Source organism: Zootoca vivipara, chromosome 4, assembly GCF_965207765.1.
Source record: "Zootoca vivipara chromosome 4, rZooViv2.hap1.1, whole genome shotgun sequence".
Classification (NCBI taxonomy): Eukaryota; Metazoa; Chordata; class Lepidosauria; order Squamata; family Lacertidae; genus Zootoca; species Zootoca vivipara.
The window spans coordinates 98550961-98656865 of NC_142587.1; the positions used below are offsets into that span (position 1 = coordinate 98550961).

The 105905-nt window shown below is 46.4% G+C and overlaps 2 protein-coding genes and 1 long non-coding RNA gene across 4 annotated transcripts; 2 read left to right on the forward strand and 1 right to left on the reverse strand.

Moving 5' to 3' along the window:
* Window positions 1–7945: 7945 nt before the first annotated feature.
* On the reverse strand, window positions 7946–27464 carry RNF169 (ring finger protein 169). Of its 2 annotated transcripts, none has more exons than XM_088668463.1 (6): window positions 27287–27464; window positions 17605–17681; window positions 13385–13531; window positions 11473–11585; window positions 10601–10697; window positions 7946–9253 (listed from the first exon to the last, which is right to left on the reverse strand). In XM_088668463.1, the coding sequence occupies exons 1-6, from the start codon at window positions 27447–27449 to the stop codon at window positions 8048–8050; spliced, it is 1803 nt and encodes a 600-aa protein (XP_088524589.1). In that variant the 5' UTR covers window positions 27450–27464; the 3' UTR covers window positions 7946–8047. The 2 variants fall into 2 exon arrangements, with proteins under 2 accessions (XP_088524589.1, XP_060130013.2); XM_060274030.2 differs by lacking the exon at window positions 27287–27464 and adding an exon at window positions 26916–27249.
* A 5-nt stretch (window positions 27465–27469) lies between these two features.
* LOC148686066 (uncharacterized) lies at window positions 27470–29668 on the forward strand. Its single transcript, XR_015949742.1, has 2 exons — window positions 27470–27588; window positions 29182–29668. It is a non-coding gene; the product is annotated as an uncharacterized LOC148686066 (long non-coding RNA).
* Window positions 29669–44020: 14352 nt separating this feature from the next.
* On the forward strand, window positions 44021–77439 carry CHRDL2 (chordin like 2). The gene is made up of 11 exons (XM_060274045.2): window positions 44021–44438; window positions 50031–50143; window positions 51879–51972; window positions 53510–53655; window positions 55048–55141; window positions 57271–57320; window positions 59314–59482; window positions 60881–61075; window positions 63565–63738; window positions 72907–72999; window positions 76227–77439. The coding sequence occupies exons 1-11, from the start codon at window positions 44363–44365 to the stop codon at window positions 76304–76306; spliced, it is 1284 nt and encodes a 427-aa protein (XP_060130028.2). The 5' UTR covers window positions 44021–44362; the 3' UTR covers window positions 76307–77439.
* The last annotated feature ends 28466 nt before the right edge of the window (window positions 77440–105905 follow it).

The following is a 105905-nucleotide window of genomic DNA, read 5'->3' on the forward strand; positions in this document are numbered from 1 at the left end:
GAAGTTTCACTTCCAAATCCCTTTGATTTTTTATCCTCAAATATTGCCATTAATTGGTAATATTCTAACCAATTCATCCCTGTTTTAAGTCTTCATTTTTTTTTCATTTTTGGGCAATTACTCGTCTCTTCCACAAGCTCCCTGTATGTTAAGAAATTTTCTTTCATATTATTCCTATGAATTGCCGATGACTCTATGGGTGACACTTCAGAGCTTTCCTCACTATATGATTAGTAAATCCTCTATGGGCTTTTAGATACCCATGCCACCCGAAGACTTTGTCCCAGCCCTCCAAATCCAGCACCTCCGTATCTTTGAGAAGCATCCAATCTTTCAGCCAAACCATACATGCAGAATTGAAATATACTCTAAAATCCGGGACCCCAAACCCTCCCTTCTCCCTGGGTCTCCATTAACAATTTAAATCTGACTCTTGGCTTTTTACCTTGCCATATGAAAGTAGATAGATCTCTTTCCCAACCCTTAAAGCATTTTGTGCCTGTAATTATTGGAACCCCCTGGAAAAGAAAGAGCATTTTTGGGAGGATTTACATTTTTATCATAGATATTCTAGCCCATAGAGACAAATTTAACTTACCCCATTTATCTAAATCTCTTTTTATCTCCTTCCATTTTTTTAGTATAGTTATCTTTAAACTGATTGGTATTTTTATTAGTAATCCAAATTCCTAAATTACTTTATTCGTAATTTTAATCCTGTTGCCCATTCTAGCTCTTCCTGTTCCTTTTTCTCCATATTTTTTGTTATTAGTTTGGATTTCTCTTTGTGTAGCTTAAATCCCGAGACTTCTCCATACTCCAGCATTTTATTTAAAGCTTCCTGTATTCCTTCTTCTGGTTTTTCTGTAGTTATGATCACAACGTCTGCAAAAGCTTTAACTTTGTATCTTGTATTACCTATGCTAACACCTCTTATCTTTGGATCCTTTCTAATTGCTACTAAAAGTGTTTCCAGCGTTGCTATAAACAAAAGTGGAGACAAGGGGCACCCTTGCCTGGTGCCTCTTTCAATTTTAATATCTTCCATTATTTCATTGTTTACTATTAATTTGGCCTTTTGGTTTTCATAAATTGTTTCTATCCCATTTATAAAGGTTTTTTCCCCTAATTTCAAGCTTTCCAAAGTGTGGACCAGAAAATTCCAGGCCACACTGTCGAATGCCTTCTCCGCGTCTACCAGAAGTAATGCTATTTTTTTTACTTGCTTTCATTTCAATATATTCCAAAATATCAATCACTATCCTCTTTTTGTTTTTTTATGTCTCCCTGGTAAGAAGCCATTTTGATCCTTACCTATTATTCTATTCAAAAAAATGTCAACCTATTTACCAGTACTCCTGTAAAAAATTTATAGTCCATATTCAGCAATGAAATTGGTGTATAATTCTTAATTATTTTCTTAATTATAATTCTTAATTATAATTCTTAATTATTTTCTGGTCCATCCCTTGCTTAGGTAATAGAGTTATCAACACTTCAATGCCATGAGTCAGGTGTTTTCCCTTTTTCCATTATCTCATTCATGATCCTTTTCAATTTTGGTGCAATTATTTCTTCTATTTTTTTGTAATAAATTAGATATCCCATCAGCAGAATTCCCTCTTAAGACTACCCAAGGTTAAAAGGGCAACCACTTAAATTAGTACAGTACTGCAGGGAAGGAGAGGCAAGAGGAATGGCCACCCCACCCCCCAGCTGTACACACAGGACCCCCACAGTCCCATTCTTCCTCATAGTCCAGACTTCTGAGTCTCATGCCTTTCCCTAATGATGAGCTCAGGCAGAATGGCTTGGCTTCCTCTCACCGAGTCAGCATAATGTTTTCTCCAAATTCAAGCACTTCACTCTTACCCATGCATCGGAATCTATTTTTTGTTGCACAAAACTCATTGAAACCCAAGCCAGTCTGGGGCTGTATTCTACCTTGTTGGTACAGTGGGACTACTAGGCAGACGTAGGGAATGAACTTTTGCATACGTAGGCTACTGAATGTGCATCTGAGCAGCCCTTGGAAAATTCTAAGAAACTTGTAAGTAGATGGAAGAAATAAAAACATCTCTAAAGAAGAGTTAAAATCATCACTGCTGGATCAGTCTGAAAGATTGGCTACACCCCCCTTCCAATTTATCTGATCACTACAGTTAAGTATTGCTACAGTTAAGTGGTAACGTAGGTAAAGCTACACTAAAAGGGGTTGTGGTTGAATAACTACAAAAATGATCCACGCTCCACAGTTATTTCCTGGTCAACTCAACTATCTTATTTTAGTTGGAGGGGCTTGTCGAAGGAGATTTAGGAAAGCTTGCAATTTCATTGTGTTAGAATCAGTAGCTGGGTTGGGTTAAAGGATGTCCACTTTTTTTTTAACTGTTGCAAATCCTCTTCCCCCACCCCCAAAAAATCCATTTCCAAGAACTTAGGCGAGGGAGACTTGTGTGCCTTTACCCATAAAGACACACACACATTAGTTTCTCAGTAAACAGATTTGTTTTATCAAAAAATCTGATGAAGCCACAGTGATTCAGTTGCGATCTCAAAAATGATGCTTTGTTTTGTACTGCACTGGTTTTCAAGTACCAAGCGGAGGATACACACCAAAGCACAAAATGATTTAAAGCATACCGGGGGCGGCGGGGTGTGTGTGTTGGGAGAAGGGATGTAAAGAAATGCAGCAACATCAATTTTACTGGGAACAGTCTGACAGTAGACACCAGTAGAACCTAGCTTACACAAAATCCCACCAATGGTAACAAAAAAAAAGGTGTTTTCTTTGTTTGCATAGTGGACAGCTAATTCTATACCTGCTTGCAGTGTTTTAAATGGTTGGAAAAGGAACAATGTTTTCCATCAGATTCCTGTAACACAACATTTAGGAAGATGGCGGCACCAGCTGTAGAGTTCAGCAGTGCAGTTTTGACCTTACTGTGGAGACTCAGCAGAGTCTCTCACAGACCAGCGTCGAAATTGATCGACTTTCACATCCAGTCAGTTCTTGGGCAAGGAATGTTACTTTAAGCGACTGCATCTGGTCCTCTCCAAGAGCTGAAACTGGTTTTGGGCGGCACCTTCCTGAAGGCAAGGCCTCCTTAATCCACCGGAAAAGATGAAAATCAAGATGCCAGCGTGATTCTTTTTAAAAGCCCAACAAGAAGCGTTGCAGGTACTCGTTGAAGCAATGTCCAGGTTTGGGTTTTGTCCTTTTTTTGGGGGGGGGGGAATCAATGCATTATAGAAAGTCTTTAAGGCTTGTACTTTCCTCTTCCTTTGCCTTCATTGAGAGAACTTCAACAAAGTGCTTGGATTTGACCTGTACTCCATGACATGCCCCACAATACATTTGAAGAGAAAGAATACTGACAGTTATATAATAAAATGCAATACAATCATCGTACAAAATCCAATCTTTTGGCACTTTTCCCATCTTCGCTATTTCCACCATAATCAACTGAAGAACTTGCATCGCTCCCTTCTCCAAACAGGGATACCCAGGAGCGCCAGAGTGGATTTTCAGGGTCAGATTGTGTCTTTGGCAGCTGCATTCATTCACTCACTGTGTCAAGATCTCCCACCCACCCACCCCCTGGGGGCCACGAGGAAGTGCCATAAAGCAGTGCAGCCCACTTGACCAGCCAACTGAGCTATAAACAGAACCCCATTTTTAAACCTCACCAGGAACCAGAAGTCTGACAAAGGCAAGAGCCGGTAAGCAGCACGTTCACACCCACTGACATTTATGGCAAGACTCTCTTTGACCTCCGTGGGTACGTAACAGGCCCAACGGTAGTGCTCTCCTTGATAAGTAGGCAAGCCTGGGTCGGTTTCTGACCAAATGAGGGCAGATCTCTCAAAGGCAAGGAACACACAAAAACATCGGGCACGCTTTTAGGCTATGAGGTGGGCAACCAACCTTGCAAGATTAAGGCCCCCCACATCTATCTAGACTAAAGGGCCCCGTTAATACATTCAGTGGCCTATAGGCTCATATGTCCAAAGAGATTCATGTTTGGCATCAGGTCAGCCAGAACCTTGGGCAAAAGCACTCTAGTAGTAGTTTGCAACTGCTCTACCCAAGGGCCAGTATAAAGGATGTGAGGGCCACACAGCTACCTCTTGTCAGATTACATTCCTGCAGTGTGCATCACATCCCCCACTAGCTAATGATGCATGGTGGGGAGGGTCACAGCCATGACTTCATCTAATGCTCTCTTCACACACACACACACACACACACACACACACACACACACACACCAAGAGCCTTATTTGACCTCCTACTCCTGAACCTTGTTCACGTCCCACATCCCGAAACAATCGTGTTTGCGTTCCATACACACCCCTCTTCTGGAATGCCTGCATTTGAAACACCAAGCTGAGGGAGCTCGCTCATTGAATAGATCCGCTTTCCGAATGTGCTTCGGTTTGGAGCTTTACGCAGCAAAATTGCAGGGGATAATATTGCTCCTTGTGCCGTGCCTACTTCCAGACATTGCCCTGGATTACAAGAGCATATAGCAGATCTCTGTTGCTAGAGCTCTTTTGCAACTGGTGTGTTTTCTTCAAAAAGGAGGAAAGTCCCAGAAAGCTACTGGGCGCCCCTTAGGCCATAGGGCTACTTAAATAGTCCACTGCAAGGAAGTTAAGAGCCAAACTGAGACATCGCTTTGGCTATGTGCAGGCGTGCCATGCAGGTAAATTACACCCCTCAGGGTGCTCAGATTGGCTTCTCTTTCCTTCCAAGTGCATACTCAGTCAAAAATCTGGGTTTGCTCCTATATAATTTGTGGAGTTCTCCTTGGTGCCTCTTATCATGAAATCTTGATGTCCCCACAAAGAAAAGTGCAGCCATAGGCAGTCACTTGTCTGAGACCACATGGACGGCACTAGACCTTTTCACAGCATATCCTGGAAAGAGACGGTTGGTGTGAAGATACCACATGGGTAAAGCTTTGCTTCCCTGCCTCGGTGGACCTTTCCACAGACTGTCAAGACCTAGACCATATCACACATCTTACTTTGCCATTGCTTCTGCCATCCCTGTTTGCCAACAGGTATACCTGTAGGATGCCCCATGTTTCTGGCACTCACTTAAATCACTTGTACACCCCGAGGGTGTACTGATTAAAAGTCTAGCATCCATGGGGGAAAAGGCCTTCACTCTCACCCAATCATTTTACCAGTAATGAGACATGGCAGAGTGATCTTCTCTGTTGCTCCATGCCAGCCTTAAGCCTGTGGGGTGGAGGGAACGTCACTGGGCCCTTGCAACATGCACCAGGGCAACACGGAACAGACAGCCTGACTACCTGCGTGTGGTAGTGCACAAAAGAACTGGAAATCCACATAATTCTTCCAGTGATGATCCTAAATTCCCATTAAGAAACGTGATCATCAGCTCACCCAAATTACGTTACTTGACGTGCAATCACTTGGAAAAAGTGCTCTGCATTCACCAAAGATTATGCTGAAATAAGCATCTTAAGTGAACTCATACTTTCCAAGTTTTTAAGGCCCAATTCTCCTCCTCTGAAGTGCCTTTTCAATCCCCTTTTCTTACCAAGGGGCCACATCTTTCCAAAGAGCCTGAAAAGGTCTGGTCTCCATAATGGTTTTCTTACTGTAATGGCAGCCTTTGGCGTGCTGAGAATTACTACTGATTGCTCCCAGGTTTTCAGCAAGGAAACACTGCATTTGACAGAAGTATTTTATGTCTCTTTAAGAGATCAGCAAAATTTAAGGTTGCAATTCTACTCAAGCTTACCAAAAAGCGAGGCCCACTGAAATCAGTGAGGCTTCCTTCTAACCGAGTATGATAGAATGGTAAGGACCTAAGGCAGAGGTCCCCAGACTAAGGCGTGCGGGCCGGATATGGCCCGAAGGCCTCTTTTATCCGGACCGTGATTACTCCCGCCGCCCGCTCTTAGCGGTGCAGCGCGGCTGCCCACTTCCGGGTCGGATGTGCGCCGGAAATGGCGTGCGCGCATACACTAGCATCATTTCCGGTGTACATCCGGGTCGGAGGAGGCCTGCGCACAAGCTATTCTCGGCGCTCCTCCCACCCAGAAGTGCACCGGAAATAGCGTGTGTGCACACGTATGGGCGCGCACTCTCCGGCCCGAAGCCGGGTAAGTTTGCGGACCCCTGACCTAAGGAAATGAGGCAAAAGTGAAACCAAAACATATTCTAGTTCTGTTCGCCAGGAAAACAAACCAATCTGGAATTAGTTCAAAGTCCACCTGAACAAAAAGTGAGCAACACTTTCCTCTACATAGTTTTTAGAGAATTCTCTAAGTGCCGGATTTGCTTGGTCCAAGCAAGCGTCAAGGCTGATGCAAGAGCTCTGCCTCTCAAGCAAACAGCTGTAGAGAGGAAGTTGCAGGAGAACCAAGGAAACTCCACAAGGCAGAGTTGGAATGAACAAGTCAGGCTGGAAGACAGGTGGGGGTAGCTCTCTTGCCAGTGATCAAGGAAACCTTGGGAAAAGAATGCCAAGTTTTAGTTTCCCACCTCCAAAGGGATACAGCGGCACAACACAGAAACTTGGGTCTACAAGTGACTGCTGAAGTGCTGAGTGCATTTTTAAACCGCAGCCTGTTTTTAGAGATTACAAGTTTCCACCCATTGAGAGCTTCTTTGGCTCTAACCATACCAGGATAGCATACTTGTAGAATATTTACTCTGTATTTCACCTTTTGTGGATTTCAACTTTTCTTGAGCAGCAAACCCAGAGGCCTCAATATCAATCTATCATGCTACGTAGTTCAAAGGGGCTTCAAAACACCTACTCCTAGTGTGGGACAAACCCGGCTGATTGCAGTGGCCACTTCTGAAGTCATCATGAGTCAACTTATCCTCTTCAAATTCTTACGACAAAGCAGGCTTGTGAAAAGCCTTTCTGATACAGCCAAAACAAAACCCTCTGCAGCACACTAGAAAACAAGCACTGCTGAAGAGATTGTAAATATGACACACTTCCACATGTGGAAACTTTAACTTATTGACCAAGTGAGCACTGGTTAGGGTGGGTGTCCAGAAAATTCTACCAATACCACCTATCTCCAATTCAAAACCCACGTTAAATGGGACAGTTTAGTAATCTGCATTGGGCCTTTCAACTCAGCAATCTCAAAAACCAGACACTGGAAGAGTTCCAACGGAATCCACTCTCCACGGCCATCTCATTCACACAATACGTCCGCACACATTTCCAGTCACAGAAGTCATTCCACTGCTGTCACAGTTTATATCCCCAAAGCTGTGCATGAGGAGCAGGAGAAAGGCTTGGGAAAGCAAATCACCAAGGTGGTGAGAGAGAGACTAGGTGCAAATTCTCTGCCTTCGGTTCTGTCTCGCTGGAGTGGGCAGCCTTGTATTTGTACACTGCAAATCTGACTCCTATTAACATGGCCTTGGGATCAAAAAATAATCTATGGCAATGCAAACAGATTGTGCCGGGTGTTAAGAGATGGACAGCACAAACAGCAGCCACAGATCTGGCAAAAGGTTATTAGTTTGGGTTCTGTATAAACAGCCCTCCATATATGTGAATGCTCAATACACTGTATATTTAAATACATTTCTGTGTATCCCACAGTTCAAGTGGCTGGCCTCTCTCCCTCTCAAGGCTGCTCCTGAGGTTACAAGATCACTTACAGCAACTGGCTTCGGTGACAAAAAATGTCAATCCAATAGTGTCATCTACTTGCAACCTAGAAGCAGTTTACATACCAGTGGGACTCAGCTGTAGACACGGGTCTATGCCCTTCTGATCACAGTGAAATTTATATGCATTCCTGTGAGTGGGTTTTGAGAGCCTCAGAAGCAACTTCAGTAAAAAGAATAAAGTGTAGCCAACATCTGTGCAAAGACCTTGACTGTAGCGTGAACTGGATTTAACTCACCTTACCATAAAAAAAGGAAACGCAAATGGGGGAGGGGGAGGTAGGATAACAAAACAGGTCTTCCTCCTTCCCAGATCATTTTGACCAACCTCACATTAACTAGAAAAGGCAACATTGTTCAATAAGTGCTACTTTGCACCCGTGGTGCTCTTTGACCGCAAGAAATACTGATCCGCTCTCCCTTTCCGCCTTGCCACTGTCCTGTTCTCGCTGTCAAACTTCCGCTGCAGCTGCAAGGCCAGCCGGCGGTCTTCCTCCTCCTGCTTCAGCCTCTGCTCCATCTCACTCCTCCTCCTCTTCCTCGGAGGTTCGGGAGCAGCCATCACCCCGTGGTGACAGGTCACCTGTCTCAGTCTCTTGACCGAGCCGCCCTGTTCCAAGTGCTTCATTTTGCACTGTCTCTTTCGGCCCCTCCTCAAAGGCGAGGCCTCGTCGCCGAGGGCCTTCTCGATACAGACGCCGTTTGGGAAGTTGCTCAGCTCACTTTCGTTCAGGTACTTAAGCTGCTTCCTGCCAGCTGCCTTGACTGATGGGACGAGGGCCCCGTTCTCTGGAAACTCCGAGCTGACTCTAATCACTTTCCGGGTCACCATTTTGGCATCAACGTTTAGACACGTTTCCGTCTGCCGCAAGGCTGATTTTGTGCTGGGGACCTCAGAAATCCTGGTATTTAGGGTGCTTTCGTTGGGTCTCGCTACAGGTGCTTTGGGGTAATCTTCCACCACCTCCAAGTCTCTCCTGATATTGCCAGAGCTTTCAAACTTTGCAGCACAGACGGAAGGAGAACAGTCTGTCTCTGCCTGCACGTGCGTAATGGTTTCAGGTGGCAGCACGTCGTTTGATATCTGCAGGGGCTCTTTGACGAGCGAGTTCATGCTAGGAACCAGAAAATCTTCCCCCACCTCTGGGGCCAGGGATGTTAGGGTGGCTTTAGAAAGAGTCTTTTTCACCTGCCGTTCCTGGAATATCTGCTCCCATTTCTTCAAGATCCTGGGACTGGCTTCGTAAGTGGTTGGCTTCTGTAAACTCCTCGTTAGGTTCCTCGGAGTAGACTTGATAATTAGAGGACTGAGAACTCCACCGTCAGGAAGCTGCTTTGGAGGTGTGCAGGGTGAACAGACAATTGGCTTGAAGTGATTGAGTTCTTCTGAAATGCTGTCATTGCTCTCGGGGCTGATAGAGCGCTCTGGCTTCTGGAGGACGGAGAATGAAGCAGCTGCATGGAAGACAAGGCGCTTATCAGCTGTTAGGTCTGGGGCGGAGAGGCAGCGATTGTTCTGGGTGGACGATAGAACTCCAACGAGGGGAGCAGGCGCACCAGATAACTGGTTTATCTGCAAGGAGCAAGCAGGTATCATTATTAACTAATTTATACACAGCTTAATGCCAAAAGGGGTTTACAAAGTACAGTGGTACCTTGGTTTACAACCACAATCTGTTCCGGACGTCCGTTTGTAAACCAAAACAGGTTGTAACCCAAGGCGCGCTTTGGCCAATGGGGCCTCCCAAAAAAATTTGTTCGTAATAAAAAAAAAAGGGTTGTAATCCAAAAAAGGTTGCAAACTGGAACACACACTTCCGGGTTGGACGTGTTTGTAATCCAAAACGTATGCAAACCAAGACGCATGCAAACCAAGGTACCACTGGATAAAAACGATTTTTACAGATTATGTTGAGAACTGCTGCTGCTGCTGCATATTAACGTGGAAGGCAGATTCAGGGTAATAATGAAAACAGCTGTAAGACAGCCCTCCAAGCACATTACCAAAAAAAAAGGCAAATTCCATGTTATAGATCATTAGAAACAGGGACTGGAAAGAAAACTGTCAATATCATGACGAAGTTATACAAAACTATGGTACAACCACACTAGAAGTACTGTGCAGTTCAGTCAACGCACCTCAAAATGACATTGGAGAGCTGGAAGGTTAAAAAAAAACCACACAACTGAAGTGATCATGGGGCTGTAGCAATTCACCAACGAGGAAACATTTGGAGATTAATTCAGTGAAAAGGTGGATAAAGAGGGAGGCATGAGAGTGGTGTAAAATGATTATGGATGGTGAAGGCAAAGGGGACAGAGACATAATAGTGCAGTATAATAGTAAGACCCCAAGGTTATTTGATGAAGCTAGATGATGGAAGATTCAGAATAGAAAGAAGAAAGTTCTTATTCACACACTGCATAGTTAAAACTATGCCATTCACTCCCAAATGATGTAGCGATGTCCCAAACTACAGGTGACCTTAGGGGACAAATTCATAGAGGAAGAGGCTCCCACTGGTTGCTAGCCATGAAGGCTGCGTCCAACCTCCACTACAGGAGGCAGTAAAAGCCTCTGAAATGTCTCTGAAAGCCAGTTGCTGGGATTTGCAAGTAGGGAGAGCGCTATTGCACTCAGGTCCCGCCTGGGGGTGTCTTATGGGCACCTCTGTGAAAAGAGGGTGCTAAGCTAGGTGGGTCTTTGGCTTGAGTCAACAACAAACTGCCACATGGAAACACCCACAGGACCCTTTGCAGTAGTAAAGGAATCTGTCAAGACACACACATTCAGTATTACAGAAAGCCAGCAGATGTAGCAGTCCGCTGGCCAAATCAAAGACTCTTTGCAATATAACTCAGGGCATTTTGAGGCAGTGGAACCCAACATGATAGCCACCATTTTCAAAATCACCATCACCTTTGTTCTGACTGGAGCTGATCTTTGCCTGCTTTTGGATCTTTCTCGAAGGGTATCGTTGCAACTCTGGCTCCTTTCTACCTTGGAGCTCAAGTTTCTAAAAAAATGTAAAGAAAACAAAAGTTTAGTGGGAAAAGCACAATAAATTAACACAATGCTTACATAATGCTATCATTAAACACCAGTTTGATCTTTGTGCAATATCTTCCTCTTTGTCTCACCTGGGGGGAGGTACAGGCACAGACCCACAGTATATATGCAGGTAGACTTACATGTATTGGAACAAGGTACTGTTTTGGTTCAGCCACATGCCCTCTATCTAGAAATCATATTTTACTAGTTTCAGTTTTATTGCTTCTAATGGTCTGAGCTTTGTTTTAAATGTTGTGAACCCATTAGTATTAAGGATACTTCAGATATGGTGTAAAAACCATTTATTTGTACTAATGGCCTATGACCTACAAAGAGCCCCCGCACCCAGAACATGAAGGGGCTGTGAAATCTTTATAGAGAGGAGCTCCAACTGTTCAGCATTTCTGGTCCACATGGTTGCCAAAAAGATTTCCAGGCAGGCAAACAAAATCCAGCTAAATTGCCCCTTCACGCAACACTGCCCTCCCCCTTACAGCTCCACAAAAACCAGGAGTCACAACTTACTTGTAACCCAGTCCCTGTAACACATCTGCATAAATGTGCACACAATTTAGAAGTGGTTTCTAATTTGTAGTTTATTTGAGGAACAAATTCTGGGCCACTATTTCAGAGTCCAGAGTCATCTGCTCACTCTCCTAATATTCCCTGCCCCACCTACCTCCATTGTCTTAGCCGGAACTTTCCCCTAAAGACAACCCAGAGAGTCACCAAGGACTTACCCTGCCACCAATGCTATTGAGTAGGTGCTTCCCTTGGAGACAAAAGCTGACCGATGTGCAGATTTGCCCTGGAATGGTTCCTCATTCTCGGAATCAGAGAGGCGTTCAGGAAACTGAAGTAATCAAGGAAATATTAGTTGACACTTTCCTTATTTATAACAATATTTGAAACTGCCAACTCACAAAAAGTACCAACGTGGCATACAGTAGACCACAAACAGCCTCACTCTGGCAATTCACTGCTTCTTCCAACAGTGTTTTGAGCCTCCAATCCACAGAGCAGTTACATTTGAAGTACACACTGAGCAGAGGGAGATTTGTTGGCTGTAACCAAATTGGAGACAACAGTAGAAGAAGAAAAGAAGAAGAGCCTTTCTGCTGGATCAGATCAAAGACCCATCTTGCCAAGCATCCTGTTTCCCTTGGTGGCCAACTAGATGTCCCTGGGAAGCCCGAAAGCATGACAAGGCTCTTTCTCCCACTATTCTTCCCCAGAGGCTGGAATGCAAAGGGATACCGCCTCCGAGTCTGAAGGTGATTTACATCATTGGCGAATAGATTTCTTACATCCTCATCACTTCAAAGTCTCGTGAGTTTTTTTAAACCCTGACCAGTATATAGCCATATGGTTTCAGAGTTAAGGGATTAAAATAATATGGCAGCTATAGCCATCCACGACTAATAGTCATGATGGCTAGATTCATATCCAACATCACAGGCTGTATAAATAATAATAATAATAATAATAATAATAATAATAATAATAATAATAATAATATATTATTATTATTATTTATACCCCACCTATCTGGCTGGGTTTCCCCAGCCACTCTGGGCAGCTTCCAACAGAAGAATAAAATAATCGATTAAAGATTAAAAGTCTCCCCTAAACAGGGCTGCCTTCAGATGTCCTCTGAAAGTCTGGTAGTTATTTTTCTTTTTGACATCTGGTGGGAGGGCGTTCCAAAGGGAGGGTGCCACTACCGAGAAGGCCCTCTGCCTGGTTCCCTGTAACCTCACTTCTCGCAACGAGGGAACCGCCAGAAGGCCCTCGGCACTGGACCTCAGTGTCTGGGCAGAACGATGGGGATGGAGACGCTCCTTCAGGTATACTGGACCGAGACCAGTCACGGGGGAATAAATAACAGAGGGAAAGGGATATTAGCCAATCCAGTTTCTATGCCTGGGTCCTGAGATCCTTAGCTCATCAGTATCCCATGGGAGATTACTCTGTACCTCTTGAATACGCATGTCTGAAAGCGAGTCCTACTGAAATCAACTGGGCTTTTTTTGAGCAAAGCTTTAAGGTCAGGGTTGTCATCTAGTAAGATGCCCCCTTCTCCCATCCCACTCAGCATTCTGTCTGCACATTTATGTAGTTATAGCTAGGGAGGAGGAGCCCACTCAGCGCTTTCAATCCCTGCAGTCCATATTCGTGGGGATCTTTGTCCTGTGTTGGTTCGCACAGCTGAACAACAAAATCTGTGGCTTCCTGTGGCAAGACTGCCCAGAGGAAACAATGTCTCAAAAGTTCCCCCTTCAATTCTGCACTGAATTTGGTGTGGCCATGAACCTGACAATAAAGTCCCCGGAGAAGACAGTGTGCCATCGTCACGTGACATAGTCCCTAGCGTCTGCAATCTATTTCTAGGAGGAACACCCAAATTATTGGCTTCTTCATTAAAAGCAGCAGTATTTTTTTTTATCCTACACCCACCATATGGACTTTAACTAAATCGTAGTATTTTGGAGGGGGGGCACCGCACATGTTTTGCCCACAAAAGGTTCAATCTCTGATGCCTCCTGGCTATCCTGGCTATGGCAGGTAGGTATACAGCTTTTTTTTTGTGTGTGGTGGTGGTGGTTTGGGGGGGGGGGAGAAAGCAGCATAGCGCAACCCCCAGTTACTTACACGTTCTTGGGTCATTTTGACCATTAAGGACTCCTCTTTCTTCTGATCTTCTGTTTTTCTTTTCCCTGCATCAGTAGTGTCCTCAACAATCAGCTTGTGAATAAAATCATCAGAGGTTCTCTCTTCTTGCAGTTTTTCATCCCTCAACTAGAAGCAAATGAGAATTAATGTCCTGATTTAATCTCGCTTTGGCTGCTGCTCTTTTTTAAAAAAAATGCAGCTGTTTTATTACTGCGGCTACATTTGGGTGCTACGGTTAAAGAGAGACATTGACCAACTGCAGTGGGTCCCAAGGAGGGTGACCAGGATAGTGAGGAGACTGGAAATCAAACTGGATGACAAATGATGGAAAGACCTGGATCTCTTTAGCCTGGAGAAGTGACTTTTACACTGCTTTTTAGGCAAAACCTTCCAAAGCAGTTAAAGTAACTTAAAAACAAAGCAATCTATAGAAATATAGTAAAAGAGCTGAACAACGGTAGCGTTAAAGCCAGATAAAACCCATCATTAAAACCTGAAAACACTAAAAGGTGGAAACAAATAAAGATGTCTCCACCAAGCACTGAAAAGGTCTCAGACTCTGCATCATGTGGGCCTCCCTGAGAAGAACATTTCAGAATCAGGGTCCCACAATCAAAAGGCCCCTATTGTGGTCACCACTCACCTTGCCTGGAAGAGGCAGGGGGACCCATAAGAGGACCTAGGTTGGCTCATGGTAGCCATTTTAGAAATATAATTACTTGTTTTTGGTGTTGCAAGGTTTTGCTTTTAAAAATAATAATAATAAGGCAGTTATTATGGGAAGGACTGGAGCTGCAGCTGTTCCTCATACAGAAAGTCTCAGGACCAATCCCTGACATCTCCAGGTAGAGCTGGAAAGGTCTTGTCTGAAATCCTGGAGAGAGGCTGCCAGTCAGTGTTGACAATATTGAGCTTGATGGAGCAAAGGCCTGACTCCTATTTTCCTATCTATTATGCAAAAATTATAGTGAGAAGATCAGGTGTAGCATAGGACTAAATTCCAAGACTTGGCAGTAACTCCTGAATATAGGCACTGGACAATCTATATGTCCCACCTGAGCATAGGTTTAGGAATCTGCTCCCTTTGGGCACAGTTTAAAGTTCAGAAGAGGTGTGTGAACATTGAGAGGAAGCACATCCAAGTTCTGCCAATGTGTCTTGAAGAGAAAAAGCAGGGTCAGCAAGCCAAACAGGAAGTGGACAAAAAGCTGTCTCCCAGCTGCACACGAGTCCCAGAAACACTTGAAAACATTTTTTCCTCAATTGCTGTAAAGGAAATCATCAGAACTACAAAAATGCTTCTACTGTACAGCATCAAGAAAATCTTAGTGCAGTTCCAACAAGGAAGACTTTCCTAAAGTCATCAGGCTTCTGCTGCTGCCAGGCTTTAAAACTACAAGATCTGTATAAGGAATTCAGTATCTCACCTCTATAATACCGGTACTGCATGAATAACATTTCTATTTCCCCCCCCCAGGGTGGATTTGATTTAAATCAAACTGATTTAAATCACGATTTAAATCACGATTTAAATCACTAGTCAGTAAGGCTTGATTTAAATCATAGTTGATTTAAATCATAAAGACTAATTCTTGCTGGTATAACTTTATTATGCAAGTAGATGAAGATTTTTAGAATAACAACTTTTCATATTAGTTTTTTTATCCCCAGTTTAATAGGTTAATCATTCATATTTGGACAACTTTACTGTTGTACTTAGGAAGGAGAAAAATAATCATTACCTTAATAATAACAATTTAAATAGATTTATTCAACTGAAACAATAACATTTCAGCAAATGTTATTTGCTTAAACAAACATCCATGTTTGTTAACTAATTTGGCTAAACAAAAACAATATATATATATTTTAAGAAACTTAGACTGTCAGCCCAGCCTACACATGAAAAACTTAAATACTGTCCAAACAATCAGAAAAATATTGTTTCTATTCTATTCACTGAACTTCTTGAAACTTAGCACTGAAGGGGTTGCTTCTGTATTCATAGGTTTGTAGAACAATAGGATTAAGGTCTTTTTCTCAACTCTGTTCATGTTATAACATTTTTGCTGTGAAGAAGAGGCATGTGATCTCTGTTGAGTCAAATTCAGTTTTGAGAACTGCAAAAGTAAACCAAGCACCTGTGATAATATCTTGTAGGCAGAGAAACTGCCCAATAATCTTACAAAAACCTCTGGAAGAGGTGAATGGATTAATGGAATTTATTTACCCCATAAATTAAACATATACAACCTTATACTACATAATTAAAAAAACTAATCTTTATTTCATGATGGAATAACCTTTGGATGGTAATATTCTTTCCTCAAAAAGCATTTTATTTAAATCCAATTTAAAGCAAAAAAATCGATTTAAATCAAAAAAATCCGATTTTTTTGATTTTTTTTAAAAAAATCATTGATTTTTATCCACCCTGTCCCCCCCTCTGGTGGCCAGTAGGCAACGGTGCTATCTTACAGTCCTACAGTTTTGAATGCATCACCCAGAAGGCTCTTCACTCTGTGTCCCTTCCTCTGAGCAGTTTTCTTGGAGTATTAGAAACTGATAACTATTTCTACCGGGCAACTGGGTGCTTTACCAAGCGAAGTGCATGGGCGCCTAGAGTCCCTCTGGAGATAATTAAAATGGTGGGTAGCTAAGGCACTGCTTTGCAGTGTGTCCAACCACCCAGTGAAAATACAGTGGATGCACGGGTTGCGAATGTGATCCATGCAGGAGGCAAGTTCGCAACCCGCAGCATTTGCAAAGCGTGATTTAGCACTTCTGTGCATGCGTGCGCGCCGAAACCCGGAAGTAACCTGTTCCGGTACTTCTGGGTTCGGCGCGGAGCGCAACCCAAAAAGACACAACCTGAAGCGGCTGTAGCCCAAGGTATGACTGTAGTTTTAAGGAGGAGATGGAAGGGGCAAAAATAGCTATGGAAAAGAATGATGGAAGAGGTGAGGGTAATGAGCAGAGCGAGAAAGAGGAATGAGTAAGGGTGTGGGGATCAAGCCTGGTTTGCACAATGTCTTCCGCCCTACAAAAGACAAAGCACTTGCGCAACACAGGCACACACAGCATCCTGCAGGCATGTGTCCTCTTTGTTTTTCCATGGGCCTGGCAAAAGTAGAATCCCATGGAAATTAAACAAAGCAACTTGAATTTATATTATAATACTACTACTACTACTACTAATAATAATAATAATAATTCCCCAGTCACTCTGGGCTGCTCCCAAATGAATATTAAAAACATGATACCATTTGTGTGATTTTTACAAGGGATCCCACCAAACGCGTCCATGGATACATACTGTCGTTTTGTTGGCACCACATGAAAAAAATCACGGAAGACCCACAAAGATCCATGACTTGGATCAACATCTGTGTGGCATGACAGCACTGGGAGTGGCAAGGGAAGAAGAGAAACTGAGGTGTACAGCTCTGGCACACTCTCAACATTCCACAGGTCTACCAAGGTTGGGAGCTCTTGCAATAATAATTTGCAGAAAGCATGGGAAACATTGCGAAGTTATCTCCTTTGCTCCACCTAATCTCTTTCTCTCATCCTCTACCACGGCTGAGAAAGATTACAAGAAAATGAAACAGAAGCTCTCAACTGTGCCCAAGCAAACCTTCTTAGTCAAGGAAGAGAACAATTATTAACATACTTTAAGTCGCCCTCAGTAGCAAAAGACTGCCCAAATTCACATTTACAGAGATGTGTATAAATTTGATGTAAATAAATGGATAGACAATTTAGATAGATAATTTATCTGACATTCAGAAAGAGAAGACAACAGAAATCTGGGTCAAGAGTCTACAGCATGCCTTAACAGCCCTGAATGCAAAATGCTTATAAAAAATAGGGTATGGATCCTATCAGACCCCAGGAATATCTGTCAGTACTACAAAAGGATGAGCACAAAATAAACACTGGCTCTGTGCTGGAGACAGATACACACTAAACACATGTAGCAGTGACTGCTTTGAACTTTAACAGCCATAGACCTAGAACAGGGGCAGGGCAATTCTGGCCCTCCAGATGTTGTTGGACTCCCAACTCCCACTAAGCCCCACCAGAAGGTCCAAAGTGTCAGGGAAGATGGGTGGTGGACTCCAGAAACTTCTGGAGGCCCACAAATTGCCCATCCTGGTCTTGATGCAATAATTTTTCACAGAATGCATCCGTCTTACCTTTCGTAGCTGGCTTTTGTATTCCTCATGCAGTTCTCCAGGCTTGCTTAATGTGATGGGTGCTCTGAATATAAAATCTGCAGGCAGAAAGAGGGGTGAAGGAGTTGTTTAGTGTTTTGAGCATTCACAGAAATGCTACAGAAATGCAGTTAAGCATGGTTCTTCTTACTGCTGTATCAGAAATGTGTTTTTTTCTCATACTGGGGTTCACCACAAGGAGATGAATCTACTTGGCAACTGCATGCTAAAATAACGATCCAAAAAGCAGCCCTTAGCCTCTCAAAACTTTTTTTAAAAAAATCAAATGCAACAATGGTAGCCTACCTATGCAACTTGAGTGAAACTAAGCAGGGTTCGCGCACATAGATGTCCTGCTGGAGAGCAAAATGTCGCACCACCTCCTGTATCATCTCTAGTAAAACGCTCAGCAGCAACTTTAAAAACCACACCCACTTTGGCAAAACACATGCCCAGGCAAGTCACTCTCTGGAACCAGAGATTTTCTACGAAGGAATTCAAGACCAAGTCATCCATAAAGCCATCCAATTTTATCTCATCATGTTTGCAAAGAAGAGACTATCGCAAAACAAATATAACTCACTGATAAGAAGCTGAAAAGGGACAGGTTAGCCAATTCACAATTTGTGTCCACACAGTACCACCAACTAGCTTTAAGAAAACTTTCCACATTTAAATTACAAAACACAGGACCCATTTCAGTATGGCGTGGGCATGTTTATTTTCAAACGTAAGTGTGTGGAAATGAGTTGCAAGAAGCAAAATTCAAAAATGTACTGTGTGCCTCTCTCACTGCCCCATCTTCTGGGCATCAGCTTCGACTACCAACACTCATTTGCAATATACTGCCAGGTCAAAAATTATGAAGCTAATATCACGATATGGACTTCAAACTGGTTTTGGACAATATATCGACAGATTTCCCAGCCCTAGATGACATGGGGGTGACATGTGTACAGCACCCCCAAAAGGTGCCTGCATCCAGCACTGAATGTACATTGTCACACACTGTGTACAGTCATACCTCATGTTGCGTCTGCTGCGGGGTGTGTTTTTCCAGGTTATGAACGTGGCGAACCCAGAAGTGCTTACTTCCGGGTTTCGCCACGCGCGCATGTGCAGAAGCATTCTCAGTGCTTCGCGCATGCGCAGAAGCGCTCTATCATGCTTTCGCGCATGCGCAAAAGCGCTGCTCAGCTTGCGGACCTTTCAGGGTGCGAACAGCACCCAGGAACGGATCGGGTCCGCAACCCAAGGTACCACTGTATTTGCGTTATGGGACTTATGTCGATTCTTTCCCTAACAAACATTTGAAAAGTCAGGGTTTTCCAGAAAGTCAAAGAGCCTCTTAATGTGCTCTCCTTTATACAAAGGAAGCCAGCCCCGAATTTCCCGATCACTTGAAAGGGAGCATGATTGTATGACAGAGTGGAAATGCTTAAAGGGAACCACGTCCTCTTCTCAATAGTCCTTTCTAGTGACAAAATGTATCTTTTACTTTCCAGACAGGTTAGTTTGCCTTTCTTGGCACAAGGTTACGATAAATCTACAGGGAGAGGAGCATGCATGTGCACACACAAAAGATTCCCACACCAGCAGCACCCATGACACAGGGATGCACACAGCTACACAGCCAGTCAGTGCAGTGAGTAAAATTTATCTGCCGGGACCCAGGGAAGCCTCACAACACGTAGATTTTTTATATATTAAAAAATCATTTAATGGTTTAGCATTAGAGACAGATCTAGCAACTTTGTGTACTTGGTGCTAGGTTCCCCTAAGACAAAACAGCATGTCCCCATGGCAGACGTTGCTCTGGAAAGTGACCCAACACTGGGTTGCATGAAATCTGACAGAACTCTTGCTAAAGAAAAGACTGAATTTCCTAGATTAACAAAACAAAATCCAGTTTCCTATCTGAGAAAGTTTAATGTCAGGTGCAGGGCAGGGCCTAAAAGCAGTAGACCCTCTCTGAAGTTTAGCAGGTCAGAGTTTGGTCAGTGCCTAGATCAGGGGTCAGCAAACTTTTTCAGCAGGGGGCCGGTCCACTGTCCCTCAGACCTTGTGGGGGGGGCGGACTATATTGAACGAATTCCTATGCCCCACAAATAACCCAGAGATGCAATTTAAATAAAATGGCATATTCTACTCATGTAAAAACACGCTGATTCCTGGACCATCCGCGGTCCAGATTTAGAAGGTGATTGGGCTGTTTGTGGGGGACAGGAAGCGGGCAGGTGAGGAGGACTCCCTGGTCCTAAACGGGGTAACTGTGCCCCTGAAAGACCAGGTACGCAGCCTGGGAGTCATTTTGGACTCACAGCTGTCCATGGAGGCGCAGGTCAATTCTGTGTCCAGGGCAGCTGTCTATCAGCTCCATCTGGTACGCAGGCAGAGACCCTACCTGCCTGCAGACTATCTAGCCAGAGTGGTGCATGCTCTGGTTATCTCCCGCTTGGATTACTGCAATGCGCTCTATGTGGGGCTACCTTTGAAGGTGACCTTGAAACTACTACTAATCCAGAATGCGGCAGCTAGACTGGTGACTGGAAGCGGCCGCCGAGACCACATAACACCAGTCCTGAGAGATCTACACTGACTCCCAGTACGTTTCCGAGCACAATTCAAAGTGTTGGTGCTGACCTTTAAAGCCCTAAACGGCCTCGGTCCAGTATACCTGAAGGAGCGTCTCCACCCCCATCGTTCTGCCCGGACACTGAGGTCCAGCGCCAAGGGCCTTCTGGCAGTTCCCTCACTGTGAGAAGCAAAGCTACAGGGAATCAGGCAGAGGGCCTTCTCAGTAGTGGCACCCGCCCTGTGGAACACCCTCCCATCAGAGGTCAGAGAGATAAACAACTACCTGACATTTAGAAAATACCTAAAGGCAGCCTTGTTTAGGGAAGTTTTTAATCTGTGATATTTGATGTATTTTAATGTTTGTTGGAAGCCGCCCAGAGTGGCAGGGGAAGCCCAGCCAGATGGGCAGGGTATAAATAAGAAATTAGCAACCACCACTACCGGCCCCCGGGGAATCCGGCCCCCGGGGCCTTAGTTTGCCTACCCATGGCCTAGGTGCTTAAAGCTAGGGAAGAAAAACTGACTTTGAATGCAATAAGTAAACTATTTCTTAACATGTTTATGACAGTTTACTGCATTTAGTTAACTTGAAACCCTGCCATACAAAATCTTGACATAGAACACTTTTGTCCATTTTGCAAACAAATGTAACCTGGTACATATGATAACAGGGGGGAAAATTATTTGAAGTTTCATTTGCAATATCCAAAAATCAAAATCAAACCGACAGCGGAATGTTGCTGTGCACTCCCCCCCCCCTGCAATTAGAACCCCTATTTTGTGTGCTCAAGAATCAGCCAGTGACTTCTGTTCAAAGAAAGCCAACTGCTGAGATCTGAAGATCCACAAGACTCCCCCTTAACTCTTTGTGTCCCCCCTCAGGTGACATCAAGGAGTGGCTGAAGTGCAACTTGTTGGTCACAGCTCAACACTGAGGAATTCTCCTGAACTGAATAGTCAATTTCAAAAAGCAGTTTTCAGAAAACCTGTCAAACTACACCTAACCCAGACTTTCCATCCAACACAAAGCTATTCATTCTTTTCTGTAGTTGAACAGCAGACCAGAACAACCAGAAACTGTCAATTTATGGGGGGAGCCGATAAAATTAGTGGCACTGAAGTGCTTTTAGAGATGAAAAGGTTTTCAGGGTAGATAACACAAAGGTTTTATGGCACACTGGAATCTAGGGACCTGTTGCACAAGGAACGCTCTCTCAATAACAAGAAAGAAAAAAGAAGGGCTAAGCCCGGCCTAGACACAGGTCAGACAAAATGAAGGTAATCTGGTTAGTGGAGATCCAGCCCAGACAAGTAAAGGAAAATGGCACAAAACTGAATTTACTCATAACATCTGATTCAGCACCCAAGGTAGTGGTGGTTGCTAAAACCCATCAAGTCCCTTGCTTTAGGACAGATTAACAACCTTGCCGAAGGCGGTAGGAATTGCAGAATAACAGTAAGTCCAGGTCACCCTTGCACCTTTGACCAGAGAAGGACAGGGCCATTCCCTGTATACACACCTTAGGAAAATCTTTCCCCCTACTATCACCATCTCACTTCACCAATCATCTTCTTTGTAGCAGCATTATATGTCCAGCATACATTATGTAGCTCAGTAGGTAGAGCACGAGACTCTTAATCCCAGGGTTGTGGGTTCGAGGCCCATGTTCGGCAAAAGATTCCAACATTGCAGAGGGCTGAAATAGATGACCCTTGTGGTCCCTTCCAACTCTACAATTCTATGATTTAATTCTATGTCCAGAACATTCAATAAATCTACCCACAAAGTCAAAAAATATATGACCACCACAAGAAGCAGAACTAAACTCACACTTGCTCAAATATCTCCAGAGCATGTTTAAAAGGTGCAAATTCACACTCCATGATAAAACTCTCAAACACACATACACAAAGCTTTGCTTTACACCACGTGAAATATAAAAAAGGTAAAGGACCTCTGACAGTTTAGTTCAGTTGCGAACGACTCTGGGGTTGCGGCGCTCATCTCGCTTTACTGGCCAAGGGAAGCGACGTTTGTCCGCAGACCGTTTTCCTGGGTCATGTGACTGCCAGCATGACTAAGCTGCTTCTGGTGAAACCAGACCAGCGCACGGAAACGCTGTTTACCTTCCTGCCAGAGCGGTACCTATGGTATTTAGGTTACAGGTAGGTAGCCGTGTTGGTCTGGATCGAAGTAAAATAAAAAAAATTCCTTCAGTAGCACCTTAAAGACCAACTAAGTTTTTATTTTGGTATGAGCTTTCGTGTGCATGCACACTTCTTCAGATACAGTGAAATGGAAGTTTCCAGGCACTTATGTAGAGAAGGGGTGGGGAGGGGTGGGGATGGGGAGGGGGGATCACTCAGAAGGGTGGTGGAAATGGGTGATTGACTGACTGATAGCTGTTGATGACCGCAAACGACTGCAAATGGTTTTGCATGAAAAAGCAAGGGTTGAGATGGCTGAAGATCGCTTATCATGTATAATGAGATAAGAACCCGATATCTCTGTTCAAACCAGGTCCCTCCATGGTTTTGAGCTTGGTGATAAGTTGCAATTCAGCAACTTCTCTTTCCAGTCTATTTCTGAAATTCTTTTGTAGTAAGACAGCTACTTTGAGATCTTGTATAGAATGTCCTGGGAGATTGAAGTGTTCTCCTACTGGTTTTTCTGTCTTCTGGTTCCTGATGTCAGATTTATGTCCATTTATCCTTTGGCGTAGGGTTTGGCCTGTTTGTCCAATATAGAGAGCTGAAGGGCACTGTTGGCATTTGATGGCATACACAATGTTAGAGGATGAGCAATTAAATAGTCCTGAGATGGTATGTTGGATGTTGTTGGGGCCAGTAATGGTGATGTCTGGGTGTATGTGGCAGCAAAGTTGGCATCTGGGTTTATTGCAGGCTCTGGTACCAGTGTCCATGTTAAGTCTGGTGGTTGTATTATTGTGGGTGAGGAGTTGTTTAAGATTGGGTGGCTGTCTGTAGGCAATGAAAGGTCTTCCTCCCAGAGCTTGAGAAAGGGAGCGGTCATTGTCCAGGAGAGGCTGTAGATCTACAATAATACAACCACCAGACTTAACATGGACACTGGTACCAGAGCCTGCAATAAACCCAGATGCCAACTTTTCTGCCACATACACCCAGACAACACCATTACTGGCCCCAACAACGTCAAACATACCATCTCAGGACTATTTAATTGCTCATCTTCTAACATTGTGTATGCCATCAAATGCCAACAGTGCCCTTCAGCTCTCTATATTGGACAAACAGGCCAAACCCTACGCCAAAGGATAAATGGACATAAATCTGACATCAGGAACCAGAAGACAGAAAAACCAGTAGGAGAACACTTCAATCTCCCAGGACATTCTATACAAGATCTCAAAGTAGCTGTCTTACTACAAAAGAATTTCAGAAATAGACTGGAAAGAGAAGTTGCTGAATTGCAACTTATCACCAAGCTCAAAACCATGGAGGGACCTGGTTTGAACAGAGATATCGGGTTCTTATCTCATTATACATGATAAGCGATCTTCAGCCATCTCAACCCTTGCTTTTTCATGCAAAACCATTTGCAGTCGTTTGCGGTCATCAACAGCTATCAGTCAGTCAATCACCCATTTCCACCACCCTTCTGAGTGATCCCCCCTCCCCATCCCCACCCCTCCCCACCCCTTCTCTACATAAGTGCCTGGAAACTTCCATTTCACTGTATCTGAAGAAGTGTGCATGCACACGAAAGCTCATACCAAAATAAAAACTTAGTTGGTCTTTAAGGTGCTACTGAAGGAATTTTTTTTATTTTACTATGGTATTTATCTACTTGCACTTTTTGGCGTGCTTTTGAACTGCTAGGTAGGAAGGAGCTGGGACAGAGCAACAGGAGCTCACCCCATCGTGGGGATTTGAACCACCAACCTTCTGATCGGCAAGCCCAAGAGGCTCAGTGGTTTAGACCACAGTGCCACCCGTGACCTTATGTGAAATATATTTTGGACTAATTCAGCACCATGAGTATTAGTTGTTTTCAAATACTAAAAGGGACTAAAAAAATCACCATCTTATGTTTGTGTACAATTGCAATCCATGGAAGTGATTCTTATATTTTAAGAAACTTAGACTGTCAGCCCAGCCTACACATGAAAAACCTAAATACTGTCCACTCCAATCAGAAAAATATTATTTCTATTCTATTCACTGAACTTCTTGAAAGTTAGCACTGAAGGGGTTGTTTCTGTATTCATAGGTTTGTAGAGCAATAGAATTAAGGTCTTTTTCTCAACTCCGTTCATGTTATAACATTTTTGCTGTGAAGAAGAGGCATGTGATCTCTGTTGAGTCAAATTCAGTTTTGAGAACTGCAAAAGTAAACCAAGCATCTGTGATAATATCTTGTAGGCAGAGAAACTGCCCAATAATATTACAAAAACCTCTGGAAGAGCATGACATTGTGAATGGATTAATGGAATTTATTTACCCCAAAAATTAAACATATACAACCTTATTCTACATAATTAAAAAACTAATCTTTATTTCATGATGGAATAACCTTTGGGTGGTAAAATATTTTCCTCAAAAAGCATTTTATTTAAAAAATTCCGATTTAAATCAAAAAAATCGATTTAAATCAAAAAAATCCGATTTTTTTGATTTTTTTTTAAAAATCATTGATTTTTATCCACCCTGATTCCTATGCCCCACAAATAACCCAGAGGTGCATTTTAAATAAAAGCACACATACTACTCATGTAAAAACACCAGGCAGGCCCCACAAATAATCGAGAGATGCACTTTAAATAAAAGGACACATTCTACTCATGTAAACACACGCTGATTCCCGGACCATCTGTGGGCCAGATTGAGAAGGTGATTGGGCCGCATCCGGCCCACGGGCCTTAGGTTGCCTACCCCTGCTTTACACTGATGAAGTGGTCTGTGGCTTTCAATGCTCCATTCTCCTCTGTCCACCCCTCCTCTCTCAATACCTGACTTAAAGCAAGCCTCGCACATTCACAAGCAAGGTGTCGCTCACAGGTAATCAGGCACTAAATTTATCACAACACTCGAGACCCACAAAGGCCGTACCGTTTGGTACCTCTGGATAACACGCACTTGAAAAGCTCACAACAACATGCCCTGTGCAAATAAAAATAAATAAAAAATAAATAATTGTCCAGTAGCACCTTATAGACCAGGCATCCCTAAACTGCGGCCATTTGGAAGGCCCATGATCCCTAGCTAACAGGACCAGTGGTCAGGGAAGATGGGATTTGTAGTCCAAAACATCTGGAGGGCCGAAGTTTGGGGCCGCCTGTTATAGACCAACTAAATTTGTTCTGATATAAGCTTTTGTGTGCATGCACACTTCTTCAGATACCCTGTGCACTGGATGTCGATGCACACACACAGCCCATGCCCCTCAGCCAACGGATGATCAACCCGTGTGGTGTAGTGGTTAAGAGACTAGGAGCTGGGAGGCCAGGGCTCAAATCCCAGCTCAGCCATGAAACTCCTAGGGTGACCTTGGGCTAGTTCTCAGCCTAACCTACCTCACAGGGTTGTTGTGGGGATAAAATGGGGAGGAAGAATACAACACCTTCAGCAACTTGGAGAGAAAGTGGGATATAAAGGCAATAAAGAAAATTGAAGGGGGCATGTCTAGAGACTGCTCCCCTGAATGATCTGCCCCTGCAAGGAATACACACACAGGACTCCTTCACTTCACAAGATACTGTACACTTCAGACTGATGCCAACTGTGCCAAGGGGTGTGGACAATGCACAAGATAAGAATGCAAACACCAAGGAGCCCCAGCCAATTGCATCTGACTGCACAATACATGTGATTGTTACACTCCTCCTTGAGTGCACCCAAGATGTATAAAACATGGACCTCCAGCACACGGCTGATGTTATAAAACAAACAAACAAACAAACAAACAAACAAACAAACACAAACACACACACACACACACACACACACACACACCAATGTTGTGGTTAGCACATTCCTTAAAACCATTCTATTTTGGGAGCCAACTAGCATTTTGTAATTCTGGGTATTAAGGTTTAAGAAAGTGATCAATTATTTCTGGGTATTTAACCAATTATTCCTGGAAATAAAGCTTGAAGGAATCAATTTCAGCAAGACCCGCAGAGAGTGGTTAAAAGCAGGTGCAAAACAAGGGGTCACCTGAAAGGTGGGTCAACCCGCCTCTGGCTCTCATTTGCTCGGAAGGCATTGCAAAACAACCACCGCAGCCACCACACGCATCTCAAGCCTGTCTCCATTTAGCTAGAAATAAATGCAACTGCGTTCGCGGGTGAAGCCCCACGCAGAGCTGCTCTTCCCGCGTGACACAGCCACACAGGCTCACGGACGGAATTTCGTGTTTGCATCTTGTACTTTTATGTCTGCCCCGAGATTTAATTAATAAGCAACAACAGCCACCTGCCCGCAGATTCACGCGCCTACGCCCGCCCCCGTGCATTTATCCATTCACACACACACGCGCATCCCGACGTGCTTCGCTGGCAACTGGGGCGCCTGTCCAAAAAACACACACCCTGAGGCTCCGCTGCCCACGTAGGCAGAAACACGAGCAGCCAACGTCAACGAGTCGCGTGCATTTCCTTCTCTCTCTCTCTCTCTCTCTCACACACACGTAACCCATTCACACGATACGTGTCGCGCACGGGCGGTCGCCGCACCTCGCTCTGCCTGGGCGGGCGGTGGCGGAGGAGGAGGCGGCGGCGTCTCCCCTTCCGAGGGGGTCCGAACCGGCTGCGAGGAGAAGCTGCCGAGGCGGCTGCGGCAAAACGGGCGGCCGGGGCCCTGAGGCGGGCAGCGCCGCGGCCCGCAGGCGCACCGGGGCCCTCCGCCCTCCGCCGCCTCTTTCTCCTCAGGCCCGCCCTGGCGCCGCCTCCTCCGGCCCCGTCGCAGGAGCGGAGGCGGCGGCGGCGGAGACCCCGCGGCCCGGACGCCGAGCGCCGCCGCCGATGCTGTTGCTGCTGCCGCCGCCGCCGCCATTTTCTCACGGGGTGAGGGGAGGAAAACGAGCCCCCGCGTCGGCCACGCCCACCTCCTTCATATTCATGAGTCCATCCACCGCCAGCCTCCTCCTCCTCCTCCGCTGCTGCTGCTTGTTGTGACGGTCCGTTAATGCGCGCGCCGCGGACGACGGTTAGGAAAAGGCCCGCGCCTGCCTCGGCCGCCGCGGGAGCCCCGCCCACTTCCCCCCACATCCAATAGCTAAGCGAGGGTGGGTCGGCCGCACCCAGTCAGAGGAGCGGGCCGTGAAGGAGGTTCCTCCTCCTGCTGCTGCTGCTGTATATAAATGACGCCGCGGCCGCTGCCCCTCCTCCACCGCCCCAGCCTTCACAGGTGACGTTCGCTTTTTGCCTCGGGTTTCCCCGTTTCCCTCACGGAATGCACGTTGTCAATAAACGCAAATAAAGTAACTGGAAACTCGCGTGTCTCTGTGTCTAGAGCACGAGCGCGCACGCACATATATATATGCATATTTACACGAAAAGGATGTGTATAACGCGTGTTTCGCATATCATTGAGGGAGAGAATACAGAGACGGATCTGTGTGTGTGTGTTGCGTAACGGGATATACAGATAAAACTCGAGATATTTACAAAAACAACGTGTTTCTATAGCACACATTGTGTGTGTGTAGTTGGGTGTGCTGTAAAGTCTCAAACTCAGACCCATCTCAGACCCTCCCAACAGTGGCTTGAACCATTTTTCCCCCAGTACTCAGCCATTTCGCAGATTGCCGCTTTGGAGCCAAACTTGCCGAAGCTATGAAAGGGACAATGAGAGATACTCTTGGGGAGTCCGCTGCAGACTTCCCGGTGCAAATATGTGCTAATAAACCACGTTTCTTAAATGCACTACCCTCTGCTGTGCCTCGATTTCCCCAATGGAAACACATTGGTATCTCACACCGCTTGTGTGGAACACTATTCTCCATCCTCTTAAGACCCGAAGCTCTGGCAAACCCAACATGGCCACATTGCCTGTGCCCCTGGGGCTGTTCCCAATACTTGCAGAAGTGGGGCGCATGTAATAATATGCTTCAACTCTTCCTGTTTACCAGGGACAGTCTCTATTTTCTGGAAATACCTGTTCCTGGTAACTCACCGTCCCTATTTTCCCCTTCATTAAGAAGTTGTGAGTTCCTTGAACTCTCATCATTCTTAAGGGTTCAACCTCCCTCCCCAGGGTGTCAAGTAGATGAATCTCATGTAGTTAAAGAGTGATCTCTTTATGGGCTATTGCCCATATAAGCAAAGGTTGCATCTTTGGAGCACTTTAGAAGGAAGACAAACAAGGGAGACATCTAGGGTTGCCCTATTTCAAAAAGGTAAAACCAGGAAAAGCCCAAAAGTTTTTTTTAGGAAGCCCCCCAAATTGGGGCAATGCGCCACATTTTGGAAATTTTCCCCAGACGACAATCCTGCCTTTGAAATCCTGGTAATGTCAGAGGAAATCTGCACATATAGCAGTCCTAAGATGTAGCCAAGATGTACAAATTATGTACGGTGGTTAAAATGGTGGACAGAGAGATGTTCTTCTCCCCTTGTCATAATATCAGAACTTGAAGTAATCCCATTGAGGTTGAACAGTGGGAGATTCATGGCAGATGAAAGGAAATATATATTTTTAATAGCAATTTATTAATTTTCCAAAGATAACAAAAATAAAAACAATAACAATACAAATACAAAACAAAACAAATTCACTTCCCTCTAGTCCCTTCCTTGGTTCCATTATTTATCAATGTACTGCATGTCCATTGCTCAGTTTAAGATCTTATTTAAATTATTATCCAAGCATAACAAAATTACAAGTAATTCTAAAACTCTGCTAATATATTAACCTGTGTACAATGCTCCTGTATATATGCAATAAGCACCTTCCATTCTTCCTTGAATTTGTTGCCGTGTCTTCCTCTTAATTTCATAGAGTCCTATGGATTGCAAGAAGATCAAACCTATCCATTTTGAAGGAAATCAGCCCTGAGTGCTCACTGGAAGGACAGATCCTGAAGCTGAGGCTGCAATACTTTGGCCACCTCATGAGAAGAGAAGACTCCCTGGAAAAGACCCTGATGCTGGGATAGATTGAGGGCACAAGGAGAAGGGGACGACAGAGGACGAAATGGTTGGACAGTGTTCTCGAAGCTACGAACATGAGTTTGACCAAACTGCAGGAGGCAGTGGAAGACAGGAGTGCTTGGCGTGCTCTGGTCCATGGGGTCACAAAGAGTCGGACACAACTAAATGACTAAACAACAACAACAACAAAATTTTGTGCAAGCAAAAATTGATGGACTAGCAGTACAGACTTCCTACATCCCTTTGTCACCTGCTCCACCATCAAATGCTTTCCTCCAAAAACATGTTGGAATAAGCAACAGCCTTTAATAAACTCCCACCGTACTGAGGGAAAATCAGTCACTGAATGGTTTGTGCATCCAAAAACAAAGCTCAATGGTCTACACTTTTCTCATTTGCTTCTGTTGTATCTAGAAATTAGATCTTAAGTAAAAGGTCCAGTTTAAAGTTTACAGCTGTGTCTGTTTTCCACATGGTGAGACAAAGTCAGTAGAGTTAAATTTATCTTGTGGAAATAATTTCCCTTTTCATCTTTTTTAATAATAATAATAATAATAAAACAACTGGTGGCACCAGTTACTGGTTCCTGCTTGCTAGTTTTCTACAGGGTAGCTAGATAGGCCATTGGCCTGATCCAGCAGGCCACTCTTGATATTTTAATTTATAGAAATGTACCAAAGGTGTGAATGAAAATCCATGTGCAAACAGCATGCATTCCACCACAGTTCCCAGCAGATGTCTCTGTTGCCCAGAAATACAATTGTTCCAACTGGAGTGTTAATTGACATGGAATCACATACACATGCAGATCAATGGAGATCAGGATAATAATAATAATAATAATAATAATAATAATAATAATAATAATTTATTTATACCCCGCCCATCTGACAAGTATTAGTTCCCCTTCCATATTTACATTGTTAGCAACTCTGAATGCTTATAATCATAGGGTGGCTGGGTGTCCTTCTTAAGAAAGGACAGTCCTCTGTTTGAAAGCATCTAATTGTAGGGTAGTCCAGTCTGAGGCTTCATTCTATTAAAATCTTTCACGTAGTTCCAGCTGCCTTCATAGGGTCAATGACTAATAATAATAATAATATATTAAATTTGTATACCGCCCTTCATCTGAACATCACAAGGCAGTTCACAACATGAAACTACAAAATGGGGAAAAATAATAGAACAAAAACAAAGCAATACCCCCCCCCCCCAAAAAAAATTTTTTACTGGTAAAAGGTGATATAATGTTAATCAGCCAAAGGCCTGGTTATACAGAAATATTCCCCCCCCCCTCAGTCCCTAAAGTTATGTAATGAAGATGTCTTCCTTCCTTCCTTCCTTCCTTCCTTCCTTCCTTCCTTCCTATTACTATTTATTAAATTTATATCCCACCCTTCACCCAAAGATCACAGGAGAGTTTACAACATAGAAACCACAAAATGCATGACACAATAATAATAAAACAATGATCCCCGCCACACAATCACAGTTGTTGTTATTTATTAAATTTATTATTTATTAAATTTATATACCACCATTAAAACCGCCCAATGTTGAACCTTTAAAATATTTTGTGTGTGAGAGACTGTTCATAACTCATACTGTTAGGAGCTTGGGTGGGGCAGTCTGGATGTTGCCCTGAGGAGGTTGCAGAACCGGACGGGCAAGTAAGACAATGGCCTTAGCTGGCCATTTAAGTGTCCTCCTCCTCATCCCTAAAGAATGAGCTCCTTTGCAGAAAAGGGTCCTATTTATGTATGCGACGACAGCAGCAAGAATGTAGTATGCCCAGGGATAGAAGGAAGAAAGAACCTCGTCGAAAGAAGAATGGATATTGAAACTGATGGACTATGCCGAAATGACAAAAATGACTGTGAAAATTAGACACCAAGAGGACAATAAATTTTAATAATAATAATAATAATAATAATAATAATAATAATTTTTATTTATACCCCGCCCTTCCCAGTCAAGACCGGGCTCAGGGCGGCTAACAACAAATAATATCAACACAAGTATAAAAGAAACAATTCCGTTAAAACGCAGATTAATACAATGTTAAAATTCAATTTTAAAATTAAAAATCTACGAATGAGATAAAACCATTATGAAATAAAACCTTAGGGGAGGGTAACCGTGGGGTCAGACTGCGTCAGTCCGAAGCCCAAACGGAACAGCTCTGTCTTGCAGGCCCCATGAAAAGATGACAAATCCCGCAGGGCCCTAGTCTCCTGGGACAGAGCGTTCCACCGGGTCGGGGCCAGTACTGAGAAGGCCCTGGTCCTGGTCGAGGCCAGCCTAACCACCTTGTGACTCGGGATCTCCGATATGTTATTATTTGTGGACCTTAATGTCCTCTGTGGGTCATACCGGGAGAGGCGGTCCCGTAGGTACGAGGGTCCTAAGCCGCATAAGGCTTTAAAGGTCAAAAAGAATGGACTAACTACAGAATATATGGAGGAGCACTGCAAATATCTAAAAACATTTGCAGGATTGGACTAGCACTTGTAATATAATTTGACAAAGGATATTAAAAAGGAAATCGAACAGTTTGGATTAAGGTATTTCGGCGCAGAAAATAGAAGAGATAATTATTGGAAACCAGGGAGGGGGGTGGGGGTGGGAAGTCTGGGGGTTGGAGGAACCCCCCTAAAGATACTGAGATTGTTCGTGGACTAATGCAAATAATAATATATGTAAAACCTTTTAAAATAAAATTGATATAAAAGAGAGAATGAGCTCCTTTGCAAGAGTTACAACTAAGTGACGGGGCCCTCTTAGCTAATGGGTGGGCCTTTCCTCCACCCCCTCACCTTGCTGCTAGGTAGAAGAAGGAGAGACATAGAGTTGTGCGTGAGCTGAGCTGGAAACTGGATACACAGAGACCCGCTTGCTCTATGCTGGAGCCAAAGCTGTGAGTAATGGAGAAGCAAGGTCTGTTGGGGTATCAATGCCGGGAGACCATCAGGTTGTATATGTGAGTAAATTGTTGGGAAACGCTTTGGGGTGGCCCCTTCTGCAGCCCCCGAACTCCGAGTGTCCTCTGGGATGCGCAGCTCTGGAAAAAGTGTTTCCCTTCTTCTCCAGTGTGTTTCAGCAACATATATCAAAGGGAAAGGTAAAGGGACCCCTGACCATTAGGTCCAGTCACGGACGACTCTGGGGTTGCAGCGCTCATCTAGCTTTATGGGCCGAGGGAGCCGGAGTACAGCTTCCGGGTCATGTAGCCAGCATGACTAAGCCGCTTCTGGCAAACCAGAGCCGCGCACGGAAACGCCGTTTACCCACCTGCCGGAGCAGTACCTATTTATCTACTTGCACTTCGTGCTTTCGAACTGCTAGGTTGGCAGGAGCTGGGACCAAACAATGGGAGCTCACCCTGTTGCGGGGATTCAAACTGCCGACCTTCTGATCTTCTAGCATAACACAGCAATGCGACAGCTAGAATGGTGACTGGGAGCGGCCGCCGAGACCACATAACACCGGTCCTGAAAGACCTACATTGGCTCCCAGTACGTTTCTGAGCACAATTCAAAGTGTTGGTGTTGACCTTTAAAGCCCTAAACGGCCTCGGTCCAGTATACCTGAAGGAGCGTCTCCACCCCCATCGTTCTGCCCGGACACTGAGATCCAGCGCCGAGGGTCTTCTGGCGGTTCCCTCGCTACGAGAAGCCAAGTTACAGGGAACCAGGCAGAGGGCCTTCTCGGTAGTGGCGCCCACCCTGTGGAATGCCCTCCCACCAGAGGTCAAAGAGAACAACAACTACCAGACCTTTAGAAGGCATCTTCCTGTTTAGGGAAGCTTTTAATGTTTGATTTCTGTATTTTAATGTTTTGTTGGAAGCCGCCCAGAGTGGCTGGGGAAACCCGGCCAGATGGGCGGGGTATAAATAATAAATTATTATTATTATTATTATTATTATTATTATTATTATTATTGAGCGTGAGACATCGTAGAGCTAATCTATGTATTTATTTACACGCTTTGTACAGACAAAGGAATCATGGCGTTCTCTCTCTCTCTCTCCAGCTCCGAGAGAAGAACAGCAACAAGTAAAACCAAAAGTACAGTACAATAGCTAATACAGCGGAAGAGATAAGACTGTCTTCCGTTCCCACACTCTTCCCAGACAGGCATGTGATTTACACCAATCTCATCTGCAGCATCGGAGGCGTGAAATACTAACATGCTCAAGCTGTATATATGTGTAAATAACACCAGATATCATAAAGACGCCATAGTCTCTCTGCTGACCTTCGTTCCAAGGAAACTGAACTTGGGCAAACGCTGGAACCCCTGTGATCTCTCAACGCTCAGAGATGGACAATACTTTCATTCAGAAAGCAACAGAAGAAAGGGGAAGCGGGACAAGATTGAAGAGGTGTCTGTAAAACTTGGTTGAACCTTAGCATTATGGAGTTTGGTCAATGGTTCATCCTGAAGGCTATCGAGAGTCCAACCCCCTGCTGGGTGCAGATAGCTGCAAAGAATGCCAGCAAGACAGCGCCTTTGGGTTATTGATGCCATGGTCCAAATGCTCTTACCACCCGTGTCTCCTTCTTTGGAGGTCTTTAAGCAGAGGCTTGACAGGCATATGTCAAGAATGCTTTGATGGTGTTTCCTGCTTGGCAGGGGGCTGGACTGGATGGCCCTTGTGGTCTCTTCCAACTCTATGATTCTATGATTCTATGTGTGTTCCTCCTAATGCTCAATCCATGAAAGCAGGGATGTCCAACAGGTCAACCGCAATCAACAGGTCGACCCCCGGTTGTTAGAAGTCAATCGTGGTAGATTGCTGACTCTTTTTCATCTGCCGGGGGGGGGACAGCATTCGCCCCCCCTCTTGTTGATCGATTTATGTCGCAGCCCCCCCCCCCACGGCAAAAGTATCAGCTCTCCCTCCCTAAAAAAAGGTCAACAACTTTGACCTGCAATGCCCCCCCCAAAAAAATGAGTAGATCAGTGCCAGTTTTTTATTCTGTGAGTAGATTGCATTCTCTTGGAAGTTGGACATCCCTGCAAACAGGGGTCACTGCAAACCAACCTCAGTTTGCCTTCTGCTAACAGCATGAAGCAGAGTCCACTACCTTTCAAAACAGTCCATTCATCTGTCGAACAGGATGGTGTTGAGGTGGTATATAGCACCCGTCAGACTGGCTATGGTGTCTCATGGGCTGTATGTCCATGGAGGCGCAGGTCAATTCTGTGTCCAGGGCAGCTGTCTACCAGCTCCATCTGGTACAAAGGCTGAGACCCTACCTGCCCGCGGACTGTCTCTCCAGAGTGGTGCATGCTTTGGTTATCTCCCACTTGGACTACTGCAATGCGCTCTACGTGGGGCTACCTTTAAAGGTGACCTAGAAACGACAACTAATCCAGAATGCGGCAGATAGACTGGTGACTGGGAGCAGCTGCCAAAACCAAATAACACCGGTCCTGAAGGACCTCCATTGGCTCCCAGTACGTTTCCGAGCACATTTCAAAGTGTTGGTGCGGATCTTGAAAACCCTCAATGGCCTCGGTCTAGTAGACCTGAAGGAGCGTCTCCATCCTTTGTTCAATCCAGCTAAGATAAAATAAGATAAGATAAGATATCTTTATTGTCATTGTCCCCTTGCGGGAACAACGAAATTACTCGGTTGCTACATCCACTCAGATAAAGCATTCCGCATAATCCAAAATTACAAAAAGCTAATTAAAAACAGTAAATATACTACAAAATAACAAGTAAAATAAGATGACTTCAAAGTCCGGGCTTTCCATTTAAGGCCAAAATTGCTCTAGAGAAGAAACTGTTCCTGAGACGGCTCGTTCTTGCCTGCATTGTTCTATATCTCCGTCCCGATGGCAGGAGCTGAAAGAAATGGTGGCCAGGGTGCGTTGGATCTCTTGATATATCTAGTGCTTTTCTATGGCACCTGGTGGTGTAAATTTGTTCTAAGGTGGTGAGTGAGCAGCCAATAATGCTCTCTGCTCCAAGGGCATACTGGCGGTTCCTTCATTGCGAGAAGTGAGGTTACAGGGAACCAGGCAGAGGGCCTTCCCGGTGGTGGCACCCGCCCTGTGGAACACCCTCCCTTCAGTTGTCAAGGAAATAAACAACTATCTGACTTTTAGAAGACGTCTGAAGGCAGCCCTCTTTAGGGAAGTTTTTAATGTTTGATGTTTTGTTGTGTTTTTAATATCCTGTTGGAAGCCACCCAGAGTGGCTAGGGAGGCCCTAGTAAGTTGTTGTTGTTGTTGTTGTTGTTGTTGTTGTTGTTGTTGTTGTTGTTGTTGTTGTTATATTGAAATGGGATGGGTTCTGCAGATGGGACTTCCCCGTGGGTTTGTGTTCTGTCAGGCTCACCCCCACTCTTCTTTGCAAGTGAAGCTATAAGATGTGCACATCAATATTAAATAACAAAAGGCTTGATTTGCTTTATTAGATTCTAACATGCACTTTTCTCTACCTGGGACCTAAATATCTTAGACATACTTAGCAAAGATGATCCATTGTTTAAAGGGAGCTTCACCCCACAAGGAAGGGTGGCGTCACTTCCCCAAGAAAGGAATTCTTCCTGTGATGAGGAACGAGTCACTTCTGATTCATGGTCGTTTTTTAAAAGTAACCAGCGCACAAAACTCACCTAACTTGCTTGATAATATCGTGTTAGGCAGGGAGGCAGAATCGCTCTTCCTATATGAGCTTAAGAAGACTTAACATCTGTACATGTATTTTTTTTAATTTGTTTAATGAAATTTATAAACCACTTGATTGTAAAAAAAAACCCAAAAAATCCTCAAAGTGGTTTACACATAGAATAAAACAATAAAATCACCAGCATTTGTCTTGGAAGGCAACACTGTGTTTGGTAATTTCTTTAAAAATTAATAAATTTTGTAAAAAAAAAAAAACCCCAAACAAAAAACAAATAACCTAATAATGGCCCATCTAGTCCAGCATCCTGTTCTCACAGTGGCCGACCAGATGCCCATTATGGGAAATCCACAATCAGGATTCGAACACAAGAGCACTCTCCTCTCCCATGGTTTTTAGCAGCTGTTATTATATAATAATAATAATAATTTATTATTTATACCCCGCCCATCTGGCCGGGTTCCCCCAGCCACTCTGGGCGGCTTCCAAAAAAACAGAAATTCTAAAATACAGAAATCCATCAAACATTAAAAGCTTCCCTAAACAGGGCTGCCTTGAGATGCCTTCTAAAGGTCTGGTAATTGTTCTCTTTGACCTCTAGTGGGAGGGCATTCCACAGGGTGGGTGCCACTACCGAGAAGGCCCTCTGCCTGGTTCCCTGTAACTTGGCTTCTCGTAATGAGGGAACCGCCAGAAGGCCCTCGGAGCTGGACCTCAGTGTTATTCAGATACATGGGGTCACGAAGAGTCGGATACGACTAAACGACTAAACAACAACAATTCAGATACATTTCTTCCTCCAACCGTGAAAGCAGAGCATAGCCATCGTGGCCAGTAACCATCAATAGCCCTTTTATCCTCCATAAATTTGTCGAATCCTCTCTTTTTAAAGCCATCCAGGTTGGTGGCCATCATTGCCTCCTGTGGCAGGGAGTTCCACAGTTTAACTACTTGCTGTGTGAAGAAGTCCTTTCTTTTCTCTTCCCCGAATCTCCCAACCTTCATCTTCATCGGATGTCCATGAGTTCCAGTGTTATGAGAGAGGGATAATTTTTTTCTTTATTCCCTTTCTCCATGTCAGGCATAATTTTTACAAATTTCTGTCATGACGCCTCTTACTCACTTTTATCTCACCCAGTTAGCTCTTCTCCCTAGTGCCCTCTGGTGGATCCTAAAACTTAAAGAGCCTCAATAGTAATCTGGGCGGCTTCCAGCATATACAAAAACATAATAAAACACTAAACGTTAAAAACTTGAATGTCTCGTAGCTCCCTCCCATTCCAATCGTCATTCCACTTACCTGGGAGGAAGCCCCACTGAATTCAAAGAGACTTGCTTCTGTAGGCATGGTTTGGACCATTATTCTGGATCCAACCTACTCTCCAGGGCCCCTCCAGACTGGTATTTTATTTTATTGGGGGTGCAACGTGTTCTTGATGCAATAGTAACAGTACACCCCTGGTGGGTTTATTCTGCTAGAGTTCGTTCTGCGTTGCTTGCCCTATGCGAGCACAATTCCGCTCTTTGGAGGGCTCTAGCGCAACAAAAGTGGGACAAAAATAAACCGGAACATTTGTGGCATTAAAATTTGTGGGATTTCAGCCAGAGGTTACAGGATAAGCACTGATCGCAAACGAAGGAGTGTGAAAATAAGATTGTGTGTGATCACTCCAATAGCACAAAGAGCACAAATCATCTTCATCATCATCATTGTCAGGGGTGTAGTGACTACTCTTGAGTAATGACCTTCCACATGCTTGTCTTTCAGACGTTTTTATTGGTGCACATTATTTACAGTGTAACGAACTACTGATTCCATGTCTACCCGCTCGAGTCAGATTCCTGCACTGCCTCCCTCCGTGTTCTGGACCAACATAAAAGCCTCGGAACTGAGAAGCGCCTCCCTTTCCTCCTCCTCCTCAATTCCGGCGTCGGGGGGACGGGTCTTCTGTCTGACCGATTCCTGTCCTCTCTGTCCGCCTCCCTTTCTTCCTGCCTATGGAGCAGGGGCTCTTGGATGCTGCCAGAGCCCTGGCCCTCCCTCTCCGTTCCCTGACTCCCTCCATCAGACCCTTCACTCTCATGACTGCTGGGAGACGGGCTGCTTCGGATGAGGGGGGGTTCTCTATAAGCCCTCCCCCTTACATCCATCATAAATTTCTATTTATACCCCGCTCTCCCCAGTCAAAACCGGGCTCAGGGCGGCTAACACCAATAAAATTACAATAAAACATAAAAAGCAATTAATTAAAATACAGATTAATATACAATATTAAAATTTAAAATGCAGCCTCATTTTAAGTAGTCCATAAATCCAAGCCATGAGGGAGGAAAACACAGGGGTCAGACTAAGTCCAACCCAAAGGCCAGACAGAACAGCTCTGTCTTGCAGGCCCTGCAGAAAGATGAGAAATCCCGCAGGGCCCTGGTCTGCTGTGAAAGAGCGTTCCACCAAGTTGGGGCCAATACTGACAAGGCCCTGGCCACAATGGGGGGAATAAATTCTGGAGAGGCCCTAAATTATAAAAGTAGAAAACCACAATCTGCCAGATCATATGAGGCCATCTGTACAAAACTATTTTGACCATTCTAAATTATTGTTCTAACTGAAGTTGAGATTTGTCACCCAAGAATGTCACCCTAGCTCCACTTACCTGGGAGTAAGCCCTGTAGCATTTAATAGGACTTGCCTTCTGAATAGACATCAACAGGATTATGGTGCTAATTGCTACACAAAATATATACATTAAATCAAAATAAATAAATGTTTCAGACATTGGGTGGCATCATGTTTAGCTTGGAGCATTTAAGCCACTGAATTCTGGTTTCTTACTCTTCCTTTTGCTTTCTCTGCAGGTTCATCCCATGAAAGGAACAGCCTGGTGGACAGTTGTGAAGAAACACTGTCTGTTGTCTGTCTGTCTGTCTGTTTCCAAACACATTCTGCATATTGAGGATTTAAGCATCAGGGGAAAACAAAGCTGTAAATCTGGCCGGATCCCCTGTCTTTGTCCTCGACAATTGCCTTTACCTGTCTTGAACAAGAGAAGCCACTTTCTGTACTATTGAAGGAAGTGCCATAACTTGCAATTTGGTTGTCAGGAGTATGGGCAGGAGTCAGGCTCTGGGGCCTGTAGTGCTTTGCAGGACTGGGGCCTGCCTCAGCTTGTGCTGGAGAGGCAAGGAGTGGTCACTCAGGTGAGGCCACTTGATACCTCACTGCACCTGGTGGCAGGAGCTGGGAGGGATAAAAGCTTAGCATTTCCCTTCAGCTCTTTGCCACAGCAACGCTACCTCTGCCTGGTTGCCTCTGGCCTCTCGCTCCTTGGACCCTTGCCTTGCCGACGCCTTGATCCTCGACCCTTGGACCCTTGCCGACACCTTGATCCTCGATCCTTGGACCCTTGCCTTGCCGACGCCTTGATCCTCGACCCTTGGACCCTTGCCTTGCCGACGCCTTGATCCTCGATCCTTGGACCCTTGCCGACACCTTGATCCTTGGACCCTTGCCTTGCCGACGCCTTGATCCTTGGACCCTTGCCTTGCCGACGCCTTGATCCTCGACCCTTGGACCCTTGCCGACACCTTGATCCTCGATCCTTGGACCCTTGCCGACGCCTTGATCCTCGACCCTTGGACCCTTGCCTTGCCGACGCCTTGATCCTCGATCCTTGGACCCTTGCCTTGCCGACGCCTTGATCCTTGATCCTTGGACCCTTGCCTTGCCGATGCCTTGATCCTCGACCCTTGGACCCTTGCCTTGCCGATGCCTTGATCCTCGACCCTTGGACCCTTGCCTTGCCAACGCCTTGATCCTTGACCCTTGGACCTTTGCCTTGCCGACGCCTTGCTCCTTGACTCCCAGACCTTCGCCTCTGCCTTGCTCCTTGACCCTGCGACTTCCTGCTGCTGGACCCTCAGCACTGCACCTGTTCCTGCTTCTACATCACCATCTTGCCTCTGGTCCTGACGTCCTCAGTCAGGGCTTCAATCGCCCGCTGACCGGACCGTGACATTGGTAAGTCGAAAAGGCTACCGCACATTCTTGGCAGGTGAAAAGACCTCTGCAATATCTTATCGCCACCCCTATTCCTCATTGCAGTTACACATCAAAACAAAACGAAAAAAAGACGAAAGCTCAGCTGGAATCGGCCCTTCCTGATTAAAACTGCTCTTCGTGGATTAAAATTAGCCCTAACTAATTAAAACAGGTCTCCGCTAGTTAACTAAAGCTTTGGCTGATTAATTTGATAATCAAACTTGCAACACTGTTCCTAATGGCATGGTGCAGAATTGGTGCCTGATCCTGTTCCCTTCAAATTCCCTTTTCCTTTGGGGGTCTGTCTAGTGTTCAACATCACCATACACAAGGCTTAGTGGCAAAGCACTTACTTTGCAAATACCCTCACCTGAAACCTCGGAAAGTCACTGCCAATCATTGTAGACAATAGCTACTAGTCATGATAGCTCTGCTCTCCCTCCACAGTCAGAGGCAGAAATGCTCCTGAATACCAGTTGCTGGAAGCTACAGGAGAACCTGTGTTCAAATCCTGCTTGCAACTTTCCCCAGGGGCATCCGGGTGGCCCCTGCGAGAACAGGGTGCTGGAGCAGAGGGGCCATTGGCCTGATCCAGCAGGCTCTTCTGATGCTCTTAAAGCTCTGAGCTAGACCTAGAGCTATTGGTCTGGCTCAGTATAAGCCACCATTATCCTGAGTTTATTGATTTATTAAATTTCAAGGCTGCCCATCAGCCAGAGTCTCTCTCGAGGGCTTTTACAAAAAACCACAACAAAATGCATAAACGCAACTCAGTTAAAAAAAACAAAAACCACACCTCCTTTCAAAATGCATGAAAAGTCATAAGACAGCATAAATGTAAAACCACACAGCATGAAAGTGGATAAACATAAAGAAAACATTATAAAAACCAATGGGGAAAAACATTGGAGGAGAAACACATTATTTGATCTACAGTATTTATATCCTGACTACTAAACAAAGTTCTTTAGGTGGTTTACAATGTAATTAGAATTTAAAACAAGGCAAACCTACATAATTCACATTTTCTGGAACAATAGGTGAACCAAAACACTCTGACCCTCCAAAAAAATTGCACTCCTCTGAATTTTGCAATGCAGTTTGCCAGTCATGCAGTGTGTACAGAAATGCACACAGTGGGGTAAAGGGTATGTAAAAATGCATGTACAAGGGGAAATGCCATGCAGAAATGCAAAATGTTCAGGGAAATTGGTTGGCAAAATTTTTGCAAAATTGCATGCGAACATGCAAAGTTGGAATAAATCTTCACTAAAATGCTGGTGGGTTTTCACAAGGGCTCTTCTCTTCCCCTCCAAAACACAGAATAGAGAGGACTGAATTTAAGACTGAAAGAGCGAGAAACTGGGAGATTCTGAAATCTACAGATTTGCCCTAGGACCAAGTGGCTGTCTCAGGTCAGGGCGTTTGACAATGCGAGCATCGCCAGCAAATCTAACCTCTTTTTGCTGGCCTCTTGCCTAGCCTCGTCTAGGTGGGGCAGGGTGGGGGCTGGAATCTGGGAAAGGGAGTGTGCCAGTCACACGCTGCGGATCCTGTACCCGTAATCATTACAGCAAAGAGTACTGCCTGAGGAACAAGGAATCCAGAGCGGCTGCCAAAACCATCCCGGGTTCAAGGGTGATGCAGATCTTTTCAAAGTGACAGGTTCACCATCAAAGGAGCCGAGTTGTTGCACAACTCCGATCCGCTGTGGGGTGGTCCACAGGGCCTGTCTGAATTGGCCCCACGTGCTACCCTTGTGCTTGTTCCAATTAAGAAACTGCAAAGATGTGAGAGATAAGGGAGGCAGTCACTCCTTCATATAAAATAAAAGAATTCCTTCCAGTACCACCTTAGAGTTTGTCATTGGTATGAGCTTTCGTGTGCATGCACACTTCTTCAGATACACTGAAACAGAAGTCACCAGACCCTTATATATAGTGAGAGGGTGGGGAGGGGTATTACTCAGAAGGGTGGTGGGAATGGGTGATTGTCTGAAAGGTGTGGTAAACCATAGCTGCCAAGTTATCCCTTTTTTTAAGGGATTTTCCCTTATGCTGAATAGGCTTCCTCACGAGAAAAGGGAAAACTTGGCAGCTATGGTGGTAAACCTGTGGACGACCGTTAACGACTGCAATTGGTCTTACAGGAAAAAGCAAGGGGTGAGTTGGCTAAAAATAGCTTTATCATGTACAATGAGATAAGAATCCAATGTCTCTATTCAGACCAGGTCTCTCCATGGTTTTAAGTTTGGCCAACCTAGCAGTTCGAAAGCACGTCAAAATGCAAGTAGATAAATAGGAACCGCTACAGCGGGAAGGTAAACGGCGTTTCCATGCGCTGCTGTGGTTCGCCAGAAGTGGCTTTGTCATGCTGGCCACATAACCTGGAAGCTATACGCCAGCTCCCTCGACCAATAATGCGAGATGAGCGCACAACCCCAGAGTCGGTCACGACTGGACCTAATGGTCAGGGGTCCCTTTACCTTTACCTTTAATAACTTGCAATTCAGCAACTTCTCTTTCCAGTCTATTTCTGAAATTCTTTTGTAATAAGACAGCTACTTTGAGATCTTGTATAGAATGTCCTGGGAGACTGAAGTGTTCTCCTACTGGTTTCTCCGCCTTGTGATTCCTGATGTCAGATTTATGTCCATTTATCCTTTGGTGTAGGGTTTGTCCTGTTTGTCCAATATAGAGAGCTGAAGGGCACTGTTGGCATTTGATGGCATACACAATGTTAGAAGATGAGCAATTAAATAGTCCTGAGATGGTATGTTTGACGTTGTTGGGGCCAGTAATGGTGTTGTCTGGGTGTATGTGGCAGAAAAGTTGGCATCTGGGTTTATTGCAGGCTCTGGTACCAGTGTCCATGTTAAGTCTGGTGGTTGTATTATTGTGGGTGAGGAGTTGCTTAAGATTGGATGGCTGTCTGTAGGCAATGAAAGGTCTTCCTCCCTTCATATAATCATAGACCTGGAAGAGCATCTAGCTCAGTGGCACTGAGTGGGTGGTACTACTCCCTAGGGGACGGGGGAATTTTAGTGGGTGCTAAGCACTCCTGTCTTCCACTGCCTCCCGCAGTTTGGTCAGACTCATGTTGGTAGCTTCGAGAACACTGTCCAACCATCTCGTCCTCTGCCGTCTCCTTCTCCTAGTGCCCTACATCTTTCCCAACATCAGGGTCTTTTCCAGGGAGTCTTCTCTTCTCATGAGGTGGCCAAAGTCTTGGAGCCTCAGCTTCAGGATCTGTCCTTCCAGTGAGCACTCAGGGCTGATTTCCTTAAGAATGGATAGGTTTGATCTTCTTGCAGTCCATGGGACTCTCAAGAGTCTCCTCCAGCACCATAATTCAAAAGCATCAATTCTTTAGCAATCAGCCTTCTTGATCATCATCCGAGCCCGTTCCGGCAACGTGACTGAGATGCTTCCCCAAAGGGTGCAGAAAGATGTTGTCATTTAACAAGCGAAGAATCCGAGAAAGAAAGAAAGGAAAGAAAGAAAGGAAAGAAAGAAAGGAAAGAAAGAAAGGAAAGAAAGAAAGAAAGAGAGAAAGAAAGGAGAGAAAGAAAGGAGAGAAAGAAAGGAGAGAAAGAAAGGAGAGAAAGAAAGGAGAGAAAGAAAGGAGAGAAAGAGAGAGAGAAAGAGAGAGAGAAAGAGAGAGAGAAAGAGAGAGAGAAAGAGAGAGAGAAAGAGAGAGAGAAAGAGAGAGAGAAAGAGAGAGAGAAAGAGAGAGAGAAAGAGAGAGAGAAAGAGAGAGAGAAAGAGAGAGAGAAAGAGAGAGAGAAAGAGAGAGAGAAAGAGAGAGAGAAAGAGAGAGAGAAAGAGAGAGAGAAAGAGAGAGAGAAAGAGAGAGAGAAAGAGAGAGAGAAAGAGAGAGAGAAAGAGAGAAAGAAAGAGAAGTATCAGAAATGAAGAGGTTAAAGTTTTCTGGATTTCAGCCCCTCCTGCTGCTTTGCTTAAGAAAACTTAGGAAGGGGGGGGGGAGAGAAGAGAGAGGTTTTTAAAGGCTGATTTTTAGAAATTGTGCTCCAGTGATTCCTTGCTTTCCCTGAAGGAGGCATTATTGCTGAGCCCAGAGCACCTGGTTCTTGGTTCTGCAGGCAGGACGGCTGCCTGTTCTCCCAGGTGGATGGCCAAGAAGAACTCTGCAGGCTGAGGATCTCTGCTCCCTCCAATCTCGGTGCCCAGAAACTCTCCAAAGAGAGGCAGATAGATAGATAGATAGATAGATAGATAGATAGATAGATAGATAGATAGATAGATAGATAGATAGATATTGGAATACACCTACATTTTCCTCTTCTTTCCCTCCCTCTCTCCTGTTGTCGCATCTTGAGCGGAAGAATGGTTTCAGAGGTCCAAGAGTTTATTTTTGTCCTGGGATGCTTGCTCCTTTATTTAACTTTGGGAACCGATGCCGGTAAGTAAACTGCGACGGAAAGGCTTAAAATAAAAAATAAAAATCACAGAAAGGTCCAGGGGAACAGATGGGAAGGCGGAGGATCTGTTGGCTGGGGGAGGGTGTGTGGTGCAGTGGTTAGAGTGCCAGGTAAGGACCTGGCAGAGACCAGGGTTTGAATCCCCACCTGGGCTATGAAACTCACTGGGTGAACTGGGGGGGGGCGGGTCCAGTCACAGACCCTCTCAGCCTAACCTACCTCGCAGGGTTGCTGTGAGGATTAAATAGAGAGAGGGAACCATGTCAGCTACCTTTCAGCTCCTTGAGGGGTGGGGAAAAGGCGAAGAATGAATGCAATAAACAAACAAACAAATAAAAAATAAACCTGGGGATGCAGTATGCCAATTTTGACCGCGCAAATATTGTTACGATTTCTAGATTTGCATCTGTTATAAGATTTGCATCTAGCCAGTGCAAAGGGAGATACAATCAGCAAGAGGTGGCTTGAGTTTTTTTCTATAATACTCCTCCTGCAGCACGATGATCCACTGGGATGCCTCTGACGCGAGACCCGTTTGGATGCTCTTCCTTGGGTCTCTTTCCTTTTAGCTGGGGCTTGTGCTAGGGAGATTCTCTGGGTGGGTTGTGCCCTATCTGAGCCACATGCCTGGCACTTTTTGCTCACCTTTGCAACAGCGCTGCCATGAGCACACCAACCACCCTGAGTCAGTGCTCCACTGGGTTGCCTGTTTCTTGCAACCGGATTCGATCAAATGGCTCTTTCCATCTCAATCACGGCTCCTAATTTAGAATCATAGAATCATAGAGTTGGAAGAGACCACAATTTGTAGCAGAGGTGATGCTGTTGCAGCGATGAATGGGGGGATGTCTCTAGAGCATGTGTAGGCAAACTAAGGCCCCGGGGGCCGGATGCGGCCAAATCGCCTTCTAAATCTGGCCCGCGGACGGTCTGGGAATCAGCGTGTTTTTACATGAGTAGAATGTGTGCTTTTTATTTAAAATGCATCTCTGGGTTATTTGTGGGGCATAGGAATGTGTTGATATTTTACCCCCCAAATATAGTCCAGCCCCCCACAAGGTCTGAGGGACAGTGGACTGGCCCCCTGCTGAAAAAGTTTGCTGAGTGACCGCTGCTCTAGAGAAATTTGTGGAGGAGGAGAGGGCTATCGATGGCTGCTAGCCATTCCTTTCTCACCAAGGCAGAATAGTCCCCCTCTCTTCTGCCTTGGTCAGACCCCACCTGGAATACTGTGTTTAGTTCCGGGCACCACAATTTAAGAAGGATGTTGACAAGCTGGAAGGTGTGCAGAGGAGGGCAAAGCAAAGGTCTGGAAACTAAGCCTAAGTTGAAGGCGCTGCGTATATTTAGAGGAGACTGAGAGGAGATTTGAGGAAATGTATTCAGGGCTGTCCCATAGGAGAGAGAGCAAGCTTGTTTTCTCCTGATCTGGTAGGTAGGACTCGAACCCATGGCTTCGAGTTACAAGAAAGGAGATTCTGACTAATTTGGGGGAAAAAACCCTTCTGACAGAAAGAGCTGTTTGGCAGTGAACAGACTCCCACAAGAGGTGGTGGGCTCTCCTTCCTTGGAGGTTTTTAAGCAGAGGTTGGGTGGCCACCTGCCATGGATGCTTTACCTGAGATTCCTGCATCGCAGGGGGTTGGACTAGATGACCCTTGGGGGTCCCTTCCACCTCTAAGATTCTATTATTCTTTCAACCATAATTCTATGATTCTGTGATTAAATTCAGACTTAAAGGAAGGATGTGTTCCTTTGCTATGTATGTTCCAATATAAATGGACTCGGAAAGATTCAATGGGCAGGATCTGAAAGGGGCTTGCACTTAGGACTTTCTGACATGACTGCAGGTTGTCACTTTTTGCAGCGCTCTGGGATTCCCTTCTCTCTCCCCCACACCCCCCCACCCTGGCAGTATGTGAACTGGCTCACTTACAGGAGGAATCTGTTCTGCACCACCACCTCAATAGGGTGCAGCTTTTTGTTGTTCAGTTGAGTCAACTTGTTTGTTGTGGTGTGGGGGCAGCTGGCAAAGAAAATGGAAATTAAGCTGACAGAAGAGAGATGAGGTTCTCCTCCTGGTCAGATTGGATTGTGTGACCGTGGCTTTCTTGGGTTATTCTCCCTTCATTTGTGGCACAGGGCTATGCGGCTTGGCTCACTTGCATGAGTCACCAGGAGTATTGTAGCTCCGGGAAATCATAGAACAGGAAAAAGCTTCTTCTCGCTTTCATGCTGAGTCCCACAGTGATCTGGACTGAGTGTGAGAATATCTGTATTCTTGGTTGTCATTGTGGTGGTGTGGCTTCCAGGTTATCACTTGTGTTGGTTGATGCATACATCAAGGTTTTTTAAGCAGAGGTTGGATGGCCACCTGTCAGGGATTCTTCAGTTGTGATGCCTGCATTGCAGGGGGTGGACTAGATGACCCTTGGAGGTCCCTTCCAACTACAGCTCTATGATTCTTGCTCCCTTTAAGTCCTGTAGATACCATTTTACATACTGTAGACCACCCTTCTTCAACCTGTAGCCCCCAGATGTTCAACACGGAGCAATGGATTCAAACTACAAGAAAGAAGATTCCACCTAAACATTAGGAAGAACTTCCTGACAGTAAGAGCTGTTTGGCAGTGGAATTTGCTACCAAGGAGTGTGGTGGAGTCTCCTTTGGAGATCTTTAAGCAGAGGCTTGACAGGCATATGTCAAAAATGCTTTGATGGTGTTTCCTGCTTGGCAGGGGGTTGGACTGGGTGGCCCTTGTGGTCTCTTCCAACTCTATGATTCTATGATTCTAACTACAAATCCCATCATCCAAGTCGGTTGTGGGTTATGGGAGTTGTAGTCCGACCATGTCTGGGGACCCAAGTTTGAAGAACTCTGCTAGTAACCACAACAGCCTACAAGTGCTTAAGCTCTCTTGCTCTCTGTCAAACCAGGAAACAGTAGGCATTGGGTCCAACGCATTGCTGCACCTATAGAAATGGACGCATTTTCTTACTTAGGCGCACCTAAGAAAAGAACCTGGAATGAATATGGGTGCTCATGAGGAAATAGGCTGCACATTCTGGCTTGCTCCCTTCAACAGTGTGATAAAGATTTCCTGATTATTTAGTAATTACGGTAGAAGACCCATTAAATTCACTTGAGCAGGTTATACAGAAGATACAAGAGTTTGGACAAGTTGCAGGTTTCAAACTTAACAAAAATAAGACGAAATTATTAGTTAAAAATATACCAGAACATGATAAAGGAAAAATTCAACAAGAAATAGGGATAAATATTCCTAATAAAGTGAAATATTTAGGGATTTGGTTAACATCAAGGAACATCAAGCAAGAAACAGTAAAAAAACTTCCCTATACACTGATACCTTGGTTTTCAAACTTAGTCCATTCCAGAAATCCGTTTTAAAACCGAAGTGTTCCAAAACCAAGGCACACTTTCCCATAGAAAGTAATGCAAAATGGATTAATCCGTTCCGGAATTTTAAAAACAGCTCCTAAAACAGCAATTGAACATGGATTTTACTATCTAACGAGACCATTGATCCATAAAATGAAAGCAATAAACAATGTACTGCAGTCACGCAATCAATCAATCAATCAGTAGCTGAACTGGGTTGCACACAGTCACAAAAACAAAAACAAAAAAGCCAAAAAATAAAAATGCAAAATAAATAGCAAAAACAGACAGAACTCAGCGTAACACTCAAAAGGGAAGTGCGGCACTCAAATCGGAAGTGCAACAGTCAAAACGGAGCATGTCCAGCTTCCGGAAAAAGTTCGCAAACCAGAACATTCACCAGTCTTCTCTTCTCATGAGGTGGCCAAAGTATTGTAGCCTCAGCTTCAGGATCTGTCCTTCCAGTGAGCACTCAGGGCTCAATTGTTTGAGTACCAAGGTGTTTGAGAACACCGTCAGAAGTCTTCTAAAAGTTGCACGGTTACTTATCTCCTTGGCTCGGGGTGGGTCGCATAACTCCATAGCCTCCAACATTTCTCCGATGAAAATAGGGACGGCCCTAAGGAAAAGTGGCACCTTTCAGGATCAAATCAGAAACTGGGGTGGCTGCTGTAAATCAGGGTCTGTCTCTGGAAAATAGGGGCACTTGGAGGGTCTGTATTCGTGGGAGAGCACTTCTGATTCTCAGTGTTTGCAGAGCTCACAGAATGCAAATCAAGCGCACGCTTGACAAGCGTTGGAGGGCAGGGCACACCCTGGGAGGAAACACTTGTTTTCTGGGTGAGAAACACAGCCACAATTTGTCTGTGCAACCGCAGATGGGTATCTAATACCAGCGGCCTTATGCTGAATTGAACAATTGGCCCATGTTGTCTGCATGGAGCGTCAGAGCAGTTCTCCGTGACAGCTGATAGAAACATGATAGGAGTTTGTAAAATTATGCAAGTGACTCAAGAGACATGTCCCCCTCCCCAATAACTCGTGGAAATCCACTAAATGAATGTTGGTTGTGCTCGGATCCTGCTTGCGGGTTTCCCCCAGGTGTCTGGTCGGCCACTGTGAGAACAGAATGCTGGACTTGATGGGGTTTGGCCGTCTTTACCTGGGGGTGCAAGGGGTGCAGGGCACCTGGGCACCGAAATCTGGGTGCCAGGCGCCCGCCACTGAAGCTGCCTAAGCTCTTAACTATCTACCTGCTATGAAACAATAAAGAATTTTGATCAAGCTAGAAAAACAAAATACAGTGGTGCCTCGCTTAACGAATGCCCTGCTTAACGAAATTTCCGCTTAACGAAATGATTTTTCGAGCGGAGGTTGCCTCGCTAGACGAATGCGTTTTACGAAAAATTCGTCTAGCGAATCGCGGTTTCCCATAGGAATGCATTGAAATTCAATTAATGCGTTCCTATGGGCAAAAAAAAAGTGAAAAAAAATCAGTGCGTTCCTATGGGATTCGCTAGACGATTTTTTTGCTATAAGAAAAGACCCGTGGAACGAATTAATTTCGTCTAGCGAGGCACCACTGTACCTAGGTTTTGCCGAAATGCATACCTACTGTTTCAATAAAGGACTTTCGACTTTGTGCGGTCATTTACCAAAGACACACCGCGCCAGCTTGTCATTCACAACGGCGCCATGCACGTGAAATTAACTAAATTTGTGGGCGCTGGGCAGATCTGGCGCATATGGTAAAGACGGCCCTGGTTCATATATCTAACAATTGCCACAGGCACCCAACCACCAGCAAGAGCTAAGAGGCTTACTGGAAATTGGCCAGTAGGCTACTGGTTTATCCGCAAGCTCCTCCCCCCCCAGCTCTCTCCATGTAATATGTTCAGGAGAAGGAGATGGATAAAAGTATCTCAATACTTTTGCTCGATCCACAAAGCAGGACTACCCATGGGGAACCAAGCTCTGAATTTATGAGAATCTCAGTTTTTATCTTTAAAGCAAGTTTCTAGACCTCATGGGTCATAAAGACTCTCACGGAAGTACGAGTTGCTTGCTCCCCAATACTCGGTGAGGGACATGTCGTTTTAGGTCATTCTACCTCCTGGTTGCTTTTCCTCTCCCCACTTTGAACACGACACCCTCATGCTTTGATTTCCAGATCCAGATGTCTCCTGCGTATTTAACAGCAAGAAGTACAAGGCAGGGGAGAGCTGGCACCCTTACCTGGAGCCGCAAGGAGTGATGTATTGCATCAGGTGCACCTGCTCTGAGGTACCTTGCGAAATCCTTAAATGGCTTGGCGGCAGGATCTCCTGATGAGATATTTTGAGCGATGATGACCCAAGCAGCCATCATCATCAATAATACGCCTATGCTGCTTAATGTGCAAAATCCCTAAGCTGTTTGCATAAAGCACAGTAAAATGATATTTTTAAATTAAAATGTATAGGCGATACAACATTTTAAACCAAAAGAAAAAAGAAAAAAAAGAAATGTATCTGTGGTTTTAAGCACCAGCAGAAGTTTGAATAAAGCGGGGAGGGAGGGATGCAGTGGGGAGGGGGCAAAGGCTTGAGGGTATTTCGTGTTTGATGTGAGATCAGGGCCGGATTTGGGTTTGATGAGGCCCTAAACTATTGAAGGGAATGGGGCCCTTTATATGTCCAGCTGTCCTTTGTCAACAACAAATGGTCGCTGTTTTTTTTTTGTGCTGAATATATGCTATGTGGTAATTTATGGACCTCATAGGTATCTCAAGCCATTTGCACATAACAAATGTGTATTTTATCAAAGTAATTGTTGAACTGAAATACATGCACCCAGTCCATGCAGAATGTAGGCACCCTATATATAGAAAGGAGCAAACCAATGATATTTTAGGGAGCAGGCTAGCAGGCAGGGCCCATGACTTATATCACAGGAGCCTACACAACACTGTTGCTGCATGTAGGTTTTATTTTACAGTGGAACCTTGGTTTATGAACACCTCGGTTTATGAATTTTCGGTTTACGAACACCGCAGACCCATGTGGAACAGATTAATCCACTTTCCATTACTTTCAATGGGAAAGTTCGCTTCAGTTTATGAACAGACTTTCAGAACCAATTGTTTTCATAAACCGAGGTACCACTGTATTTGTTTTTTATCTTATACAGGTATTATGGAATTGTACATCCAATTTTTTTCCTTTAAAGTTTTTTGGGGGCCCCAAGAGAGTGGGGCCCTAAGCTATAGCTTGTTTAGCTTATATGTAAATCCAGCACTGTGTGAGAGGATGGGGTGAGGGTTGGCAGACGTCCGCTCTGTGTGATCTGCCTTGTGGCTGCAGTCAGTGATTTCAGCTCAGCTGAGGCAACCGTTGCCCAGCCGTGATTTCAGCTTGTGGAAGCTATCCAGGGCTGCATACCTAGCCTAGCATCCCATCCTCATCACCGGTGAAGTATAGGTGGGTTCCCACGAGGCAAGCACAGCGATAACAGCAAGAACCTTCATTGAACTGCATAACTAGGAAACAGGGGCAAAGCAACGGCTTATATACATTCCTGAAAGCCTGGGCCACTCCCACTCCCAATGTGATTGGCTGTCTAAACTTCCAAGCTGCGAATCACGACTCAAGAGTTCAGGGGCCAATGGCAGAGGCCCAAATCCTGAAATGTTCTGTGATTGGACATCGTGTATCGAATCAGAACACAGGAGCTCATCGGAATCCTTAGTCCAGACTCAAGCTCAGGCAAACTCAGACCACTGAATACATAACAGAGTTGGCCGTCTATCGATTGATTGATTGATTGATTGATTGATTGATTGATCTATCTGGATAAACACTGACCAGTCAAACAAAGGAAATGAAAAGGCATGGAGCTGTTTAAAGACTTTTGTTGCTCTAAGAATTGTCTTCTTGAAAAAGGCTGAGGCTTCCAAGTCAAAGAGCAGAACTGGATTTGTTCTGATGATAGATATTGAGCCAGTGATTCAACCTCACTGATTATTCCCTTTTCCATGCAGGATACCAATGTCAGCTGCTCCCAAATCCAGTGCCCGCCTCTTCAGTGTCCGAATCCCATCAGCGACCCACACCAGTGCTGTTCCAAGTGCCCAGGTAAGTGGATTTGAATGCCCCTCCCTGACAGCACACAAACAGTATATATATATATATCTACATCCTGCTGAAGACAGGAGTGCCTGGCGTGCTCTGGTCCAGGGGGTCACAAAGAGTCAGACACGACTAAACGACTAAACAACAACAACATATCCTGCTATTTCTAGCAGTGCCCCCTTCCCCAGAAATGTATGTGCAAATGCATTGGTGAGAAATATCCTCATATTGGGGGGGGAGAGAAAATTGCATTCAAAATTGCAAAAGGTGGATGCACAGAAACACTCTATTGCGCTGTGTGGACACGCAGAAGAAGCGCCTCTGGCTATGGATTTTTTGGGGTGTCCACAGACCCCTGAAACGAATTAAATTTGTAATCAGAGGGTCCACTGTACCACTCTATAACCATTCTAGCTCTCCTTGTTCTGGTAAAGGTAAAGGTAAAGGGACCCCTGACCATTAGGTCCAGTCGTGACCGACTCTGGGGTTGCGCGCTCATCTCGCATTATTGGCTGAGGGAGCCGGCGTATAGTTTCCAGGTCATGTGGCCAGCATGACAAAGCCGCTTCTGGCAAACCAGAGCAGCACATGGAAACGCCGTTTACCTTCCCGCTGTAGCGGTCCCTATTTATCTACTTGCATTTTGAGGTGCTTTCGAACTGCTAGGTTGGCAGGAGCTGGGACCAAGCAACAGGAGCTCACCCCGTCACAGGGATTTGAACCGCCGACCTTCTGATCAGCAAGCCCTAGGCTCAGTGGTTTAACCACAGCGCCACCTGGGTCCCTGCCTTGTTCTGGTATCCCATCTATATATCGTTAACAGCCATCTACAGGTTTACCACTCCCATCAGCCCATCACCCATTCCCACCCCCCCCACCACCACCCTCTGTATATACATAAGGGTCTGACTCTTCTGTTTCAAGTGTATCTGAAGAAGTGTGCATGCACACGAAAGCTCATACCAAAATAAAAACTTAGTTGGTCTTTAAGGTGCTACTGAAGGAATTTTTTATTTTGCTTCGACTCAGACCAACACGGCTACCTACCTGTATTTGGAGTGGACAGTCGTCTATTGTGGTGGCTCCCAAACTTTCCCAGGCTACTTCCCCCTTGGGGAGATAACAACACATTAAAATCCAAAGCAGCGGCAATTGATTGCACTCTTCCTCAAAATCCATTTAGTTTAATTAACTCAATGAGATGGATGAACTTGATTCAGCAATACCAGCTTTTCAAACTCCGATAGCCATTCATTGACACCTCCAGCGCTCCCTTGTAGCCCCCTTGAGTCTTAGCACCCACCTTGGTTTTGGAACGCTTTGGTTTGGAACGGACTTCCGGAATGGATTAAGTTTGAGAACCAAGGTACTACTGTATACATATAAATTGCCGGAGGGTCATTACTTCTTTTTAGGTCTTGCTTGGCTCGCAGAGATCATTACATGTGGTTTGTCACAGCTGGACACTCCTGGAAAAATAGTCGCACGGGGATGTAGGGAGAGAAAATGTTCCCGATCGTCTCTTCTTCTTCCTCTGCAGAGCTGCTCACTCCTTCTGGGGTCCAGACGCCAGCCAATTCCTCCTGCCGCTACAACGGCACGGCCTACCGGCATGGAGACATCTTCACCCACAACGAGCTCTTCCCTTCCAGGCAGTCAAATCAATGCACCCAGTGCAGTTGCTCGGTAAGTGGCTTCGGAGGGCCGTTCCGGTCGCCTCGCCTCAAAACGGACATTGAGGAGTTGGGGAAGGTTCAGAAGAGGGCAACCCAAATGATCAAATCTCGCTGAATAGAACAAAGCGAGGGGCAACCTCTGCATGACCCGAGCATGTATCGAAATGGAGGAGCTGCAGTATATGACAACAGGCCTGGGGGAAACGAAAGAAAGTATTTGCTTAGCACACACTAACATCAGGGTAGGGGCCTGGTGGGGAGGCCACCATACCTATATAATAAATACTATATAATAAATTATTATAATATCATTATTATTAATATAATAAGTCAGGTTGAATCCTGACAAGACAGAAGTACTGTTTTGGGGGGACAGGAGGCGGTCAGGTGTGGAGGACTCCCTGGTCCTGAATGGAGTAACTGTGCCCCTGAAGGACCAGGTGTGCAGCCTGGGAGTCATTTTGGACCCCGAGCTGTCCATGGAGGCGCAGGTTCATTCTATGTCCAGGGCGGCTGTCTACCAACTCCATCTGGTACGCAGGCTGAGACCCTACCTGCCCACAGACTGTCTCGCCAGAGTGGTGCATGCTCTGGTTATCTCCCGCTTGGACTACTGCAATGCGCTCTACGTGGGGCTACCTTTGAAGGTGACCCGGAAACTGCAATTAATCCAGAATGCGGCAGCTAGACTAGTGACTGGGAGCGGCCACCGAGACCACATAACACCGGTCCTGAGAGATCTACACTGGCTCCCAGTACGTTTCCAAGCACAATTCAAAGTGTTGGTACTGACCTTTAAAGCCCTAAACGGCCTCGGTCCTGTATACCTGAAGGAGCATCTCCACCCCCATCGTTCTGCCCGGACACTGAGGTCCAGCTCCGAGGGCCTTCTGGCGGTTCCCTCATTGCGAGAAGTGAGGTTACAGGGAACCAGACAGAGGGCCTTCTCGGTAGTGGCACCCGCCCTGTGGAACGCCCTCCCAGCAGATGTCAAGGCAATAAGCAGCTATTTTACTTTTAGAAGACAACTGAAGGCTGTCTTCCTGTTTAGGGAAGTTTTTAATGTTTGATGCTGTACTGTTTATAACATTCGGTTGGAAGCTGCCCAGAGTGGCTGGGGAAACCCAGCCAGATGGGCGGGGTATAAATAATATATTATTATTATTATTATTATTATTATTATTATTATTATTATTATTATGGCAGGAGTGTACAGGCAGGAGCCTTTTCAATCAGAAGCTAGACACCCAAGCTCTAGGGAAACGGATGGTTAGACTACTGCAATGTGATGTAGCTGGGCCTGCCCTTGAAGACAGTTTGGAAATGCTAGCTAGCTCAAAACACATCTGGTGGGGAGAGACTGCTACTGACAAAGTGTCTGGATTTCTTGTATTTTTCTCAGGAAGGCCACATTTACTGCGGCCTGGTGACCTGCCCAGAGGTGCTGTGTGCCTCTCCCGAAACCATGCCAGGCTCCTGTTGCCAAGTCTGCAGAGGTAATAGAAGAACCATGATCCTCGCTGCATCCTTTGCTCCCACACCATGGACCTGTGGCAGGATGGGAAACGCAGCCAGAGATCTTGTCTGCCGCCAAACACTGCCCTTTGTTAACATTTCCTGGGCTGCCCTGTGCAGGAATTGGTTGTTTTTCTAGCGCCATCTCAAGCTCCCTTGCCCTCCTCCTGGAGGAAGATTATTTTTCCTCTACTCAGGAGAAACTGGAGCTTTTTTGCTGCCTGAAACAGAACTTTAGGGCAGCAGGCTAATTTGGGGGCTGCAGGGCAGACCATGTGGCAGCCATTCCTAGCTCCATTCCAACACCACCCGAATTTACCGCCTGAGGCAGCTGCCTCGCTCTGCCTCATGGAAGGACCGGCCCTGCCTCTCCCCATCCCATCTGAACTCCTTGCATTTGGTTATACAGTGGTACCTCTACTTACAAATGACTCTAATTACGAATGTTTCTACTTACGAACGGAGCTTCGTCCGCCATCTTGGATGCGATTTAGGCAGGATTTTTTCTACTTACGAATTTTCAGATAGGGTTGCTTCTACTTACGAATTTTCTCTCCCAATGCATTCCTATGGGATTTGACTTACAATTTTTTTCGACTTACGAATGTGCGTTCGGAACGCATTAAATTCCTAAGTAGAGGTACCACTGTATAGGGTGGTGGAGGTAGAGATTCTATGGCAGGGGTCAGCAAACTTTTTCAGCAGGGGGCCGGTCTGCTGTCCCTCAGACCTTGTGGGGTGCCGGACTATATTTTGAAGAACAAATGAACAAATTCCTATCCACCACAAATAACCCAGAGATGCGTTTTAAATAAAAGGGCACTTATGTAAAAACGGGCTGATTCCCGGACTGTCCGCGGGCCGGATTTAGAAGGCGATTGGGCTGCATCTGGCCCCCGGGCTTTAGTTTGCCTACCCATGTTCTATGGTTTCTTCAAGTTCTCTCTTAATATATTCCTTTCTCCCTCTGTTTGATATAGTGAATAGTTACTTCCTCTGGAGTGAAGGGCAATAGGGTGTGATGAGGGAGACAGCCCCAGAGTCGGGGTGTGTGTGGTGGACTTTGTTTCACCTCGGGGTGCTCCTGTTAAGCCCAGAGATCCCAGAAATTTGCTGCCCTGACAAATGATTTGAAAGTTAACTTTCAACCGGGTTAACTCTATGCACGCGTAACATTAAAATTTGAAACACAGCCATCGCTTCTTAAAGAACTACATGTAAAACGTTTCAAACGAAAACATTCATTTGCTGTCTGTCAGAGGGTCGTCGTGGCTACTTTAGAGTAACTCCGCTTGAGTCCAGTTTGTCTTTAAAGACTTGTATTGTGCAAAGTATTTACAGTGCAGAGACAGCTTAAAACATGACCTCTCATTCCGAATCAGAATCCGGCAATGGCGTACGTCTGTTCCCACACCAGCAAAGTAGTCGGGGCACCCCAAAACGCCTCCCCCTTGACCTGCATCGCGGTGCTCTCCTTAACTCTTGCGCCGAAAGGAGCGATGCCCTCTCAGCCTCCTCCCTTTCAGGGCAGTGGAAGGGCTCTCCAGCATCCTTGAGCCCTTGCCGGCACCTCTCCTCCCCTGGGCTTTCCCATCATTCCGCAAGCTGGCTTCTCTCTCCCTCCGAGTCTCTCTCCTCCCCCATGGCTGCTTCAGACCCACTGCTGCTCCCTGTGCTTGGCGAGGTGGACGTTAAGATGATGGGGGCTGGCTCCCTGTAGGGAGTCACCCTTACACTATCTTTCAAACAAAGACAAGAAAGAAAACTCGAGCAATTTAAAAAGGACCACAAAAGTGCTTTCAGGCCAATAAGTGAAAAATGGGCACATGATGGCACAGGCACCAGCCAGTCCATGCTGTGCTCAGCGGCCATCTCCTTAAAGCTGCAGATCCCGTTTTTCACTTTACTTGATCCTGGAGAGAAAATGGTTCAGCTGGACAAAATATAGTGAGTGTGTTACAAAGGGGCACCGCCACTCAAATAATGTTTCAGTCAGGTTAGGAATCTGAATGAATAAACAGGACAGGGTAAATTTCCTCGATGGACCAAGGTATATGCTTTCAATGTGAAGCTCCCACCTAGAACTATGCTCTTTCTTTTCTCTCTGCAGATAATTCCTTTGAGAGGTTGATAGAAGAGCCCCAATTAAACAGAGGCGTCGTAAGTAAAGCTTTCAGTTTTTGTTTCTTTAAAATACACAATTAATTTAGAGGTATGTACTTTGGCGTTCAACATCGCTCACTAGCAGGTCGTCTCACGTGCAATAAACGTTACAGGTTCTCAGAATTTGTCGCAGTAAAAGGTGACATAGAGAAAGTGGATAGAGAAGGTTTTTTTTAAAAAAACCAGATTTATAGTTTTTATCTATATATCTATATAACCGACCATGTTTGCGTGTCTCCACTTTTCACTGAAACCGCTTGACCGATTGCGTTGAAATTTTGACACAACATCACATGTGAATACGCGAAGGATCTTATACAGTTTGCTTAGACAGATGTCACACCTGAGGCAGATAAAAGCCAATTTTAAGGAACTCAACACAGCGCCATCTACTGGGCAATGACCATAATACATGACTCAGACAGTTCCATTTCCAAGGGTGGGGGCCAAGGTATGGAGATACAGGGGGAGGGGCCAACACTCCCCGGGGACAACCCTAACCCTACCATCCTCCACTGGGGTACAGGGGCCCTGACTGGGCCACAGCAACGCGTGGCCGGGTCCCACTAGTAGATTCATAGAATTATAGAGCTGGAAAGGGACCCATCTAGTCCCTACAATGCATTACATTGGAATTAAAGTTGCATGTTGGGAGATTCAGGGCAGATAAAAGACTTCTTCACACAGCACACAGTTAAACTGTGGAACTCCCTGCTACATGAGGCAGCGATGGCCACCAACCTGGATGGCTTTAAAAGAGGCTTAGACTAATTCACAGAGGAGGAGAGGGCTGTCGAGGGCTACAAGCTATGCTGGCTCTGCTCTGTCTCCACAGTTGGAGCCAGCAGTGTTTCTGAACCCCAGTTACTGGAAACCACAGGAGGGGAGAGTTGCTCTTGTGTTCGAATCCCGCTTGCGGGTTTCCTGCAGGCACATGGCTGGCCACTGTGAGAACAGGATACTGGACTAGATGGGCCATTGGTCTGATCCAGGAAGTTCTGCTTAGGATCTTATTCAACTGAATAAGTGCCGTTCCATTTATTTATTTATTTTTAATTGCAAACGTAAGAGAAAGAAAGAAAGAACTTTGGCTCACTTCCACAACGATCCATTAATCCCAATCTAAATATGTATATCGGTACTGTATAGGCAGCCCATATATCACAATAGCTATCCAAATGAGATTGATGATTGGAAGGTATACAGCGGTACCTTCGTTCTCAAACTTAATCCGTTCCGGAAGCCTGTTCCAAAACCAAAAGCGTTCCAAAACCAAGGCGTGCTTTCCCATAGAAAGGAATGCAAAATGGATTGATCCATTCCAGACGTTTAAAAACAACCCCTAAAACAGCAATTTAACATGAATTTTACTATCTAACGAGACCATCGATCCATAAAATGAAAGCAATAAACAACGTACTGCAGTCACACAATCTATCAATCAATCAATCAGTAGCTGAACAGGGTTCCACACAGTCACAAAAAAAGAAAGAAAAAGAGCCATAAAAATGCAAAATAAATAGCAAAAACAGACAGAGCTCAGCGTAACACTCAAAACGGAAGTGTGTCACTCAAAACGGAGCACGTTTGGCTTCCGAAAGAAGTTCACGACCAGAACACTTACTTTCGGGTTTGCAGTGTTTAGCTTCCAAGATGTTTGAGTACCAAGGCATTTGAGAACCAAGGTACCACTGTACTTTCACATGTAGAAAGGTCAGTGAGATCTTCAGACCACTGAGTGACGGGTGGTGGGTCTTTATCCTCCCAACCTTGAAATCTCTTTGCCTCTGTAAGGGCTCTCAGAATCCGCTTTCATTGCCCACCTGTTAGTCCCCACATCTCGGGAACTGTAAATTTAAGGGGCCTTTAACTGAATGAGACTAGAATCAGAGTTGGCAGGGATCCCCAGAGGGTCATCCAGTCTGACCCCCTGCAATGAGATTGCCTGCTGAATTGACTGGGGATCTCGCCATGTTGTCTGGCTCTGCAGAGGCACCCCCGTTACCACTGTGCGGTGGGCCCCGGGAGCAGAGGATCTGCCGGAGCAGCGGATCCTCCCACGGGCGCCTCGCTGGAGCTCATCCCCAAGACCATCAAGAAGAAAGTGGGAAGCGGAGGCACGACGGTCAGAATCATTCTGAAGGAGCAGAACAAAAAAGGTAACGTCAATTCAGGTGAACACTGCAATGCGCTCTAGGAGGGGCTTCTTCCCTTGCGCCTGAAGCTGCCATTCTGCTCTCCTGTTGCCGCTTTGTTGTCTTAATGTAATTTTGCTCTCCGCTGGCTCTCAGCCAGCAGTACGCGAGTTCAGTCTCCCTATGAGAATGAACTCACAGTTTCTTTACGTAGACACTAAGTAAAAAGCCTGCCTTTCAGGGATCAAATCGTGAACTGAAATGTGAGTAAACATTTTGTTACTTTACTCAGAAAGACTCTCTTGTCTTTATTCTTTTAGGAGGGATCAAAGGGGACACCAGGAAATAATCTTAACTAAGAGATTCAAATGAATCTGCAAACTAGCTTCCAGCTATATTGAGGGGAATCTGCTCTGTTATATCACTCACTAGCGTGAGAGAAGGAATACATCATTTCCTACTATCCTTAAGGACGCGGGTGGCGCTGTGGTCTAAACCCCTGAGCCTCTTGGGCTTGCCGATCGGAAGGTTGGCGATTCGAATCCCCACAACGGAGTGAGCTCCCGTTGCTCTGTCCCAGCTCCTGCCAACCTAGCAGTTCGAAAGCATGTCAAAGTGCAAGTAGATAAATAGGTACCGCTCCGGAGGGAAAGTAAACACTGTTTCTATGCGCTCTAGTTTCTGTCGCGGTATCCCATTGCACCAGAAGTGGTTTAGTCCTGCTGGCCACATCACTGGCGTAGGAAGCCGCTCAGGCACCCGGAGCGGCAAACATGACGCGCACCCGGGGGTGAGGCATTGCTACGTACGACGTATGCGTTGTTACGTACTTGCATGCGTCGCTACGTAGCGATGCTGCACATGCGCGCTATGTAGCAGGGTGCCGGCGCTGCCCCCTCCGCTCCCCCTTTGCTACACCCCTGGGCCACATGACCCAGAAAGCTATCTGTAGACAAATGCCGACTCCCTTGGGCTGAAAGCAAGATGAGCGCCGCAACCCCATAGTTGCCTTTGACTGGACTTAACCGTCCAGGGGTCCTTTACCTTTACCTTTTGTTGTTTAGTCGTTTAGTCGTGTCCAACTCTTTGTGACCCCATGGACCAGAGCACGCCAGGCACTCCTGTCTTCCACTGCCTCCCGCAGTTTGCTCAGACTCATGTTCGTAGCTTCGAGAACACTTCTCCTTGTGCCCTCAATCTTTCCCAACATCAGGGTCTTTTCCAGGGAGTTTGATCTTTCCAGTCGGTTTGATCTTCTTGCAGTCCATGGGACTCTCAAGAGTCTCCTCCATCACCTTTACCTTTTACCTTCCTGCTATCCTTAACTTTCCCACCCATCTCAAATGGCTTGAACATGAACTGCACTCTTTATTTTTTTGTATTTTCACCCGTGGTCTTCTCTCTCTCTCTCTCTCTCTCCAGCTTGTGTGTACAACGGGAAGACCTACTCGCACGGAGAAGTGTGGCACCCAACGATCCGCCACTTTGTGCTCCTGCCCTGCATCCTGTGCACCTGCAAAGACGGGAGCCAGGATTGCCGGAAGATCACATGCCCCAAGGAGTACCCCTGCGAGGAACCTGAAAACGTGGAAGGGAAATGCTGTAAAGTCTGCCCAGGTAATAAACAAACACACTGACTGCATTTCGTGCTTGTGTGTATTACCCCTTTGCTGTATAGGACTGGGGGGGCAGATGCATTGCAGGGGGTTGGACTAGATGACCCTCAGGGGTCCCTTCCAACTCTAAAATTCTAGGCTAGATAGATAAAACTTTATTCACATTAACGAATGGCCATAGCAACAATAAAGCATCCTTACACGACCCTATGAGCGAGAGAAAGGACAAGCTGAAATTTTGGAAAGACTGGAAACACTAAGAAACAAATTTCACAGGCTTCCCTGGCGGATGAACTTTGGGACATGTTGCTGGTATGCGGAGCATGACTCGCTGTCAGCGCTGCCCCCTCTGAATTAAACGCCACTTATTTATAGCTCTGCCCCAGCAAGAAAAGCTCAAGGAAGAGGCCATGGGCGGCTGGGGCGCCCAAGAACCTCGACTAGACACAATAAACCCAAACTTAATTTATTAATTACTCCAGAAGCAAAAACAGAACGTTACCAGTGGCAGGTGAAGGAAACACCCCGAGGGCCAGACTACGTCTCTCCGTGAGCCCTTTGGCAGGCCAAAGATAAACATGGCAGGCGGCTGGAAAACAGGAACGATGCAGGGGAGAGCGGGAAGAGTGTAAATGAGACCTCGGCGTAGGTGCGCAAGGGAGCCAGCAGGGTGTCACTCATTTGGGTCCTGGAACTGGGGCTATGCCATGACTCAAGGCTTTGGGCTGCATCAATCTAGTGTGCTCATTCCATCGGGCAGATGGTGGAACAAGCTGAAGCAGGCATCCCCAAACTTCAGCCCTCCAGATGTTTTGGACTACAATTCCCATCTTCCCTGACCACTGGTCCTGCTAGCTAGGGATCATGGGAGTTGTAGGCCAAAACATCTGGAGGGCCGCAGTTTGGGGATGCCTGAGCTGGAGCATCAACAAGACAGAAGTTTAGCATTTATTATTATTATTATTATTAATTATTTATACCCCGTCCATCTGGCTGGGTTTCCCCCGCCACTCTGGGCGGCTTCCAACATATACAAAAATACATTAAAATATCACAGATTAAAAACTTCCTTTAGGTGTTTTCTGAATGTCAGGTAGTTGTTTATCTCCTTGACCTCCGATAGAAGGGCGTTCCACAGGGCGGGCGCCACTACCAAGAAGGCCCTCTGCCTGGTTCCCTGTAGCTTTGCTTCTCGCAGTGAGGGAACCGCCAGAAGGCCCTTGGCGCTGGATCTCAATGTCCGGGCTGAATGATGGGGGTGGAGACGCTCCTTCAGGTATACAGGACCAAGGCTGTTTAGGGCTTTAAAGGTCAGTACCAACACTTTGAACTGTGCTCGGAAACGTACTGGGAGCCAATGTAGACCTCTCAGGTTATGTGGTCGCGGCGGCCACTCCCAGTCACTAGTCTAGCTGCCGCATTCTGGATTAATTGCAGTTTCCGGGTCACCTTCAAAGGTAGCCCCACGTAGAGCGCATGGCAGTAGTCCAAGCGGGAGATAACCAGAGCATACACCACTCTGGCGAGACAGTCCGCGGGCAGGTAGGGTCTCAGCCTGCGTACCAGATGGAGCTGATAGACAGCTGCCCTGGACACAGAATTGACCTGTGCCTCCATGGACAGCTGTGAGTCCAAAATGACTCCCAGGCTGCGCACCTGGTCCTTCAGGGGCACAGTTACCCCATTCAGGACCAGGGAATCCTCCACACCTGCCCTACACAGCCCTACACAGCAGCCAACAACCAGGTGTCCTCGTTTGGAAGCCTGTATACAGGAAAAGGAAAGAAGAGATGGGGAGGAGATAGGATAGCTCTCGTAAAAAATCTGAAGGGCTGTCGCTTGGAAGCAGTGACAGAGCGGTCCTTGCTGGCACCCAGGGCAGCTGTGCCAAGGTATGTGCCGTACGCCGTGGGGGCAGAGCGCACAGCTAGAGCGCCCCTTGCCCCCTGCCCAGCCCCACAGCGGGTAGCCTGGCCAGCCAACGCAGCCCTGCTGTGAGGGGTGCATTCACGGTGCCCTGCAAGCCTAGCATGGCACAGAGCCCAGCTGGAGGGTGGGTGAGGAGGACGCAACAGGGCAGGGTGCGACACTTGCCGGGCAGTGCGATCTGTTGCTTGCTTCTCACGGTACCCTCCAGCTGGCATCATGAGAAAAGCACCCCCCCCAAAAAAAACTGCACTGGGGCGGCCCCCAGCCCCCCCAACACACTACGCCCCTGCATGGAAGATGGAGAACGCTTGTTTTCTCCTGCTCTGGAGGGTAGGACTCGAACCCATGGCTTCAAGTTACAAGAAAAGAGATTCCGACTCAACATCAAGAAGAACTTTCGGGCAGTCAGAGCTGTCCGACAGTGGAATGGGCTACGGCCCTCAAAAGGTTGGCCGGGATGGAATGCGGCCCCCCGAGCTCAAAAAAGTTTCTGGGTAGCCTCTGAGGTTGAACTCGCCTGGGTTGTTTGGAAGGTCCTAACCCTTTTTCGTGTACTTTCAGAGGACAAAGAGACGCCCACCGAAAGCGGGGTCGATACCACCAGATGCCAAGTGTCCGTCTACACGTTCGTTCCGTCCTCCACCTCAGAGAACCCCAAAGAGAACTTGAGGAAGATTGCGATTGAGCGGGAATCCTCGGAAGACGTCGAGATCTACATCTGGAAGCTGGTGAAAGGTGAGGACCGCTTTCGAACCTGCAACGCTCTCACTTTTGTGCGTCTGGTTTTTGGCCTTGCTTGTAATGAGCATTATGAGTTTCATCTATTTATTTGGAGGACTTAAACACAGTCTTTCAACCAAAGCGTTCTCTCTTTTTTAAATAATATTTTTTATTAATTTTCCATTTAAACCTATATAATCACATCATTATTATCCACTTCACTTGTTTTGCTCTTTAGAGCCTATCGACTTCCTTCCCTCCCACCTATTGATTTCCCAATGTAACCTTTATATCACAGCATTTTATATATTTTCCAATTCTAATATAACCCATTACAAAATACCTCAAAATTTAAATAAATATAGAAAGGTTAAAAAATTCTCATTACAAGTCTTCGGATAACCCTGCTAGTGTTGTTAATTGCTTACAATGATATTTCAAATTTACTCCAGTCCTTTTGGAATACTTGATTGTGCTGGTTTCGGATTTTTCCTGCCAGCTTCGCAGTTCCGCAAAGTCCATCATTTTCATCTGCCCCTCTCCTTTCATAGGTACTTCTTCTGGTTTCCATTTTTAGGCTAGAAGGGTTGTTGTTGCCACTGTTGTTGCGTACATATCTTTTTTGTGTACACGTCTTTTGTCCTTTTTTGTGTGTGTATCTCTTCACCCACTATACCCAGTAAAAAAGCTTCTGTTTATTTAACAAAAAGTATTTTTAAACATTTTCTTTAACTCATTATATATCCTTTCCCAGAAAGCCTTTACCTCTTTACAAGTCCTCTTTACATAGGGTAAAAAATACCTTCCTTTTCTTTACATTTCCAACACTCGTTAGATCTTGTCCTATAACATTTTAGCAAGTTTTGATGGTGTTAAATACCATCTATACATCATTTTCACCACATTTTCTTTAAGTGCACTGCATGCAGTAAAATTAATTACTGCATTAAATGCTTAGGTGCACTAATGTTTAGGTGGAAGATTCCACCTAAACATTAGGAAGAACTTCCTGACAGTAAGAGCTGTTCGGCAGTGGAATTTGCTACCAAGGAGTGTGGTGGAGTCTCCTTCTTTGGAGGTCTTTAAGCAGAGGCCTGGCGTGCTATGGTCCATGGGGTCACGAAGAGTCGGACACGACTAAACGACTAAACAACAACAACAAAGCAGAGGCTTGACAGGCATATGTCAAGAATGCTTTGATGGTGTTTCCTGCTCGGCAGGGGGTTGGACTGGATGGCCCTTGTGGTCTCTTCCAACTCTATGATTCTATGATTCTATTATTCTAATACCTTCAGTCCACAGCCTTCCCCAAGATTAGAACTGAATATTATATCCATATAATATTCAACCAAAGCATTCTTGATGTGAGCTCCCTGTAGATAGCTGCTTTTTCTCCAGCCAACAGGTGGGGGTCTCGCTGAATGTCCCCTTTACTATCCTGCAGGTAGATCATAGAATCATCATAAAATTGTAGAGCTGGAAGGTACACCAAGGGTAATAATAATAATAATAATAATAATAATAATAATAATAATAATAATAAATTTGTAACCCGCCCAACCAGCTGGGTTTCCCCAGCCACTCTGGGCGGCTTCCAACAAAGATTAAAATACATTAAAATGTCACACATTAAAAACCTTCCCTAAACAGGGCTGCCTTCAGATGTTTTCTAAATGTCAGGTAGTCGTTTATCTCTTTAAAATCTGATGGGAGGGCATTCCACAGGGTGGGCGCCACTACGGAGAAGGCCCTCTGCCTGGTTCCCTGTAGCTTTGCTTCTCGCAGGGAGGGAATTGCCAGAAGGCCCTCGGAGCTGGACCTCAGTGTCCGGGCTGGACAATGGGGGTGGAGACACTCCTTCAGGTCTACTGGACTGAGGCCGCTTAGGGCTTTCAAGGTCAGCACCAACACTTTGAATTGTGCTCGGAAACGTACTGGGAGCCAATGCAGGTCTTTCAAGACCGGTGTTATGTGGTCCCGGCGGCCGCTCCCACTCACCAGTCTAGCTGCCGCATTCTGGATTAGTTGTAGTTTCCGGGTCACCTTCAAAGGTAGTCCCACATAGAGCGCATTGTAGTAGTCCAAGCGGGAGATAACCAGAGCATGCACCACTCTGGCGGGACAGTCTGCGGGCAGGTTGGGTCTCAGCCTGTGTACCAGATGGAGCTGATAGACAGCTGCCCTGGATACAGAACTGACCTGCGCCTCCATGGACAGTTGTGAGTCCAAAATGACCCCCAGGCTGCACACCTGGTCCTTCAGGGTCTTTCACCCCCTGCAACCCCCTGCAATGCAGAAATCGCAGCCAAATGCTCCTTCCGTTGCTGATGAATGGGGTCACGCTGGTCTTCCCCACGCGGCAAGCATGGGGTGCGTTTCAATGGACAGGAGAGGATATATGAATTGCAACTAACCTCTCCAGGATTCCAAATGTGTAGGTGGAGTAGAGTTTCACAATCCCATCCTTGGCAGCAAAATTAAAAGCATAGGAATTAGGTTGCAAAGGCTTGTTTTGAGCAAGTCCAGCTATAATAATAATAATAATAATAATAATAATAATAATAATAATAATAATAATATATTATTTATACCCCGCCCATCTGGCTGGGTTTCCCCAGCCACTCTGGGGGCTTCCAACAGAAAAATAAAACACAGTGATCTATTAAACATTAAAAGCCTCCCTAAACAGGGCTGCCTTCAGATGTCTTCTAAAAGTCTGGTAGCTGTTTTTCTCTTTGACATCTGATGGGAAGGCATTCCACAGGGTGGGCGCCACTACCGAGAAGGCCCTGCAACTTGGCTTTTCGCAATGAGGGAACTTCTCTATGTTGAAGAAAACCCTTCGGGTACTAGAGAGGACCCACAGGTGGGTTAAACACCTGTTTGTCGCACCGTAAATGCAAATAAAAAAATCAATCCTGCACTGTAATGAATAGTAAAAAAGTAAATGAATAGTAAAAAAAAGTAATGAATTACATTAGAATTAATTGCACAACAGTCTCAAGCTCACAAATCAGCAATAGAACTTTTGTTGTTGTTGTTCCATTTTACCGTATGTCTGTTTCAGCAGCAATATCATAAAAGCCCATTTTTGGTAAGGTTGCAAATTTAAGCTGCGCTTTAACTTTTCACGTTCGGAATTTGGGGGGGGGGAGTGTTAGGCCAATACGGTACTCAGTTTCTGGCCCCCGGCATGTGGCTGCATACACACCAAAGAATCTTAGCAAATGCCGTCTGCACCCGAACAAGCACTACGATTCCCAGCACCCAGAACAAACTACAATTCCCAGGATACTTTCATGCTTTAAAAAGTTGCTTTGCACCACCTCAGAGGCATGCTGCCCCCATCAAATTGGTGGCCTTGATCTCGTGCCTGGGTGGAGTTCTTTATTGTTAAGCATGGAGAGAGAGAGAGGTCAAGCTCTGACTTCAATGGAGGGAGAGGATAAAGTGAAGCTTCATCCAAGATTCCTCCTCGTCTTCTCTCAGGCTTGAGACTCCACAGTTTCTCTCTGGGATTTTGCTGAAGCAACCTGAGTCCAATCTCAAAGCCACTCGCAAGGAGGGGGTAATAAATACTTTCAGAGTAACAAATGCTTTCTGGACCGAGAGAGCAGGTCACCCAGTTCCATGTCATGTTTGACCAGTGATATCGCTTACAACCTGTTAGCAGTGGAGGCGCTATGTTTGGGGGGGGGGTTGCCGGTTGTATACGGCGTTCGTTGTGTGGTCTCTAGGCTGGAGGCCGGAGGAGAGGAGCCGCCCGAAAGGAGTGATGTGGAAGGAAAGTTTCTGGGCAGCGGAACAAGCCAAACGGCTATCAATTTCAGGTTTTCCCAATGAGTGGGCCACAAAAAACCATGCGCAGAAGGTTGGCGTGTGAGAGGTTGTCCCAAAGTCGCTCGGTGAGCTTCAAGGCCGAGTCAGGATTTGAAACCCAGGACTCCACAATCCTGGCACTCTAACCCACTAGACCACACAGCCATCTTGGCTTGATGGGAGGTTGATGGAGCCCACCTCCCCACCCCGCCTGCCACATTGCGGTATAGTGGTTGGGCTAAGCGCAGGCATCCCCAAACTGCGGCCCTCCAGATGTTTTGGCCTACAACTACCATGATTTCTAGCTAAATATATAAAAGGATGTCATATAGAGGAGGGAGAAAGGTTGTTTTCTGCTGCTCCAGAGAAGCGGACACGGAGCAACGGATTCAAACTACAAGAAAGAAAATTCCACCTAAACATTAGGAAGAACTTCCTGACAGTAAGAGCTGTTCGGCAGTGGAATTTGCTGCCAAGGAGTGTGGTGGAGTCTCCTTCTTTGGAGGTCTTTAAGCAGAGGCTGGACTGGATGATTCTATGAAGAGGACCAGTGGTCAGGGACGATGGGAATTGTAGTCCAAAACATCTGGAGGGCCGAAGTCTGGGGGTGTCTGGGCTAAGGCATAAGGCAAGCAAGACCAGGGTTCGAAAGTCCTCGCTTGGTCACGAACTCTCCCTTGGGTGTTCCATGTCTCGCTATCTGTTTGCCTGGCCTACCCCACAGGGCTGTTGTGTGGATAAAACAGAGGAAGGGGAGCCATCTAGGGCCCCTTTAACAAGCCTACCCATCCAATCTGTTGAATAGCATCACCAGTGTACAATACAACTGGCACTGGTCTCTTCTTACATTTTAAATTGAGGCTGCTTGTGTGGGAGGAAGAAAAAGAGAGAAACTAGGGATAGATAATAGAATCATAGAATTGCAGAGTTGGAAGGGATCCTAACCTTTATTATTATTATTCTTTAATTGTATTTATTTAATTGCATTTGTGCCCCACCTCCCCCCACCCAAGGAGCTCCAGGTGGCGCACATGGTTCTCCCCCTCCTCATTTAACCCCCACAACAATGTAGGCCTCGGATGTAGGCCGGCTGAGAGAAGGCCCCCAAGGCCACCCAGGGAATCATAGAATCGGAAGGGACCACAAGGGCCATCCAGTCCAACCCCCTGCCAAGCAGGAAACACCATCAAAGCATTCCTGACAGATGGCTGTCAAGCCTCTGCTTAAAGACCTCCAAAGAAGGAGACTCCACCACACTCCTTGGCAGCCAATTCCACTGCCGAACAGCTCCTACTGTCAGGAAGTTCTTCCTAATGTTTAGGTGGAATCTTCTTTCTTGTAGCTTGAATCCATTGCTCCATGTTCGCTGCTCTGGAGCAGCAGAAAACAACCTTTCTCCCTCCTCTATATGGCATCCTTTTATATATTTGAACATGGCTATCATGTCACCCCTTAACCATCTCTTTTCCAAGCTAAACATACCCAGCTCCCTAAGCCGTTCCTCATAAGGCATTGTTTCCAGGCCTTTGACCATTTTTGACTTCATGGCCGAGTGAGGATTCAAACCCTGGCCTTCCAGGCTCTCGACCAACACTTTAACCCCCTATTATCGTCATCATCATCATCATCTATGGATCCTTCCCGAGTCCGAGGGCCCATTTCACAGAATCACATCATCTACTCCAGGCATGTCCAACAGGTAGATCGTGATCTACTGGTAGATCACTGGTTGTCTGCGGTAGATCACTGGTAGATCATTGGCTCCCTCTAGATCACAGTATCTTGGCCACCCCTGACTACTGCAACCCTCTGCGATGGAGGCTGGCTCGGTGTGGATTGGGGGGGGGGCTTCCTTAAGTCCAGGAGGGGTTCCTCGGAGCAGGGTCCAGACAACCAAACCTTTTTTTCTGAGTGCCCAAGAATTTTGGGGAAATCGAATGGGAGTAACCGGGTAGGATATTAACACGAGGAAATAAATTAATTGAAGATGATTTTATCTAGAGTTTGGGAGTTTTTTTGGGGGGGTTGGTAATTGAAGGGGAACTGAGTTTATTTGGATTAGGATCTGTGGTGAAGTTAATTGGAAGGACTTGACCTAAGATAATCTGGGGTGGAGCCCCAATTAATAGGAGTCTATCTGGCAAGGGTTGGATGTAAATATCAGCTGGCATGTCTTCTGTGGCATTCAAATTGGGGATCTGCATTGTGTACGTGTGAATTAGCATATGCAAATTTCATGCAAAGATGTGCCCCGAGGCTCCAGCCCCAGATCTTTTATGTGCTTAGCAAATGCCCCTGCTTTAAGTCTCTTGGCAGGATTCGCCTCCATGACTCAATGTGGGCGCACGCCCCCCTCTCCCTCTCTCGGAGAAAAAAAGGCACCTCAGTCCGTTTTTCTCTCCGCTTTAAACAATTGACTCAATGGCAGCGGCACAGGAAGGCGCATAAATCTGCAGACAAATATTTTTATATTTCCTGTTCGAGCCACGTTTCAAAACGTCGGGGGAATTAGCAGAAACCCAAAACCCAGTTGCTGTGTCTGCCGGACGGATGAAATATGTACCATGTTTGGCCAGAGCTGTGGAAAAAAAGGGATGGGCAGGGCAGAGAGGAGAAGGTTTCTCTTCTCTTAGATAGGAGAAGGGATGAACTGGCAAAATAATATAAATGTCGTTTACACGCTCCGTGTTACAGCACAGCCAGAGCTCCAGCTGGTCTGACAATAGAGCCAAAGAGTCATAGGATTGTAGAGTTGGAAGGGACCTCCAGCGGCCATCTAGTCCAGCCCCCCACAATTTAGGGATCTCAGCTGAAGCATCCATGACTGATGGCCATCTCTGCTTAAAAACCTCCAAGGAAATAGTTTCAGCTTCTTCTTAGGTTTGCTTCCAGCGACACACCTGAGGCCGGGGAGGTGGTCGAATCCTGGCAGGGCAGCATGGCTTGTGCCACTTCAGTCTGCATAAGAATATGAGAAGAGGCTGCTGGATCAGGCCAGTGGCCCAACCGGGGGCCCATTGCAGTGTTAAGCTGTATGCCAGACCCCTTGCCATCCCTGGATTTTTTTTTAAAGCAATTTATTAAGTTTTCCAAATAAACGCATTAAAGACAATAAACAAAACAAACATTCAAAAACAAATACAACACACACAATTATCTTTTTAGCAATTCTTCCCAAATCTCTCATTCCCAATGCTCTGCCGAGCTTGACTTAACCTCCCTCCCCTCATTTGGTTTTCTTTTCAACTCTTACCTCGCAGTTCCTTTATTCCATCCATTTAAGGTCAATTCGTAGGATTTATGTCAGTCCTGCAAGTGTCTTTAAACTTCTACAGTTCTTTTCCATATAGTCCACGAATTTACTCCAGTCTTTTTGGAACCTTGTTTCCCCCTGGTTCTGGATCCTGCTAGTCAGTCTTGCTGATTCTGCATAGTCTGTCATTTTTGTCTGCCACTCTTCAATCGTCGGTAAATCCTGAGTTTTCCATTTTTGGGCTAACAAAGTCCTGGCCGCGGTTGTCGCATACAAAAATATATGGTCCTCCTTTGCAATCTCTTGTCCAATAAGTCCTAATAAAAATGCCTCGGGTTTTTTGGGAAAGGTATACCTAAGCATCTTTTTCAGTACATTATATATCATTTCCCAAAATCTTTTAACTTTTTCGCATTTCCACCACATATGATAAAACTCTCCCTCTTTCTCATTACCTTTCCAGCACATTTTATTACGCATCCTATACATTTTAGCTAATTTTGCTGGTGTTAAATACCATCTATACACACCATCCCTGGATCTAGCAAGTGTTGGAAGCTAATCGAGCCTTGTAATTCCAGGAATAACCAAGCGAGCTTCCTGGTGAGGGGATGGGGGAATTAAGGGGTCTGGTGTGAGATGCCATCATCATCATCATCATCATCATCATCTATTATTTATACCCCACCCATTTGGCCGGGTTTCCCCAGCCACTCTGGGTGGCTCCCAACAGAATATTAAAAAACACGATAAAATTTCAAACATTAAAAACTTCCCTCAACAGGGCTGCCTTCAGAAGTCTTCTAAATGTCAGACAGTTGTTTATTTCCATGACATCTGGTGGGAGGGCGTTCCACAGGGCGGGCGCCACCACCGAGAAGGCCCTCTTCTGCCTGGTTCCCTGTAACCTCACTTCTTGCAGGGAAGTGGCAAATGGATGGGGTCCCCTCTCTCAAAGCCAGAATTCAGAATTCGGGTGCAGATTATGGGAATTAGAAGCAAACTGCAGGCTGGGAAGACAGGGAGCCGGAGCCATGCTTGATTTCTGTTTGAATCCAAGGCTGCGGCTACGGGGAAAAGCAAAACCCTCCTCTGCACACATCAATGCCGCAAGCCCCTCCATCGTAGGCTCAGGTTGTATATGTGTGTAAGTGAAGCATATATCCTAAAGATATCGCAGTCTTCACTGTGCCTCATTCATGAGACACAAACCCTGTGTAAATGCCTGGAACGCTGAAGCGCTGAGAGATCGAGGTAGCGTGCAACAGCACTTTTGAAACGATAGACCTTTGTGTGTGTGTGTGTATGTAATTTGTGGGGATGTTCAAGGAGGCAGGAGAGGATATATTGTTTATTAATATCCTTTCTAACTTGCGCTAGCAAGTTCTATAACTTAGCAAAGTTTTACACTCCCCTTTTAAACGCACAGCGGTTACCTTGTTGGAAGTTTGTTTAAGCCTCTCAATATTAGATTCCTGCTAATTTCCCTTATACCCCTCTTAAAAGGATAGACACGACACAATATTGTGCAAAGTACCGTATTTTCCCGTATTTTCTTTTTTCCTTTAAAATAATGTCAAAAATTAGGGGGTGCCTTATACATGGGGGTGTCTTATAGGAAGAATAATACGATATATATATATATATATATATATATATATATATATGAAGTTTACTCACACATTCAGTTCACAGATGGATTCCTGAAGGCAGACTTAGTTACAAAGTATATACATGTGCAATCTATTCCATATGGAGATAGTCCCTTTGTCCTCTGTTGGTTGGAAGCCAATAGAGTATCTCTAGCTAAAAAGCTGCTGCTCCAATTGTGGAGGAAGTCAAAGAGCGGAGAGTATGCAGCGTGCCTTGTCCTTTTGTGTTACCTGGACAGGTAAGGTCATGCCCACCTCTAGTCACATGTAAGAGGAAGTTTGTCCCAGCCCAGGAGGAAACAGGAAGTTCTGACTGGCTGGACCAAACATCCCGTTTTATGTCCACTCTAGGAAAACAAGGAATGTTGTACTTGACTGCTATCTATGTGTCACATCCCCCATAATTTTCTAAACTATGCACCTGTGTCTGGCTCTTGTGTTCTTGTTTTTTGTTTGTAGGAATCTTTCATCTGATCCAGATCAAGAAGGTCAAGAAGCAAGAGTTCCGGCAAGAAGTGCAGAACTTCCGGCTGGTTTCCAGGACAAACGAAGGTATGGTTGACCCGAGCGGAGCTTTCGAAGGTGACGTGGCAGTTTGGGTTGGGCCAACGCAGAATCCCAGAGATGTGGTGGCTTGATAAGAATGTTGTTAGCTCCAGCGGGAGGAACAACCAAACTTACAAAAATGTCTTTGATTCCCTCTCCGCTCCCCATTGCAGCAGGAAAGATGAGGTAGGATTGCAAGACCAGTGGTGGGTGTTTTTTTGGGGGGGGGGGGGAAATGCCATAAAATTGAAAGACAAGCTGCCTTGAAGCTAACAACATCGAACGGGGGCTTCTTGTAAAACTAAGCATGCCATGCGATGCAAAGCTCTCTTGGGAGTCTACCACTGAGATTCCAGGTTTTGGGGGGGAGGGTGGTGTGTTTGAACGCTCCCCAGTGGAAAATAACTCCTGGTCTGCAGAACACTAACAAGGCAGAGAAAGTTTGGAGTCTTTTGGTTAAAAGGGGGGGGGGAGAAGATGCCTGGGAATGATAGGACAGGGCAGCCTTGGTCAGCCTGGCACCATAATAATAATAATAATAATAATAATAATAATAATAATAATTTATTATTTATACCCCACCCATCTGGCTGGGTTTCCCCAGCCACTCTGGGCAGCTCCCAACCGAATATTAAAAACACGATAATACATCAAACATTAAAAACTTCCCTAAACAGGACTGCCTTCAGATGTCTTCTAAAAGTCAGATACTGGTAGTTGTTTATCCTTGACATCTGATGGGAGGGCGTTCCACAGGACGGGTGCCACCACTGAGAAGGCCCTCTGCCTGGTTCCCTGTAACTTCGCTTCTCACAGGGAGGGAACCGCCAGAAGGCCCTCGGAGCTGGACCTCCGGGTCGAGGCTGAATGATGAGGGTGGAGACGCTCCTTCAGGTCTACTGGGTCAAGGCTGTTGAGGGCTTTCAAGGTCCAGATGTTCTGTAATATAACTCCGATCAGCGTGTCCCAAGCTTTAGGGCAGATCCACACCATACTTTGGAAAGCACTGCCAAATGCACATTTATAGCACATGACTTCCCTCAAAGAACCCTGGGAACTGTAGTTTCTCCCTACAATCTCCAACATCCCTAATGAACTAGACTTCCCAGGGTTCTTTGGGGTAAGTCATGCACTTGAAATGTCCATTGGATGTGCTTTAAATGCGGGGGGCAGAGTTAGGGGAGCTGCCATAATCCCAGGTCCAAGCATTTGCTTTGCATTCAGAATGTCTTGGATGCCATTGTGTGGCATCTCTGCCTAGAGGGATGCGGGGAGGGAGCAGTTTCCAGCCCGCCATGTGCTCATCACATCCCACCGTGTTCCCATTCCGCTGGGATGTGTGCAGAGGAGGGCAACCGACCAAGGTGATGAAGTAAACCAAACCTGATGAGGAACGGTTGAAGGAGCTGGTTATGTTTATGTCCTGAAAAAAGAGGAGACTGGGGGGAAATACCGGTATGAGACCCATCTCCAAAATACCTCAAGGGCTGTCACATGGAAGAAGGAGCAAAAGCTTGTTTTCTCCTCCTCTGGAGGGCAGGACTCGAACCCATGGCTTCAAGCCACAAGAAAGGAGATTCCAATTAAAATTAGGAAGAACCTTCTGATGGTAAGAGCTGTGGAAAGGGCTGGTAAGACTCTCCTTCCTTGGAGGTTTGGAAGCAGAGGTTGGACGGCCATCTGCCATGGATGCTTTAGCTGAGATTCCGGCATTGCAGGGGGTTGGACTAGTGGACCTTTGGGGTTCCCTTCCAACTCAACAGTTCTCTGATTCTTTGTCCGCCGTGAAATTCTGCCCCTGCTTCTACTGCCTTGGTTCCTCTGCCCTGTTCTCTGTTCCCAAACAAACACTTTCCCAACCTGACAAGCGCCGGAAAGGAACGGAATGTGGGGCGAGTTTTAAACCAGCTGCCCTTTGCAGGCTTAACCAGGTGTGAACACATCGCCTTAAGCTCGCAATTTGTTCTGTTCTGTGCCATGTTAGTCACTGGGCTGCTGGCTGGGAGTCTTTCCTCCCTCTCTGCACTTTACGGGACATCAGAAGATGCCAGAGACACCCGCTCGCATTTCGTCGAGGGCGGACAGGGGGTTACGAAACCCCCACCCACGCCGAATTGCATCCTTCGCGAGTCTGTAGAGCTGTTTGGTGTCTAATAATCTGCAATCCATCTGGCATTCTGGGAAGCGGGAGATGTGTCAGACGAATCCATTCCCCCTCCCCATATTAAAAAATAATCCCCCATATTAAAAATAGCTCCTGGAGCATTCCTGGAAGATCTTGTTACCAGAAACTGCAAGGACATTTGTTTCTTTTCTTAAAAGGCCAGCAGACGCATACCTCTCAAGGGTTAGCAATGGTGTCATGGCTGTTCTGGAGCATGAAGGACTCAGGACATCATTAAACTCTGGGAATCGCTCCTGCCGGAGGCAGCGATTTCCACCAAACCTTAAAAGAGAATTGGATAAATTTGCTCTGCCTCCATAGCTGAGAGACAGCAACGCTCCTGGATAGCCCTTGCTGGAAACCACAGGAGGGGAGAGGGCAGAAAATTCTGCTGTGGTCTAAACCCCTGGGCCTCTTGGGCTTGCCGATCAGAAGGTTGGTGGTTTGAATCCCCACGATGGGCTGAGCTCCCGTTGCTCGGTCCCAGCTCCTGCCAACCTAGCAGTTTGAAAGCACGCCAGCGCAAGGGGTTGGCGATCTGTTGTGGAACCAACTCCATTGAAGACGATATTGATGGTACCCAACGTTGCTGGTTGCGAAGGGGCCTCCATGACAGCTGAAGCTTCAGGGCCCCCCAAAATTTAGGTCTGCCACGGCCAGATGCAATTGGCCGTGCTGGCTGGCAATGACGAGAGTTATAGTCAATGCAACTGGAGGTTCGCCAGGATGCTGAAATCTGGGGTTGGAAATACCAAGCTAGGAGGACTCAATGTTTTAACATAGCCAAAGTCATCTTCCTGTGTTCCTTATAGAGGGCGTGTGGTTTGCGAAGGAATAGATTCATTTTGCAAAAGGAGGTTCATCTGCAGAAGGAGATTCTCATTTGCAAAAGGTCACACTGCAATAAATTAGTATTTAAAGTACCAGCGGATCCTTTCTCTTTGCTAGCATTTTTTTTTAGGATGGGGGGGGGAGCGAGAGATAATATTCTATAAATAGTTTATTGCCCTTATAGGGTATACATTTCATGGGAATAGTGAGTAATAAATATCCTTCCATCTTCTCTCAGCTTATTGGAACACGTTCCTGGTTCAAGGCCCAGAGGCGAAGATCTCCGAAAGTCCGGACAGAGAAATAAAGAACTTGTAAAAGAATTGGGGGAGGGGGGTCTATTGATATTAATATATATGGGGGAAAGTTGCATTATTGAGTAAACAATCGCCGCAGAAACAGGAAAGACAATCGACAACCAGCTTTATGAAAATGCCAGCAAATTAACCTCATGGCAACGAGGACGACCAATATGGCCGCTTGACTTCAACGCTCCAGATCCTGCCGGTGCAACCAGCCTTTCCAAATGCTGCAAGAGTGAATGGATGGCCCTTTCACCTGCTTCCTGCTTGGGTGAGGGGGGGGTTGAGACCAGGAAAGATGCTTTAACCCTTTAGGGGAGACTGAAGGGCTGCCGCTTCTCATTGAGCATGTAGGGAACAGTCGCCATAGAGCTTTGATTCTGCTGTTGCACCAACTCTTCTGGGATAGCAAAGGGCATGTGTCGGATAGGAAGAGGGTTTCCGTTGCAGAAACGGAATATTTTGCATTTGCCTCCCAGCCGCCCTGTAGGAGTCTCTGCGTCGCTCGAGGTTTTGGGTACAGCCAAGAATTGACGAATCTGCAAACTCCAAGTGCTGTCATCCGATGCTGGAATTTGAAATCTGAATTCAGGAAGTGGAACAGGCATTCCACAATTCAAATGATCTCCCCTGGATACTTTGACAAACTACACTTTAAAAAGCCCACTTTCCTTCGGCCTCTCATTTGAATTTTGAATGTAAGCCTTATGTCAAGTGCTTTTTGTTTCGTTTGGCTGCAGGAGGGGAAAGGGTGTCTGGCGCAAAGGTTGCCCCAAATTTCTCCACCTTGATGGTCCACAAACTCATCCCCGCTTCCCCGGCTACCTTACCCTAGGGAAAGCGTTCTTCAGAGAAGCAGTTTGCACAACCCACCAAGGAAGATAATAACACAACAATAGCAATTGCACATTTATTCCAAAGTCAATTGAAATCTATTTAGTTTATTATTATTATTTATTAAATTTGTATACCGCCCTTCATCCATAGATCTCAGGGCGGTTCACAGCATAAAAGCACAAGATAAAAATAGCAAATACATAGCAAAGCAAAACAATAACCGCCCTCCCGCCGCCACCCCCCCATTAGCAAAATGGATGAACTACACACACACACACACACACACACACACACACACACACACACACACACGCTTTTCAGATATATACATTTCACTCATTTTTCAATCAGTTCGACATTTTAAAACTTTGTTTCCTTCCCCCTTTTTCTGAGGTTCCTTCAATTTATTTTTAATATCTTTTGCATATCCAAATTAGCAAAATGGATGAACTTGACCCACTGATACCAGTTTTTCAAAGTCTGATGGGATACACACCGATGCCGCTAGCTCTGCCGTCCCTATGGCCACCATGCAGCGGGGCCCGGCCCTAGCCCATATGGGCACCGTGTTGCGCTGCACACCCCGGCCCACCCTTATGGGTGGTTCGCCCTGCCCCTGGGCGCACTGCCCCAGGTGCCCGAGAGGCTTCCTCCGCCACTGTGTAATCCCACCAAGCGATACCACCCACTTTGGGAACCGACGAGCTAGAGGGATTCTAAAAGAAACCCTCTAACATTTTACCATAGAACCGTAGAATTTCAGAGGTAGAAGGGACCCCGGGAATCCTCTAGTCCAACCCCCTGCAATACAGAAATATGCAGTTGTCCCGTATGGGGATCGAACCTGCAACCTTGGCATTATCATGACAAGGCTCTAACCAACTGAGCTATCCAGGCTCACGTTCGGCAACTGTCCTGCACATGCAAGCTAGGTAAAGGTAGAGGGGCCCCTGACCATCAGTTCCAGTCGTGTCCGACTCTGGGGTTGCAGCGCTCATCTCGCTCTATAGGCCGAGGGAGCCGGCGTTTGTCCGCAGACAGCTTCTGGGTCATGTGGCCAGCATGACAAAGCTGCTTCTGGCGAACCAGAGCAGCACACGGAAACACCGTTTGATGTGCTTTCGAACTGCTAGGTGGGCAGGAGCTGGGACCGAGCAACAGGAGCTCACCCCGTCACAGGGATTCGAACCGCCGATCAGCAAGCCCTAGGCTCTGTGGTTTAACCCACAGCGCCACCTGGGTCCCTACATGCAAACTACCTAGGTGCATATGCACTGTATATATGGCAGAGCTGGTAAATGCTGCTTGCTCATGGCAGCTGCCTGGAAGAATTGAAAGGCTGCAGGGACAGACAATGTCTGCCTTCTGCTTCCACAGTCAGAGGCAGCCATGCTTCTGAATCCCAGCTGCCAGGAGGGGAGAGGGCTCTTGTGCTCGGATCCTGCTTGCGGGCTTCTGGTCGGCCAATGTGAGAACAGGATGCTGGACTAGATGGGCCGTTGGCTGCTCCAGCAGGCTCTCCTTATGTTCTCAAAAGTGGTTCAGCCCTTCCCACGTGGAGTTAGAAAACCCTTTCAGCTCTCCCTGTGCTTAAAACCAGACATTCTCCATCACTCACCTGTGCCTGGAACGATGGGGGTTTTGGCGCCACGAGTCTCGCGCAGACTGTCTACATTGTGCACTACAATAGTAGTTTAGCACATGGTTATATCACATTTTTGGGACGCAGGTGGCGCTGTGGGTTAAACCACTGAGCCTAGGGCTTGCCAATCAGAAGGTCGGTGGTTCGAATCCCCGCGACGGGGTGAGCTCCCGTTGCTCGGTCCCAGCTCTAGCAGTTCGAAAGCACGTCAAAGTGCAAGTAGATAAATAGGTACCACTCTGGCGGAAAGGTAAACGGTGTTTCCGTGCGCTGCTCTGGTTTGCCAGAAGCGGCTTTGTCATGCTGGCCACATGACTTGGAAGCTCTACGCCGGCTCCCTCGGCCAATAAAGCGAGATGAGCGCCGCAACCCCAGAGTTGGTCACAACTGGACCTAATGGTCAGGGGTCCCTTTACCTTTATATCACATTTATTATGTATCTCACACCGTTCTCAGCTGCACTCAACTCAAGCGAGAGATGCATCTTCCCAAGAAGCACATGGTCCATTTGTCACAAGAGGAGAGCGTACAAAGGGACTTGCACTCACCCTGTCCGTTTTTTGGGAAAAGGTTCACAGTCTGATAAATTTATTTATCCCTGTTTTGATTGGGGGGTGTTTGGGGAGAAATCTATTTATTTGGAGATGTGTATCTCTGTCTCATAGATCGGAATAAACTGGTTTCTGAAGCCAAGCATCCTCCTCTTGCTATTTTATATATATAATGTCTTCCTTAATCATAGTGTTACACGCCACGCCAATGTCTGGGGCTTCAGGGGCTTGCGCAGACTTAGTTTCCTTGGAATGAAGAAGCAGAATAATATTTATTTGCATCAGCCACTGTTGTTGTTTAGTCGTTTAGTCATGTCCGACTCCTCATGACCCCATGAATCATAGCACGCCAGGCACTCCTGTCTTGCACTGCCTCCCGCAGTTTGGTCAAACTCATGTTCGTAGCTTCGAGAACACTGTCCAACCATCTCGTCCTCTGTCGTCCCCTTCTCCTAGTGTCCTCAATCTTTCCCAACATCAGGATCTTTTCCAGGGAGTCTTCTCTTCTCATGAGGGTGGCCAAAGTATTGGAGCCTCAGCTTCATGGATCAATGCCTTGTCGTGGCGAAGGGGCTTGAATAACTCAGAGAAGCTATGAGCTATGCCATGCAGGGCCACCCAAGATGGACAGGTCATAGTGGAGAGTTTTGACTAAACGTGATCCACCTGGAGAAGGAACTGGCAAGCCACTCCAGTATCCCTGCCGAGAAAACTCCATGGACAAAGACAACAGGCATCAGCCACTAGCCATCGCAATAAAATAAAATGTACTGAAGATAGAGATAAAAACTTAACTATAGAAAATACATTTTGGGGGTTTACAGCAATAATAGATCTTATTCTAATTGCCCCCGCTAAAAACCTTGCCTTTTTTTGCTGTCACCTGATCATCTTGATCTGCTAAAAGAAAGGACAGGACACAGTAGCAATGGTTGAGCAACCTAGCATGGACAATAGCAGAGGGGTAATAAGCTCACTCCTCAAATCTTTATAAAGAGTGCAAGCTAGAATCACAAACCACTGACTCAATACTCCCATTTCCACAGGGACATAATCGTTTTCGTTTTCCCAGTGGAACTTTTTGAAATTGACCCTCAAGTACAAAATTGGGAGGGGTGGCTAATACCCCAGAGGACAGGATCACACAAATGACCTTAATAGATTAGACAACTGGGCCAAAGCAAACAAGATGAATTTTAACAAGGAGAAATGTAAAGTACTACACTTGGGCAAAATGAAAATGAAAGGCACAAACACAGGATGGGAGACACCTGGCTTGAGAGCAGTACATGTGAAAAGGATCTAGGAGTCTTGGTGGACCACAGACTTGACATGAGTCAGCAGTGTGATGTAGCAGCTAAAAAAAGCCAATGCAATTCTGGGCTACATCAATAGGAGTATAGCATTTAGATCAAGGGAAGTAATAGTACCACTGTATTCTGCTCTGGTCAGACCTCACCTGGAGTACTGTGTCCAGTTCTGGGCACCACAGTTCAAGAAGGATACTGACAAGCTGGAACGTGTCCAGAAGAGGGCAACCAAAATGGTCAAAAGCCTGGAAATGATGCCTTATGAGGAACGGCTTAGGGAGCTGGGCATGTTTAGCCTGGAGAAGAGAAGGTTAAGGAAGGGGTGATATGATAGCCATGTTCAAATATATATAAGGATGTCATATAGAGGAGGGAGAAAGGTTGTTTTCTGCTGCTCCAGAGAAGCGGACACGGAGCAATGGATTCAAACTACAAGAAAGAAGATTCCACCTAAACATTAGGAAGAACTTCCTGACAGTAAGAGCTGTTCGGCAGTGGAATTTGCTACCAAGGAGTGTGGTGGAGTCTCCTTCTTTGGAGGTCTTTAAGTAGAGGCTTGACAGGCATATGTCAAGAATGCTTTGATGGTGTTTCCTGCTTGGCGGGGGGGTTGGACTGGATGGCCCTTGTGGTCTCTTCCAACTCTATGATTCTATGATTATATTCAATCTTGCAAAAGTGAAATAGCGCCTGTATTTTGGAATTGTCAAATTTTGCAAATGGGGTGGCAAAGTGTCAAAATGACTAGGTGGGAAAGAATCATAGCATGGGCAAAATTTCCTCATTGCAACCAAATTATTCTGTCGCTCAATGTCATACAGGCGCTGTCTAATTAAATTATTTGCTTTACTTATCCCACGGTCTTACTCAAGAGATTGAATCAAATGCAGCTTTCAGATCAATGGAATGAAGGTTTGCAGAGATGGCGCTGCCTTTAGGATATATGGCTTTATTTGCAAATATAAACAGCCTGAGCATAAGATGGAGGGTCTCGCAGCATCAGCACCAAAACAGATGGCGCTTCTCCATTAGTCGCAGCTTTGGGGCCGGCGCAGAGCAAGCAGGTCTCTGTGTCTCCAGCTCCCAGCCTGCAGCCAACTCAGCTCTCAAACAACTCTCTCGCTCTTGTTCTCCTACCCAGCAGATAGGTGAGGGGGCTGGAGGAAAAGCCCATCCATTAACTCACCCTCTCTTAGCTGTAGCTCTCGCAACCTGGCCCATCCTTTTGGGGTGCTGATGAGGAGACTCAAGTGGCCAGCTGAGGCCATTGACTTCTTACTTGTCTGACCAGTTCAGCAAAAGAAACCTCTCTTAGATTCCAACCCTCCCTGAGTTCAGGACCCCAAGAATTGGGGGAGGGACGCAGGGCATCATCCTAACTCCCAAATCCACAACATCAAGTTGCCATCACGCCTGTCAAATATCTCAGGGTTGCTTTTGTTTAGTCGTTTAGTCGTGTCCGACTCTTCGTGACCCCATGGACCATAGCACACCAGGCACTCCTGTCTTGCACTGCCTCCCACGGTTCGGTCAGACTCATGTTCGTAGCTTCGAGAACACTGTCCAACCATCTCGTCCTCTGTCGTCCCCTTCTCCTAGTGCCCTCCATCTTTCCCAACATCAGGGTCTTTTCCAGGGAGTCTTCTCTTCTCATGAGGTGGCCCAAAGTACTGGAGCCTCAGGGTAAGGTAAAGGTAAAGGACCCCTGGACGGTTAAGTCCAGTCAAAGGTGACTGTGAGGTTGCAGCGCTCATCTTGCTTTTAGTCCAAGGGAGCCAGTGTTGCCAGTGTTTGTCCACAGACAGCTTTCCGGGTCATTTGACCAGGAGGACTAAACCGCTTCTGGCACAACGGGACACGGTGACGGAAACCAGAGCGCACGGAAATGCCATTTATCTTCCCGCCGCAGCAGTAGTACCTATTTAGCTACTTGCACTGCTAGGTTGGCAGGAGCTGGGACAGAGCAAGGAGAGCTCACCCCATCGCGAGGATTCGAACTGCTGACCTTCCAATCGGCAAGCCCAAGAGGCTCAGTGGTTTAGACCACAGCGCCACCTTACATCCCATCCTTTTTTATACCCATTTATGACTTCAGGGATGGAAATTACAGCTGCCCATAGAAATCAATGGAGGAGAAACCTGATATTATAATGCAGCTTGGATCAACAGTTGGTGTAGAAACAAAATGGAGGGGTGGTGGGGAAACCCCCAAACAAGAGAAAATTGGCAAAACAGCCAGGTGAGCACTAAGCTTGCCCGGTGGGCAGGGATTACAGACTGAAGACTGGCTTTTGGCAGGCTGGGATGTGGGATAGCGCCACTTGCAATATCGTCTGGAGGGAGGCGGGGGAGATGTGTCGGGAATGTGTAGAAACCTCTGCCTTTTGCAGACATTGCTTCTCATGCAACGGTAATAATAATAATAATTACTATTATTATTATTATTTATATATAACCCAGCCATGTGGCTGGGTTTCCCCAGCCACTCTGGGCAACCCCCAACAGAATATTAGAAACACAATAAAACATCAGACATTAAAAACTTCCCTAAACAGAGCTGCCGTCAGATTTCTCCTAAAAGTCAGATAGTTGTTTCTTTCCTTGACATCTGGTGGGAGGGAGTTCCACAGGGCGGGTGCCACTACCGAGAAGGCCTTCTGCCTGGTTCCCTGTAACCTCGGTTCTCACAGGGAGGGAACTGCCAGAAGGTCCTCGGAGCTGGACCTCAGTGTCTGGGCTGAACGATGGGGGTGGACGATGCACCAGGTATAGAGTCCCACCCGCCATGGGCATACAGCCCCTGATATCATACCTTCCAGTCGCCCCGTTTTAAGCAGGGAAGCAACAATGTCTTAGGAGATGCCCCAGACTCTGCCTGGGGCGCCCTGATTTCAAGCCTGCGAAGGAACTCCTTTTGCAGCATTGATAAAGAGGCATGAGAGCTGGAGTCCCCCTGCCTCCTTTCCATAGCTGGCAATCACATCCTGCCAGAGCATCACATTGCCATGGTCCTACACTTTGTCAAAGGGAAACTCCCCACCGGAGTAGAAATCATATATTGAACATATATTGCACGCCATTGTTCTGGGTTCTCTCCTCCCTCCTGTGTGTGGTGAGGGGGGACCCTGTTGCAACAGTTTAATAAAGATCAGGCTTACTAGCCGCATTGCTTGTCAAAATACTCTGGTTGGCCTCTTGTCGTTTTCTCCTTCCGATAGGGAACCCACTTAAGGACTCCATACGGGCTCTTGGATACCCCATAAGGGAGAAGGAGCAGTATTTTTCTTATAACCATACTTTGCTCAGGAGGGGATGTGGCCCTCAGGCCGCAAAAAGAGGCCCCATTTAATGTGCTTATCTAAACCCTCCTGTTTCAAGATGGAACGAAGGCATGCAGAGCGCAGCTGAAAGCAAATGTCATCCAGATTGGATGGCCACCAAATGTCCAAGTCTTGCACCCCACAACCCCCAGCACTCTCTCTTTCCCTTAACTGACATCTCCTTCCCCGTCTTTCCCATTTATGGCCAGGCTTCTCCTTATCTCCCAGATCTTCATTTCTGCATCTCCATTCTCTCCAAATTCTTCCTGACTCTAATTTCTGCTCAATTCCACCCCGCCCCCGCTGCAGAAAGAAAAAAGATGCGCATTGTTCTTGCCGGTGCTCCAGCACCTCTGTTGCCTAGACTTTGGTGCCAGGTGTGTGATCTCATTTCAGTGGTAAAACTGGTCCTCTTGGGCTGACATTCCTTTGGCAGCAGACTCTGAGGCAAGGCCAGCGAAGGACACGCCACCGATGTGCGCCCATTAATCATGGACCGACCTGCCTCCCCTCCCATAAAACAGATTGGCTCAGCAACGCCAACCTTGGCAGGTTGACCTGTCTCTTAGATCAGGGCACACTTTGCAGGAGGGGTAGAAATGAGATACCGTTGAAGTGACTCCCCTCTGACAAAAGGCGTCTTGAAGTTAGGGTAGCAAAAACGCAGCTAAGAAGCTCAAATCTAACAACAACAACAATATTACAAATATCAAAAAAATCAAGATCATGGCCACTGGTCCAATCACCTCCTGGCAAATAGAAGGGGAAAAAATGGAGGCAGTGAGAGATTTTACTTTCTTGGGCTCCTTGATCACTGCAGATGGTGACAGCAGTCACGAAATTAAAAGACGCCTGCTTCTTGGGAGAAAAGCCATGACAAACCTAGACAGCATCTTAAAAAGCAGAGACATCACCTTGCCGACAAAGGTCCGTATAGTTAAAGCTATGGTTTTCCCAGTAGTGATGTACGGAAGTGAGAGCTGGACCATAAAGAAGGCTGATCGCCGAAGAATTGATGCTTTTGAATTATGGTGCTGGAGGAGACTCTTGAGAGTCCCATGGACTGCAAGAAGATCAAACCGATCCATTCTGAAGGAAATCAGCCCTGAGTGCTCACTGGAAGGACATATCCTGAAGTGTAGGCTCCAATACTTTGGCCACCTCATGAGAAGAGAAGACTCCCTGGAAAAGACCCTGATGTTGGGAAAGATGGAGGGCACAAGGAGAAGGGGACAACAGAGGACAAGATGGTTGGACAGTGTTCTTGAAGCTACCAACATGAGTTTGACCAAACTGCGGGAGGAAGTGGATGCCTGTGTACAGGGGTGCCTGGCGTGCTCTGGTCCATGGGGTCACGACAAGTCAGACACGATTAAACGACTAAACAACAAATATTACAAAATTACTTATACCCCACCCATCTGGCTGCGCCTCTCCTGCCACTCTGGGCAGCTCCCAACAGAATATTAAAAACACGATAAAGCAACAAACATTAAAAACTTTCCTAAACATACGTTTTCTAAAAGTCAGATATTTGTCTATTTCCTTGACATCGGATGGGAGGGCGTTCCACAGGGCGGGCGCCACCACCAAGAAGGCCCTCTGCCTGGTTCCCTGCAACTTCTTGCAGGGAGGGAACTGCCAGAAGGCCCTCAGTACTGGACCTCAGTGTCTGGGCAGAACGGTAGGGGTGGAGATGCTCCTTCAGGTCTACTGGGCCGAGGCCGTTTAGGGCTTTAAAGGTCCTGATGTTCTGTACTATAACAGAAACACAATGCTCCTGTTGCTCTGTCCCAGCTCCTGCCAACCTAGCTGTTTGAAAGCACACCAGCGCAAGTTGATAAATAGGTACTGCTGTGGCGGGAAGGTAAACAGTGTTTCTGTGAGGGGAAAGGCTTACAGAGAACAGCCCCCCTCATCAGAAGCAGCCCGTCTCCCAGCAGCCATGAGAGCGAAGGGTCTGATGGGGAGAGCCAGGAAACGGAAAGGGAGTGCCAGCCCTCTAGCAACATCCAAGAGCCCTCGCTCCATAGGCAGGGAGAGAGGGAGGAGGAAAGAGGGGACAGAAGTCAGGCAGCCCGCAGACCACCACCCCCCCCCCCGACACCGGAACTGAGGAGGCGGAGAAAGGGAAAGGGAAACACTTCACAGTTCCGCGGCTTTTATGTTGGTCTAGAACGCGAAAGGCGCCAGTGCAGGAATCTGAATCGGACTGAGCAGACATGAAACCAGCAGCTCGTTACACTGTAAATAATGTGCACCAATAAAAACTTCTGAAAGACAAGCATGTGCCAGGTCGTTACTCAAGAGTAGCCGCATCAACCCTGACAGTTTTCATGCGCTCTGGTTTCCGTCACGGTGTCCCGTTGCGCCAGAAGCGGTTTAGTCCTGCTGGCCACATGACCCAGAAAGCTGTCAGTGGTGGACCAGCGCCCCCCCCTCGGCCTGAAAGTGAGATGAGCGCTGCAACCCCACAGTCACCTTTGCCTGGACTTAACTGTCCAGGGGTCCTTGACCTTTTTACCTTCTTCTGGTCGGCCCAAAAAGGAACGATATAACGGCAGTTCAATGCTCCACCAAATAAATCGGCTCCAACCTTAGAAAGGCGTCTTGCTATTTTGCAGCAGAGTTGGTTTAATTTCAAAGGTGCAATGTTGTGTAATGTGCAAAGCCCACGATCAAAAACCATGACAGGAGGCACCGCGTGAAATGATAAATAATAATTTGTTTCTCTCCCTTTTCTAGTTTCCAATGGTTTATAGTTCCAAGCAGGCAGAGGGCCAGCGACAGCCAGCTGCGCCCTCAGAGGTGCGAACAAGCGTCTTATCATGTGAAGATCCAAGATCCAAGAGGAGAATCACGCGCTGGGTTTGCATATGCCTCTCAGGGCTTGTTCCCTGCCCCAGCAAGAACATAAAAGCACAGAAGCAAACATATTGATCAGGGCAGAAGGAACATGACTGGCGAACGTTGCCACCTTGCCAGCAAAGCCCAGAGGGAGGGAGGCAACACAGGCTGGGCTGCTTTTGCTGCTCCACCCAATTTCCTCTGGAAGAAAATCAATAACTCTCGGGTAAAAGGAGTCAGCCTGTTGTCTTTGTCCATGGAGTTTTCTTGGAAGGGATACTGCAGTGGCTTGCCAGTTCCTTCTCCAGGTGGATCACGTTTAGTCAAAACTCTCCACTATGACCTGTCCATCTTGGGTGGCCCTGCATGGCATAGCTCATAGCTTCTCTGAGTTACTCAAGCCCCTTCGCCACGACAAGGCATTGATCCACCTAGACAGCATCTTAAAAAGCAGAGACATCACCTTGCCTACAAAGGTCCATATAGTTAAAGCTATGGTTTTCCCAGAAGTGATGTATGGAAGTGAGAGCTGGACCATAAAGAAGGCTGGTTGCCGAAGAATTGATGCTTTTGAATTATGGTGCTGGAGGAGACTCTTGAGAGTCCCATGGACTGCAAGAAGATCAAACCTATCCATTCTGAAGGAAATCAGCCCTGAGTGCTCACTGGAAGGACATATCCTGAAGTGTAGGCTCCAATACTTTGGCCACCTCATGAGAAGAGAAGACTCCCTGGAAAAGACCCTGATGTTGGGAAAGATGGAGGGCACAAGGAGAAGGGGACAACAGAGGACAAGATGGTTGGACAGTGTTCTTGAAGCTACGAACATGAGTTTGACCAAACTGTGGGAGGAAGTGGATGCCTGTGTACAGGGGTGCCTGGCGTGCTCTGGTCCATGGGGTCACGACAAGTCAGACACGATTAAACGACTAAACAACAAATATTACAAAATTACTTATACCCCACCCATCTGGCTGCGCCTCTCCTGCCACTCTGGGCAGCTCCCAACAGAATATTAAAAACACGATAAAGCAACAAACATTAAAAACTTCCCTAAACATACGTTTTCTAAAAGTCAGATATTTGTCTATTTCCTTGACATCGGATGGGAGGGCGTTCCACAGGGCGGGCGCCACCACCAAGAAGGCCCTCTGCCTGGTTCCCTGCAACTTCTTGCAGGGAGGGAACTGCCAGAAGGCCCTCGGTATCCATTCTGAAGGAAATCAGCCCCGAGTGCTCACTGGAAGGACAGATCGTGAAGCTGAGGCTCCAATACTTTGGCCACCTCATGAGAAGAGAAGAATCCTTGGAAAAGACCCTGATGTTGGGAAAGATTGAGGGCACTAGGAGAAGGGGGCGACAGAGGACAAGATGGTTGGACAGTGTTCTCGAAGCTACGAACATGAGTTTGACCAAACTGCGGGAGGCAGTGGAAGACAGGAGTGCCTGGCGTGCTGTGGTCCATGGGGTCACGAGGAGTCGGACACGACTAAACGACTAAACAACAACAAAAGGACTCAGCATCTCCCCCCCCCCCCAATTTTGCATCCTCTCTTTTAAATCAGAATCAGTGAAGGCGGTGAATGTCTCGTGTGAGTGTCTGGAGGCCGTTGGAGAATGGATGGCGACTAACAGACAAGAGAGAAGTATGGTTTTGGGGGTGGAGAACTCCTTGGTCCTGAACGGGGTAACTATGCCCCCGAAGACCGGGTGTGCAGCCTGGGAGTCATTTTGGACTCACAGCTGTCCCTGGAGGTGCAGGTCAGTTCTGTGTCCAGGGCAGCTGTTTACCAGCTGCATCTGGTACGCAGGATGAGACCCTCCCTGCCCGCGGACTGTCTCGCCAGAGTGGTGCATGCTCTGGTTATCTCCCGCTTGGACTACTGCCATGTGCTCTACGTGGGGCTACCTTTGAAGGTGACCCAGAAACTCCAATTAATCCAGAATGTGGCAGCTAGACTGGTGACTGGGAGTGGCTGCCGAGACCACATAACATGGGTCCTGAAAGACCTACATTGGCTCCCAGTACGTTTCCGAGCACAATTCAAAGTGTCGGTGCTGACCATTCACCAATGTGGGATGGAGGCTAGGATCCGGTTCCTGATCTGGAAGGGCACTGCAGTTTGAATTCCACCATCGGGGCCCCAGTGAAGCCTCCTCCGTCCCACAACGCCGCTGCACTAAGGGAGGTGAGCGGACGTATCATAGAATCGTAGAGTTGGAAGAGACCACAAGGGCCATCCAGTCCAACCCCCTGCCGAGCAGGAAACACCATCAAAGCATTCTAGACATATGTCTGTCAAGCCTCTGCTTAAAGACCTCTAAAGAAGGAGACTCCACCACACTCCTTGGGAGCAAATTCCACTGCCGAACAGCTCTTACTGTCGGAGGTTCTTCCTAACGTTTAGGTGGAATCTTCTTTCTTGTAGCTTGAATCCATTGCTCCGTGTCCGCTTCTCTGGAGCAGCAGAAAACAACCTTTCTCCCTCCTCTATATGACATCCTTTTATATATTTGAACATGGCTATCATATCACCCATTAACCTTCTCTTCTCCAAGCTAAACATACCCAGCTCCCTAAGCCGTTCCTCATAAGGCATCGTTTCCAGGCCTTTGACTCTTCTGGACACGTTCCAGCTTGTCAGTATCCTTCTTGAACTGTGACCCAGAACTGGACACAGTACTCCAGGTGAGGTCTGACCAGAGCGGAATACAGTGGTACTATTACTTCCCTTGATCTAGATGCTATACTCCTATTGATGCAGCCCAGAATTGTATTGGCCTTTTTAGCTGCTGCATCACACTGTTGACTCATGTGAAGTTTGTGGTCTACCAAGACTCCTAGATCCTTTTCACATGTACTGCTGCTCTCAAGCCAGGTGTCTCCCATCCAGATTGGTCGGCCTTTCATTTTGGCTATGATCTGCCTCCACAGTTTGAATCCTGCTTGCTGGTTTCGCTTTGGGGTATCTGGTCAGCCACTGCGTGTGAACGCTGCTTTCAAATGAGGATTGGCTCCAAACAGCCCTTCAAACAGAGGAGTGTCTTCTGTAAAGCAGAGCTTTAACACCTGTGACCTGCCCCAGAAACCTTCTCTTTATCTGCTTTGCTGCCAGGAGGAACTGAAGCCAGACTTGCCAGCCAAACAACAGGCTTGCTTTGTGAAGGCCCTTGAATCTCTCCTTTGGAGTCGCTTCCAACTTTGCAGTCATTATTCACCTTCCCTGCGATTTCCTTTTCTCCCTTCCCCTTTTTTCTTTTTTGCCCATGGTGAATTGTGTGATCAAAATCACCAACCAGGAGTCTCTATTGCTCTGCTTGCACCTGTGAGTCTAGCATCCTCTCTGATGGTGTTGCCAGTAAATGTCGAGGATGGGGATGGCAAAAGAAGAAGAATGCCAGGCAAGGTTTTCACACCACACACCCCGGCCCCTACAGGTACCAGGAACTGCCATTAGGCATAAAACGTTTGAAAAACACATAATTCAATCAGATTTAGTATCGCAACAAAAGCTGGCAGAGCAGGCAGAATCTCCAAATTTTGCCAGAACCAGACTTCAAAAGAGGATTCATTCTATGCTTTTTAAGTTACGGCATGTTTCTGGGTGTTTTGGCAATCGCCATTATCATCGGAGCCAAGTTCTAGGTATAAATGTTGGCGATACAAAATGTTACGGGATTTCAGCAGGAAGTTACGGGTTGTGCCCTGATGGGAAATGAAGCAGTGTGACGGTCCCCAAAGCTTTCACAGGCGCAAACAGCAAATAGGAACATAGGAAGATCAGCCGTTGATAGCCTTTTCCTGCATGGATCAGTTCAAGTGGGCGGCCATCACTGCCTCCTGTGGCAGGGAGTTCCACAGTTTAACTCTGCGCTGCGTGAAGAAGAGCTTTCGTTTATCTTTCCCGAATCTTCCCTTCTCCAGAAATATTCCAATGCCTAACCGCCTAACCTTTAAAAAAGTTGTGACAATTTGCTACAAGGTAGGTGAAAACATGTTGTCTTTGTCCATGGAGTTTTCTTGGCAGGGATACTGGAGTGGCTTGCCAGTTCCTTCTCCAGGTGGATCACGTTTAGTCAAAACTCTCCACTATGACCTGTCCATCTTGGGTGGCCCTGCATGGCATAGCTCATAGCTTCTCTGAGTTATTCAAGCCCCTTCCGTGAAGGGATCAATTCTGGTGCTGGAGGAGACTCTTGAGAGTCCCATGGACTGCAAGAAGATCAAACCTATCCATTCTGAAGGAAATCAGCCCTGAGTGCTCACTGGAAGGACAGATCATGAAGCTGAGGCTCCAATACTTTGGCCACCTCATGAGAAGAGAAGACTCCCTGGAAAAGACCCTGATGTTGGGAAAGATTGAGGGCACTAGGAGAAGGGGACGACAGAGGACGAGATGGTTGGACAGTGTTCTCGAAGCGACGAACATGAGTTTGACGAAACTGCGGGAGGCAGTGGACGACAGGAGTGCTTGGCGTGTCTATGGTCCATGGGGTCACAAAGAGTCGGACACGACTAAACGACTAAACAACAAAGGTGAAAACCAAGTGGCTGGTGCCAATTTGCCAAGTGGAAAAATTCCTACCAGGCCCCTCAACGGCTACCAACCGAAGTCCATATCAAGGTCAAAAGAGATGAAAACCTTATTTTTTTTTTTAATTAATAAATAAACTTTATTAAGATTTAAAAAACACTTACAAGTGTTAACAAATGAATAGCAAATAATTACAAATAACAAATAAACCTAATCACAATCATAATCAACAAGCGAAGTTCAGAAAAATAATAATAATAGGTGCTAATAAATAATACAAACTTAATTAGAAAAACCGAACTTCAACATAGATTTGATAACAAAATCATAAATTATAAATAAATCCTTAAAAGCGTTCCCTTTTCTTTCCTCCAACACCCCCCTCCCCCTTTTCCCCCTCTAAAAGCTGACTTCCAGTTCCCCCTCTGCTCTGGTCTTTTGCTTTTCATTATATTCCTTATATAAGAGAGAGATGAAAACCTTAAAGGCTGGGAGGGTGGGAAAACCGGAGCAGCTGGAAGCAGGAAAGAGAGAGATCTCCCGGCTGCGTCCTGCCTTTATGGGGCAGGCCACATCCCCAGACCAACCAGATTGGTCGGCCTGGCCAGTGACACAGCCGGGAATCCCCCAGCCACACAGGGCTGGCTGCCCGCCCCCCCTGCGCACAGGGCCGGCCCTAAGGTGAGGCTGGGTGGCGCCGGGCCGTCAGAGGGGCGGCACACTGCAGCGCCCGCCCAAGCCGCGCTGTGCCCGCCAGACAGCCGCGCGCTCGGAAATGGGGGGGGGCGCCGGAGGGATAGTTCACACCACGGCGCCAGGGCACCAGCTACGCTTAAGACGGCCCTGCCTGCGCACGTGGGGGGGAGTCGTGAGAGCCCGCAACACCATCTCCTAGAATAGAATAGAATAGATATTGTCATTGTCCCCTTGCAGGAACAACGAAATTTCTCGGTTAAGGCAGAAGTGGCCTTATCTTTCCCGAATCTTCCAACATTCAGCTTCACTGAAAGAGTTGAAGGAGCAGGGTTGTGTGTGACCACCCCGATAGCATCACAAGCACAAGTTGGTATGAATTTGCAATAAAAGTAATGATTATTACTTATACCTGGAGGTCTCAGGGCAGTTCACAACAAGACCCCAACATATAAAATCAAACCAAAAGCACTAACCCAATAACTCCCCCCCCAAAGCCACATTATAAAAGGGTATTGGATGTCAATAAGATCAACCCAAGGCTTGGTTAAAAAGGAACATTTTTGCCTGGTGCCTAAAGGTGTATAATGAAGGCGCCAGGTGAACCTCCTTGGGAAGAGCATTCCATAGACGGGGAGCCACTGCAGAGAAGGCCCCGTTCTCGTGTTGCCACCCTCCGGACATCTCATCCCTGTAACCTCACTTCTCACAGGGAGGGAACCGCCAGAAAGCCTTCCATGTCTGGGCTGAACGATGGGGGTGGAGACGCTCCTTCAGGTATACTGGACCAAATATATGATATGGTAATTTATGGACCTAATAGGTATCTAAAGCCATTTGCACATAACAAATAGGAGCCTACACAACACAAAACACTGTTGCTGTATGTAGGTTTTATTTTATTTGACTTTTTATCTTATATTTTAGAAATGCACATCCAGGGTTTTTTTCCCCCTTTACATTTTTTTGGGAGTCCCGAAGAGAGTGGGGCCCTAAGCTATAGCTTGTTGAGCTTATACGTAAATCCGGCACGGCTCCTATCCTTGGATTCTTTGCTCTTCCCCCTTCCACCGGCAAATTGACCTTTTCGCTGAGCTGTCTGCCATCGCTCCTTCCTGGAACCCAGTTTTTAATAAGCGGCTCCAACCTTTTGATTTCCCGCGAACTGACTGTGTCTCACCAGCAAGCGAAAGCAAGACGCTTGGCAGCCCGTGGTGGGATGAGAAAAGACAGCCCTTGGGTGATGGAAGCCCTTGCCTGGCCCTGGGCGCTTTGAGCCGTTCCTGGCACCGCGTGGGTGGCTGTTTCTGGAATGCCTTCTCCCTCCGGGGAACGGCTCTCGGCTTCTGCCGTCATTCCTGAGCCCAGTGCAGCAACATCCTGCCGTATGGTGAGCGTCAAAAGGTTTTCGCGGTGCCAGGGATGAAAGATCCTGGAAACTGGAAATGAGGGGTTGACGTGCCCTCAAAAAACAGCAACAAGAACAAACCACCTCAAGATATTACAACGATACAGCACTGGTTCCTTTGCGGAAAGGAACAACATGGCATCGCCCCAGAGAGATCAGAAAAGGCCCTGCAGGATCAGGCCAGAGGCATCTTGTTCTGGCCAAACAGATGCCCTGATGGGAATCGGGCAAGCAGGACCTGAGTGAGAAAGCAGAATTGCTTTCCCCTCCAAGCAGCTGGTATTTCAAGGACTCCTGCCTCCGAACCGAGCCATTGAAGGACCAGGTGCGCAGCCTGGGAGTCATTTTGGACTCACAGCTGTCCATGGAGAAACAGGTCAATTCTGTGTCCAGGGCGGCTGTTTATCAGCTCCATCTGGTACACCAGCTGAGACCCTACCTGCCTGCGGACTGTCTCGCCAGAGTGGTGCGTGCTCTAGTTATCTCCCGCTTGGACTACTGCAATGCGCTCTACGTGGGGCTACCTTTGAAGGTGACCCGGAAACTGCAATTAATCCAGAATGCGGCAGCTAGACTGGTGACTGGGAGCGGCCGCCGAGACCACGTAACACCGGTCTTGAAAGACCTACATTGGCTCCCAGTACGTTTCTGAGCACAGTTCAAAGTGTTGGTGCCGACCTTGAAAGCCCTAAACGGCCTCGGCCCAGTATACCTGAAGGAGCGTCTCCATCCCCATCATTCTGCCCGGACACTGAGATCCAGCGCTGAGGGCCTTCTGGTGGTTCCCCCGCTATGAGAAGCAAAGCTACAGGGAACCAGGCAGAGGGCCTTCTCGGTAGTGGCGCCCGCCCTGTGGAACGCCCTTCCATCGGAGGTCAAGGAGATAAACAACTACCTGACATTTAGAAAACACCTAAAGGCAGCCTTGTTTAGGGAAGTTTTTAATCTGTGATATTTTAATGTATTTTGGTATTTCCTGGAAGCCGCCCAGAGTGGCGGGGGAAACCCAGCCGGATGGGCAGGGTTTAAATAATAATAATAATAATAATAATAATAATAATAATAATAATTGTGGCCAGCAGCCATCTCAGTTGCGTTTCGTTGCATTGCATTCCACTTTTGATTTGTGTACTGCTTTCCTATATTACTACGCACAAGGCAGTTTACCACAGCAAAGAGACTGATACTGATGAAGTGGGAAAATAAAAATGTAGCTCCCTTCTACGATTGGATCGAATTATTATTATTATTATTTATTATTATTATTATTATTATTATTATTATTATTATTATTATTATTATTGCCCCACCCATCTGGCTGGGTTTCCCCAACCACTCTGGGCAGCTTCCAACAGAATATTAAAATACAATAATCTATTAAACATTAAAAGCTTCCCTAAACAGGGCTGCCTTCAGATGTCTTCTAAAAGTCTGGTAGTTGTTTTTCTCTTTGACATCTGATGGGAGGTTGTTCCACAGGGCGGGTGCCACTACCGAGAAGGCCCTCTGCCTGGTTCCCTGTAACTCAGCTTCTTGCAGGCAGGGAACCGCCAGAAGGGCTGAACAATGGAGGTGGAGACGCTCCTTCAGGCCTCATACAAACTTGGAACATATAAACAACTTGCATATAAACACAGACTTTGCCATGGACAAATTCAGTGTTATTTGGAATCCATTCTCACAAATACTATAATAGGTGAAGTACAATCTGGTGAAGTACAATAACAACCTTGTGAAATAAGCAATTTTGGGGTGGTCCTCCCTTTATTTTCCCTTCTGTGTGAGTTCTGTTCCTCTTCTCTCTCTCTCTCTCTCTCTTTTATTTACATCTCGCCATGTTTAGTGCATATGGGACCCAGGTGGCGCTGTGGGTTAAACCACTGAGCCTAGGGCTTGCTGATCAGAAGGTCGGCGGTTCGAATCCCTGTGACGGGGTGAGCTCCCGTTGCTCGGTCCCAGCTCCTGCCAACCTAGCAGTTCAAAAGCACATCAAAAGTGCAAGTAGATAAATAGGTACCACTCCGGCGGGAAGGTAAACGGTGTTTCCGTGTGCTGCTCTGGTTTGCCAGAAGCAGCTTTGTCATGCTGGCCACTTGACCTGGAAGCTGTACGCCAGCTCCCTCGGCCAATAATGCGAGATGAGCGTGCAACCCCAGAGTCGGTCACGACTGGACCTAATGGTCAGGGGTCCCTTTACCCTTTACCTTTACCTATGTTTAGTGCACATATAATTATGTACTTTTGGAACTTTCAATAAAGATGTTTAAAAAAACCTCAACCAAAGGCTTTTTACAGCAAGAAAATAAAACAATAAAATGGTAAAAAAACACTATATAAAATTATTATTATTATTATTATTATTATTATTATTATTATTATTATTATTACCCCCTATATCAGGACAGGTATCAGGACAGTTCACAGGATAAAATCAGAATATAAATCCACAAAGTACATAAGCAAATAGGAGCAACAGCAACCCAAATTTTCCCCAAAACATTTTAAAAGGGCACAGGATGTAGGTTAAAGACAGTTATAACACCAAAAAATATATATTTTTAAAATACTTTTAAAAAAACAATAATTTAAAAGCAATTTAACAGAAGAAGCAAACAAAAAACAATGAAAATGAGATTAAAACATACACCAATGTATGGGCAGGCTTGTTTTTTTTCCTCTGGTGTCAATCGGCAGGGAGTTCCAGAGGGCAGGTTTTGCCACATTAAAATATCCACTTTTTACAAAGGCGGAACGGGTATTATGTGGCATTTATAACAGTTCTGCAGACTGCAGTTCTGCAGTTGTGTGGGCCACATGTTGGGTAAGGTGATCTTGCAGGTATGAGAATTAGAATCATAGAATCATAGAGTTGGAAGAGACCACAAGGGCCATCCAGTCCAACCCCCTGCCCAGCAGGAAACACCATCAAAGCATTCTTGACATATGCCTGTCAAGCCTCTGCTTAAAGACCTCCAAAGAAGGAGACTCCACCATGCTCCTTGGTAGCAAATTCCACTGCCGAACAGCTCTTGCTGTCAGGAAGTTCTTCCTAATGTTTTGGTGGAATCTTCTTTCTTGTAATTTGAATCCATTGCTCCGTGTCCGCTTCTCTGGAGCAGCAGAAAACAACCTTTCTCCCTCTTCTATATGACATCCTTTTATATATTTGAACATGGCTATCATATCACCCCAATTATATGACTCTATGAATGCACACAGAGAGAAATTTCTTTCTGACGCCTTCGCTTCGCACAGCTAATGGTTTTACAAACCTCCGCCGTGCCCTTCTGAGTCATGCCAAAAGTTGTAATGACACGTACAAGGATTGCGGTGATACGTAAGAGATTAGGCATGTCGAACAACCTAGATTAAACCACAGGTCTCAGGGCAGCTACAACATAAAATCACAATATAAAAACACAAAATTTGTAACAAAAACAGGAGACCCTGAGATGGCCAGCCTGATCCTGGACAGACCCACAATATTGGGTGCGACTGGAATATCTTGGAATGGATAAGTTTGGCAAGGTTGTGACAGGACTCAGCCGGAGCCCAAGAAACCTGGCAATGGCAGAGGAAGGCAAGAAATTTCGGGGTCTGCAAGGCCTTTGGACTGGTTTGGGCCTTAGGCGTGCGACCACGAGATTTTTTCTCGTGATATCTGTGTGCCAACGCCCAGCTGGTTGTGTAATGCTAAGCGGGAGAGAGGCAGGATTCTTCCTTTAATGTTTTTGGCACCTGCCGCTCTTCTTTCTAATTTCTTGGATCCTCTCAACCAGCACCTTCCCAAACTGTGCAATCACGAAGCCTTGGCACACCTGGGACATTTTAATTTAATTTCATTCTATTGGGTGGGTTTTTAATTTTCCAATAGTTGGAACTTGCCTGGAGGAAACAGAATTCCTGCTATCATCGACAGGAGCCTTCGGGGAATGGAAAGCTTTGAGTCAGTTGGCAAAGGGTTGCAGTTTTTGAGGGGCAGGATTCGGGTACAGAAGAGGTGGAGGCACTGCCCCCTTCTGGCCACCCTGGGCTTCAAGCACAGGTTCATAAAACAGCATGTAACAGCCACACTTGGACCGTACGTACCATGTCAGAACTAAGGGGATCATATTCTTGAGTGCTTCCCCACATGGATAATGAATCCCCACAGGTAGCGAAGTAGAACCACAAAGCTGTCACGAAGGAAGCGGATAGGGAAAAGTTTTTCTCCCCCTCTGGTAACACTCATCCCACGGAGATGGAAGACTCAGGACAGAGGAAAGGAAACCCTCCTTTAAGCAGCACATAGGGAAACTGTGGAACTCTCTGCCACAGGAGACAATGATGGCCACCGTCCTGAAGGAGCGTCTCCACCCCATCATTCACTGAGGTCCAGCTCCGAGGGCCTTCTGGTGGTTCCCTCCCTGCAAGAAGTGAGGTTATAGCGATCCAGGCAGAGGGCCTTCTCGGTGGTGGCACCCGCCCTGTGGAACGCCCTCCCACCAGATTTCAAGGAAATAAACAACTATCTGACTTTTCGAAGACATCTGAAGGCAGCCCTGCTCAGGGAAGTTTTTCATGTTTGATGTTTTATCGTGTTTTTGATATTCTGTCGGGAGCTGCCCAGAGTGGCTGGGGAAACCTGGTCAGATGGATGGAATATAAATACAGTGGTGCCTCGGTTTACAAACTTAATTCGTTCCGGAGGTCCGTTCTTAACCCAAAACCATTCTTAACCTGAGGTGCACTTTCGCTAATGGCGCCTCCTGCTGCCACCCCACCTCTGGTGCACAATTTCCATTCTCATCCTGGGGCAAAGTTCACAACCCAGAGCAACTACTTCCGGGTTAGCGGAGTTTGTAACCCAAAGTGTTTGTAACCCAAACCGTTTGTAACCTGAGGTACCGCTGTAATAATAATAATAATAATAATTTATTATTATTATTATTATTATTGTTGTTGTTGTTGTTGTTGTTGTTGTTGTTGTTGTTGCTATCAATGGTTACTAGCCAGGATTGCTCTTCCCTGCCTCCATACCTGCCAAGTTCCTCTCTGAAAAATAAGGAACCGGACTGAAAGTAGCATACCGGAAGTAGTGCGGCGGCCATTTTGGAACTGGGCGGAGCATGCTCAGAAGTGACTTTTGATGCTGCTGTGCCCAGTTCCAAAATGGCCGCCACACCAGAAGTCGCGCTGCAGCCATTTTGGAACTGGGCAGAGCAGCATCAAAAGTCGCTTCTGAGCATGCTCCGCCCAGTTCCAAAATGGCCGTCACACCAGAATAAACCGGGGGGAAACAAAAAAATTCATTTTTTCGGCTGGGGAAACGGGGGTTTCCCGGGGAAAACGGGAGACTTGGCAGCTATGCCTGCCTCCCTAGTCAGAAGCAGCAATGCTTCTGAATTCCAGTTACTGGAAACCACAGGAGATGAGAGTTGTTCTCCTGCTCGAATTCTACTTGCAGATTTCCCACGGTCATCTGGTTGGCCACTGTGAGAAGAGGATGCTGGGCCTGCATTGCAGGGGGTCAGACTTCCGAGCCCCCCCCCCATGGGGGCCCCTTCCGAGCCTACAATTCTATGCACGAGGTGGGCCGTTCGTTCCCACCTAGGCTCTCCTTTTGTGCATTCATGCTTAGTGTCAACTTCTTTTTAACTTGCTTTCGTCAACTTTTTCAAACCGAGAAAGCTGCTTTTACACACCATCCCTTCCTTTCAATTTGTCAGGGCTGCCACAGACTGGCTTCAAATGCCCCAGGGGCCGGATCTGGCCCACAGGCCGCTAGTTGACCACCGATGGCATATAGAAGCTGCAGCTGGGTGTTAGGAAAACATTCTTTAAGAAACAGACAAAAGTTCCTGGAAGCTTTAAAGAGGGTTCCAGAATTTTATTTAGTGTGTAGGAGAGACACCCTGGGCTTGATTGGTGTCAACTTGCAGGCGCAAATAAAGGGAGGAAGTTGCGGGCTGCAATTTCCACATGAGGGATGCACACACGCTGACTGCTGTGTCAGGATTGTTAATTACTGGACTGAGATTATACCATGCTGGGGAGATAAAGAAGGAATGAAAATAGCTGGTACAGTGGTGCCTCGACTTACGAATTTAATCCGTTCCGAAGGCACCTTCGTCGGTTGAAAAATTCGTAAGTCGAAAAGCACCATTGGAAACACGATTTCCCATAGGAATGCATTGGAAACGGAAAAATTCGTGAGTCGAAGCAACCCCATCTAAAAATTCATGTCGGAAAAACCCTATCTAAAACCGCCGCGGTTTCTGTTCAGATGTCGAGAAATTCGTAAGCGTGCGGCCATTTGCCCCACTCGTAAGTTGAAAAATTCGGTTGTCGAGTCGTTCGTAAGTCGAGGTACCACTGTAACAGAAATGCTTGTGCAACCAGTCAAGCAATAAAGAAGCTTTTGACTGTGAATTTGAGCAGGGCTCCTGTTCTTGTCCTCTGCCTCCAGGGAAAATTCTGCTACAAACAGTAAGAATTGGTTTTACCGAGGTGCCGCCACAGAGCAAAAAAAAGCACGTCGGCAGTGTGTGGGCAGTAACCTCTAATACTGGGACTCACCTGTACGCAGGGAGGAGAGTGACTTTGGCACCCTTGTCATCAGTGATGGGCAGCACTTTAACTGCTGCAGTGTGATGCAGCAGCTAAAAAAGCCAATGCAATTCTGGGCTGCATCAATAGGAGTATAGCATCTAGATCAAGGGAAGTAATAGTACCACTGTATTCTGCTCTGGTCAGACCTCACCTGGAGTACTGTGCCCAGTTCTGGGCACCACAGTTCAAGAAGGATACTGATAAGCTGGAACGTGTCCAGAAGAGGGCAACCAAAATGGTCAAAGGCCTGGAAACGATGTCTTATGAGGAACGGCTTAGGGAGCTGGGTATGTTTAGCCTGGAGAAGAGAAGGTTAAGGGGTGATATGATAGCCATGTTCAAATATATAAAAGGATGTCATATAGAGGAGGGAGAAAGGTTGTTTTCTGCTGCTCCAGAGAAGCGGACACGGAGCAATGGATTCAAACTACAAGAAAGAAGATTCCACCTAAACATTAGGAAGAACTTCCTGACAGTAAGAGCTGTTCGGCAGTGGAATTTGCTACCAAGGAGTGTGGTGGAGTCTCCTTTTTTGGAGGTCTTTAAGCAGAGGCTTGACAGCCATATGTCAAGAATGCTTTGATGGTGTTTCCTGCTTGGCAGGGGGTTGGACTGGATGGCCCTCGTGGTCTCTTCCAACTCTACGATTCTATGATTCTAAGTGCCCTTCGGGTAGGATAGCAAACCAACCACCTGTATTTGACATACAGCTGTGTTCTCAGTTTATGGGCCTTATACGTGGCAAACGGGATGTATAGTCAAATGGAAAGGCACTAAGCACTTAAGAAAGGTGGTTGTGTTTAAGGGGCTCAGGGAACGAGAGCTTTCACACACACACACACCACTTTCCTCCCCATTTACGACAGGAGGATTTTATAAGAGGGTTGTGTTGGGTTTTTTTTACCCCACCTGGACAGAGAGAGAGCGCGCCACATTCCACATCTGCCAGGCGGCGTAACCAGAGTCTAATTAAAATCGCACGCCAAGTAAGGGCCGGGCTCCCAGCGCAAAATGGGCCTTTGGAAGCAAGCTGGGAACGGCAGCCGTGAGGTGGAACGGGGAGGGGGGGGGAGAGGTCCTGTGGCTTGGAACACTTCCACTAAGGAGAAGCAACCAGGTCTCGGAAGGGATGTCTTTGTGCATGTGTGACAAGGATAAAGGAGAAGACCCAAGAGGTTGGGCAGAGGCTGCGAGGGGAAGGGTCTGTCTGCCGCTCGAAGGACCATGGTCAGGGCAGCTTGTAAAGGTGCTGAGAATTTGGCTGCCGGAACGGAGTTTTATGGCCGGCTGGTCAGCTGAGAAGGGATGTTGTGAGCAAAGGATCCAGGTGGTCTTCTTGGGATTTATTCGGATGACTCAGAGAACCGGCCTCTGTCCTGTATACCTGAAGGAGCGTCTCCACCCCCATCATTCAGCCCGGACACTGAGATCTAGTACCGAAGGCCTTCTGGCGGTTCCCTCATTGCGAGAAGTGAGGTTACAGGGAACCAGACAGAGGGCCTTCTCGGTAGTGGCACCCATCCTGTGGAATGCCCTCCCAGTAGATGTCAAGGCAATAAGTAACTATTGAATAAGTAACCTTTAGAAGACAAATAGTTGTCTGTTTAGGGAAGTTTTTAATGTTTAATGCTGTACTGTTTTAATATTCGGTTGGAAGCCGCCCAGAGTGGCTGGGTATGAATAAATTATTATTATTATTATTATTATTATTATTATTATTATTATTATTATTAGAACCACCCTAAGGTCCTCTGACCCCAAGGAAACCGCAGTTGTACTGTTATCCCTGCACCGCTTGATCTTGAACCAGACCTTTGCTTCATGGATCTGAGTCTCAGTCTCTATGTAGGGCTGCCTCTGAATATGGTTCGGAAACTTCAGCTGGTACAGAATTCAGCGGCCAGGTTGCTCACCGGAGCAGGACAGTCTGAGCATATTACACCGACTCCACTGGCTACCAATTAGCTTCTGGGCCCAATTCAAAGTGCTGGTTTTGACCTATAAGGCCTTAAATGGCTCAGGACCGCAATACCTCAAGGACCGCCTCTCTCCATATGAACCTACCCGGACCCTTGTGTGCCTCCTCTTTGAGAGGTCCGGAGGGTGGCAACACGAGAACGGGGCCTTCTCTGCAGTGGCTCCCCATCTGTGGAATGCTCTCCCCAGGGAAGTTCGCCTGGCGCCTTCATTATACACCTTTAGGAGCTGGGCAAAAACGTTCCTTTTCAACCAGGCATTTGGCTGATCCAATTTACATCCTATGCCCTTTTAAAATGTGTTTTTCTTGGGGGAGGGAAGCTATTGGTTTGTTGTTTAATTTTTATCTTGTAATTTTATATCTTGATTTTATTCTGTGAACCACCCTGAGACCCCCCCCAGGTATAGGGAGGTATATAAATTCAATCAATCAATCAATCAATCAATCAATCAACTCAGCAGGTATTCAAAGGTTTCAGGCAGAGAAGGGTCTTCTCCTCCATCACCTGGTTGTTTTAAACTGGAGGTGCCAGAGATCGAACTTAGGACATTAACTGCCCATGGGGAGATGAGCAAGCCAGCGTAGACATTGCTGAGACGGCAGGGCGAACATGCTGGGAATGTAGGCTTGGGAGAATACCCGTTGCTGGCAATTCCAAGTGAGGATGGTGACTCTTGGGTTTGTGGGCTTCCCAGAGGCATCAGATTGACCACTGAGAGAACAAGATGATGGGACAAAGGACTAGACGGCAAGTTTTGCGGCAGTAAGGGCTCTCCGACACCGGAAGGGACTCCCTCGCAAAGTGGCGGGCTCTCCTTCCTTGGAGGTTTCTAAGCAGAGGTTGGATCATGGATTCTTGAGCTGGCTCTGTGGGTCCTGTTGAGGACACAGAAAACAGGAATGGGGTGGAACAGGGTCCCCAAACTAAGGCCCGGGGGCCAGATGCGGCCCAATCGCCTTCTAAATCCGGCCCGTGGACAGTCTGGGAAATCAGCATATTTTTACATGAGTAGAATGTGTCCTTTTATTTAAAATGCACCTCTGGGTTATTTGTGGGGCCTGCCTAGTGTCTTTACATGAGTAGAATGTGTCCTTTTATTTAAAATGCATCTCTGGGTTATTTGTGGGACATAGGAATTCATTCATTATTATTTTTTCAAAATACAGTCCGGCCCCGGCAGCACCAGGTTCAATCTCCACTAATAAAATTGGATGATGTTTTCACTCATTTAGCTCCCATTTGCTCCATTTCTCTCTCCCCCCCTTCTTCCCGTTTTACAAAACTTTATAAGAAGCCAATCCGAAATAACAAGGTGCTCAGAATCCCAGAAAAGTGGCCCACTCCCTTTTCACGAAAAGTTACGTCTCTGCATGGCTGTTGTGCCACTCAATTACTCAGCCTTTAATAGCCCCCCCCCCCCCGTGTTTTCCTTGGCTCGATGTGAGATATTTTCTCGCTTCCCCAGCCATGAGCCATTACCTGATTTCTTCATCAGAACTGACACTTTTCACCCGAGTGTCAGTCTATTAAACTGAAGACAGAAACCTTATTTGTTCAGCAAATATTAGCTTGACCTCTCAGGACTGTAAAATCGGGGAGCGGAGATATAAAACAGAGGGACCCCATTGAGATGACTCGGTTCTCTGGGGAGCCTTGCTAAAAACCTGGCCAAACACCGTTCGGAGATTTGGGTTTATTACTTATGGGCAATTTGCGTCGGAGGAGAATGATTTATTTATTTATGCCCCTTAAAGAAAACAATCCCTTCTCGCATCCAAGGTACGGGGCAGGACTTCATTGTATGACGGTGCAAAACTTATTTTTAAACAGCACGGCTGTATAATCCACGATAGACAGAGGTGCTTTGTAGCCACAGCCGTCTGCGGTCAGTGCTCGAGTGAAAATCCCGCAGTCGTGGAGCACAAATGCTACAGCAGGAGGGCGGAAGGGGAGCCCTTTTTCAACCTTTCCTCCTAGGAAACCTTGTGTCCTACCGAACAAAATGGTGAAAATGACTATGAATAAAAAATGGAGGCGCAATGTGTACTTTTCCTTGTTTGTTTGTTTTGTAACAGATCTTTAATAAACACTACTTTTTAAAATAAAAAGGGGGGAGGAGAGGTGTGGCCTCAGGGGAGAGTGTTTTGGGGGTGTCCCAAGACAGAGGAGCCTCGAGATTTCCCCATCCCTGTTCTACAGTATTCTGCACCCTGCATCTGTGATGCAAGCTGAGCAGATTCTCCCTGCCGTTTCTTATCCTGCACAACTGTATTCTGGCTTTGCTAGTAATCAGGAGGGGCTGTTGTCGACTTTATTCGTCCCTATTTGCCTTTCCTCCAAGGCACCTCTCAACCATCTGGACCGATAGATCTCTTTCCCCCCTCCCTACATCAAGTTTACTTCTGCTAACGTGCATCGCTTCTGACCTCCCATCAGCACCAGAGCTGGATTTGACCCAAGATCCACCTGAGTACCTGATTTGTGACCCAGTACCTCCGCCCTGGCCTGACGACACACCTCAGCCCTGACCTAGGAGCCCCTGCTGCTCTCGCAGGCACAAGCAGGCAGCAGCCAAGGTCGGCGTACGTCAATCCCGAGGGAGCCAGCCACCTGCTGCTCCCAGCCTGGGGTTCAGAAGCTGCCAGCTTGCCACTGTTCCTTCCCCATTGGAATAGTGGCCTTTCGCTCTCTCCTTATTAATATCATACACAGAGGTTAACTTGGAGTCGTTCCCAGACCTCAAAGCAGCAAAACAGCTTGACCTTTCTGCTAATGAGAAAGCCAGCTTCCTTGCAGGCCTAGATGTAGCAAGCGCCAAGGGTTGGGTGCTTTTTCTTCTTTTAATTGCTAATTGAAGTTATATACCGCCCTTCATCCGAAGATCACAGGGCGGTTTGCAACAGAAAAGCGCAAAATACATACTTTTTACAGGTTCCCGGCTGCCTGCAAAGGCACTCCCCAAATGCTCAGAGGCACTCTGCAGCTCCACATGTCCTGGGGTGGAGCTGTGGATTGTATATCATCTAGATCAAGGGAAGAAATAGTACCACAGTATTCCGCTCTGGTCAGACCTCACCTGGAGTACTGTGTCCAGTTCTGGGCACCACAGTTCAAGAAGGATACTGACAAGCTGGAACGTGTCCAGAAGAGGGCAACCAAAATGGTCAAAGGCCTGAAAACGATGCCTTATGAGGAACGGCTTAGGGAGCTGGGTATGTTTAGCCCGGAGAAGAGAAGGTTAAGGGGTGATATGATAGCCATGTTCAAATATATAAAAGAATGTCACATAGAAGAGGGTGAAAGGTTGTTTTCTGCTGCTCCAGAGAAGCGGACACGGAGCAATGGATTCAAGCTACAAGAAAGAAGATTCCACCTAAACATTAGGAAGAACTTCCTGACAGTAAGAGCTGTTCAACAGTGGGATTTGCTGCCAAGGAGTGTGGAGTCTCCTTCTTTGGAGGTCTTTGGAGGTCTTGACAACCATCTGCCAGGAATGCTTTGATGGTGTTTCCTGCTTGTCAGGGGGTTGGGTTGGACTGGATGGCCCTTGTGGTCTCTTCCAACTCTATGATTCTATGAAATGCTATTATGTCCTGCATTCTAACGACTTGCCTGAAAACCGAAATAATTTTGATTCCGAGCAGCAAGAGCGCAGGAACCTGCTTCGCTCAGAGACTGACCCTCAGGGCCTATCCTTGTCTTGCTCGGCAAAGGCAGTTTCCTATGTCCCAGCTGCAGGGAGCACAGAGCGGATGTGAACAGGATGTTAAGGCAAATAAAGGCACAACTCCCACTAGAGATAATGCGCAGCATTACAGGGAGAAAATGCAGTCAAATGCTATCACAGAGTGGTACAGGTTCTGGGGCACCTATGCCCCCCCCCCAGATGTTTGGGACCACAA

Coding starts and splice junctions, on each gene's coding strand:
- CHRDL2 (XM_060274045.2), top strand. CDS start 44,363: ATGGTTTCAGAGGTCCAAGAGTTTATTTTTGTCCTGGGATGCTTGCTC. Junction 59,483..60,880: donor GAAGGAGCAGAACAAAAAAG/GTAACGTCAATT, acceptor CTCTCTCTCCAG/CTTGTGTGTACAACGGGAAG. Junction 61,076..63,564: donor ATGCTGTAAAGTCTGCCCAG/GTAATAAACAAA, acceptor GTGTACTTTCAG/AGGACAAAGAGACGCCCACC.
- RNF169 (XM_060274030.2), bottom strand. CDS start 27,234: ATGGCGGCGGCGGCGGCAGCAGCAACAGCATCGGCGGCGGCGCTCGGC. Junction 10,698..11,472: donor TCAATAGCATTGGTGGCAGG/GTAAGTCCTTGG, acceptor ACATTTTTTTAG/AAACTTGAGCTCCAAGGTAG. Junction 9,254..10,600: donor CAGCTCCAGTCAGAACAAAG/GTGATGGTGATT, acceptor TGCTCCTTGCAG/ATAAACCAGTTATCTGGTGC.